The sequence below is a fragment of the Talpa europaea genome, assembly GCF_964194135.1.
Source record: "Talpa europaea genome assembly, chromosome: 7".
Lineage (NCBI taxonomy): Eukaryota > Metazoa > Chordata > Mammalia > Eulipotyphla > Talpidae > Talpa > Talpa europaea.
The window spans coordinates 118046776-118164350 of record NC_140074.1 but is presented as its reverse complement, the minus strand read 5'-3'; the positions used below and the strand labels follow the sequence as shown (position 1 = coordinate 118164350).

At 51.6% G+C, this 117575-nt stretch overlaps 8 protein-coding genes across 9 annotated transcripts; 5 read left to right on the top strand and 3 right to left on the bottom strand.

Moving 5' to 3' along the window:
- Window positions 1-1831: 1831 nt before the first annotated feature.
- RPL23 (ribosomal protein L23) lies at window positions 1832-6789 on the top strand (the record flags this gene model as incomplete). The annotated part of the gene is made up of 5 exons (XM_084238531.1): window positions 1832-1844; window positions 2428-2511; window positions 2817-2945; window positions 6399-6512; window positions 6653-6789. The coding sequence occupies 5 exons, from the start codon at window positions 1832-1834 to the stop codon at window positions 6733-6735; spliced, it is 423 nt and encodes a 140-aa protein (XP_084094657.1). The 3' UTR covers window positions 6736-6789.
- A 3039-nt stretch (window positions 6790-9828) lies between these two features.
- Window positions 9829-12136, top strand: SPMAP1 (sperm microtubule associated protein 1; the record flags this gene model as incomplete). The annotated part of the gene is made up of 3 exons (XM_084236707.1): window positions 9829-10069; window positions 11053-11152; window positions 11979-12136. The coding sequence occupies exons 1-3, from the start codon at window positions 9863-9865 to the stop codon at window positions 12134-12136; spliced, it is 465 nt and encodes a 154-aa protein (XP_084092833.1). The 5' UTR covers window positions 9829-9862.
- Window positions 12137-16868: 4732 nt separating this feature from the next.
- CWC25 (CWC25 spliceosome associated protein homolog) lies at window positions 16869-36770 on the top strand (the record flags this gene model as incomplete). Its single annotated transcript, XM_084238403.1, has 10 exons — window positions 16869-16886; window positions 20491-20663; window positions 26852-27088; window positions 29441-29510; window positions 30797-30924; window positions 31584-31647; window positions 32532-32743; window positions 33345-33443; window positions 36041-36202; window positions 36656-36770. The coding sequence occupies 10 exons, from the start codon at window positions 16869-16871 to the stop codon at window positions 36768-36770; spliced, it is 1278 nt and encodes a 425-aa protein (XP_084094529.1).
- Window positions 36771-39084: 2314 nt separating this feature from the next.
- On the top strand, window positions 39085-62161 carry PIP4K2B (phosphatidylinositol-5-phosphate 4-kinase type 2 beta; the record flags this gene model as incomplete). Its single annotated transcript, XM_084236706.1, has 10 exons — window positions 39085-39264; window positions 49548-49645; window positions 52125-52221; window positions 54597-54749; window positions 56208-56354; window positions 57352-57390; window positions 57931-58044; window positions 60729-60987; window positions 61437-61540; window positions 62081-62161. Exons 1-10 carry the CDS (start codon window positions 39106-39108, stop codon window positions 62159-62161), a joined length of 1251 nt encoding a protein of 416 aa, XP_084092832.1. The 5' UTR covers window positions 39085-39105.
- Window positions 62162-67607: 5446 nt separating this feature from the next.
- Window positions 67608-75575, bottom strand: PSMB3 (proteasome 20S subunit beta 3). Its single transcript, XM_084237049.1, has 5 exons — window positions 75418-75575; window positions 73253-73360; window positions 69998-70175; window positions 68359-68453; window positions 67608-67710 (listed from the first exon to the last, which is right to left on the bottom strand). The coding sequence occupies exons 1-5, from the start codon at window positions 75570-75572 to the stop codon at window positions 67662-67664; spliced, it is 585 nt and encodes a 194-aa protein (XP_084093175.1). The 5' UTR covers window positions 75573-75575; the 3' UTR covers window positions 67608-67661.
- Window positions 75576-86155: 10580 nt separating this feature from the next.
- On the top strand, window positions 86156-90189 carry PCGF2 (polycomb group ring finger 2; the record flags this gene model as incomplete). Its single annotated transcript, XM_084239418.1, has 9 exons — window positions 86156-86267; window positions 86833-86929; window positions 87207-87262; window positions 87405-87455; window positions 87663-87771; window positions 87930-87984; window positions 88072-88167; window positions 89159-89239; window positions 89747-90189. The coding sequence occupies 9 exons, from the start codon at window positions 86156-86158 to the stop codon at window positions 90122-90124; spliced, it is 1035 nt and encodes a 344-aa protein (XP_084095544.1). The 3' UTR covers window positions 90125-90189.
- Window positions 90190-91601: 1412 nt separating this feature from the next.
- Window positions 91602-95030, bottom strand: CISD3 (CDGSH iron sulfur domain 3). Its single transcript, XM_084238240.1, has 4 exons — window positions 94973-95030; window positions 94611-94646; window positions 94030-94149; window positions 91602-91972 (listed from the first exon to the last, which is right to left on the bottom strand). The coding sequence occupies exons 1-4, from the start codon at window positions 95009-95011 to the stop codon at window positions 91793-91795; spliced, it is 375 nt and encodes a 124-aa protein (XP_084094366.1). The 5' UTR covers window positions 95012-95030; the 3' UTR covers window positions 91602-91792.
- Window positions 95031-99179: 4149 nt separating this feature from the next.
- On the bottom strand, window positions 99180-117275 carry MLLT6 (MLLT6, PHD finger containing; the record flags this gene model as incomplete). 2 transcript variants are annotated; one of them, XM_084238238.1, is made up of 20 exons in its annotated part: window positions 99180-99221; window positions 99786-100142; window positions 101222-101312; window positions 101742-102091; window positions 103185-103273; window positions 103377-103574; window positions 104026-104171; window positions 104326-104392; window positions 105541-105649; window positions 105864-106045; window positions 106512-107126; window positions 107888-108107; window positions 110324-110422; window positions 111031-111186; window positions 113604-113697; window positions 113944-114047; window positions 114977-115086; window positions 115321-115375; window positions 115835-115914; window positions 117167-117275. In XM_084238238.1, 20 exons carry the CDS (start codon window positions 117273-117275, stop codon window positions 99180-99182), a joined length of 3273 nt encoding a protein of 1090 aa, XP_084094364.1. The 2 variants fall into 2 exon arrangements, with proteins under 2 accessions (XP_084094364.1, XP_084094365.1); XM_084238239.1 differs by having other exon boundaries at window positions 107969-108107.
- Between the last annotated feature and the right edge of the window lie 300 nt (window positions 117276-117575).

Here is a 117575-nt window from a genome sequence, read left to right as displayed (position 1 = left end):
AAGGGTCAAGTCTTAGCACTATGTAGCAAACTTCAGCCACTGCAGCACAAGTTAGGTCCCCAGTCAGGAAGCTAACCCACCTGACAGAGCAGACCTCTCCTGTCTCGCCCACTGCTCCCCTCAGCTGTGTATTTCAGTGGATAAATTTGAGAGATATGTAAAGGTCAACTGAAACGGAACTGAAAATGTCTCGGATGGATGGCAGTTTCATTTATCAAGACAGACTAATCTGGCAAGGAAAATATATGTTCAGAAATGCAGAATTTGTTTAAGAAGTGAAAAAGAAAAATTGGTAGCTGCAGAAGCTGGCCAGATCAAGTGAAGGCATTTTAAAAGAGTGAAAAGAGAGATTTGTAAATATATAGTTACCGGCTTCCTTTTTTTTTTTTTTTTTATATATATATAGAGGCATGTTTTCTTTCTTTCTTTCTTTGTTTTTGTTTATACATGCACTGGGTACAGTCAGAAGCGCGGGAGGGTGAGAGAATTCACCAGAGCCAGAGTGGGGAGCAGAGCAGGCAGAAGGACCGAAGTACACTGCTGAGGGGAGCAGCGGGCGGCAGGAGAGGTCTGCGCGCCATGTGGGACCCTCCTCCCGTGGCCGGGGAGCAGCCGGGGATCGAACCGGCGCCGCAGAGACCGCGGGCAGCTTCGCAACCCAGCGCTCAACCGCTGCGCCACCGGGGAGGCCCCGGCTTCCTTTTTTTAATGATTTATTTATTTACGCATACAAGAGCTGGGGTACAGGCTAGAGATATGGGGGGTGAAAGAACAGGAGGAATGACTGAAATACACTGCTGAGCAGAGCAGTGGGTGAGTCTGGAGAGGTCTGCTGCGCCATGTGGATTTCTCCCTGGCCGGGGGATTCAACTTGTGCTGCAGTGGCTGCAGACAGCTTCATAGGTTGGGTCTTAGCCCTTTGCGCCACCAGGAGGTCACGGGCTTCTAACAGTGAAGTGCCCCAGAGTTCAGTCCCTAGTCTTCTTTATCTACCCTAATTTCTTTGGTCATCTTATCCATTATCATAAGGTTTAAATATATCACATGGTAACAACTCCCAAATTCCAGGTTAAAGTCTGACTTGTTAACTGAATCTCATTGGGTTGTCTAATAGACATATAACTCAATATGTACAAAATTGAAACCCTATATTCCCCATCAAATCAGTTTCTTTCATAGCTTTCCCCATCTTGATTGATGGCAATGTCATTCTTCATTTGTCCCCTGAGGGAGTCTAATGTATGTCCAGAACAGGATCTGGCACACAGTAGGTTCTCAAATATATGAATGAATGTTATCAACTAACGGAAAGCAGTCAGAAATATGGGACATGTTGAAGCTGTGAAAGAGGTTCGTAATAAAACAAGCTGGGTATGGTTACAGCACAGCATGGGCGGCGTGACCTGTAGCGCTTGATGTCACGTATCACATTCCAATGAAATGTTCAGAGCCCACGCTCCTTCGGACCCCCAAGCCCTGGCAAATTCCAGTTAAACGCCGCACATATTTCTGAATATCTTGTCCGGAGAAGACCCTGGTACATACTAAGTCCTCAAAAGAAGGCACTGGGTAAATTAACCACGTTTTTGTGCCCCCAACTCATAAAGAAGACTGAAACTCGTTCGCTTCCCAAGCCCCCAACCGCGCCATCTCTAACTTTGCGGCAAGACTCCCAGCTGATGTCCTCAATTGATTACGTAGAAAGCTGCGCCATGGGGAAGTGGCGGGCTGTGCTAGCCCCTGATCACGTGACGAAGAGGGCGGGGCGTCAGCGTTCGTATCCCAGCGTGCTTTGTGTCTACTTCCTTTCTGTCCTTTTCCGGCGTTCAAGATGTCGAAGCGAGGTAAGGTTTTGGCTGTGGTGGAATCCTTCACCATCTGTCGCGTGGTGGCTCCCGGCCTCGCCGGGCGCGGCGGCCTTGGGGAACTGGGGTTCTTTCTTCTCCTCTGGGCGGGAGAGGAAGACCCGCGGCACCTCGAGAACGGCGAAAGGGCGCCTGAAGTGGCAGGGGGAGGGGGAACCCTTGGAGCGCCGAGCTGGCAGTATCCGGACCCGATTCTAGGCCGAACTACTCGTCGTCGCTCCGTGCCGACGGCTGCAGTAACGGGGTTGAAGTTGAACTGACTTAGACGCCGGAGTGGGCGACCTGTGTGGTCCCCCGCCCTGCAGGAAGAGCTACGTGTTGTGAAAGTTGGAGCGAGTCGTCCAGGTTCCTTAGTCTCAGTGGAAGGGTGATGGGAGTGAGGGATCGACTATTTGCAGTGAAAACTGAGTGACCCGTGGTGTGGGGAGGGAATATGTGGCGTTTTGGAGGATCTGTAGGTAGTAATCTCCCAAAACGTGCTGATGAATTTGAGATTTTCGGGAACGCCGAACCAAGACTGGACAGTGACCGCTGCTGTTTAACTTACCTTCTTAACCTGCAGGACGTGGTGGGTCCTCTGGTGCGAAATTCCGCATTTCGTTGGGTCTTCCGGTGGGAGCCGTGATCAACTGTGCTGACAACACAGGTGAGGCCTTGGACTGCACCCCGCCCGCACCCCCCCTTTTAAAAGCACTCAGTAGGCCTTTTACTAATGACCCACTGAGCCGTCAAGAAAGGGCAGAGTAAAAAACACCGCTTTTGGGTGAAGTAGCAGCATCTTGTGTTGTCTTGCTTCAATCGGTGGTGTAACACGGTGTCCACCTTGGACTCACTGCTTGGGAGTATGAATGGAAGGAGAGGCTTTGAAAGTGTGGAGTTGCATGTTGCACCTGTGGCCACTTGCCTAATAGGCCCTCAAAAATGAGCTGTCTTATTCACATCTATTTAAAGGCGCCAAGAATCTCTACATCATCTCTGTGAAAGGGATAAAGGGACGGCTGAACAGACTCCCTGCTGCTGGTGTGGGCGACATGGTGATGGCCACAGTTAAGAAAGGCAAACCAGAGCTCAGAAAGAAGGGTGAGTGGAGACCAAATCCTCCTCAGCAGTTAATGTCTATCTCCCTGTGTTGGAAAATGGAATGGTTTTACTGTTCTCAAGGCCTCTTCAGGCTTGGTTTCTATTGAGAGGCAGTGTGAGAGAAGCATCTGCAGTTAAAGCTGCTGCTCTCTTAATGGCCGTGGTCTTAACTGTTGGGGTTGTTTTTTTTTTTTTTTTCTCCCTTACTCCCTAATGTATTTGCCCTACCACAGCCAGGACCAGTGTTTGAAAATGTAAATCTTGTCCATTCCCTGTTTAAGTTCTTTAGCTTCTGGTGGAGGCTGTCCTAATCCTGCCACTTCCCAGCTCAGTCCAGCAGATAAAGAACACACATATACCTACATCTATGAAAACAAAAGCCCTGTCTTTCTGGAATTTAGTCTTCATGGTTCCTTCCCTAGTCTCTGCACCTTTTCGTTCTTAATTTTCACTCAAATTATGCTACTTACTTTGTACCTCAGATCCTAGACTCTAATCCAGCCATCTTCTACTTACTTCGTTGTTTACACCTCTATTTCCCATAACCCTTAACCAAGGTGGTAATTTGTGTGTGTGTTGTTTGTGGTTATCTCCTACTTAAATTCCTTAAAAGGAATGCTCATGGTGGTATTTAGTAAATATGGGGTGTGTGTGTTTTGAGCTCAACCAGGTGAAATCATAACTTTTAACATCATCACAGACCAGTTTCTCTTTTCTGGAACTACTAATTGGAAAGAGAAGAATGGTCCATAACTTCTCGATGTAGTTGTGAGATTCAGGTCATAAGCTGAATATAGAGTATCTGGCCTGCTGTCTAGCACTTTTCCCGTACAGATTAATAGATGGTATTCTCTTTGTAATTGAGCCGCGTTTTTCAAAAGTTTGGCATGATTACTTCAAAATCTGATAGAATATAAAACAGCTGCTCATTGTAGTTTTCTTGGCTAAGGGGTATGAATTAAAAAGGGGAAGCCTTCAGAACACTTGTGATGCCCAGTCTGACTTTATTTTTTACATTTTAAGAGGACAGGTTTATTAGGAAAAGGAGAAGAGGAGGAGGCACCTCCACAGTCACAGACAGGCAGGAGATATTCCTGTGGTTTAATTTTTCAGGTCATAAACTTTTCTGCCTGTTTAGTTTACCTGCCCTGGGATGTCTTGTTCTTCCTGCAAAGTCCTAGCCATCTCTTGATATACAATGCAGATGTGATGGGTCATGGCCAAGTATCTTAGTTACTCCTTATATGCCTGTATTTTTTTTAAGGTTTTATTTGGCCTTTTCAGAAATTTTTTTAAAGATTTATTTATATAAGCACTGGGTACAGTCAGAAGCATGGGAGGGTGAGAGAATTCACTAGAGCAGGGAACAGAACAGGTAGACTGACAAAATACAGTGCTGAGGGGAGCAGCGGCGCGGCAGGAGAGGGCTGTCGAGCCATGTGGGACCCTCGCCGACGGCCAGGGATCAAACCAGCACTGCAGGGGCTGCAGGCAGCCTTGCAGCCCAGCGCTTAACCGCTGAGCCACCAGGGGAGGCCCCAGAAATCTTTTTATACCTTAACCACTTGAGGAATTGGTAGGCAAGGAATAAGTAGCATGATGTTTATGCTGGAACCTACAGCTGTGCTATCTTTCCTCTTGGAACTCTTGCTAGGTCTGACCTGTGGCCTAGGAAGCTGTCAGGGAAGGGCAGAGCAAACAACCATCACCATGGGTGAGACAGAAGCAGATCATGCTCCTTCTCAAGAATGGGACAGATCAGAGAACACTTAATTCATTAATGCTTCATGTTTTTTAAAAGTTGTTACTTTCCAACTTTATTATATCAACATTGTTCCTTATTTCTGCTAAACGAATACATCCCTTCACTTTAGACTTAAGTGCAATGCACAGAAATTCTTCTGAAAATTTAACTTGTCATTGAGTGTGTATCCCATTGTTAAAAACTTCATCAGAGACTGCCTACTTAGATGCTACTTATCTCAAGGATAGCCAGAAGCCCCATCAGAAAAATCCTTTATTTTCAGGGTCTGACTTTGAGTGAAGGAATTTTTTTTTAAAGATGTATTTATATAAGAACCTGCCAGATACGCAGGAGGATGAGAGAACTCACCAGAGACAGAACAGGGAACAGTGCAGGCAGACTGACGAAATACACTGCTGAGGGGAGCAGTGGGCGAGACAGGAGAGGTCTGCCGTGGCATGTGGGACCCTCGCCAACCAGCTGGGATCAAACAGGCACTGGAGAGGCTGCGGGCAGCTTCACAGCGCAGCGCTCAACCGCTTGCGCCACCAGGAGAGACCCGGATATGAAAAATTTTTAAAAATATTTATTTATACAAGCACTGGGTACAGTCAGAAGCGCGGGAGGAGGATGAGAGAATTCACCAGGGCGGGGAACAGAACAGACAGTCTGACGAAGTACACTGCTGAGGGGAGCAGCGGGTGCGGCAGGAGAGATCTGCACGCCATGTGGGATCTTTGCCAGCGGCTGGGGATCAAACCACCGCTGCAGAGGCTGTGGGCAGCTTCGCAGCTCAGCGCTCAACCACTGCGCCACCGGGGAGGCCCAGAAATGAAATTTTTATCCCTGTTTTAATAGAAAAACTTGAACTCCAGAAGGTTCAACATCTCCAAGCTTAGTACCAGTCAAGATTTGAAAGTTCTTTCAAATATTCCAGTCCATAGTAGATGTTTTTAAGGTCTGGATAAGTGTCCTATTCATGTGGGTAGATTTTTTTTTTTTTTAAAATTACGTGTTACCCTAGAAAACGGTTCCTCAAAAAGATAAAGTTCATTATACAATAAATGCAAGTACAGTTTCAATTACCTTAAGCCTCCAAGAGAATACTCATTGTTAATATTTATATTTTCATCTTTACTGGCTTCTAAGTAAAAAAAATTTAGTTTGTAAACATCCTGTGTAACATTCCATAATCCACTTTTGCTTCATAGATGATATTCCTACATATAAATATAAACAATTAAAATGATTCTGTTCTGTGCATGTGCGTATATTTAGGGTATATTTTTGTTTTCTCCTTTTATTAAAAGAACATCCTACAGTTGGGCATTTCAGATTAGGTAGAGTGTACAGCAACGATTCTGGACATACTCAAGGGGTGTGTGTATTTGTATAAGCACATTAGTAGTTACAGGTTTCATTTGGTAAGTTTCGAATGAGTTAATATTTGTAAAATGTATTTAATTTCAGCAGTGCTTACTCTCTCCTCTCTTTCTTTCTGTGGAGTGTTTGATCCCCAGTCTGTGATCTAAACAATTCTAGAAACTGAACAGCACCCACCTGTTTGGTGAAGTGGAGGACAGTATAAAATGTTCTTAGCATGAAGAATACAGAGTTAGACCTGCTTTTAGGAAATGAAAAGCTAATGGTGATTATAATCCTGTCCTGGGTCTTGTCAGGTTAATGGTTGCTGTCTCTTTCCCTCTTAGTACATCCAGCAGTGGTAATTCGACAACGAAAATCCTATCGGAGAAAAGACGGTGTATTTCTTTATTTTGAAGATAATGCTGGGGTAATAGTAAACAACAAAGGCGAGATGAAAGGTAAATAAATCCACATGGTTCCTTGGGTCTTTGAAATTGAATAATTTAAATCTTGGGTATAAGACTTTTACCAGAAGGATACTCTTAACTGTTCCCTCTTTTTTTTTTTTTTTTTTTTTTTTTTCTTATTTTAAATACAGGTTCTGCCATCACTGGACCAGTTGCAAAAGAATGTGCAGACTTATGGCCCAGGATTGCATCCAATGCTGGCAGCATTGCATGATTCTTAGGCCTATTTGTAAAAAAAGAAGTCATTAAAAGAATTAATTGCCCCCAGTGTTTACCTTCCTGCTCATTCTACATGTCACTCTTTAACACCAGCTAACCTTGCACCTTTGTAACATAAAACTCAGTGTATGTGGGCATATGCTTAGAGAAAAAGGTAGTCCTTGGACTTCTCTAAGTGTACAGGATTAACTGGAGTAGGCTTATATACCTAGTATCTGAAATACTGTAGTTTTTTTTTTTTTAAGTTTTATTTCTATGTGTTTATGCACACAAGAAGTGGGGTGTAGGCCAGAGGTGCTGGGGTGGGGGGCAGTGAGAATACTCACCAGAGACAGGAGCAGAACAGGCAGATCCACTGAAATACACTTGGCGAGGAGAGTAGCAGGCAAGACTGGAGCCGTCTGCTTCACCCTATGGGTTATCTGCCTGGCTCAGATGGAACTCATGTGGTGGCTGGCAGTAGCTTGATAGTGCTGAGACTTACTTAACCCCTCGTGCCACCCGGAAGGCCTTGAAAATACTGTAATTTGGGTCTAGTGCAAGGCTGATGATGAGTGTGTACGACTCCAGCACAGTCACTTGGTGAGTTGATTATCTTTTTGTCCAAGATCTGGATGAAATAGAACCCATATAAAGAGCAGTTCTCAACCTGAGGAGTTTAATGTGTCCAGGCCATAATCTAAAACAAAGTGGATTCAAGACTGAGAACCAGTGGTCTGTGTAGGCTGAGCCATTCTTGATTTGGGGAGTAATAAATTCATAAATCAGTACAGACCTGCTATCTTTCCCTACCCATCCAACCTAGTAAAATTTAATGTGCCATCAAGTCCCTAGCCTTTTATTTTATTTTTTTAAAGATTTATTTATGCATACAAGAACTGGGGTACAGGCCAGAGATGCAGGGGGTGAGAGGATTCACCAGAGACACAGTAGGGAACTGAACAGGCAGATTGACTGAAATATACTGCTGAGGGGAACAGCGGGCGAATTAGGAGAGGTCTGCTGAGCCATGTGGGTTGCTCCCTGGCCGGGGATCGAACTCAGGCTGCGGATTGCTTCATAGTGCGGTTCTTAACCCCTTGCGCCACCAGGGAGGCCCCCCTAGCCCATTAGTTTAAATGAATTTTTAAGATTTTTATTTATGCATCCAAGAACTGAGGTGCAGGGATTGAGAGGATTCACCAGAGACAGTGGGGAACGGAACAGGCAGATTGAAATACACTGCTGAGGGGAGCAGCAGGCGAGATAAAAGGTCTGCTGAGCCAAGTGGGTTAGCTCCCTGCCCGGGGATCTAACTCATGCAGCAGTGGCTGGCAATGGCTTGAAAGCACTGAGATGAACCCCTGTGCTACCAGGAAGGCCCCCTAAAATGAATCCTTTTTTTCTCTGATTACAAAACAATTTTCCTGCTTCAAGTCCGGCTGCTATGAGAATGAATGTTTCCCCAAACGGAGATAATTTGAGTCCCAAGAATAAAGGCACATTCACTACAAAGTTTGTTAGAGCAACTTGTACAGGGGTCCTCAGCACTGAAGCTGGTGGACAGGACTTTGGTCAAGAAAGAATGCAGGGCCTCCCCAGTGGCGCAGCGGTTGAGTGCTGGGTTGCGAAGCTGCCCGTGGCCTCTGCGGCGCAGGTTCGATCCCCGGCTGCTCCCCGGCCACCAGAGGAGGGTCCCACATGGCGCGCAGACCTCTCCTGCCGCCCGCTGCTCCCCTCAGCAGTGTACTTCGGTCCTTCTGCCTGCTCTGCTCCCTGCTCTGGCTCTGGTGAATTCTCTCACCCTCCCACGCTTCTGACTGTACCCAGTGTATGTATAAACAAAAAACAAACAAATAAAACATGTCTATAAAAAAAATTAAAAAAAAAAAGATTGAATAAAGTGGACTCAAGCTATGGAGTAATTTCCTGCAATTTCAGAAGTTACAGTGTAGAAAGATTAAATATAGGAAGTATTGAATTGTCAGGGCTAGTGATTTTTATGTGTAGGAATAATGTAATCTTTTTCTAATTAACATGTCTATGTAATTGTGTTAATAGTGAATATAAAAGCAAATCTCTCCCTGAGCCTATCTCATTTGTAAAATGAGGATAATAGCATTTTTTTTTTAAGATTTATTTATGCATACAAGAACTGGGGGTAAGGGCCAGAGGTGCAGGGGGGTGAGAGGATTCACCAGAGACAATGGGGAGCAGAACAGGTTGACTGAAACACCCTTCTGAGGGGTGCAGCGGGCAAGAGAGGTCACTGGGCCTTGTGGGTTGCTCCCTGACTGGGGATCAAACTAACCCTTTGGGCCACCTAAGAGGCCCAGTTAATAGCATCTTAAGAGTTGTGTGAGGAGCAGAGGAGTTTGAGTAAGTGAAGCTTCTACATAAGGATTTATTCAAGCCAAATTTGAGGAATAAAAGGTACAAAGAAGAAAATAGAAATCACCTTAGTCACACCAACCAGAGAAAAACGTTCACATTGCTGTCCCCTGTATATACGTAAAATTAGCCAGAAGTTGAAAAATACGTCAACTTACTGATTTCTTTTTCCAAAAAAAAAATATATATACAAGAGAATACTACTGCAGTTCATGAAAAAAGGGTCAGGAAGTAAGTGCTTTAAACGTAAAAGTCAGGAGAATTGATGCTAGTTCTGACCCTGCTGCTAAATGGATGTGGGGATTTTAGAGTGTTCCTGAGTTTCAGCTACCAGTTCTGTAACATTGAGAGTTGGAAGTAGATGCTTTATGAATTCTCTGTTCCATTCTGGGTGCAGAGAAACTTAAGCGGAACTGAGTTGAAGAAGTGTATATAATACCAGGAGTAGAGAACCCATTTAGCTTCTTTTTTTTTTTTTTCCCCCATTTAGCTTCTTAAAAGCAGAAGCTGGGCACGCACACTGCCCGCCTTCAGGAGCCCCTTCAACCTCCTAGTCCTTTCATCATCACTCTCCACCTGGTCACCTCACCTCAGGGCAGTACTAGCAATTTTCCCCGCCAACCTAAGGACCTCCCAGGTCAAAGGGGACAATAAGGTTTGCGTCTAGATTCCACGTAATAATGCGCAGGGAGCCCCCCTCCTGGGGCCCTCCATTCTCACCCGGGAGGCCCTCAGAAGCAGCAGCGGTTGGGATGGCGTACCTGTGCGATTGTCACTCACGGCTGGAGAAGGGCTTCATCTTGGATGGGGTGGCCGTGAGCACCATGGCCCGCAACTATGAGCACCTGAGGCCTAAGCTCTGGTCAGCGATTCCGCCCTACAACGCGCAGCAGGACTACCACGCCCACCGGTACTTCCGGAGCCACGTGGTTCCGCCGCTGCTGCGGAAAACTGAGCAGGTACGGGAGGCGGCGAGGACCTGCAGTCTCCGCCTCCTGGCGCCCGGCCCCCAAATCCCGCATCTCTTTCCGGCTCCCTCGCCAGCAGGGAGGACCCTCTCCCCGCCCTCCACCTCCACTCCCCCTTTCTCAGTTTTCTTAATGAAACCCCCGAGTTGGAAGAAGAGGGTGACAGGTGCTGAGTGCGAGCTTACAGAGTCATTTTCCTCCCCTAAGTTTGTGAATAAGCGCATTTGCTGCTTCTCCAAGCTTTAGAAGCTCGAAAACCTGCCTCTCCCAAACATCCGTTTTGGTTTTTTTGTTTTTGCGTAGAAGAGCTGGTACGTAGGACAGAGGTGCGGGGGTGAGGGGGGGGGAATAGAAGGGGTAAGAGGACTCACCAGAGACAGAGTGGGGAACAGAACAGGAGGAATGACCGAAACACACTGCTGAGGGGAGCAGCGGGAGAGGCAGGAGAGGTCTGCTGTGCCATGTGGGTAGCTCCCTGGCTGGCTGGGGCTCTAACTCTTGGTGCAGTGGCTGGCCATAGCTTGATAGTGCTGTCTTTAACCCCTGCACCACCAGGGAGGTCCCACAGCGGTGTATTTCAGTAGATCTGCCTGTTCTGCTCTTCACTCTGTCTCTGGTGAATCCTCTCACCCCCAGCACCTCTGGCCTGCACCCCAGTTCTTTTATGCATAAATAAATCTTTAAAAAGAAAGGAGGGAGGGAGGGAGGGAGGAAGGAAGGAGTCTGTCATGGGAAGAATTCATGCAGCTTGTTAGTGGCAGAGCTGGATCTGGAACCAGTCTGTCCTGAGGCTGAGTTCTAAACTACCAAACGAAGCTGCCTCTCCCTGAAAGCAATAGGTCAAATTTATATTTACTGTCCAGTTGCCCCTGGCTATGACTTCTTCTTCTCCCCACCACAAGCCTCAGGGGAATTTGCACTCTCCACACCCAGAAAGAAGGTTCACAATGTTCTGTATTTTCTCCCTCACCCAGGATCACTGCGGTACAGGAAGGGATGGCTGGATAGTGGATTATTTCCACATCTTCGGACAAGGCCAGAGATACCTCAACAGGAGAAACTGGGCAGGGGCAGGCAAGTGCCACCTGGCTTTCCAGCCTCACTCTGGACCCACCTAGGAAACTGGTGTGCTCTCGGAGTTCAGAGAAAAACACTGGGCTATGGCTAAGCTGGGTTGTGGGGGTGCAAGTCCAGGAACCGTATCTTCTTGCTTCTCTTGCAGAAACAGATAATGTCACAGTGCTGCCATGTTTAGATACTGTATAGCAGGTGCTGGCCCCGTGGTATAGCTGGGGAAGCTGAGGTTTGGAGAGTTAAAGTGATTTGCTAACAGGGCTGAGTTGAGATTGAAAAAAGTCCACTCTTAGTTGTTCCTCTCACTGCTCCCAGGGAAGGCTGTGTCTGGCTCATTTCCCAGGCCCGATTTAGTAGCAACAGGAAAGGAAGGGTTGAAGAATTGAACCCTCCCTTCCACCCAACTCCATCACCCTTTGACCATTCTCTAGCCACATGACCCTTGTCATCATTTGAATAAATTGAGCTCACCCATTTTCTCCAGGTCAGAGGCAAGGGTGAAAGTTTCTCGGTTCCCCTGGGGACAAGGCAAGTTCAGCCAAACCTAGAAGTTTCTGATCCTCCTTGTTCCAGAATAGACCATTCATGCTCCTCCTGCATGCGATTCCTGGTTTGAGGTTTGGTTTTTAGGAAGTCATCTGTCTCCTGACCTCACTAACTCCCAGCTTCTCAGTCTAGCGGCTCAAGACAAGTGAGGATTGCAAGTTCAGTGGGGACATGGGGCAGCATAGTGACTATAACTGACTTGGCATTCTATACCGGCCCTATGCGGGTAGGGAAGCAAGGGGTTTGAATGCAGGCTCAGGCCTCTCTCTCCACACCCAAGGGCATTCCGTCCAGCAGGTGAGCGGGCATGACCAGTACAATGCTGATCTGAAAGCTGTCAAGGGGTTCAACGGTCGGTTTGGCTATCGCCGGAATACCCCAGCTCTCCGCCTGCGCCCATCTGTCTTTGGAGAGGTTACCCAGTTCCCTCTCTTCTAGCAGCATATCTTCCTTTCACACCCCTCAACCTGAATTCATAAGACATGTTTAAATGAACTCACAAAGTTATTCTATTAAAAAAAAAGATTTTTATTTGTGTATCCAAGTATTTGTTTCTTCCTGAGGTTGGGGGAGGGGGCAAGCTAGTTTCTCAACACTGGAGGAGGTGAGAGGAGAAAGGGCTAGTCAGACAGTGCCCTGGCCAATCAGTGCCCAGTTGAAAGGTGAGGTCTCAGTTCTCCCCTGCAGGTGTGGTAAGGAAGGGAACCACACTACCTGGCTCTCAACGCCGGGCCCCAGGTCAGAAGTGGCTACTGTTTCCATCAAGAAGGAAGCAGGCAGTGAACCCAGGGATTGGCATTCATCGTGGAATTATTTTCTGATTTTCCTAATAGTCTTCCCATCCAAAAGAACTGACATCTTCCTACATCTCACACTCAGTTCAAGAAGTGGGAGATGAACAAGGTGATATCTAGGAGTGCTTTTTAGCTCAAGGATGCTGATACTCTGTGGGCACATTATTAATGCTGTATCCGTTTCCTTTTCAACAAGTTTCCAGGATGTCATTTTTCAAATGCTCCCACCCAGTTTATTCCAGGTCAGGAGAAAAGCCAAAGCAGATGATGGATACAAAAGTAGGTGGGGCTTTAGAACATGAAGCTTGCCAGAGTTCTGGTGTGGGTGGAACTTGATTGTATTGAGTCACCATAAGTGGACAAGGAAGAACAGTCTAATAGGTTGTGGGGGTATAGCTCAGGGGTAGAGCATTTGACTGCAGATCAAGAGGTCCCCGGTTCAAATCCGGGTGCCCCCTTCCTGTCCTCATTTTTCACCATTGTTAATGGAAGTTAGATGAACACCTCCACATACATTCCCAGTTACAGGGTGCCTACTCGCTATGTAATTGCCAAGGAGAGAGTCCTAGAGAACTCACTTTAGGCTGACAAGTTCTGATGAAATTGTAAGTGTAATGTTAGAACCAAGAGTTTTTGGAAAAAAAAAAAAAGATTTATGTATACAAGAATTGGGATATAGGCCAGAGGTGGTGAGAAGATTCACTGGAGTGAGAAGCAGAACAGGTGGATCGACTGAAATACATATGTACGGCTGCTCTAAATTAAAAGATGAAAGATGGGCCTCCCTGGTGGTACAAGGGGTTGAGCACAGCACTATGAAGCAATCCACAGCCTCTGCAGCACGAGTTCAATCCCCAGCCAGCCAGGGAGCAACCCACATGGTGCAGCAGACCTCTCCTGTCTCCGCCGCTGCTCTCCTCAGCAGTTTATTTCAGTCAGTCTGTCCTGTTTCCCACTCTGTCTCTGGTAAATCCTCTCACCACCCCCCCCAACATCTCTGGCCTGTACCCCAGCTCTTGTATGCAAAAATAAATAAATCTTTAAAAAAATAAATAAAAGATGAAAGAGACTCCCACTCCACAGTTTTCAATCAGGTGGAAGTTGGTACATTCATACACAGCCCTCAGAGGAAGAGCCAAATGTTTGTAGCTCACAAAGAAATACCTTTTAAAAATACTATTCACTTTTTCCAGATTTAACTTCTTTAAAAATAAAATATTTATTTATGTATACAAGAATTGGGGTACAGGTCAGAGGTGTTGGGGTACAGGTCAGAGGTATTGGGGTGAGAGGATTCACTAGAGACAGGGTGGGGTGCAGTACAGGCAGATCTACTGAAATACACTGTTTTTTTTTTTTTAAGATTTATTTATACAAGAACTGGGGTACAGTCAGAGGTGCGGGAGGGTGAGAGAATTCACCAGAGACAGAACGGGGAGCAGAACAGGCAGACAGACCGAAGAGACTGCTGAGGGGAGGAGCGGGTGAAACAGGAAAGGTCTGCCGCGCCATGTGGGTTTCTCCCTGGTGGACCGGGAATCAAACCCATGCTGAAGAGGCTGCGGACAGCTTCACAGCGTGGCACTCAACCCACTGTGCCACCGGGGAGGCCCTGAAATACACTGTTAAAGGGCGCAGCCGGGCAAGACAGGAGAGGTCTGCTGTGCCATGTGGGTCTGCTCCCTAGTCTAGGATCAGGCATAAAACTCAGGCCATACGGGTGGTAGTGCTGAGACTTAACCCCTATACTACCAGGGAGGCCCTGTTGATAACTGTTTTCAAGTTTTTCACCAGCTTAACAGTACAGCTATTCACCTGGCCCAAATGTATCCAAATAAATTCTCCAAGGCAGTCCTCTAGACACCCTCCATCCCTCTTCCGGCTGTTTAGACCCGCCACCAGCTGGTGCCTGGGGAATTCCCATTTCATCTCCTCTGTTTAGGATTGTTTCCTGGGCAATATCCTCCTTTTTCTTGGTTTCCTCCTGCTTATAGTAGAGAATAACCCCTAAGAACTTCACAAGAAACATATGGGAGATAGAATGTTTGCATCTTTGCAGGTCTGAAAATCTTTATTTTATCTAAATATTTAAGAGATGGGCCTCTCTGGTGGCACAAAGGGTTAAGCACAGCACCCTGAAGCTATCTGCAGCATCTGCAGCATGATTTTGATCCCCTGCCAGCCAGGGAGCAACCCACATGGTGCAGCAGACCTCTCCTGTCTCGCCTGCTGCTCTCCTCAGCAGTGTGTTTTAGTCAGTCTATTTGTTCTGTTCCCTATCTTGTCTCTGGTGAATCCTCTCACCCACGCACCTCTGGCCTGTATCCCAGTTCTTGTATGCATAAATAAATAAATCTTTTTAAAAAATTCGACAAGGATCATAGCCATAAAGCTGTGAAAAGAAAACATGGGAAAATATGAAGACAGGAAGGTTATGCTTATGCTCAATCATTTTAATGATTCCTTTGTTCATTTTTGCTGTGAAATGCACTGAAAAATCTCAAAATGAGTTATAGTCCATGTTTTGCGAAAGCTGAAAAATAATAAAACTAGAGAACAATTTAACAAAACTGTGGCAGGCATAAGGGACATAAAGGTAAACTAAGGGCTCTAGCGTTGTGGATATAGACAAGTACACAGGCAATTATAATAGAGTGACAAGTGCTATAACAATTCTTCTAAGCTATAAATTTATTTTTTTAAGATTTATTTATTTATGCATACAAGAACTGGGATACAGGCCAGAGGTGTTGGGGGTGAGAGGATTCACCAGAGACAGAGTGGAGCAGATCCACTGAAATGCACTGTTGAGGGGAGCAGTGGGGAAGTCAGGAAAGGTTTACTGCTTTATGTGGGTCACCTCCCTTGGCCAGGATCGAACTTGTGCTGCATCTTAATCCTTTGTGCCACCAGGGAGGCCCCCTAAGCTATAAATTTAATAAAAACAAACAGACTGTTTCTGGAACTGGACAAGTTGACTTTAAAGTTCACTTGGAAAAATAAAAGTGTAAGAAGAGCCAAGGAATTTCAGAAAAAGTGTCATGAGGTAGAAGCAGGCTTACTGGTCATTAAACAAAGTCATAATTAGGGCAGTTTGGTAGTAGAACAAGGATAGATTAATGGTATGGAATGGAGAATCCAGAAATAGACTCAGATACAAATGGGAATTGTATGTGACAAAGGAATATTTCATACTCCTTTACACTCAAGGTGTTGAGGTGAATGTGTAGCCAAATGGAATGATAATACAAATATCAATGGGGCCTCCCCGGTGGCACAAGAGGTTAAGTTTCAGCACCATCAAGCAAGCACCTGCCACTGCAGCATGAGTTCCATCCCCGGCCAGGAAGCCAATCCACATGGTGCAGCAGACCTCTCTTGTCTAGCTGGCTGCTCCCCTCAGCAGTGTATTTCGGTAAATCTGCCTGTCTGCTCCACGTTCTGTCTCTGGTGAATCCTCTCACCCCCAGCATCTCTGGCTTACACCCAGTTCTTGTATGCATAAATAAATAAATCTTTTTAGAAACCCCAAAATTAAATTTGATGACAAACAGGTAATACTGAGTATTGAGGGGGGATAAAGGACAGAGAGAAACGGAGGAATACCGAATGTGAAGGATGGATCCACAGTTGGTGAGTCGTGGGGCTTTAGAAATGAGGTGTGCGTCTTCCATAGTAAGCATAGAAAAGGAACTGGGGAAGCTGACAGAGTCTCAATTTGCAGGTAAGTGGGGAACAGAGTTTTGGTTCGCTCTTTACTATTTAATCTCCGTAAAATAAGTCTGGAGTGAGGGGCTGACCATGAATCGAGGCTGAGGAGAGTGCGGGTCTGAAAAAACGGCAGACCGAAAAACCCGCGTGTCCGGGTGTCCACGGCGGTGTAGTGGCCGAGGCTGGCAGGCGCTGGAGCCCGCGGGGGAAACGCCCAGTAGAGTGGAGCGCCTTGGGGACGCCGCGGTGCGTTGCCATGACAACAGGAGCGCCGGCGAGGCCCGCGGCAAAACGAATCCAAACCAGCCTTAGCGTTTTAACACACACGCTGGAAAATCTGGTGAGAGGCCGGCCTACGGGGAGGTGGTGGGGAGGGGGGGCGGGGGGTCCGAAAGAGACTACAGACAGCGCGACATCAAGCCCCGACGGCGAATCTGCACGTGACGCTGCGGCCGCACAGCGCAACAGCGCGTGTAACGTCATCGTTCCGCGACACCGACACTGTAACAGGACGCCCGCCCGGAAGTGGGTTCTGGATAAGACAGTGGAAACGGCAGCCGGTTTTGCAGACCACATCTGGGGAGGTCGCCCCTGGACTGTTTCACGACGTGACTTCTCGGTTTAGGAGTTCCGGGGCCTCGCCGTGAGGAAACGTCCCCAGCACCATGGGGGGCGGCGACCTGGTAAGTGAAGGAGGCCTGGGCGGGAGAGGCGGAGGCCGGAGACTTTAAGGCTGGGGACTGAAACTGGGGTGGGGGTGGAGGTTGTGGGTGGTAACCGCGTCGGCGCAACCCTGCTTTCGGGAGAAGGAGTCCATAGCCTTGGAGAGGGGACAGATCAGTAGGTCACGGGGGCACGGGCCGAGACTTCGGAAGGTGTGCCAAGTGTGTCGCCGACAGTGGCAGGCAGTGTTGAGTTTCTTGGTGGGGGCCCTGTCGTTTGGAAATTATGCAAAGGCTGGGACGGAGGAAGTGGTTGGAACTATGGCTAGGAAATGGAAACAGATGCGAAAGACTGTCCCATAGGTTTTGTTTTTATAACTGGTTTTGGGACATATCTCCTTTCCTCAGCGAGAGTTCAGTCATGTCCTGGGCTGGTTTGTGGACCATTCTGTTCTCCCCTGAGACATGTCTGCGATTTATTTTAAACTTGAGGGCATCTTCTTCATGTTCACCTTTGTGCCTTCCACTCCTCCTTCAGTGCTGCATTCTGATCTGTAGTGACAGAGCTTTTTTCTAAACTCATAGCACTGAATATAAATTATGTGGCAATTTCTCTTAAGCTGTACAGTTCAGCAATTTGGCCAGAACCACCTTCTTCCAGTGTTTTTATGCAAAAAAAAAAAAAAACAAAAAACAACAAAAAACCAAAACCGACATAAAGGGAAAGAGGAGAGCACCTGCTATATGTTCTCTAGACCTTTTAGAAAACATGGAGTTGTTCCTATGGCCACATACTTGGAAATCTACCAGAAAGGTGATCTTATGGACTTCAAGAGAATAATCACTGTTCAAAAAGGAATGCCTCATAAATGTCACCATGGCAAAATGGAAACAGTCTATGGTGTTACTCACTGTGCAATGAGGATAGGTAAAAACAAGCAAGGGCAAGATTCTTGTCAGGAAAATTAATGTTGGTATTGCATATTAAGCCCTCTAAAAGCCAAGATACATGTGAGGGAAAATGACCAGAAAAAGAGGGCAACCAAGGAGAAAGGTACTTGGATTCATCTGAAGTGCCAGCCTGCCCCACCCAGAGAAGCACACTTAGTGAGAACAACTGAAAGAAGCATGAGCTCCTGGAACCTATACCTTAGGAATTCATGGCATGATTAATATAAACAAAACAAAACAAAATTCCTACCACCTCTGAACAGTAAACAAACAAAAACTATATTGTTCATTTGTAGGAGGCTAAGATTTTAAATAGGGCAAATGTACCCATAAAAGGATAATACAAGATTAGAAAATACTAACCTCTCAAAAGTATAACTAATGGAATAAGAAAATAGATCAGTTTAGGCATCTGTCCAATAGAAGTATTAGTTTGTCTGTATTACCAGTTAGAATGGGAGTCAAAAATGTGCCACTAAGCGTGGTTTAACTTAATGTATTCTTTTTTTTTTTTTTTTTTTTTTTAACTTAATGTATTCTTTAGGTAACTCTGTCTAGGAATAGAGAGCTCTAGTCCAAAGTTTTCCAACTTTGCTATTATTTGGGGTTAATTTTTTTATCTGTGGGTAGAAGGATGTTCTGTGCATTGTAGGATATTTAGCAGCATCTTTGGCCTCTGGCCGCTAGATACCTGTAGAACTCTCCTCCCCCATTTGTGACACCCCAAAATGTCTCCAGACATTGTCATATGTTTTCTGGGAGGCAAAATCATCTGTGTTAAGGAGGGAGAGGAGTGACCAGTAGAATAAAGTGAGGGGGTTGGGGCAAGTGAAAGGAAGGAAGGATGAGTAGATTGAATAACCTGAAGATGGGAAATGGAGGACCAGGAGTGACAGAGAAAAGGAAGAAAGGGAGCCTTCATTTTTTTTTTTTTTTTTTTTTTTTTTGGGAGCCTTCATTTTAATATCTTTCACACGTCAGGTACCTTGTGGAACTGCCTCTCATTCTTTTTTTTTTTTTTATAGAGGCATGTTTATTTTTATTTATTTGTTTGTTTGTTTTGTTTATACATGCACTGGGTACAGTCAGAAGCGCAGGAGGGTGAGAGAATTCACCAGAGCCAGAGCGGGGAGCAGAGCAGGCAGAAGGACCGAAGCACACTGCTGAGGGGAGCAGCGGGCGGCAGGAGAGGTCTGCGCGCCATGTGGGACCCTCCTCCGGTGGCCGGGGAGCAGCTGGGGATCGAACCGGCACCACAGAGGCCGCGGGTAGCTTCGCAACCCAGCGCTCAACTGCTGCGCCACCGGGGAGGCCCTCATTTTTTTTTTTTTAAGATTTATTTATTTATGCATACTAGAAGTGGGGTACAGGCCAGAGGTGGAGGGGGGTGAGAGGATTCATCAGACATAGAGTGGGGAGCAGAACAGGCGGATTGACTGAAATACACTGCTGAGGGGAGCAGTGGGCAAGACAGGAGAGGTCTGCTGCACCATGTGGGTCAGCTCCCTGGCTGGGGCTCAAACTGGTATTGCAATGGCTGTGGATAGCTTCATAGTGCTGAGACTTAACCCCTTGCACCACCAGGGAGGCCCCTACCTTTCATTCTTAACTGGTCTGCAGGACTTCCGTCTCCAATCTTGGTGCTCTCTGATCCATTCTCCACAGGATAGCTTGTTAGGTCTCTTACCTGCATGTGACTATTCAGTGTTTCCCACTGTCAGCAGGATAAAGTTCAACTCCTTAATGTGGTTTATAAGACTCTAATCTGTTTCTTTCTTAGTTGGCTTCATCTTGAGAACCCTGACTGTCTCCAGCCATACCAAACTCATTTATAATTAGAAGTCACTTCCTCCAGGAAGCCTTCCCTGATTGGGAAGCTGAGCCAAAGCAGTGACTCATGGGGAGGAGGGAGAAAAGAAGGATTCTTGAGGGTGAGGGGAGATCAAAACCAAAGAGAGATTCTTGAGAAGGAAGATTGGAAGGTGCGAGGTGGGGCTGGGAACCACACATACGTAACAGATTAAGTGACTCAGGAAAAGACAGTTGAGTTCATAAGATGAATATCCAGTGCCAAAGGCACTCAAGCTCTGTTCTCCTGTATTGTTATCCACAACCCCACTCAGGTATAGCTAATGAAAGTCAGATTCACGTGCATTTCTGATTAGAGGTGTTTGAAGGGCCTGTTCTAACTTGAAGCTTTATATACTTGAACAAAACCCTTCTGATGGGTCTCCTTGGTGGCACAGGGGTTAAAGTCTCAGCACTATCAAGCTATCGCCAGCTGTTTAGGTGTGAGTTCCTTCCCCAGCCAGGGCACTAACCCACAAGGCACAGTAGACCTCTTCTGTTTTGCCTGCTGCTCCCCTCAGCAGTGTATTTCAGTAGATCCACCTGTTCTGCTCCCCACTCTTGTCTGGTGAATGCTCTCACCCCCTGCACCTCTGGCCTAGACTCCAGTTCTTGTGTGTATAAATAAATAAAATAAATCTTCAGAACCCTTCCAGATGTGTGGGAGAGTGTTGGGTGCCTCCTTTGCCATTATTAAAGATGTCTTGGTCTTACATGCCTGCCTTGGCATATGGCGTGAGTGGGGAGTGAGGCCAGGCCAGGCAAGATATAACTCACCATTCTCTTACTCCCGGAATTGTTTTTTCCTTCCTTTCACTTACCACAGAATCTGAAGAAGAGCTGGCACCCACAGACTCTCCGCAATGTGGAGAAAGTGTGGAAAGCTGAGCAAAAGCATGAGGCGGAGCGGAAGAAGATTGAGGAACTTCAGCGGGAGCTGCGGGAGGAGAGGGCCCGGGAAGAGATGCAGCGTTATGCAGAGGATGTCGGGGCTGTCAAGTAAGTGAGGAGCTGAGGGTGCAGTGGACTGGGGTTGGGAGGGTGGGTCCTGGTGTGTAGGTAATTGCAGGACCGGCCTGGTGGTGCATCATCCAATTGCTGCATAGAAACTCATTGCAAGCTTGGTTTCAGAGTCAGCCTGACCTAGGAGTTTAGGGCTGGCTTTGTACCCCTTAGCCTAGCCATGTGTCTAGGAGCAAGTTTGAGTGCCTTGGTTACTTCCTTAGAACCCAGGGAGTGAGAATACCTGATTCCTTATGGTCAAGTGTAGGCAGGTGACTAACAGAACTGTGACTGAGGAAGATTGCCCTTATCCTGCCTCTCAGCATGTGTGGTGCCCCCTGTCCTGTTTTATGTCCTCATTTTAGGGGCATTGAATTCCCATAGAAGAAAGCGGTGGGACAGTCCCACTTAATTTTACCCTACTTCGGTTTCCTCTTGTGTAATATAGGAGAGGAATAGCAGGTCGTAATAACCCTACCCATCTGGTAAAAGGAGGTGGGGGTAAATATGTTTTGAGAAAAATAAATAATATGAAAAATGCAGTATGTTCTGAATCAGAATTGAATAAAAACCATAGATAGACTCAAATGAGAAATCTGTACTGTCATACTATCATTCCCAGTGCACGTGGCAGAACAGGTTGATTGACTGAAATACACTGCTGAGGGGAGCAGTGGGCAAGTCAGGAGAGGTCTGCTGCACCATGTGGGTAGCTCCCTGGCTGGCCAGGGATCGAACAAGTGCTGTAGTGGCTGCGGATAGTTGTGTCTTTTTTTTTTTCAAGATTGATTTATTTATTCATACAAGCACTGGGTACAGTCAGAAGCATAGGAGGGTGAGAGAATTCACCAGAACCAGAGCAGGGAGCAGAATAGACAGACTGACTGAAATACACTGCTGAGGGGAGCAGTGGGCGCGGCAGGAGAGGTGTGTGTGCCATATGGGACCCTCGCGGGGGGCCAGGGATCGAACCGGTACTGCAGAGGCTGCAGGCAGCTTTGCAGCCCAGCGCTCAACCGCTGCACCACCAGGGGAGGCCCTCATAGGTTGCATCTTAACCCCTTGCATGACCAGGGAGGCCCTATTTGAGGTTTTTGTTTTTTTTTTTTAAAGATTCATTCATTCATTCGTTCATTCATTCATTTATTTATTTATACAGCATTGGGTACAGTCAGAGCGTGGGAGGGTGAGAGAATTCACCAGAGCCAGAGTGAGGAGCAGAGCAGGCAGAGGGACCGAAGTACACTGCTGAGGGGAGCAGCGGGCGGCAGGAGAGGTCTGTGCGCCATGTGGGACCCTCCTCTGGTGGCCGGGGAGCAGCTGGGGATCGAACCTGGCTGGGGATCGAACCTGCACTGCAGAGGCTGCGGGCAGCTTCGCAACCCAGCGCTCAACCGCTGTGCCACCGGGGAGGCCCCCTATTTGAGTTCTTTTAAGATTAGCTAGCGCCATGAAAGTACTACTTTATAGGAGCTTCTGTATTCATTTTTCATATCCTTTTTTCTGTATTTAAGCTAGTTGTCCTGCCATGGAAACATTTTGCTCCTTAGCCTATAGCCTGGTCTTCCTACCTCTTCATATTATCTCTTCTCTTTTCTATACTTACTTTGCTTCTTCTCTTTCATCTCTTTACTGTTCATAGTCTCCGTGGCTCACTGCTCTCCCTCTGGTCTCTCTCAAATCTTTAAGAATCTTTGAATCCTCAAGTCCTACTAACCTACTCCTTCCACTCTCCTATCACTGTACAATCATCTGCCTACTTTGAGTGTCCCAGAGTCATCTCAACAGAAGACTAATTCACATCCACACGGTTTCATCATTTGTTGACAGGTGTGCCTTGTCCAGTAGCCTGTGAGCAGCTTGGCTGCCTGAATTTTTTTTCGTCCTTCTGGCCTTACTCATTAGTCTGGCACACAGGAAGTATGCTGTGTAAATGCTGACAAGTGAACGAATAACTAGCCCCACATTCTCTGTGCTTGCTAGTGTTAAGAATGCACAGGCATCATCCCTGTCACCTTTGACATCTCCTTTTAAAATCCCTCTGTCACTAATACCTGCTTTTCTTTTAAAAAGTGCTGCCTAGCTCAAGGTCCATTGCCCATTCATTGTCAGAGACTGAACACATTAGGCAACTGTTTAGAACTCACAGGTGAGTAAACTGTGATTCCCTACTCTCAAGGAGTTTTAAAAAACCTGGTGGGGGAGAGACAAACACCAACATAGGTAATAAAGAGACCAGTGAGTGTTTTTTGTCCCTGCTCTGTGTCTTGGATTCTTAATTCATTGACTTATTTAATTTCCAGCAACCCTGTGAGGTAAGTACTGATTTATCCCCATTTTACAGGTAAGGACACCAAGTCTCAGAGAAGTTGTCAGGCTTCAGAGCCAGTCTTCAAATGCATGTTACCTGATACCAGAGCTAGTGCTCTTAACTATTATGTCTTATTTATTTATTTTTTTCAGTATATGTGCTGCCGAAGTGAGCACCATTATGTCTTATTTTTAATTTTTTTAAAAGATTTTTTTTTTATTTATGCATCCAAGAACTGGGATATAGGCTAGAGGTGTGTATGTGTGGGGGTGGTGGTGAGAGGATTCACCAGAGACAGAGTGGGGAGCAGAATAGGCAGACTGACTGAAATACACTGCTGAGGGGAGCAGTGGGTGAGACAGGAGAGGTCTTCTGTACCATATGGGTCAGCTCCCTGGCTGGGGATCGAACTCAGGTGTGTGTGTGTGTGTGTGTGTGTGTGTGTGTAATAAGTGCTTAGAAGATGAAGAACTGAAGGACAAATAATAGTGAAACAAGACAGTCATTTTCTTGGGGATTTTTTTGCCTGGTTTTCGGTATCCTGTTATTCAAACAATAAGAAAATCTGAAGGTGAAGAGAATAACTGATTGCAAAAGGCCATAGGCCTTAAAGTTTTAAGGAACTCAGAGCAGGACTATCAGCGGTGAGTAAAATATTCTGGGGATCATCTGTTGTCTTTTCATACATCCTCTCCCCCATATTCTTCTATTTATTTATTTATTTTTAAAAAAGATTTATTTATATACGTATACAAGAACTGGAGTACAGACCAGAGGTATGGAAGAAGGCTGAGCGGAAGGCCTTCTTCCAGAGACAGAGTGGGGAACAGAACAGGCAGATTGACTGAAATACACTGCTGAGGGAGCAGCGGGTGAGTCAGGACAGGTCTGCTGCGCCGTGTGGGTAGCTCCGTGGCTGGAGATTGAACTCATGCTACAGTGGCTGGTGATAGCTTTATAGGTTGTGTCTTAATCCCTTGCGCCATCAGGGAGGCCCTATTTATTTTTTTAAGATTTATTTTTATTTATGCATACAAGAGTTGGGGTATAGGCCAGAGGTGGAGGGGGATGAGAGGATTCACCAGAGACAGAGTGGGGAGCAGGACAGGCAGATGACAGGACACTGCTGAGGGGAGCAGTGGGCAAGACAGGAGAGGTCTGCTGCACCTTGTGGGTTAGTTCCCTGGCTGGGGATTGAACTCATGCTGCAGTGGCTGGTGATAGCTTGATAGTGCTGAGACTTTAACCCCTGCACCACCAGGGGGGCCTCCCTATCTTCTTTTAAATAGAAAACAGTGCTAAATGTCTCTTCATAGCCAATTTGACCATAGTTGTCCCATCTATGGTTTAAAAATAGACTTTATCTCGGTCTTCTAAAATCCTTCTTGAACTATAGCTCATTCTGTTAAAGAAATCCTGGGAAGGAAGTCCAATTAATATTGTCAATAGTCTCCAAAAGATGGAGGTGGTAAGTGGGTTGAAGGAAACTGGGAGGGGACCCCAGCAAACCTAGGTCTACATGCAATGCAAACCTAGAACTGCACAGAGGCACATCTTGTTAACAGGATTCCAGTTCCTCTGGTTAACCTTAGAGAATGCCACCCAGGACGGCCAATAGCCACAGCCACTGCTTCCTTTCTCACTGCCATTGTGGCTCCTGTTAAAGCAGCACTTGTGATGGAGCTCCAGGGGTCCTCCTTCCCTTGAACTTGAACTGTACTGCTGTCGGTTGTGGCAGACAGAACTCCCCAAACTACAAAGCTGCTTCTCAACTTTGTAGTTGGCCTGCTTTTAATGGCTATGGTCTTGGATTTATTCTTACAGCTACAGTCCTTAAGCTACAGCCCCATGCGTGGGCAGAACATAGCACCCCAGGTGGTACCAGGAAGAAGTGGTGCTTGCTGGCAGGGAGCTCACCACGGAGAGAGACTATGCACACATCTCAAGCAAATTATGGGGAAAAACTTAGGGCATGACTCTGCTCAGGGCTTCTCCAGTCTTGTTACAAAGTTTGTGTATTATGCTTATATTTTGAGAACAATTGGAAATAAGCTCATTCTGGATCATTCTATCACCAAGAACAATCTCAGTGACATGAAGAGTGTCTGTAGGGCCTCCCCGGTGGCGCAGTGGTTGAGCGCTGGGTTGCGAAGCTGCCCGCAGCCTCTGCAGCGCCGGTTCGATTCCCGGCTGCTCCCCGGCCACCAGAGGAGGGTCCCACATGGTGCGCAGACCTCTCCTGCCGCCCGCTGCTCCCCTCAGCAGTGTACTTCGGTCCTTCTGCCTGCTCTGCTCCCTGCTCTGGCTCTGGTGAATTCTCTCACCCTCCCGCGCTTCTGACTGTACCCAGTGCATGTATAAACGAAACAAACGAACAAACAAACAAATAAATAAATAAAACATGCCTCTATAAAAGAAAAAAAATTAAAAAAAAAAAAAAAGAAAAAAAAGAGTGTCTGTACTATTTTGAGGATCATTGTCCCATGAGCACCAGGCATACTACATTTGAGAGGAAAATGGGAAAGACCAGAGATAACTCAATAAGTAAATTAATGCTTTAAGCCAGACTACATCACAATATTATGCCAAACACTTCCCTGTGGTTCTGAGAGAATAAAATAGTGACAAAACTGAATCCTCACACAACAAAAAACCTGAGTTCCACAGAGCGTGTGGTCAAGCAGCCACCAGCACATTCACACTGCAAGCAACAAATCAGTTTCATAAAACAGTATTATCTATAACATTCAATTCAATGTTTTTTCTTAAAAGATTATTTATACAAGAACCGGGGTACAGGCCAGATGCAAGGGAGAGTGAGAGGATTCATCAGAGACTGAGCGGGGAACATAACAGGCAGACTGACGAAATACACTGCTGAGGGGAGCAGTGGGTGAGACAGGAGAGGTCTGCTGCGCCATGTGGGAATCTCCATGGCCGGTCGGGATTGAACCCACACTGCAGAGGCCTTGGACAGCTTCCAAGTGCAGCGCTCAACCGCCTGCGCCACTGAGGAGGTCCTCAATTCAATGACTTTTTTGGTTTTAGTTTGTGTTTTTAAGATTATATATACCATCCATTAGCATAAATATTTTCCTAGTATCATTGTGGATATTTTATTATTTCATTTATTTATTTAAAAGATTTATTTATTTATTTTAAATTGAAGTCTTCAGGGAGTAGACTTCTTTTTTTTCTTTTCTTTTTTTTTTTTTAAGATTCATTTATTTATTTATGCAAGCAGTGGGTACAGTCAGAAGCGCGGGAGGGTGAGAGAATTCACCAGAGCCAGAGCGGGGAGCAGAGCAGGCAGAAGGACCGAAGTACACTGCTGAGGGGAGCAGCGGGTGGCAGGAGAGGTCTGTGCACCATGTGGACCCTCCTCCGGTGGCTGAGGAGCAGCCGGGGAATGAACCAGCGCTGCAGAGGCTGCGGGCAGCTTCGCAACCCAGCGCTCAACTGCTGCGCCACCGGGGAGGCCCTCATCATGGATATTTTAAATAAGACTAACTTAAGCAATAATAGAAGGTCATAACCCTTTAGAATTATTTTTTCCTATTAAAACTATAGGTTTGAGAAATACAAATGAAGAATTGATTGTGACACTGGGGTCAGACTCCACTCAGCTTGTCTGGTCTTACTCACACTGCTGGAGTCAAGGTGGAGGAGCATGAGGAGGAGCTGTGCCCTGGTGAATTGTGCAAGTCTGGGGTGGGATCTCTATGATGGGAATCACAGCCGTGGTGTCTTTCAAGCAATTAAAGGCTCACCATCCTCCAGTGACCCTTGTGTTTGGCTTCTCTGTGTAGGTCTGTGTGTAGGTCTGCAAAAGCATACATTTTCTTTTGTTATGTTTTTTTTTCCCTTGAACTAGGAAAAAAGAAGAGAAATTGGACTGGATGTACCAGGGCCCTGGCGGGATGGTGAACCGGGACGAGTACTTGCTGGGGCGCCCCATCGACAAATATGTTTTTGAGAAGATGGAGGAGAAGGAGGCAGGCTGTTCTTCTGAGACAGGACTCCTCCCAGGCTCTATCTTTGCTCCATCGGGTGCCAATTCCCTTCTTGACATGGCCAGCAAAATCCGGGAGGACCCTCTCTTCATCATCAGGTACTAATGGGAGGGGGCTTAGTTACAGAGATGCGATAGCTGTTGCTAAGGCCCTTGATTCTTTCACTTCATAGTTCCTTTCCCTTGTTTTTTGTCTGCCGTGTGAAAGGATCTGTCTGCATTTGGACTTCCAAATGCAGGGGAGGGCTCCATGAAGGGTGCCTGATCTAGGCCTTGTAGGAAGAGATCGACAGATGCGCTGGGTCAGATCAGGTGTATTCATTTACCTTTGGTCCTAAAATGAAAACAGGAGGTGGAAGCAAGTGAGAGAGTCTGGTAGTTTCTTAGAAATGTGGAGTTATATGTAGAGATGTCTCAGTGAATGAACAGACCTTCATCCTTTTTTTTTTTCCGATAGCAGAGTCCTTTAAAAAGAAGCCCTAATATGTAATAAGTCAAAGTGGAACTGCATTTTGGGTGCTAAAAGGGATCTGTCTGTGGCTTTTGTTTTGTCTTTTTTATCTAATTTGCATTATTTTATTTAAAATGTGAAAGGTTGAACATTGAAAAATGCTCATTTGTTATTTACATTTCTTCTTTTGAAAATTCTTTTAAAGTTAGGACTAGCTATGTATATGTAAATATTTGCTCCCATTTTGTTAGCTTTTTGTTTGTTAGCTTCTTAAAGAGTGGTAAAATATAATAACACAAAATTGACCATCTCAGCCATTTTTAATTGTGTAGTTCAGGGGCTTTAATACCTTCACATTTTGCTGTGGCCCTCGCCAGCATGTGTATCTTCAGAACTTTTTCATAATCTTGGACGGAAACCCTAGACTCATGCAGCAGTGACGCCTTCTTACTCCCTACCCCCAAGCCCTGGCAACCTCCATTCAACTTTCCGTCTCTGAGAGTTTGGCTATTCCAATTACTTCTGATTAGCGGAGTCACATCGTATTTGTTTTTAGTGACTGGCTTATTTCAGGCAGCATAATGTCTTCAAGTTTCATCCCTGTTGTAGCCTATGTTGAATTTTCTTCTTTTAAAAGTTGTGGTAAGACACATAACTTAAAATGTACTGGCTTAACCATTTCAGATGTACTGTTTAGTAATAAGTATATCTACATTGTTGTTCAACTAACCTCCAGAGGTTTTTCATCTTGCAAAACTAAAACTCTATAACCATTAAACAACAGCTCTTCATTTTCCCTCCCCCCTGAACCCCACCATTTGACATTCCATTTCTTTTTTTAATTTTTTTAAAGATTTATTTATTTATGCATGAAAGAGCTGGGGTACAGGCCAGAGGTGCAGGGGGGTGAGAGGAGTCACCAGAGACAGAGTGGGGAATAGAATAGGCAGACTGACTGAAATACACTGCTGAGGGGAGCACTGGGCGAGACAGAAGAGGTCTGCTGCGCTGTGTAGGTTAGCTCCCTGGCTGGGGATTGAACTCAGGACGCAGCAGTGATAGCTCCATAACGCTCAGACCTAACTCCTGTGCCACCAGGGAGGCCCCTTGACCCATTTCTATGAGTTTGACAACTCTAGGAACCTGATATAAGTGAAATTGTACTGTGATTGGCTGACATCACTTAGCATAACATCCTCAAGGCTCATCCATGTTGTAGCAGATATCAGCATTTCCTTCCTTCCAAACTGAATAATATTCCATTGTGCATATATACCACATTTTGTTTATTCCTTCATCTGTCAATGGACATTTGGGTAAGTTCCACCTTTTGGCCATTGTGAATGATGCTGTGAATGTTGGTCTCCTATTTGGTCCCTAACCTGTTTCCAAATTTTCATTGTAATAAGAACAATTTTGTAGTGACCTTCCTTGGTTATTACCTTATAGTAACATGTTCTGAAGGAAGAATTTGTAAGATTAAAGAGTATGTGCAGATTGTCTTAAGTTTTGCCAAATTGTCATCCAAGAAGTTTGGCTGGTTTACTCTTCTATGAACAATATATGAGAGTAAAGCATCTTGAAAGGAGGAATCCATTCTCTGTTTCCCAGGAGCTTGTCATGCTAAACAGTGGCAGTAGGACTGATACGTTGCAGCTGGTAGTTACAAAGCAACCACTTCATTCACTGGATGACACCCATGTCCTTCACTGGTTGGAAAGCCCTGGACATGAAGCCTAATGACAATTAGACGCCCTCACTCACTTCCTTGCACCATAGGGAACTGGTGTGGACTTTACCACAGTGTTCAGTCCCTTGTGCAGATTTGGGGATGATTTCTAGCTTGCAGACCATTATGTAGACTTCAAGATAGATCCTGTCCAGCCTATCTGTTCTGCGATAACAATTGCTACATAGAATTGTGGAGAGTAGACTGAATGACTTACTCTCCTTTCCAAAAGAAATGGTCATGATTTTTGTACTTTCTTCTCTTTCTGTAGGAAGAAAGAAGAGGAGAAAAAAAGAGAGGTATTGAATAATCCTGTGAAAATGAAGAAAATCAAAGAATTGGTAAGTGCTATCTCAAATAAACACCAAGAGTATCTTTTAACTACTCACGATGAGGATGTCTCTCTATTTACTTTTTTTTTTTTTTAAAGATACATATATTTATTTATACAAGCACTGGGTACAGTCAGAAGCGCGGGAGGGTGAGAGAATTCACCAGAGTCAGAGCAGGGAGCAGAGCAGGCAGAAGGACCGAAGTACACTGCTGAGGGGAGCAGCGGGCGGCAGGAGAGGTCTGCGCACCATGTGGGACCCTCCTCCGGTGGCTGGGGAGCAGCTGGGGATCGAACCTGCGCTGCAGAGGCTGCGGGCAGCTTCACAACCCAGCGCTCAACCACTGCGCCACCTGGGAGGCCCTCTCCATTTACTCTTATGAGAAGGAAAACAGAATGGCCTTTAAAATTGTTGTCTCTTAGAGACCTTCTCTGATGATTTTAGCAATCTTAGTTTATCCAGCTTAATTAAACTTGATTTCCTCTTTCATGTCTTTTGATTAATATACCATGTGATACCATTTTTCCAGAAAAAGAGGGTAAGGTCTATGTCTGTGGACAGACGTATGGACAGATTATGATGAGACAGCGTGTTTAGGAGATCGGGGGCATGAGGCCCACTCATCATTCACATGATATATATGATTGTTTCTGGGGTCACTTGGAAGGGAAAACAAGAGATTAATTTTGCAGTGTCCTCTGTTTGCTTTCAGCATAGTTGGAGTTCTTTTGACCTAGAATGAAAATACTAGGCGGTGGTTCTAGGGACCATTAAAAAAACAAATTCCTAGCCCCGTCCACCAGGGCTTTTTTTTTTTTTTAAAGATTTATTTATACAAGAACTGGAGTACAGGCCAGATGTGCGGGAGGGTGAGAGGATCCACCAGAGACAAAGCGGGAAACAGAACAGGCAGACTGACTGAAATACACTGCTGCGGGGAGCAGCGGGCAAGACAGGAGATGTCTGCTGTGCCATGTCAGTTTCTCTGCGGCCGGCTGGGATTGAACCCTCACTGCAGAGGCTGCTAACGGCTTCACAGCGCTGCGCTCAACAGCCTGTGCCACCAGGGAGGCCCCCACCAGCGCTTCTGTTCAGTAGTGTAGGGGGTGTTTGTGTATAGCCACAGTGAAGACCCCCTCCCCCCATTCTTGTTGATGGGGAACCTCTGACAATGTCCTGGACCCCCATAGACCTAGGGGCATGGAGTTAGGTAATTGGTACTTGTCTTAGTCCCCTCAGAGAGACTGACAGGGGTCTCAGTAATCTTGCTTGATTATGTTCTGGGCATTTTCTAGTTGCAAATGAGTCTGGAAAAAAAGGAGAAAAAGAAAAAGAAGGAGAAGAAAAAGAAGCACAAGAAACACAAGCACAGAAGCTCAAGTAGCGATCGGTGCAGCAGCGAGGATGAGCGTAGCCGGGGGAGGTGAGGATGTTGGGCTGGGCCTCCCTCATCATTGATTCACTCATTCAATCACTCCACAGGTATTAACCTAGCACCAGCCAGGCACTGCCAGGTACTGGGGTTTCAGTGGTGATGAACCCTTGGATATGGGCTCTGTGCTCACAGTCTGCCATCTAGCACTGGAGTTCCTTGGAGATCTTAGCATGACTCCTGAGAGAGTGGACCGTGGCGTCATAGGTCTTAGGTCACACATTCTAGCCGTGACTTTCATTTTAGCTTGTGATTCCTCCAAGACTGAAGTGGGTTTTCTGTAGACTTTTTTTTTTTAATGGATTATTGGGCCCACCGGGGCCCATTCTGTGTGTCTTCTCTGTGGGAGCAGTCGGCGCTGTTGCTGCTGACTCACTATTAGTCCCTGGAATAGCAGCACGAGGTGAGAGGAGAATGTGTTCAGGCGTTGGGGCTGCAAAGCTAGGCCCACGAATTTTCACAGGAAAAACATGACTCTGCTGATGCCTTCTTCCAGCAAAGACAGTCCAAATAGAGAAACACACTCCCAAGTAGTGGCTGGGAGGTGGGGAAGGCCACATTTGAAGCAGGAAGCACATTTCCTCATAAGAGATTTAACATGGACTGTCAGGCATTTTCCATGTCAATGAGTGTGTGTTTTAACCTCTTAGATCTCAAAAGAAGATGGCAAATTCTTGTCCTGTTTTGTCCAAAGTCCCTGGATATGGCTTACAGGTAAGATATAGGCTTCTCAAAAGGAGAGACTGTGGGAAATGGAATATGTCAACCTGACAGCCTTTTGAATAGAGAACATTTTTAGCAGCCAATCAAGCATCATGTTGGAAGAAGAGTTTGGGTGACAAAGACTGGGGCTGCTGGGGAACAGGCCCATTCCTTATCTCTGAGCTTCTGACCATGGCAGAAGGCCCTCTGAGCAGAGAGGCCAAACCACCAGTGGGGTATTTAGGCTTTCTGCTCATCCCTCTGTAGGTGATTTTTAGGAAGTGGATGCATTTTAAGTATACATTTTAAGTATACTTGGCAAATGTATGTCCCCCTATCTTCCCCTTGGTGCTTTTAACCCTCGGTCATGTCCTCTATGAGCTGCTTCTTCTCCTCCTTAGACTGTAAATGAAGAGCCAACCAGCTGGGAGGGTGGAGGGGGAGCTCATTCATTTAGGGGGTAACTGAGATAACTTTCCTAAGTTTGGTTCTCTGTGATCCAATGGGATTGGTATCCTCACTGGGCTCCTTCTGCCTCATAATATTTTTCTTTTTTTTTTTTTTTTAAGATTTATTTTATTTATACAAGAACCGGGGTATAGGCCAGATGTGCGGGAGGGTGAGAGGATTCACCAGAAACAGAGCGGGGAACAGAACAGGCAGACTGACGAAATACACTGCTGAAGGGAGCAGTGGGCAAGACAGGAAAGGTCTGCTCACCATGTGGGTTGCTCCGAGGCTGGCGGGGATTGAGCTGGCACTGCAGAGGCTGTGGACAGCTTCACAGCGCTGTGCTCAACTGCCTGCTCCACCAGGGAGGCCCCGGCTTCATAGTATTTTCCTGAATTTCTGGATTTTCCTCTGAACAGCTTTTCTCCCTTTCCTTGATGGTACAGATTAGGGACTCTGACCATAGCCAAAGACTGCAGGGTCCTCTGACGGCTCAACAAAAGGGAGTACACAGGTTGAAGAACCATTCCAGATCCAGAAGCTCCTCCCACTCACCTCCCAGACATGCCAGCAAGAAGAGTACCAGAGAAGCAGGGTCTCGGGACAGGAGGTCGCGTTCCCTGGGCAGAAGGTCACACTCCCCAAGGCCAAGCAAACAGTGAGTGTGGGAATTCATGGGAAATAACCTGTGAGTGTGGAGCTGGTCAGAGCAGGTACTTGCTTTTGTCTGTCTTTGCTTTGTTACTGCCATCACATCATTTTCCTCCACCTACCTCAAAGTGAAGCTTACCCTGGAACTCCTTTTTTAATATATGGGGAGTCTTGGAATGAGTTTCATATCAAATCTTGAAATCTTGGTGTCCTTATGCCTTCGTTTTTCTTCCACTTCTGCCCTCTTTCCTCTCAATGTGGTATATAATTCTTTTTTTTTTTTTTTTTTAATTTATACAAGCACTGGGCACAGTCAGAAGCGCGGGAGGGTGAGAGAATTCGCCAGAGCAGGGAACAGGACAGGCAGACTGACGAAATACACTGCGGAGGGGAGCAGCGGGCGAGACAGGAGAGGTCTGTTGTGCCATGTGGGACCCTCGCTGGTGGCCGGGAACCGGCACTGCAGAGGCTGCAGGCAGCCTCGCAGCCCAGTGCTCAACCGCTGCGCCACCAGGGGAGGCCCAATGTGGGATATAATTCTAAAACTGTTAACTGGTCTTCTGTTTGAGGGATATGCTAAACGTCTCTGCCCCCTGTGTCTGTTACAGGCACAATTCTAAGGTAACAAGGAGAGAGAGAGACCGAACTAAGAGCCCATCGCCTAAAAAAGAGGTTTACCAAAGGCGGCATGCTCCTGGGTATACCAGGTGAGTCAAGAGCCCAGGCTGCCTGAGCCCTGGAGGGGTTCAAGCCAGGGCAGGTGGAGAATCTCTCACCTTTTATTTATCATGTCCAAAATGAGGTACATCGAGAGGACAAAGTAAATCGTTTTCATTTAATGAACAATTTGATTAAAAATACCCTCAACATCTGTCAGCCTGATACTTCCCAGAGAGATTCCACAGAGAAGCTTTTCTTAAGAGAGTGTTCCTTTCCTGATGCATCAGCTGAAAAGCAGGATGTTCTCTCTGAGGCAGACACCCATTGTCAGGTGGACTCTGTTTGAGTTGGTTGTGGGGTGGTCAGATAGAATTGGGAGTGCACCTGCGGGACCTGAGGGGAGTTGCCTGTGCCCATGAAAGGCTGTCCCTCAGGATTTTGGTTGCTTAGTAGAAGTTTACAGGAGATGAGTGACTTTTATGAACATCCTTTTCCTGACCAAGCAAAGTGGCTGCACGTTAGAATCACTTGGGAAGCTTAAATGAAAAACTTCGCATTACCCAGCTGCCCCTCGGTATGTTCCCCATTACCCAGCTATCTCCAGCCCTGTTAGAACATAATCTCTGGGGGTGGACCCAGACATTAGTACTTTCAAGCTCCCAGTGACTCCTGGTGCAGCCACTGCTGAGAACCACTGGCAATCTGTAACCACCTCTTTTTTTTCACTGTGTTGTTAGAAGAGAGGTGGTGGACCCTAAGATTCCTTTTTACTCTGAATTCTTCATCTCTGCGTTTCCAGGGAACAGAATCTTTTTTTAAAAGGTTTAATTATTTTGGCTGGCAGCTTTCCAAAGCATAGTTCTCTGCCTTCCCAGAGAATATTACTTACAACTTCATGTTTTACTGGTGACACTGGGTCGGTGCGTCAGCTGCGCTGTGATTCCTGCTCCTCTCTGGCGTGGATGCTCATGAGCTGTGTGCTTTTTCATATATTTTAAGGTTCCTGGTCAGCACATGACTCTGCTTTTCCAGATCTTGCTTTGTGTTTCAGTCTCTTACCATCTGCCATCACTTGAATTTATCTTGTCCGCTTCTCTCATCTCCCTTTTATGTTTTGTTGAGTTTTGTGATTTCAAATGAGCTCAAGTTCCCAAGACCTCTCTCTCCCAGGAATAAAAGCCCAGAATCTTTAATGTATGGATTTTGTGCATATGTATGGGCAGAGCTTGTCTACTGGTGGGAAACTGGATTTCAACTGGTTTTTAGCTAGGAACAATCTTAGATCATTATCTTTGGTTCTCTTGTCAGGGCCTATTAGATTGCTCTGGAGAAGTATCCTCTGGTTGACTGACCAAGTGCTATAGTCTGGCTCCTGGCCTTCTGGGAGACACAGATCCCAGTGCGGGCTGAGAGTCTCAGTGTTAAGTCTGTGGACTTCAGCTTTATTGCTGGTTTGCCCTGGTAGCCCAGCCAGCTTCCTCTGCCATGCCTGATGCCTCTGCATCTTATCTTCAGAAATCACCAGAGGAGCCACTCTCTGAATGGTCTCCTGAAAATGTTTGGGATGGCAGTCACAGCTTCTCCAAGCTTGGTGTATGGATGGATATGTCTTAATTGCTCCTTACACAGGAGTGATTAGTCCTTTAAAGTAATCCCTTACTTTTCACCCCTTTGCCTCACTGCAGTTCTCCAAAGTGCTTGGTGCCTGCACTTCCTGAGCCTTTCCTGGCAGTGTGAATCTGCTTGCTTCTGATCAGTGTCAGGCTTAGGATTTAGTTTCTTCTAATCTGTTTAAGGCAGTTATCATTCCCTCCACTTTGATCTTCCAACGGTTTTTGACATCTCTTATCCAGTGTTATCTTCTCCCCATTCTCTTTGAGGTTTTACAAATTTTGTATAGTGGAATTTTTGAAAGGGAGCCTGTCATTTCATTATAGATAACTGTCAAGTTTAAGTGTCTTAAGTTCTTAAATTTGTTCCTCTCCCACTCCCTTATATTTTTGCTTTTAAAGGGGGATCTGTGCACACTCATTTGAGAAGCAGTGGATTTGGACATCTGACTTTGTTTACTAGTGCTTAAACTGGTTCATTACCTGTTCTTGCTCTAACTAATTTGCAACTAATTTGAAAAGAAGACCTACCTATTACTTTCTGAGGTTGAGTTGAATTCTTGTGACTTCTAGCTTCTAGTTTAGACCTAATACTCATGGTATACCCATGAATTTCTAAGAATCTCTAGTGGGTAGGTGGTATCAGTGACTTAGTAAATACCTTGGTTCTCTGTCTTAAAGTTGTTGTATAATAGGAATGTAATTGCTGTATATTTAGGCTCCTGATAAATTCTCAGTTTATTTCATATTTAATGTTACAGAATAATCACTCCAGAGATTATAGAGTGAGAATATGGGATTCTTCTCTAAAAGTTTTTGAAATTTGGATAAAACCACTTGACCATGGTGTGAGGAAGGAAGGAAAACGCATACCAAACTTATCACTCAGCTGGGCATTTCCACGGAAAGACAGCAGTGGACTGGAGAACTTGGCTTTCTCCCATAAAACAGTTTCTCACAGAGTAACATCCGGTGGTGTTTCTGGCTTTTGCTGGGAGGAAGTAGATTAATAAGATGACTTTGGTGTTCTACAGAAAACTCTCATCAGAGGAATTAGAGCGAAAGCGGCAAGAGATGATGGAAAATGCCAAGTGGCGGGAAGAAGAGAGACTGAACACCCTTAAGCGGCATGCTAAGGATGAAGAACGGGAGCAGAGGCTGGAAAAGCTGGACTCCCGGGATGGGAAGTTTATCCAGTGAGTACATCCTTCTGCCTCATTGTGTTCATGGGGTGGTCCCAAGGAGGCAGTAGCAACTGGATTCATTGTATTCTCTGTGTTCCTTTCTGTGCAGAGACAGGGAGCTCCACCCCTATACCACCTTTGTTATAACTCCCTGCATCTGGCCAGACAGTGGGATGATTTTGATTTGCAGGGAGGAGAAGGGAATGGTATTTTCATTGAACCCCCTTCCTTTTAAATAAGAACTCATAGTCCAGGAAGCCTATTTCCAATGAGGCTTTGACTTATTTCCAAAACAGATCATTTTTCCTTATGGACATTGGTTTGAAAATTCAGTTCTAGATAGTCACTTGAAAGTTATCTCTGAGGGCTTCAAATGCTTGTGTTTCTACAGCTGCTTTATGGCTGCAGCAGCCTGCCAGATAGTTGCCAGTTGATGAGTGTTGTTACTTATGTCTTCTCTCCTAGCCGCATGAAGCTGGAGAGCGCGTCTAAGTCCTCTCTGGAGGATCGAGTGAAGCGGAACATCTACTCTCTGCAGAGGACCTCAGTAGCTCTGGAAAAGAACTTCATGAAAAGATGAAAACCATCCCCTCTCTTGTGTTTTCCTGAATTTTCCAGGGAGGCTGCTGACCCCTTAAACATTCTCTTTATAAGAGTTCATATGACTTCTTCCACAGATGTCAAAGCACCACTGTTCAAAGTGACTCTCTTGATTCCTGAAGCAGCTGACTTCTTTTGAGACACAGTGTGACTTGCTTTATGGGAATCTCAGTAATTTTTTTCTGGGTGCACAGTGGGTCTTGACCTGTTTTTCAAAGAGTGGGCACTAGACCCTCTAGATGCGAGCTCGCATCCTGCTCTGGAAGGCTGCTGCTGTGGTTGTTATGCTTATTCTGTTATTTCCCTCCCATCAGGTGAACAGACTTACCCAGCGCCTCTGTATAGACCACACCTTTCAGAAACAGCTCTCTCCAGAGTCACCCAGATAGTGTTTGCTTGGGTAAATGAACATCTATTCGGTAGATATGTGACAGAATGATGTCAAGTTAGGGTAGAGCCAAGGGAGTGACAGGGAATCTAGAAAAAATGCAAACAAGCCCTAAATGAACTGTTGAACTATTTGGCCTATCCTTTGAGCTGTAAAAGTAAAAGCTGTAAAAGTGTGTGTATATATACAAATGTGTAATTTTTACATGCTTTTAAAAAAAAGTTAGCTTTGTGAGACTATCTTAATTGGTAAAGACTACTATGTAAGGAAGCCAGATTGTATCTTGTTATGGAGTAACAGTAAGGCAGGGCAAGTGAATCCAGCTAGCTTAGGAGGGACCTTTGTGTATTGATAGGATTCAGAGTAGCTCCCCTTTTATATGGCTTAGTCTCCAATGTGGGCAGCGTAGTGGTGGAGTCAAATGATTTTAAGAGTCATTATGCTCCCTAGCTCTTAAAATAAACAGAAGCTATTTATTTCTTGGCTGCCCTTTTATCATGTAGTAATCACATTATAATTCTAGATTTCCAGGAATTGTTTGCTACTATTTTTTGGTCAGGTATTAAAAAAACGCAAAAACTCCTGGGATCAATTTTCTGTCTATTCCTTCCCCTTCTCTGTTCTTTCCCCAGAAGCCCTCATTTGACTCTTAGCAGCAACTAGGCACTCTTGACACCCCCTTCCCTATCCTCCCCTCACACTCATTGGCTGGATTAGTTCCTTGCTCTGCTTCTTCTAAATCTTCTTAAAATGAATTTGGATTTTTATTTGTGAGCACTTAGGATGTCAGGCACGATAATGCCCAGTCCTTCCCTAGAAACTAACACTTGTTATTCATTTCATCACCTCATCCTGATTCCCTATGCAAAGGTTAATTATGTCTTTCGTTTTATTACTTAGTAATAAAGGTTACATTTATTTTTGTAACTGTTTAAAGAGCTACCACGTGCCGAGTAAGGAATTTAGGAGTTGCCATACAGACCAATATTGATCCATAGTTGTGTTGAATAGAGGGAGATCCTTCGTCCCAGAGGAATCATGTAATAGTGGGTACAGTTTACTCAAAGATTTTACAAAGTAAACCAGCGAATAGGCGATTATGACTCTGCTGTAGGGTGGGTGCCTTAAGATGCGGGCGACCTCTCAGCTCGACCCTCCGCGGGAGGCCGGCGGCAGGGGGGTGGGTGTAGGACCCATTCATAAAACCCGAGGCTCCAGGCTTGCTCCTCTCATTGGCCTGGGGGGAAGGGGGCGTGCCCCGCGGGTGGAGCGCGCCCGGGGCCCGAGGGAGTGGGAAGATCCACGCTCGGGTGGAGCGAGGGGGCGTTCCTCGGTTTTCCCGGCAGGACTTCCTTTTCCCCTTGCTGCGTTCCTCCTCTCTCCCCCGGGGTGGCGGATGGTACGTCCCTTCCTCCTCGGCTTCCCGCCCCACCTCCCCTCCGGAGCTGTGGGGCCGCCGCCATCTTGGCACGTCAGGCTGAGGGAAAAAGCCAAACCCTGCCTTGGGGGGGGCCCCGACAGGGAGACCCTCCCGCGATAGGCAGCGAGACCTGCCGGCCTCCTCCCTTCCCGCTCGCGCGGGGCTCTGAGGCGCGCGGAGGTCGAGCCGCCTTCTGTCAGCCCGGGGGGGAGGGCGGGCGGGGCGGCCGCTGCCTCCCCGGGACGAGCCGAGCCCCCTAGACGGGGACGAGCGGGCCTGGAGGCGGCGGGGCGGTGCCGCCGGCCGGCTCCCCGGGGCGGGGCGGGCCGGGGGGGCGGAGCGTGGGGCGGACGGAACCACCCGGGCGGGGTGGGGAGGTAACGGGACGGGCGCGACCATGGCGCGGTGAGGGAGCGGGGGTGGGGATCCGTCCGGGGGAGGCCTGGGGCCGCTGGCTTGTGCGCCGTCTCGGCCGCCCCCCCTCTCGCCGCCGCCGCCGCCCCGGGCATGTCGTCCAACTGCACCAGCACCACGGCGGTGGCGGTGGCGCCGCTCAGCGCCAGCAAGACCAAGACCAAGAAGAAGCATTTCGTGTGCCAGAAAGTGAAGCTATTCCGGGCCAGCGAGCCGATCCTCAGCGTCCTGATGTGGGGGGTGAACCACACGGTAACCAGCTCCCCCGCGCGCGCCCCTCGAGCGCGGCCGCGCGCGCTCCCACGCCCCCCGCGGTCCCGGCCCTCGCCCCGCGGACCCTGCGGGCGACGCTCGCCACCGCTCGCCCGGCCGCTTGCACGCCCACCCCACCCTTGCACGCCGTCCGGGCCGTCTGTGCACTCCCCGCGCGCCACGCGCGGCCTGGCGTCTCGGCGGTATGCCGTCGCCGCCTCCCCTTCCCTCCAGCCCCTCTGGCTTCCTGTGTCGGGCATGCCTGCTTGGAGCTGACCCCGGAGCGCAGAGGCAAGGCCTGGTGCGGTGGAATCGCTTTCAGCCCCTCTCGCTCTCTTCTCACCTCATCCCGTTTATTGCATGCGTTTCCCCTCTTATTCTTTAGTGAGCTGCCAGCTCGCAGTCCAGTCGACAGGGCAAGCAGCCCTGACCCGCCCGCATACTCCTGCTTCTGGTCATTTGGTTGATGTGGCAGCTCAGAGTCCCAGCCTCCAGACCTCCTTGGCCGTGGAAACCCTCCTTAGGTTTCCTTTTTTTTCATCTTAACCAAGATGTATCAACTGGAGAAACCCAGGCTTCTTGAACCACACACACTTTGCGGGGGACCCCTCCCGGGCTTAGGGAGGAGAGAGAATGTAACCATTTGAGAGAAGGTGAGGCCTGATTATTAGGAGGGCTCTTCGTGGTAGAAATAATGTGTCTTTCTGTATTCGCCTATGGAAGACCTTGATTTCTTATTTATTGAGCTTTCTGTTGTATGAGCATGAAGGGCATGATAATGGATGGTGATTCGGATGAGACAGGGCTCCCCTGATCTTTGGGGCACTTCGAGATAGACTTCGAGATTGTCCAGTCTTCCTGTTAGGCAGTTGAGCCTAACACAGTGTTTTGGCTGGAACACTTTATGTGCTGTTGGTTTAGGGTCTTCCAGCCGCTTGCGCCTTGCCGTCTCTGATCATTTCATGGTGAGTCCCTACATTGGGAATGAGCAGAGAAAAGTAAAAGCACCTGAAACACCAACGCTACCTAATACAACTTTGGAATGAGGGAGATGAAGTTAATACCTTGAGTATCCTGTGGATTTCAGTTCTTTAGCCTCCTTAACTTTCTAAGCACTTGAACTTGCCCACAAGACCGAATGACGAAGGGACCCAGGCCCAGTAAGACATTGTGCTTAGCTTTAGTAGAGGAGCCTCTCCCTAGAGGTTGATGAACCACAGTCCACAGAAAAGCACATGTGGATGGTGAGGGCTCTGTTGGTGTCTTGGTTGTGGATGGGTTGCTGTTTTCAGTGGCCTCACTAGGTGAGCAGTTACTGACTAGGGTAGGGAGTACCTCTGGTTTCATGTCAAGACCTCTGGACCATGGTCAGCAGAGTTTTTTCCTCCTACTTCCTGCAGCCTCAGGGGTCATCTGACCACGATGCATGGGAAACTGGGTCATAAAAATGAGAACCCTGTGTCCCTGCCTGGATGTCAATCTCTAATTTTGTTCTGCAGTTTGTTTCTCACTAGAAAGCATCCTGTCTGTGTAGTGAACTGGTAGAGGTCTGAGAGTCAGGAATATTACAACTAACTGGAAGGGAATTTGTGTCCCTTATTTCATGAAGAAATGGAGGCTCTGAGTAGAGGTTAGCTCACCTGTGGGCACAGCAGAAGATCTGCTCGCTGTCCATCACCAAGACTGTGTTGACCAATGGTGGTGCTTCGGTGGCAGGTCCTGTTTTCTTGGACTCCTCTTCGTTGTCCTAGCTCTCAGCCAAGTGCCAGGATTGGTGGGAATTACCATCTTGTTAGGAAGCCTGAATGTATACTCAGCTGTGTGTGTCCGTGCATGCGAGTTCTTGGAAGTGCTGATGCCTGGTTTTCTGATAGTCAGTGAGTTTGGTCAGATGTGGGCTTCAGATAGAAACCTCTGAATGGCAGATGGCTGGCTGGGTGTCTGTGATTCCTGTCCTCTTGGACTAACTAGGTTACCACCTTTCTTGACTAACTTTAAGAAAGTTTGTTGAGGGCTAGCTGGAAAGGCATTGACTTTAAGCAAGACCCACGCCTCTGGGGCCTCCCCGGTGGCGCAGCGGTTGAGCGCTGGGTTGCGAAGCTGCCTGCGGACTTTGCAGCGCCGGTTCGATCCCTGGCTGCTCCCTGGCCACTGGAGGAGGGTCCCACATGGCGCGCAGACCTCTCCTGCCGCCCGCTGCTCCCCTCAGCAGTGTACTTCGGTCCTTCTGCCTGCTCTGCTCCCCGCTCTGGCTCTGGTGAATTCTCTCACCCTCCCGCGCTTCTGACTGTACCCAGTGCATGTACAAATAAATACATAAATAAATAAATAAAAATACATGCCTCTCTTTAAAAAAAAAAAAAAAAAAAAAAGACCCACGCCTCTGGGCATAATGAGTGAACTCCTTAGGGGAAATACACTGTGCTCCATGGCCCTGGATAAGCCAAGCTTTGGAGGGCAGTTAGTTCCAACTTTAATTGCATCATCTTGCTCTGCAACGAGGTCTCCAGAAAAAAAAATATAAAACCTTGCAATTCTCCAGGGGGTCAGGATCGCATGGCTTTTGCCACTCATTTTGGAAAGGTTGCCTTCAGAAGCCTGTTACCATAATGTTTTGTGACCCAGGGTTTCACATACACCTTTTCTTTCATTCTGTAGTTTCTCACCCATTTTGGGCATTTAGCTGGTGGTCTGACTGATGGTACATCAGATATGAGGAATGGCTATGTCTTTATCTATAGTAAACACCACTGACTTTCTTGTGAGATGGTTGATTACTTCTGGTGGAAAAAGCGAACTCTAGGACCTTAGTCTTGTCGCAAAGAACTCCTCTTGTGGACAAGAGGAGCAACCCTTCTCATGGAGGGAGACCCTGTGGAAATCGGGAGAAAAGTCAGAAGACTTTGGATCTACCAGCGGAGAGCTAGTAAAGATAGAAAACCAGTGGTTTAGTAGGAGGACTGCTGTTCAGAGGCTCTGGAGGTAGGGAGGATATGGCCTCAGGGCGGTGTGGAGAACGCAGGAGGCGGACCTGCTTCATGACCTCTTCGCCATTTTAGGAGCCAGGCGTTTGTGAAGCCTCACCCAGGAGACCAGAGGCGTAGGTGCAGCTGATGGTAACCATGTTTAAGTGTTTGGGAAACTCAGACTCTTCTTCAGAGCAACTGCATCCTTTTACTTTTTTTTTTTAAGATTTATTTATTTATGCATAGTAGAACTGGGGTACAGGCCAGAGATGCGGGGGTGAGAGGATTCACCAGAGACAGAGTGGGGGACAGAACAGGCAGATTGACTGAAATACACTGCTGAGGGGAGCAGCGGGTGAGCCAGGAGAGGTTGCTGAGCCATCTGGGTTGCTCCCTGGCAGGCCAGGGGATCGAACTTGTGCTGCAGAGGCTGCAGACAGCTTCATAGGTTGTGTCTTAACCCCTTGCACCACCAGGGAGGCCCCCATCCTTTCACTTTTCCTTCAGCATTGTATGAGGACCCAAACTTCTCTACATCCTTGTCAATTATTGTTATTGTCTGTCTTTCTGTTATAGCCATCCTAGTGGGCGTGAAGTGGTATCTCATTGTGATTTGGATTTGCATTTCCATTTGTGTTTCCTTGGTAGTGTGATGTTGAATATCTTTTCATGTGCTTAATGACCATTTATGTATTTTCATTGGAGAAATATCTATTAAGGGCCTCCCCTGGTGGCGCAGCGGTTGAGCGCTGGGTTGTGAGGCTGCCTTTGCAGTATCAGTTCGATCCCTGGCCTGTGGCGAGGGTCCCACAAAAAAAAAAAAAAAGAAAAGAAAAGAAAAGAAATATCTATTAATATCCTTTGCCCATTAAAAAAAAAAATTTTCCCCATTTTAAAGTTAGGTTGTCTTGTTAGTGAGTTGTAAGAGTTCTTTGTGTATTCTAGATTTATGTCCCTTGTCAGATACATGATTTACAGATATTTTATCTCATTTCTGTGTGGTCTTTTCACTCTGTTGATGGTATCTTTTGGACCTCAAGTTTTTAAGTTTGGTAAAGTCCAGCTTATCTGTTTTCTTTGGTTGCTTATGCTTTTGGTGTTCTATGTAAGAAGGCTTTTCCTAACCCAAGATCTTAAAGATTTGCTCCTATACTTCTCTTATAGTTTTAGCTCTTACATTTAGATCGATAATCCATTTTTTAAAGATTTATTTGTTTATTTATGCAAGAACTGGAGTGTAGACAAGAGGTGGGGGGGGTGTGTGTGAGAGAGGATTCATCAGAGACAGAATGGGGAGCAGAACAGGCAGATCTACTGAAATACACTGCTGAGGGGAGCAGTGGGCGTGACAGGAGAGGTCTGCTGTGCCATGTGGGTCAGCTCCCTACCGGGGATCAAACTCATGCTGCAGTGGCTGGCAATAGCTCGAAAGCATTGAACCTTTATCTCTGCACAACCAGGGAGGCCCTATTATCCATTTTGAATTAATTTTTGTATATGGCATAAGGAACAGATTCGTTCTTAGGATTGCTCAGCTCTCTCTCACATTCTACCCCTGTTGAGTGCAATCATTTTTTATTTATTTATTTATTTTTTTTTGCTTACTGCTGACCTAGAACCTCCCTAACCTGACCTTTTATCCTGCATCAATACTTTACAAATATTTAGTAAATATTTGGCTCTAATGAGGCCATTGGATGAATTTGCCTTTCTACAAGCCTTTCCCCCTCACAGAGAACAGTGGGACTCCAGCAGGAGAAGAAAAACCAAGGTGTAAAGAGGAGGACTGAACCCAGGGGTGGATTTGGGCCCCCGTAGTTTTTGTCTCTTTTCCTCGCTGGAGTTTGGGGTCTTGCTTGGACCTTCAGGGTGTTGGGAGTGTGTTTCCTAACATGGGTATCTTCTAACGCTGGCAGCTACAGGGGATTGTCAGTGCTGGCCCACCCATTTCTGAACCACCCATGGAAGCCCACAACATGTCAGGAAACCTGCATGTCCAGCCCATGCCTCCTGGGTAACAGTTCCTCTGAAGGTCACACAGGGAAGTAGAGGCTTCTGGAATGAGAAGTTCACCAGACTAGAACTAGGACTGAATTTTCACCTCTAGTCGGGTCAGCATGGAGTGCCTCTCCGCTACTAAGTTGTTTCTCACTCAGCCTGTTTAACCTCATTGTTTATGCTGATGGCTCATGGAGTTAATCGTGTGGATAATCCAGAAACCACTTATATGATGAATTTAAGGTACAACAGACTTACTAATATCATTTGTGTTTATGTGATGTTTGATTGAGTTTGCATTGCACAAATGCACTGTGACTGAAGGTGAAAGAAGTTGACCCATAAGTGTGCTAGATTGTAAAGGAAAGGCACATCTTCCTGAAACATTGCTTCTGTCACCACCTTTCTGCTATAAAACCTTTCACCACTCCCCTTTGTCTACTTCATAATGTTTCTTCTCTCCCTTGCACTTAAGACTACAATTTGGTCACATCCTCATAACTAACCGTAATCTTCTTTCCCCTCCATCAGCCTCTGGCCATGCCAGCTTTGCTGGCTTTGTTGCTCACCCTAGTGTTAGTCCACCCGTCAGGCCCCCATGCCTTCCCTTTGATTGTGCAGCTCCTGATGCCCAGTCACTGTGTTAGCCATAGTGACATGGGGAAGATAGTCTCTTCCTTCTAGGCATTCACAGTCTGAGGAGATACCGAAATGTAAACAAATGATTATCTGAGTGAATGTGATCTTTAGGAGATGAAGATGCACAGAAGAATGAGTAATTAATTCAACCCAGGGAAGACAGGGAAGCACTCACAGAGAAAGTATCATTGAGCCAGATCTCAGAGGGTGCTTAACTTTATCCCTTTTTCTGTTGTTGCTGCCGCAGTCTGTCACCTGAACTATTGTAAAGGTTCCATAGATGGTCTATGGCTTATTTTGCCCTATCCAATGTTTGCTTGATTTTGATTCTAGAATTAATTCCCTTTCTGTATCACCCATCTGATTATATGAATTCCTAGGCTTGAACCTGAGAGGACGTCCTATTGCCTGCATAGTCAAGTCCAAATTTATCTTGTAGTGCACAAGCCTAAATTCAAATCTAGGCTCTGCCTCTTAGTAATAGTTTGGCTTTGAGCAGCAGTTTTTCTTTCTGCTCTTCCTTTTCCTTTTCTATAAAATGAACATAATGCTTTCCATGCAGAATATTAGGACAGAGGCAAGGAGTGAAAAACAGCACCTTAGTCAAGGTATCTGTCCATGAGGGCGGCACAGCCCAGTCAGTACAAGAGCCCAGGTTTAGGCACCAGACAGACCTGGGATCAGTCTTGAATCAGCACACATTGCCTGACCTGGAGGGAGGTACTTGAACCAACCCTTTTGTTACAATAGCATGTTAACACTTTATGTTGCTAGTAAGTATTAAAAATACTAGCATTGAACAGAATGAATATGAGATCTATATAGTAACAAAGTATTGGTCACTTATAGGCATTCAGTGAATAGAACAAGTGCAGCGGACCGCGCAGAGGTAAACAAGCTGTTAATTATTCATATACATAACATGCTAGGCTATCTCCCTCCACTCCTTATACTCCTAGCCTACCCTGCCAGCCTCTAGGCCTCCCTCCCCTCCTCCATCCACACATAACATCCCTAAAATGGGCATTACACTTCCACAACTCTGAGGCTTGGTCCTGACTGTTTCTGTCACCTGGGATTCCCCCTCCCCCTTTCTTTTGAGAACCACATCCTAGGCCTTTCCAGATATATTTCTCTGTAACTCCTTCTAGTGACCAATGCTCTCACTCCCATTCCAAATCATTTCTTAATCTGTCCATCTCCCTTTATTCATAAATCTGCAGCACTCATTATATTATATTATGTTATCTGTGTTCCCAGCTAAACCAGTCCCCAACTTCTGGCATAGTGTGGGCATATTAAAAGGCCCTCAGTACATTCAGAAGTAAGCTCAATATATGTTTGGCAGAGCCTGAGCCAGATCAGGAAAGGCCTTGAATGCCAGGCTAAGGAGTTAAAGCTTTACCCTGAGCTGGGTGAGGAGCCATGGAAGGTTTTTAAGAAGAGTTGTAATATGATCTTTCCAGGGTCAAGTGCTCTTGGCAATACCAGGAGAGGCTTTAGGTGCCTTGTTTCTAAGCCTGATGTGTGAGGGCTGGCAGTCCAGCTGACCACATCAGCCTCACCCTCCCCTCTGACCGTCTGCTGTTCCCTATGTCTCTGTCCGCGTTCTTACTGGTACCCTGCTCAATTTCAAGTTTCACTTCTTCTTGGGTTTGTCTCATCTTCCTCATAAGATGATAACTCCCTACTTATTTTGTGTGCACAGTGCACACCCCGGCCCCCATACAACCCCTCCTCCCTAACATGAAATGAATGAAGCATGTAGTAGGTATTTTCGTAAGTGCTTGTTCAACTGAAATTGAATAGAAGTCTCTGGGGATATAAAATTTAGCACAACTAAAAAAAAAAAATTGTGCAGCTAATCCCTAGAGTGAATCATCTACATGTGGCCCAGTGGAAATGAGGGGTGAGTCTGTGAGTTGAGATGCATGGGTTGTTTGTCAGTACATCTCAGAAATTTCCTGCAGTTGGGTTTATATAGTCGAGAATAGGTGTGAAATGAGAACTAAACTGACTAACTTACTCTAAGCTGCACTAGAGTCACACAGAAAAATAATGAATAGAGCATTCCTGAATACTCCTTGTAGTGGCAGGAATGGACCACAGTGCAGGTTTTCTGATCCCATGCAGACTGGGTAAAGGAGTCAGAGTTCTCAGTGGTTTTGCAGGTTTTTTATTGGGGTTCACCAGGCATATGAAAGGCAGGGGTGCTGGGGGGCTGGGAGGCTGGCAGTCCTCCTAGCCCCCAGCAAATCCTCACTATCTGGGCTCTCCAGCCTTCTCTCGGCTTCTCTTTCAGCTTCTGCTGCTGCTTCTCTCGGCTTCTCTTCTTCTCTCAGCTTCCATTCGTTCTTGGCTTCTTCTTTTGGCTTCTCTTGGTGTCCCCGTGATGCCGCCCTTAAAAGCACAGTCTTAGCCCAGGTGAATCCCATCTACCTATGCCCACACCCTACTCCAGGTGCCCGCCATGAGGCATGCATTCAGGACTGCAAGGATCCATCGTCTATCCTGATGGCGGGAGGGCAGAAAAGCCTGACATTTTTCCTTACCCTACATTCCTGTTAGGATCCTACATTCCTGTTAGGATCATTCACCCTGGCAAGGGCTAGTTGACCCATCTCAAGCAAGTGCTTTAGTTTTCATTTTCCTAACATCAAGTGCTGGCCTTGGCACTGGGCCTGGATTTTGGAGGTACCCAGGATCAATTAGGAGTACACGCTGTAACATTTTGGTGTAAAACCATACTTTTTGAGCCAGTGCTATGCTCTTTCTAGCATGGAAGTATGAGCGAGAAAGATGGGATCACTTAAGAGCCATGAACTTCTGACTTAACTGTCAGAGCCAGGCTTAAAATGCAAGGAAAAAGGAAGTGGAACAACTACCATGAATTGTTTCTGTTGGCAGAAAAACAAGGAAGTGGAGTGGTTTCCTCCACAGGCAGACACTTAAAAATCAGGTTCTCTAGTGAGCACACCTTGGAATGGGAGCTGGCGGGGCTGTGTGTGTGTTTAGTCAATGGCAGGCTTTACAGGCCTGGGTATGCTGGGAGTTTTAAGTGCATAGTTTGAGTTTCAGTAAATGTGTATAGCCATATAATCATCACCCCAAACAACACAAGAGAATTTTTTTTTTTTTTTACCCTGATTCACACTTCTCATGTTCCTTTACAGTCAGCCCTTTCTAGTCCAACCCAGGTAGCCTCTAACTGGAATTCTCTTACTGTGGAGTCCTGCCCTGGAATTTCATGTGAAGGAATCATACAGCATGTACTGTTGTGTCTTTGACAGTTTGTGCCAGCAGGTTAGAGCCTCTACCCTGCTGCCAACTTGTAGTACTACCCTATACTCCCCATACACTCCTGGGTCTGCCTTAATTTCCCCACAAGTAACGATTTTTCACTACTCCAGGTTCCCTAGCCCAGTTACTGCATTAACTTGTACTTCCTTCATTTTCTGACATTTCTAAATAAAAAAGGTTTGGAACATAAAAAGGGGCATCAAATTAAATGCCATTTCCCCCCATTTATGCTCCTGGAGGAGTCCTAATGACTCTGGGTTATTCCCCTACTGCCACATGGGGCCTCATTGAGATAATAGGATTTGCAAAGAAGGTATCTGGGTAGCACAAGGCTGTGCTGCCCCTCCCCCCCTTCCATTAAGTCAGAACTAAGGTTTCTTCTGCAAATTCTGAGTGCATTAGTGGCAACTGGGTTGAGGGTCAGATGTCAAATACTCCGTTGTGATGGGAGAGGATATCTGTGGCTAATTAGACCACTAATTGGCTAAGCTGGGGGTGGGAAGGGCAGGATCTGCCCCTTCTGCTCTGTTCCAGTGGGAAATTAGGTCCCTGTCCACCCTCTAGCTCCCTGAAGGGGGATGAAAGGCAACCAGAAGGTTTGTTTGCCCTGGGGGGTGAGGGACCCTACCCCATTTCCCCCAGTTCATCATAAGACAGGACATGGCAGTAGCTGGCCCTGCTTTAACCAGGAGAGTTAAGAGTGAGCCAGTGACCTGATGTCACTTTAAATTTAAATGTAATGCTTTGCTTTGTAGATGAGTTACACACCCACACAAACCCATCCAGCTTTTTTTCCTGCCTCAGGTTGATTTTTGGAGTGACCCGTCATTTTTGTATAGATTTCAAAAGTGTCAGTTAATACCCACGTAGGTTGGGTAACATTTATCTTTTAATCCATTTATTATTGCATTTGACACATATTTATATAGGACCTGCTATAGGCAAATCATGGTGCTAAGCACCAAGGAGTCCCCAAAGGTCAGTTAGATGATCTTTGCTTACAAAGATGAGTGATGTGGTCTCGCCTGGCTTACAGTCTAGCACGTGTGTGAGGTTTATAAACATTAACTGCAATGTGAGGGGAGGTGTGAGGTGGCCAAAAGCAGTATACAAACAGTGCTTCGGGAATTCCAAGCTGAGAAAGAACGTTTTTGGTCTAGACAGAAAAGCTTTATGGAGGACATACCTTATCAGGTGGGGAGAACTTTAATAGGTAGAGAGGAGCTTGGGAACTTACTTGAAGAGAAGAGCAGAAATGAAGACAAGGAGGGAATCACGGACATGTTTTTGGTGATGCAGGGGTCCCCACTCTGTACTGCGTTGTCTCTTAGAGGCTGGTGGCCTCCTGGCTGAGAACCTGACTTCCCCCTTGCTTTGCAGATTAATGAGCTGAGCAATGTCCCTGTCCCTGTCATGCTAATGCCAGATGACTTCAAAGCCTACAGCAAGATCAAGGTGGACAATCATCTCTTCAATAAGTAAGTTGCTGCTCAGTGGGCTCAGATTGTATAGGGGGTTCTTTCCCTCCAGGCAGAGAGCTTCTGAACTCCTGCATGCTGGGGCCGAGCCAGCACCCGGCAGAGTGACATTGACACCTGGATCACAGCTGAAAAGCTGGCTGGGAAATGCTTTCAGTGTCGTCCTCTCCCCCACGCCCTGTTTTCATCTCGCTCCTGCAGCCTACCTCCAGGGTCCCCCACGTCCTGTTGTCATCTCGCTCCTGCAGCCTACCTCCAGGGTCCCTCAGGGCATGTGGCTCAGCCCTGGGTGATTCATCTAGGGTCAGTTTAGGTAGAACTGAGCTCCTCGGAAACTGAGGTATCCAGTAGGAGGCTGACATCAGTGGTTCTGTCTCGATCGGAGTCTGAGGCAGGAAGCTGCCTGGCATGTTCCTGGCCTGGGGTGCAGCCAAGCTCTTTTCTCTCCAACTGGTGTGTGAACAACAGGCTGAGCACGTGCCCAAGGGTGCTGTCCGAAGTAACTCTTCATATTTTTTTGTTCCCTGTGGCTTCTTGTGAAGGTTGTCTCATTTTGTTGGAGCAGCCCTCTCACTTGGCACAGTTTAGGGTCTGTTTTAAGCCCTTTGGAGACCTAGTTTTTTCATTCCACTGTGGGTCCCCCCAGGAATTATTTGCTGATCACATTCTCTTCCTTTCTGCATTTGATTCCTCGTTCCACTCTCCATTGTCCCACAGTCCCCACCACCTCACCAGCTGGGCTTTGTCATGCCACCATTCCCAGACTGTTAGCCCGGAGGAGAAGCTTGATTTGAAACCATCCCTTAGTGGCCTCTCTCTGCCATAGTAAGTAATAACATCTTGTTCTAGAAGCTATCTGTCTTCAGTGCTGCCGCTTGCTAAGTGGCCACCTATGGAGATGGAGAACTCTCCTGTGTTTCTCCTCTTCTCACACATCCTTCACTCACTTCTGACATCAGCTCTGTGGGTTTTCCACATCTCAAGCAGTTCTGTGACACCAGCTGGGTGTGCTGCAGTTCAGTTCAGTGCTGACGCGACGCTATGTACCTGGAGTTAGGACCAGGTCCCACAGGTGAAGGGCTCAGTTCCACGAGAGGCCCTTGCTCCCCCTCCCCCTCAATGCCAAACACAAGTTCAGGTTGTCACCTGTGTTTCTGACCAAACTGCTGTAGATTGGAGAGTCCCATAGGGTCCCCCGCCTCAGGGGGACCCTCCCCATACCGCCATGTGCTCACCAACCTAGAAGCTCCTGAATCTGTCCTTTTGAGTTTTTGTGGTGGCTTGATTATAAAGGCACAATAGATTAAATCATTGGCCTTTGGTGATTGATTCTACCTCCAGCCTCTCTGCTGTCCCTGCAGGTCAGGGGGGAAACTGAAATTTCCAACCCTTTCATTCTAGTTGGTTCCCCTGGCAACCTGAAGAGTTTCTAGGAGTCATCTCCTGAAAGGGCTTGCTGTGTTCTGTCGCAGAGGTCAGGGCTCTGGCAGCGGCGTTGGCACTGCTGCCTTGAGGGTCCATGATCTCTGGTGAAGTTCTGCCACCTTGAGGGCTTGGCCTAAAGCAGCCTCTTCCAGCTTTCTTCATTCCCTTTGTCCTTTCAACAACTGTTGATGTGCCAGTTTCTAACATGTAGTGCTGTTCACAAGAAGACGGGCATATGAGACCTTCATACAGAGCCATTGACTTTTCTTTCCTTGAAGTCTATCATCCTGGAGCATTGGAGAGATATGCTTCTGAAAGGGAGTGTTGCAAGCAGGGTGACTCTTGAAATGATGGAGGACTTGGAGGAGGCATCAATTCAAGGTGATTCTCTTTCCTCCTGGGAATCGGTGTTGACTAAGGAGTGGGAAGCGTGGAGATTGGTGCCAGCAGCCAGCAATCAAGGTTTCATGAACAGATGGGATCGAGTCAACTGACTTCTTCTATCTAAAGCTCCCTTTCCCTCCAGCCCAGTGGAAGCCAAGGATGGGGCTTCCTGGATGTAACCATCTTCAGGATGTGTTCATAGAAACTTCTCCCAAGGAGAGGGCCCTTTCCTCATATTCAGCCCGAAGATCATCTCACAGCACATGTTCCCTGTGGTCACCCCTCTAGCAAGTACAGTGTGCGTGACGTGAGACCTGTGCTCAGCCTTGCAGGTCAGGTGTTTTCCCTGTAATGTAAATGTGGTAGAAAGGTAACATACACTCAGGAAGAGTGCGTAAGTGATAACTTTATAGCTAGATTAATTTTTACAAAGTGAATTCAAGGGTTGAAAAGTTTTTAAACTTTAACCTGCTCAAATTCACCTGGACTCTGTTCAAAATGCAGATTTCCACACTCAGCTCCAGAATTTGTGAGGCATAGAAACCTACATTTTAAGCACTTAAGTGATTTGTTCAAATCCAGATCTGTGGACTACACTTGAGAGGTTCTGATTAAGTGTTAAGATGAGCAAGTAGAGATTCATGAAGTTATTTTTTCTGCTTTTCCCTAGGGAGAACCTCCCCAGCCGCTTTAAGTTTAAGGAGTACTGCCCCATGGTATTCCGAAATCTCCGAGAAAGGTTTGGGATTGATGATCAGGATTACCAGGTACGGGGTGTCTGCAGAATTGGAGGGGTTGGGCAGTGGAGTGGGGTCAGGAAGCCACAGGCAGGACAGGTGGGGGAGAAAGCACTTGCTGTTCCTGGGCTATGTCTTCTTCCAGGTGTCCCTTGCCCAGGCAGTCACCTTCCCAGAGTTGGTGGGTGCTTGGAGGGGTCAGGGCCTTAGAAGTGCTTCTGATGAGACCTTACAGGCTCAGGCTTCATTGAGAGCAAGGCCCAGCTCTGCTCCTTGGGAGGGAGAGCAGCGGGAGGGAGAGGGGTCCATGGAAGCTGCTTCATTTTAGTCTGACATTCCCAGTCCAGGCTGAAGAACACTTCTCCTTCGTAGTTTGACTTAAGAGAGAGAATTGTTGCCAGCGAGAGATGAGGCCTCTTAAAGCAGATAAGACAGATTAGAAAAGGAAGACTTCAAGGGTAGTATAACCTCTTGCCAGGTATGAGTGTCACCTCCTAAACATGTCCCCTGCCTTGGTATTGGGAGGGAGGGATAGACATGGCCGGCAATTGCCCCCTTCGAGGGGTGACTGTTGTAGAGACCTTTGACTTAGTGGGAGGAATCAGTCCCCAAATGAGGGATGAGTTTGGCTGACTCATAGTCTATGGTTTCTGTTGCTTTCCCACCTAGCACCTTCCTTGGACCTTCTTCCCTTGGCAGACAGCCTGGTAGCGAAGGTGGGAGATTTTCCACTTCACTTTGAGAGCATTAAGAAATATATAACTAACTTTCATTTGTCTGTGGGGGAAAAAAAACATATAGCCTAGTGAAATGTCCAAATCTTCCAGAATACTGTAATTCCTCCTACCCCACTCCCAGGATGCCCTTCACAGAGTAGTTTATGAGAAGCGGGATGAGCCGGGAACACATGCAAAGATATGTGTCCTGAGGCGGAGGGGGAGGGGATTTGATTGGAGGAGCTGCCAGGACTGGAACTCCCACTGTTCACATCTGAGAGGTACTGGGAAGTCCCTTCTGTTAGGTCAGAGTCCTCAACTCAGTCATGACCTGGTCGGAGCCTGAGGTTTTCTGAAAACTTCCTGCCATTATTGCAACCTGAGGTTGCTAGGACCTCTTTCCTCACTGTGGCGCCTTCCCTTCCCCTTACCATCCAGCCACATCCTCTCAGTGTCTGCATTTTTTCTCTGATAGCCTTGTGGGCAAATGACTGTGCCCAAAACTGAAATGGGGATGGGAGGATGGTGTTAACGGAGAGGAGTCTACTTGTGGGCTACCAGCACCACAGAGTCCAAGAGTTATGCCTGGGAGTGAGGCAGGGATAGGCCCCTCTTCCCACCTGGGCTCGTGGCCTGTAGGTCATCCTGGGAGAGTGAGGCACTCAGCCATGTAGCCTATTCATGAACTGGGGACACCCAATTTTGAGGGGCGCTCTTTTAATTTAGAGAGCCCCTTACCACTTCAGACTTCATTTCTGCCTTGCAGGCAGTGCACCTTTCTCTACCAGGGTCTTACAAGGAGGCACTAGGTGAAGGGGTAAGTAGGACCTGAGATAGGGCCTGAGGAATGGGCTCAGAGATGAGGCTTTTCTGTGAGGGATCCCATATGTGTTTTCTTGGCACCACATTGGAGAACATTGGGGCTCTCCTCCTCTACTTTGTCCCCTAGAGGTCTTCTCTTGACCTCTGCTTGGTTGACACATACCTTCGGTTGACACACCTTCTCTGCCAGGCCCCTGGAGATTTCTAGTGCTCTCTGATCCTAAGGGGAATGGGGCCTTGAGGTGGAGTAGAGACAGAGCCAGGAAACGTCCCCAGAACCGCCTTGTAGTCCGGTACAGAGATGCAGGAGTTTGAGTGAGGGAGAGGGGTGAGGCAGCAGGATGAGGGTCAACTTCCTGCTCTTGGAAAGGTTTTCCAGCGAAAAGAGACTACCACATCCATTGCTTCCTTATACTAGACTTCTGGAATATTTCCTAAACTGTCACCCCAAGAGACTGGGAGAATCGGCTTGGTCCACATCCCCATGTTCCAGGTGAGGAAGCTCAGGGCTAGAGAAGTGAAGTGGCTTCTGTGAAGCCCAAGTGAGCATCGGGATCAAAGCTAGTCCCCTGACGTGTGAGGCAGAGTTAGGGTTGGCAGGGGAGCTCTGGGATCAGAGTCAAAGGAAGCATTTCCCAGTCTTCTTCCCATCACAGTTGGGGGTCAGGAGCCAGGTGGTAGGGGAGAACATTTAGGAAGACTTCTAGGGGGCTATGAACTTCCTACAAGAAAGGGTGGGCGAGGTGCCCTCTGTCTTAGTGGTGTTGCTTTAGAGCAGCTGTCCGGCCTACATGAGAAGACTCAGAGTAAACGTCAGAGTCCTTGCTCTCCTCCCGAGACCAGCCTGCTCTTGTCTTGGTCCATCAGAACTCAGTGACACGCAGCGCCCCAATCAACAGTGACAGCCAGGGCCGGTGCGGCACACGCTTCCTCACCACTTACGATCGGCGCTTTGTCATCAAAACTGTGTCAAGCGAGGATGTGGCTGAGATGCACAACATCTTAAAGAAATACCACCAGGTATGGTGAGTCCCCGGCCTGGACATTGGAGGAGGGCTGGAAGGGGGAGAAGAGAGCCCAGTGGAGCTTCCTGGGAGGGGTTGGTCCTCTCTGGTGGTGGCAGACATTTGAGAACTCAGCACCTGGCCCTCCCCTGCTGTCATATTTTTGTGAGGTGAAAGCCTACTTGAAGAAAGGAGAAATGAAAGCCAGTGACTGACTCAGACCCACTTGAACAGCTGTTTCTTGTCAGAGTTGGGAAGTCTTCACACTCAGGCACCTGCTTCGTTTATTCTAAAAGAGGCCTGGGCAGGCGGCAGGGTTTCTTTTCCGCTTCTGCTTTCCACTGCTCTGAAATCTGTCCACGGGAGAATCAGGGAGTGCAGGGGCACCATCTGCGTGCCTGTTCTAAGTCAGTGTGGGGCTTTTTTTAAAAAAAAGATTTACTTTTGGGCCTCCACGGTGGCGCAGCGGTTGAGCGCTGGGTTGCGAAGCTGCCCACAGCCTCTGCAGCGCTGGTTCGATCCCCGGCCGCTGGGCGGGGGTTCCACATGGCGCACGCAGACCTCTCCTGCCACCTCCTGCTCCCTCAGCGGTGTACTTGGTCAGTCTGCCTGTTCTGCTCTGGCTCTGGTGAATTCTCTCACCCTCCCGTGCTTCTGACTGTATCCAGTGCTTGTATAAATAAATCTTTAAAAAAAAAAAAAGATTTACTTTTATTTATGCATACAAGAACTGGGTGTAGGCCAGAGGGGTGGTGGTGGGGGGAGAGGATTCACCAGAGACAGAGTCAGGAGCAGAACAGGCAGATTGACTGAAACACACTGCTGAGGGGAGCAGCGGGCGAGACAGGAGAGGTCTTCTGCGCCATGTGGGTCAGCTCTCCCTGGCCAGGGATTGAACTCATGCCACAGTGGCTGGTGATAGCTTGATAGTGCTTAGACTTTAACCTCAGGGAGACCTGGGGGAAGCCCCTCTCTAAAAGCTCTTATCCATGCCCTTCCCTAGGCCCTGCTGTAAACTCCCCCAAACCAGAAATCCCTCTTACCACTTCTCAGGAGCCACAGAGAGAAGCTAGCTTCCCTTCAAGCTCCAAACACCATCCCTGATGGTGCAGGGGTTAAGTCTTAGTGCTATCAAGCTATCACCAGCCACAGTGGCATGAGTTCGATCCCCGGCCAGGGAGCTGACCCACATGGCACAGCAGACCTCTCTTGTCTTGCCCGCTGCTCCCCTCAGCAGTGTATTTCAGTAGATCCACCTGTTCTGCTCCCCACTCTGTCTTTGGTGAATCCTCTCACCACCCCCAGCACCTTTGGCCTACACCCCCATTCTTATATGCATAAATAAATAAATCTTTTTTTTAAAATAAATAAATAAATAAAAGTTAGAACCCTGGGGAGTGTTTTAGCCTGGAGAATGCCCTATCCAATCAGCTATCTTCGTAAATTCCTTTGCCTTCCCACCCTCTCTTCCTAGTTCATAGTGGAGTGTCATGGCAACACCCTTTTGCCACAGTTCCTGGGCATGTACCGCCTGACTGTGGATGGCGTGGAGACCTACATGGTGGTCACCAGGAATGTGTTCAGCCATCGGCTCACTGTGCACCGCAAGTATGACCTCAAGGTAAGGCTCCGTGTTTCCCAGCTCTATGGCTGCCTCTTCCCTGTGGTTGGGCGGGGCCTCATCACCAGCTTTCACTTATCGGGAAGGCCGGAACATGTGTTTTGGTATGAACAGGCAACCAGAGATGATATGCCTGATTCCTGTGGACCAAAGTCTGGTCGACAGTGACAAGAGGTTATTTAGCACCAAGAACAATGAATGTTCTTCAACTCTCGTCAGTGGGATGTGCGCACAAGGGCAGCAGTACATGTCAGGCTGTGCTGACGCACACCCTCTGCACTTGTCCAGGCTTGGAAGGCTGACAGTCCCAAGTGCATTTCTAGACATACCTGTGCCTCGGAGCCATGGGACTCCGTTGTTTTTGAACCTGGCTCCCTGACTTCTGTCACCTCACACTACTCCACCTGTCTGTCACAGTTTCCTTTCCATCCCTAGGTGCCTGTGCACTTCTCTCCCCAGGATCACATAGGCTGCCTGGAATCCTCTCCCTCCTAGCCCTGCCTCTCTTCCTGCCCTTTTGTCTACCTCTGCCTTCCCACCTAATTACTTCCTACTTACCCTTCTGAGCTCAGCTCAAGTATCAGTTCTCCCAGGAAGTAGGCTTTGACCACCACCTCCCTGTAGTCCTGTGCTGCCTACTTTTGAGTGTCCTGTCCCCTCCCCTGTACCACTTAGCACCTCTGTAATTAACGAATGAATTAACCGTGTAACCACTGCATAATGTCTGTCTCCCCTGTTAGAAGGAAAGTTCCCTGTGGGCAGGGACTGAGTCTTTGGTGTGGTCCTGTTTCCTGAGCACCTCACCTGTCCACACATGCTCAGAGCTCTGAAGATGGTCTGTGACAGAGGAAGTGGACAAGTTGCTGCCTCCTGGCCCCTCTAGGATTCTAATCAGCCTGCTCCATTTCCCCTGCTGGCTCTCCCCAAAGATTGGTGCACATTTTTTAACTCAATGAATTTACTTCAACAGGACTTCTGATAGCTTTTATCCTTTCAGGGGTCTACAGTTGCCAGAGAAGCAAGTGACAAGGAGAAGGTAAGCTGGGACTTGTGCTGGTCACGTGTGGCTGGGTCAGTTGGATCAGAAGCCCCCTCTGTCAGACATCCTGTCCCTTCTTCCACCGTGGCCCTGAGCCCAGTTCCCAGATAACAGTCTGTCAACATGGAATTCTCTGTATTGCTCAGACCTGCCTGTCCTCATCCTTGGCATCTGCCTTGGTCCCCAGCCTTTAACCTCTGCCCTTGCTGGGCTCTTTGTACTCCTAGAGGACTGGCAGTTTCCATCTGAGTCCAGCCTGAATCAGCGAGTGGCTGCCCAAGTTTGAGGTAGTCCACGCTTGGCAGAAAGTCATGCTTTAGTCAGTTCTCATTGTTTGACATATGCACCCCATTTGCCATCCATCCCTGCCTGGCGGGAGCCAGAGATGTCACCTCCTACACTGCGCTGTTGATTGGCCCACTGACCATCTATGTGCTAAGGCCCCTTCCCTTATCTAACCATTACCCCCAGCAGAGTGAGTACTCCTTGGGGTGAATGAACCAGGCCTCCCACCCTGACTCTCCATTGTTCTCCCAGGCCAAGGACTTGCCAACATTCAAAGATAATGACTTCCTCAACGAAGGGCAGAAGCTGCATGTGGGCGAGGAGAGTAAAAAGAACTTCCTGGAAAAACTGAAACGGGATGTAGAGGTACTTACTAACCCTCATTTTCACATTGGTTGAGTAGGGCTCCCTCGTCCCCAGAGCAGGAGCCTCTTTAACCTTAAGAAAAATTGAATTCACTGGTTTCCAGGAGTATAGACAAAGGAGATGTGATCTGAGCATGCAAGTGGGCATGCCATTTGGGGAGCAGCCCGGTTTGTGCCAATGGGACCTCTGTGACTCAGTTTGGAATGCAGCACCTTCTTTAGATTACCCTTCAAGCTTCACTTCTGCTGCTGTCCCCCTGGGGAAGGGGCAGCCTGCCATCAGCATGACAGGAAGTCAGCTACTCACATCCACCAGCCAGACCCTCCTCTGGCTCTGATTCTCCCCTTACTCAGCAGCCTTCTGGTTGGAATGGGACTTCCTATGGAGAGATTCCTCCGTGGAGGACAGATGCTAAGTGGTGCATGTGCTGTCTGGACTGCTCGATAATTTGCTGTCTACTGCTATTTTAATAAATTGGGGGTCTGCTTGTTAAGGCCAAATCCTACAAACCTTAAAAAAATATTTTTTATTGTGGTACAGTATACATAACAGAAAATTTACCATCTTAACCATTTTCAAGTGTATAGTTATATGACATTAAGTATATTCACACTGTGATGCAACCACCACCACCCTTCTAGTCCCCCTGGACTTCTTAATCTCCTACAACTGGAACTCTGTCCGCAATAAGCACTAACTCCTCAGCCCTCCCCCTCAACCCCTGGCGATCACTATTCTATTTTTTGTCTCCCTGAAACTGATTAGGAACCTCAAATAAGCAGAATCATAATAATTGCCTTTCGTGACTACCTTATTTCACTTAGCATAATGTCTTCAAGATTCATCCATGTTGTAGCATGTTAGAATTTCCTTTTTAAGACTAAATAAAATTCAGTGTGTGTGTGTGTGTGTGTGTGTGTGTGTATGGTACATATATAAACCCTTGGTTTGTTTACCCATGCAGTTGTTGATGGACACTTAGTATATTAAGATTCTCTAGAGAAACAAAACCAATTCAAACCAGTAGGATGTAGAGAGCTAGACAGCAGGATGGATGGATAGATGGTTGTTTATTGTAAGGGATTGACTCATGATTATGGAGGCTGAAAAGTCACACATCCTGCAGCTAGCAGGCTATAGACCCAGGAGCGCTGATGTTTCCTTCACTATTAGAAGGCAGGAAAAGAGCTGATGTCTCAGAGGCAGTCAGGCAGGAGGACTTCCCTCTTATTGGCTGAAGGGTCAGCCTTTTTGTTCTGTTCAGGCCTTCAACTGATTATTCACTTCCTTCATCTTTTCTTTTTTATGTTTATTGCAGCACTTTTTTTTTTTTAAGATTTATTTATTTATGCATAAAAGAACTGGGATACAGGCCAGAGGTGGGGGGCGTGTGTGAGAGGATTCACCAGAGACAGAGTGGGTAACAGAACAGATTGAAATACACTGCTGAGAGGAGCAGTGGGCGAGACGGGAGAGGTCTGCTGCGCCATGTGGGTAGCTCCTTGGCTGGGAATTGAACTTGTGCTGCAGTGGCTTGGGACAGCTTCAGAGGTTGCATGTTTACCCCTTGCGCCACCAGGGGAAGCCCACCCTCACTTCATCTTATGTAGTCTGATATTTTCTAGTTTACGTTGTGGTATTGAATAATTCTTTTTTTTGAAAAGTATTTATTTATTTTTATTTATACAAGAACTGGGGTATAGGCCAGGTGTGCGGGAGGGTAAGAGGATTCACCAGAGACAGAGCGGGGAGCAGAACAGGCAGACAGATCGAAAGCACTGGTAAGGGGAGCAGCAGGCACGACAGGAGAGGTCTGCCTCGCCATGTGGGAATCTTCCTGGCCGGCTGGGAATTGAACCCGCACTGTAGAGGTTGTAGACAACTTCACAGCGCTGTGCTCAACCTGCTGTGCCACCGGGGAGGCCCGGTATTGAATAATTCATTTTTTTAAAAAGATTTATTTATTTATACAAGCACTGGGTACAGTCAGAAGTGTGGGAGGGCGAGAGAATTCACCAGAACCAGAGCGGAGAGCAGAACTGGCAGACTGACGAAATACACTGCTGTGGGGAGCAGCAGGCGTGGCAGGGGAGGTCTGTCTCGCCATGTGGGACCCTCGCGGGCCGCTGGGGATTGAACCGGCGCTGCAGAGGCTGCAGGCAGCCTCGCAGCCCAGCGCTCAACCGCTGCGCCACCAGGGGAGGCCCCCGGTATTGAATAATTCTTAACAGTGCTAATCCCTGCCCACTAAATTGGATCTAGGACTCGTAATGGGCTGAGATTTGTGCTTTGAAAGACACTGCTGTGTCGCGTCCCTCTCCAGCCTCTTTCGCAGTGTTCCTTTGCATTATTTCTTTCCTCAAACTCACCATGGCCTCTCTTGATCCCCGGCTGTGTGGGCTGTTTCTCTTCCTGCAGTGCTCCTTCTGCCTCCACCTGCCTGATTCCTCTTCACCCATCTGGCTCAGTCTCAACTCCTCCCCTCAGGGAGGCCTTCTCCTGGGGAATGACTGTCTTCCTCGTAAATGCGGAGCTTGCTGAGGGCAGATATCCTGATGTGTTATTCCCTGTTGTCTCTCAGAACCAGAGGATTGAGTTGAAAGTCTCACCTTTTCTCCTCTTTGCCCATGCCACTGCTATGTGTAACCTCTTCCTTCTGTTTCTCCTTCCCCCTCCTCCTCTAGTTCCTGGCCCAGCTGAAGATCATGGATTACAGCCTGCTGGTCGGCATCCATGATGTGGACCGAGCCGAGCAGGAGGAGATGGAGGTGGAGGAGCGGGCAGAGGAGGAGGAGTGTGAAAACGATGGCATGGGGGGCAACCTGCTCTGCCCCTACGGCACCCCTCCAGATAGTCCCGGCAACCTCCTCAGCTGCCCCCGCTTCTTTGGTCCTGGGGAATTCGATCCCTCTGTTGATGTCTATGCCATGAAAAGCCATGAAAGTAAGTAGGAGCCTGTGCCTCCCTGCCCGCCCCTAACCCCCCTCGGCCCCCTTCAGGCCCGGGGTCTAGATGCCCCTGTGAGTATGTGGACCTCATTAATTGCTGACTTCGGCGACTTTCTGCCTTCAGATTCCCATACTAGATCACGACTAGCAACTATCTTCAGGGGCTCTGGGGTCCTGCTGTCAGGCTTCCTCCACCTCTCTCCTTGTCCTGAGATTTTGGAGGCTGGTTCTGCTCTGATTCATGAGATGGACAAAACCCTATAAACACTGTTACGTCAGCCCACAGGATGACTGAAGAGCAAATAAGCAAATAAAGCATCTAGAAGGACCCATTTTCTCAGGTCCAAAGTGCTAGACAGGTCTGAAAGGTGCTGGATCCAGCTGGGCCCAGCTGATTTCTGCTCTTTTCCCTGCTTCCTCCCTTCCTGTTCCCTTCTCCTTCAGGTGCCCCTAAGAAGGAGGTCTATTTCATGGCCATCATTGACATCCTCACGCCATATGATGCTAAGAAGAAAGCTGCACATGCCGCCAAGACGGTGAAACATGGGGTGAGGAGCTCCCAGACCCCTAGGGCAGTAGTCCTGTCCCCCTACCCCCAGAGCAGAGAAAGGGAAGAGCAGCCCCCCTTCTTGCCTTGTTTTCTCTGCCACCTACAGACTAGCCCCTCCCTGTGGCTGGGTAACAGCCCAACTTGTTTTCCCCTAGTTATCTGGCCCCCAGGGCCCCAGCCTGGAACCTCTCCCTAGGGCTGCTGGGCATGTGGTGCATCTTGTTGACCTCTGGTAATAGCTTTGTTTACATGCCCACACTGCTCCCCAGAGGACCATTTCCTGATGAACTGGGAGATTCAGAACCTGTTCTTACCTCTCATTGCTTTGCCCCTACTTAGTGGGTGTAACACTAGGCTATGAATCAGGGGAGTGAGTTTAGGGCAATTCTGGGTCGTGGGAACCACACCTCAAGGTGGCCTGCTTGGTTTAGGGGCTCCTAAGATGGGCCAGAGGTTCCTCACACCCAGGCCCCGCTTAGGCACAGCCTCTTGAGGAGGGCCAAGGAGCTCACCCTGAGTCGGCCTCTGTGTCTTTCAGGCAGGGGCCGAGATCTCGACTGTGAACCCAGAGCAGTACTCCAAACGCTTCAACGAGTTCATGTCCAACATCCTGACGTAGTTACCTTCTGCCTTCAGCCAGAGCCAGAGAGCTGGATGTGGGGTCAGGAATGGAAAGAGGGAGAAGGGTGTATTTGGGCTAGATGGGCGGGTGGGGAGCAGATGGGGGTAGGGGAGGGCTTTAGCAATAGACTGCAGCCTGTGACTCCAAGACGAGCTGGGGAGGAGGGGCTATGCTCTAGCACAACTGCTCACAGGGTGTAGCCTCACCTGCTTACTCCTTGACTTTTTTATTTTACCCAGTTGACCCAGGTTAAAAAGGGGGTTTCCTATTTGTTACCTTGCAACCTTTTAAGATACCTTGGGGCCAGAGATGACTTTGTGGGCTTATTTAGGTTTTATTTCTAAAATTCGATTGCCCCAGGTTTGCTATTTATAACAGTGTATGTCATCACCCTATTCACCCTCCCCATCCCACCCTGCTGTCACTTCCCTTCAATTAAAGAGGCACCCCACAGACCCAGCCAAGGGTCCTCTCAGAGCAGAGCACTCTGACGCCGGAGGAGAAGCGGTCAGATGCCTCAGCCTGGCTGCGTTTGATCTTGTCCGGATTAACTTTTTTTAATTTTATGGAGTTTTGTGTGCAACCTCCTCCACCTTTCTGCCTCGGATCCAAGTGAAATGTTACATGATTGATTTCTCCATGTAAATGCTTTTCTCCCAAAGGAACACTCCAGACCAACATCAGGCATCTTGGATGAGAATCAAAGATCTCAGAGGGGAGTGAGTTCATCCTCATGGGATGGTGAGGGGCTGGGGGAGCTGCTGGGCTCTCGGACGGCTGGTTCTCAGAGAACCCTGTGATCATCACCCAGCCCCTGGGCTCTCTCAGCTCCTGGAGTTCAAAGGTCCTCTCTCTAAAGCCTGCCTCCCACTGGGTCAAAAGGAACTAGAGAGCACCTTTGGATATAACAGGACCCTTGTGTTTAAATGGTTGTTACCCTTGGGAAAGCCCCAGAAGCTGATGAGTGTCAAATGAGGTCTTGTGCCTCCATCCATTTACTTCCCTCAGACCTTCTCCCAGGCACCTCACTTGTTGATGAGCTTTTAGTCGGGGACAGATCTCCACATACCTGAGGTGCTCCTTGCTGAGATTCCTCTTCAAGCCCCAGGGCCACCCTGTAGATGATTTGACTCCCCACACCTGTGGTTTGCCACCTGGACAGTTATGGCCACAGGAAATGGTGCCCCCCCCCCACCTTGGAGTATGGCACCCGAGCCTGAGGTGACCTCTGGGTCACTTGTGGATGTGACCCAAGAAATCCAATTTGGAGGCTGGATGTGGGCTTCCACCTGGCCCCGGCCTCGAGGCTGTTTTTCCTTGAGACGTTGCAGATCTGCCACTCATGGGCTTCCTCGGGAGGAGTGGTGTCCTGCAGTTCCTTCAGGATCTCCATCCACCTCTGACCCTGTTCCCCAGGCCTCAGAGGTGAATTGTGTGTCATTCTGTGATGCCGTCAGAACAGTCTGGTCTGACTAGGAGAGAAAATGATCCTGTTGCTCTGCTTTGGGGGAGGTACATTCCTGCATCTTCTCACCCCCTTGCCAGGAACTGGGGGTAAAACCTGTAGATAACCCTCATCGAAGCGAAGAAAGCTTGTGGAACCATTTTGAATGAATGGATTGGTTTCCTGTGGCTCCCTCCCAATCTGGCCAAGCACAGCTTCTGGAGCAGAGCCAGCTCCGTGTCTCTGTCCCATCTGCAACGTTTAGGTCAGGGAGGAATGGAGACGGCATTCCAATAGGGCTGCCAGAACCCTTCTGGAAGAGGCAGATGGGGTCAAGCAACTGCTGTGGCCTCAGGAAGGGGCCGTAAGTAGCTGTGAACATCAGCAGGAAGGCCACCGAGTCACTTGGGGAAGAACTGGAACCAGGTGGCTCAGGGAGAAAACAGAAAATCAAAAAACAGATTTGATTTTGGAAGGGATTATGTAGGAATAATATCTGGACTTGACTTCCCCACCTCCTAATCAGAATGAAAATTTGGATCTGCTTCTGGTCAGGCCCAGCACCCCCAGAGCTTGGAAGGCTGCGCATCAGCAGCCTTGCAGCCTCGGGCTCCCACCACTTCCTGCAAGTGGCCTGCAGGTCATGTCGCCATAGTGGAAAAGTGTAACAATCACATGGTTAAAGACGAGCTACCAGGTATCTAACTTCTTTAACATTGAATTTTTTGTGTTTTTGTGGGTTTTTTTTTTTTTTTTGTATATTGTTTACATTTTGAGAGGTAAGCATTCTATTTCAAATGCTCTGTTTTTCTGACAGTATTGTTGATTGGGTCGGACATTTGAGCTGTGGTTTGGTGGATTTTAGATTTTTTTTTTTTTAAAAGGTCATTCATTCTCTGTGCTATCTTCAAAACCTTGGGTTTGGCCCTCTAATTTCTTAGGTATTCAAATGTTTAAAAGCTATTTATCTTGGTTTATACAAGTTTTCTTTCTCTTTTTGTAATGATGAAGATATTCTATTTGGTTTGCAGTCTGAATGTAGAGAAAGTGAACTGATATCAGGTGTTTGTCTGCCCCCACTCCCCCCCCCCCCCATTCCCTCTGCAATGGAAGACATCCAAGGGGAAGTGACTACTCTCAACCTCACTCTTTGGAGCCAAGAACAAAAGCTAAACAGTCTTAGGGCATCCCAGAGTAATTCTGGGCCTCCCAAGAACAAAAGTAGAATAGGACCTGGCCAATGGGGTGAGGCTGGGTGGGATAAGGGCAGGATTCCTCCTCATTTCCTCCCACTGCCCCTTCACCAGCCACAGCTTCTTCCCTCCGCCCTTCCTCTGAAAGTCTGTGATTGAGAAACTAGTCTCCCAGCCAGAGTGAGGCGTTCTCTGAGAGCTCTGCTTAGACCACTAGATGAAGGCCTCGGCCCTGTTCCTGTTACTGAACCACTGAGTCTTTGTCTCCCAGTCCAGCCCCCTCCTGTGCCCTGCGGTGTGGGGCTTTCGGGCAGACTGGGCAGCCAGCAGTTCCAGGAGCCCAGTGCTCCATCTCCTTATCTAGCTCAGGGGTTACTGGCCTGTGGCAGGTGCCACGAGTCGCCTCTGTGGCTGTTCTTCGTGGCGCTAAGTTCCCACCACAGGCGGCTCTTCCCCCCTCCTCTGCCTACTTCACTTTTTTCTCTTGCCTGTTCCAGTCCCCTGATAGTGCTCAGGGCTGGGGACTAGACTCCTGCCCTTGTGACTTGCCCCTCTTCAGTCTGCCAGGGCGTGCCCTGGGGAGGTGGACCAAAGACCCAGGACTTTTCTTAGTAGCCAATCTCACCCCCCAGTTGTCTTTTACCAATTCATGTTGGGAGAGAAAAAAACTTTAGCACTCGGGCATTTGAGCTACTCAAGTGTCAGGGGCTGGAAGGGACAGGGTGTTTAAAAAACCCTTAGCGCTCTGGCCTTAGACCTGTGGCTCCCCCAAGTGTAGGGACCTCACTTCTCTGGCAAAAATAGGGGGAGGGGTCCAGCCTGAGCACAGGAAATCAAAGGGAAAACACATTCAAACTGCCCCCAAATCTACCAGCCATCTGCAGGGGGTAGGGATGTGGCCTCTGCTTTCCTCTGAGATGTGCCACTTAAAGCACCTCCAAAGGGAAGAGGAGACTCGGCTTTCCCCAGCAGATTGTGCTGAGGTCCTTTGGAGGCTGAAGAGGAAACTTTGAGAAGAGCCCCTTCCCCTTGCTTGGCCATTCCGGAGGAGGTGGGAATCTATAGCGTGGGGGAGGCCTGGTGCTGCCCAGCACGCTGAGCATCAGGCCAGACCGTGGTGATCAAATGTGAAAGAAGTTTAAACTATCACCCCACCATATGTGTGATTTCTTGAGTTCCCACTGCAATTTCCATTTTTTAAATAGGAATTTTCACCCCCCTGTGCTTGTCTAAACGTCTGCTCGGAACAGTTCGAGACCCTGTTACTGTTTTAAAATGCATGCATGTTAAGATGACTCCCAAACCCGAGGGAAAAAAATAAAACTCAAAAAGCTTTGTGTACACGTCTGTCATGTTTGAGTCCTTTGGAAATGAGCCCCCTTTTTTTTCCTTCCCAGAATTAAAATGTTTGATCCAGGTTTCAGAGGCCGGCTAGGCTAAATCCATCTATGCTTGAGTTTGGAGAAAGGATAGTTAGTGCCCAGCTGCCCGCTTTCAGATCCAGTTAACAAGCACGGTTAGCGCGGGGGTCATCAGCACACACTGAGGAATGGCTGGCCCGCCGCTTCCCTCCTCTAGCTGTGCAAGCCAGCACTGGCCAGGAGCCACACCTCCCAGCCCTCCCTGACTAGCTGTGTAGCTGACACTGAGCAGGTCACCAAGCTCTCTGTACCTCACATTCTCCGTGTAAACTGTGCTGAACATACAGTGATTCTCAAAGTGTGGTCTGGACCAGCAGTATCAGCAGCACCTGCGAATCAGAAATGTAGATACTCAGACCCCTCCAAAGACCCGAATCGGAAACCGTTGTACTGCGTTCTCCAGGTCATTCTGGTGGAGGTTCAAGTTTGGGAACCACTAGGCTACAGGAACTTCCCACATGCTTATGAACACATCTGCTCCAGGCTGTAAGCTGGGATCATGTGGGGAACTTAGAAAAGATGGCGCCCAGGTTCCTTTTTAAAAGGTGGGTGAAATCTTGAGGGATGGGATCTAAGGAGCTGTCGTAGAAGCTCCCCAGGTGGCACTAACGTGCAGCCAAGGTTAATCATTGCTCTAGGAGGTGATTACATGTGGGTAGTTGGCCAAATTTCTTCCTGAAACAATGAATTTTTTTTTAATTATATTTTTTTATTATTTATTTATTTTTTTTATAGAGGCATGTTTATTTATTTGTTTGTTTGTTTTGTTTATACATGCACTGGGTACAGTCAGAAGTGCGGGAGGGTGAGAGAATTCACCAGAGTCAGAGCAGGATGCAGAACAGGCAGAAGGACCGAAGTACAGTGCTGAGGGGAGCAGCGGGCGGCAGGAGAGGTCTGCGCGCCATGTGGGACCCTCCTCCGGTGGCCGGGGAGCAGCCAGGGATCGAACTGGCGCCGCAGAGGCTGCGGGCAGCTTCGCAACCCAGCGCTAAACCACTGCGCCACCGGGGAGGCCCAACAATGAAATTTTTTAAGAGTTTTCCAGCAGGGCTGAATGAAAAGGCTTCTAGACTCTGGAGACAGGGTTTACATCTTTGCTCTACTACTAATTAAATAGCCCTTAATAAGTTATTCAGCTGCCCTTAAACAAGGATAATGTCAGTTACCTTAGGTCATGATGATTAAATTCTAGAATGCATAAAGCACTTCAGGCAGGGCCTTGCTCAGAGCAGGCCCTCAGCAAGTGACAGCAGACCATCCCCGCAGCAATACCGGCCAGTAGCTGCAGGTCAAGAAGAAAAGCCCAGGACTGAGCTTCACCCTGATGGCTATTTTTAACTGTCCAGCTGAGGATACAGATGTGTGGTAGAGACAAACAGGAATGAGAGAAAAACCTTTTATTTAAAAAAAAAAAAGTGGTTTCAGGGAACAGAGGGTTAGTCCATTCGGGCCTTCAGTGTCCTGGTGGTGATTTTGTCCTTCTCACTGTAGAGAGAGAAAGTCAGGAAATGTCTACGCCCATCCAGACTGCAGAACAAGCAGCTGTCTCGACAAGTCTAAGTGCTCAGGTGCATCACTGTTTGCTTGTCTCCTCAGCGTCCCAACCTGCGCCACCCTCCCCCCCCCCACCTCCCCAGAAAAGGGAGAGTGGTGGAATAGGGAGGTGCTGGTGAAGCCTCTCTACAGACAGAACCACCCAGAGTGGATTATTCAGAGCTGAGGCATGATGTCCTCCGAAGAACAACAGGAGCTCCCCACCCCCCAGCACAAAATTAACTTAGGAAGTTGGTGTAAGCTTCACCCTAGTGAACATAAAAGAAACTTGGGGTGGTAAATTCTGCAGTAGCTGTGTTGTGGCTTCTCCCCACGTGTCCCTGAGCCCTTGGGGACACTTAAGGAAGAAATGTCTCCTCCCTCCACAAAGGGGAGAAGACTTAGGGTCTGGGAGCCTGACCTGACAGGCCAGGGGAATCTGGGTAAGCTTCCCTGCAGCATCCCTAGGGGAGAACGGGCCTGCCACAAGCATCTTTCTTACCTGGCACCTGACCATGCGGTTGGGAAGATGGGGTCATGGAGGGGGAGGAGGGGAGGAGGATGTCTGCAGTTCCTAGACTGCTCTCAACTTGTACTCACATTATGTGGACGATGACTCCCATGCCCGACACTGCGTCCCGGTCCACCGCATTCAGCATGGCTTGGGAGATGGTTTCAAACAGGTGTTCTGGATCCTGCCAACAAAGAAGTCTTTCGAACCCCAGCTTTCAGACCCTCACTTTGTCCGACTCCCAATTTTTTTCTAGACGCAAGGTTTCCAGCGCTGGCGCCTCCATGCCTGAAGCAAGGGATGGCTCCCTGGACATAGTAAGTCCATTCAATGCACAAGGAAATAGGGTTCTGTAAGGGAAGTGAAATGACTTCAAACTTGAACATCCTCCATAATCCAGCAGTGTCACCCTGGGCAAGTCATATGAACCTTCACTAAGTCTCAATTCCTCATCTGTAAATGACAACAATCCCTGTCTGGCACCTACATGCTTTATCAGCTATCACTCCCAGTTGTCCCAAGAGGTACCTCAAAATTCACCCTGTTCAATCACAAATCTATTTTTCCCAGTTCCTTCTCCTACATCCTATATCTTGCTTGGCTAATTAGCTAGAAGTCCTCAATAGCTGTAAGTGGCCAGGTCCTCTTGATGCTGGCTGCCCTACCCTCCCACCTGCTCAAGTCAGTTCCTGTTGCAGGTACTTACCTAGTCTGCCACATCTGCCTGCTTGTTCTGGTTCCTTAGGCTCCTTATTATCTTTTTTTTTTTTTTAAAGATTGATTTATTTATGCATACAAGAGCTGGGATACAGACCAGAGGTACGGGGGGTGAGAAGATTCACCAGAGACAGAGTGGGGAGCAGAACAGTCAGACTAACTCAAATACACTGCTGAGGGGAGCAGCAGGTGAGACAGGAGAGGTCTGCTGCACCATGTGGGTTGCTCCCTGGCCAGCCAAGGATCGAACTCATGCTGCAGAGGCTGTGGATTGCTTCATAGTGTGGTGCTTAACCCGTTGGGCCGCCAGGGAGGTCCTCCCTATTGTCTTTGACAACATCCAAAGAAAGAAAATTCTAACTCCTGTGCATGGCCTTCAAGGCCTTCTGAAGTCTTACTCTCCATCATTACCTCACCCGCATGCTGCCCCCACTGCTTCAGCCACAGAAGCACTCTCCAGCCACTGTACACACCCAGCTGTCCTGCGCTGTTTTCTCTCACCTCCACTCATAAAGTAGTTCTATTACCCCTACTTTATCGCTGAGGAAATGGAGGTAAGAGATAAAGGGACTTACTCAAGAACATAAACAGAGGCACTATCTATGCTTCAGATTAGCTCGCACTAGCTCTCAGTACTAGGTGGATCTGAGTTTCCAACCAGACAGCCTGGCTAGAGCCCATTCTGTTGTCTTGCCTCTAGCCCGACACCTTGTGAAAGGTTTGTTCAATGCATGGATGTGAGAACCCTGCAAACCCAATGTGGGGCATTATTTGTGGCTGTAGCAAGTATCAGGCTGGGGTCCCCAAGCAGAAGGCTCTCTCCTCGGGGCCAGCCAGCTGCACCAAGGCCCTGGCAGACAGAGTTCCTGGACACCCACGGGGGCTCAGCAGCTCTGGCTTTCTCTCCTACATGCATTATCCTCCCATCGCGAGCCACTTAAACATGTTTGCCCCTGTGGCCAAGGTGTGGGGACTTCAGAGCCCACCATCTGTAGAAGGCCACCAACTCACCATGTTGGGCTCCCAGAGAGACTCACACATCCCGTACATCTGTTCAGCGCAGGTGCCACTGACCACAAAGTCATCAGTCACCATGGGGCAGCCGATGAGGTCTAGAGAGCAAATGAAGGGCTGAAAGGTCTTCGGGTCCAGCCCAGCAATGACTGGCTCAGTGTAGTAGGGGCCGAACCTGTGGGGGCCAGGGGCACAGAGAAACCAGAACTCAAACATGCCTCTTCAGACCAGGCCCCAGCCCAGACCCTGGGAGGGAAACGGAGGACCTGTTTGGGACCTTTCCCTGTGGTCAGCTTCGACCAACTCTACTGCCCCTCTCTTGACATCTGCAGTTGCTCTAAGACTTTTTTCTTCTCTCTCACACTTACCTTCATATCCTTCAACCCCCGAAGCCCTTCCTCCTTTCTTAGGGAATTCTGCTTTCTTCCCTATGCTAATCCACGTCCTATCACCATTAATCCATTCTCTGTGCACCTATGCCTCTACTCTTTTCAAAAAAGACTGCAGGCCTTTTATAGGAAAAATTAAAAAAACAAAACACTATGACAAATTAAATTATTTAATTAACCCACTAATTTATGTTAAACCATAAATTGCATGGATGCTCAGACTAAAAACCAGAGCTCTGTTTTGGCCCTTCTAGCAGTCAAGGCAGAGGGCAGTGGTGGGCTGGCTCACGCTCAAAACCTAGGAGCAGGAACAGCAGCTTGTCAGAAACATGCTGCAGGCCCTGAGCTTCCAGACTCCATCTTAGGGGTCTTTATGCATAAAATACTCAAAAACTAACGCCCGTTCTTCACAACAGAAACAAGGGTCATCATGTCTTATATGTGCTTTCAGTGAGTTCTTTTTTCTTTAGCTCTCAGTAATTTCTAAGTGCATGACCATAAGTTATAGCATAATAAAAAAATAATTCTCAGGAAAGTAACACCATTCAAAGGTGGGGGAAGGAGTTGGAGAAGGGTACTTCTCAAAATAGACTCCCCCTAGGTACTAATTTCTGTAAGAAAATTTTGATTTTGTATTTTTTTTATATTTTGTATTTTTCTCTCCACAGACTGAGGAAAATTACCTGGGTCACCATCTTTACCGACAATAACACAAGTTAGAAGCTGCACTTCCAGTCAGGATGCCAAGTATCTCCTGAAGCTATGTCTGACTTTCCCTCTAGTGTTTCACAGAGGTGCCTGCACGCTTTCTCCAGGGTTTGTGACACATTTTCTCCTTTAAAAAGGGTTTGTATACTGCTCAAGCTTGCAAATCCCTGCACCAGCCTATGCTGCTGGAAAACCAATGATTTCAGTTGGACTAATAGAGAAGAAAGCTCCTAGCAGCACCAACTAAGATTCCAGAATTTTCCAGGTCAGTTTAAATGCTATGTATTTTTCTTATTTTCAGTAAACACGAGTCATTAAACATATACCTAAACATGAACATATATAACTTTGTGAGGCTTTTCTTCCGCATATAAGTCAGTTTCAGTTTTGTTAAGCCATTCTCCATTTGGGATTTTGAGACCTGTGGCTACCACACATGGCAGACAATTCACAGCTGAGGAAACTGACACACACCTAAAAAACGTAACCCTTAATTTATATATATATATATATATTTTAAAGATTTATTTATTTATGCATACGGGAACTGTGGTACAGGCCAGAGGTGTGGGGGGTGGGGTGGGTGAGAGGATCCACCAGAGACAGAGTGGGGAACAGAACAGGCAGATTGATCGAAATACACTGCTGAGAGGAGCAGTGGGCGAGTCAGGAGGGGTCTGCTGCACCATGTGGATAGCTCCCTGGTGGGGGATGGAACTCGTGCTGCAGTAGCTGTGGATAGCTTCATAGGTTGCGTCTTAACCCCTTGCGCCACCAGGGAGGCCCCTTAATTTTTATATTGACTTACTGAAGTAACATTGCTTCACAGCTATATAAGCGAACACCACTGGACGTCACAGTGTACACACGCTGCATTACGCTCACCACTATGCTTCCCCACACCCCTGTCCGCTTTGTCCCCCTCCCCTTCACCAGACCACTAACTGGTCTTGTAGTCTAAAAGTTTATTTTTGTTTCATCTAGTTCATGTTTGTTTTTAACTTTTCAATACTAAAAAGGTAATAATACTGCTCCAGATATGGAAATGGCAAATACTTTGCTTTGAAAGCTGAAGAGTATTTTAGCAACTGTTCTTAAAAAAAAAATTTATTTATTTTTTTTGTATAGAAGAACTTGGGTGTAGGCCAGAGGTGCGGGGGTGAGAAGATTCACCAGAGACAGAGTGGGGAGCAGAACAGGCATTATTTACTGAAATACTCTGCTGAGGGGAGTAGCGGGCAAGACAGGAGAGGTCTGCTGCGCCATGTGGGTAGCTCCCTGGCCAGGGATCAACGCAGGCCGCATCAGTGATAGCACCAAGACTCAAGCCCTAGGTCACCAGGAAGGCCCCATTTTTGCAATTTTTTTTATAAAACCTAAAATTATTTCAAAATAAAAAAGTTAAAAAAGGAAGGGGGGTGCTCAAATTATGTTCTTGTTACCCAGTTTTGCTGAGAGGTAGGTGAAGTACCTACTGGGTTCTCCCTTCAATTCTATCTGAGCATCTACACTGAATCCTACAGTAAGGGCTCTTCTTTTCTCATCATAAAGTCCTCAAAGAGATCTGACAAAAATTAACATACTCAGTTTCCAGGTTCTGTGCTGCTAATCCAGAGATTCCAGGGCATACTTTGGGGGGTGCCTAGAAGTCAACTCATCTGCTATCTGTATTCCTTGCCTTCTTAAGTAGTCCTTGCTTTCCTATGTGCTTGCCAGGCACAGAGAAAACAGATTCAGAAAATAAGGCCACTGTCCTACAAATAAGAATGGGAGAAGGGGGCCTCCCTGGTGGCGCAGGCAGTTGAGCGCAGCGCTGTGAAGCTGTCCGCAGCCTCTGCAGTGCTGGTTCGATCCCCGCCAGCCACAGAGATGCCCGCATGGCAAGCAGACCTCTCCTGTCTCGCCCGCTGCTCCCCTCAGCAGTGTATTTCAGTTGGTCTGCCTGTTCTGCTCCCCACTCTGTCTCTGGTAAATCCTCAAACCATCCCACACATCTGGCCTGTACCCCGGTTCTTGTATAGATAAAAGATAAATCTTTAAAAAAAAAAAAAAAAAAGAATGGGAGAAGGAATCCCCTTTGTGGGCACCCCTCCATACTACAGGTCTTCTTGGCTGAGCAAAGCCCTCTGCATTCCCTGACCACGAGTCCACTTACCGTCTCTCATACAGGAGGTTGGCCACCATGCTCATGAGGGTGTAAGGCTTGATCTGCCGGCCTTCCTTCAGTTCATACAGGTTTAGCCGGAACTTGAGGCGCTGAGCACTGTGGTCAGAGGAGAAAAGTTAGTAAATCACTGCTCAGTGTCCCCTATCTAGTGTCTGCTCTGCAGTCAGGAGGTACATAGGGAGATACACAATCTCAGTCCCTCCTTCCCCCACCTCAGTGATTCTCTCACAAGTCCAGGACTGTGACTACGCCATTCTGATAACCTTTTTTTTTTTTCAAGATTTATTTATTTATGCATACAAGAGCTGGGGTACAGGCCAGAGGTGCAGGGGGTGAGAGGACTCACCAGAGACAGAGAGGGAAACAGAACAGGCAGACTGGCTGAAATACACCACTGAGGGGCGCAGTGGGCGAGGTAGGAGAGGTCTGCTGCGCCATGTGGGTAGCTCCCTGGCTGGCCAGGGAGCTAACTCATGCTACAGTGGCTGCAGATAGCTTCACAGTGCTGTGCTTCACCCCTTGTGCCAGCAGGGAGGCCCTCCCCAGAATCTGTTCCCACAGATTGAACAGCTCACCAATGCCTCTATGGCCTAGAGACATAATCTCTAGATTCCAACTGCTTGCAAGATTTTCTACTTGGCTTGCCTTTATCTTCTCAAAACTTGTATCAGGGGCCTCCCCAGTGGTGCAGCGGTAGAGCGCTGGGTTGCGAAGCTGCCCACAGCCTCTGCGGCGCCGGTTTAAGCCCCAGCTGCTCCCTGGCCACCAGTTCAATCCCCAGCTGCTCCCCGGCCACCGGAGGAGGGTCCCACGTGGCGCGCAGGCCTCTCCTGCTGCCCGCTGCTCCCCTCAGCAGTGTACTTCGGTCCTTCTGCCTGCTCTGCTCCCTGCTCTGACTGTGGTGAGTTCTCTCACCCTCCCGCGCTTCTGACTGTACCCAGTGCTTGTATAAAATAAATAAATAAAATAAATAATAAATAAATCTTTAAAAAAAAAAAAAACAGAACTTGTATCAAAGTCATCACCCAGTCCTAACATAATCCTGACACTAGTCCTCCTAATTCCTGTGTTTCAGTCAACATACTCAAAACAGGACTCATCTTAAAAAAATATTTCTGAATTGTCTAATACCAGATGCCAGGGACTAGTCCAGATTTTTTAGTAACGTAAAAAAGATGAGCATCCTGGGCCTCCCCGGTGGCGCAGCGGTTGAGCGCTGGGTTGCGAAGCTGCCCGCAGCCTTTGCGATGCCGGTTCGATCCCCGGCTGCTCCCCGGCCACCAGAGGAGGGTCCCACATGGCACTAGACCTCTCCTGCCCTCCGCTGCTCCCCTCAGCAGTGTACTTCGGTCCTTCTGCCTGCTCTGCATCCTGCTCTGACTCTGGTGAATTCTCTCACCCTCCCGCACTTCTGACTGTACCCAGTGCTTGCATAAATGAATAAATAAATCTTAAAAAAAAAAATTAAAAAAAAAAATTAAAAAAAAAAATTAAAAAAAAAAATTAAAAAAAAAAATTAAAAAAAAAAATTAAAAAAAAAAGATGAGCATCCTGATCTTGATGCGTGGCTCTTTGGCCTCAAAATATTCAAGTTGTCACTAGGCTGAGGAGCATCAACTCTCAGAAAGGCCCTTTCATACTACTACCCCCATCATGACCTTAACCCTCACACATGGATCACCACAATAGCTACACATCTCTCAGAGTCTCCCATCTCTCAAATCTAGCCGTTATTGTCCACCAGCTCATCATGGTTATCTTTTTATATACCTGCCCTGTCTTCCCACTAGGCCTGAAGTCCCTTAGGGACTGAATGCAGGCTTTGGCCTCAGAAAGACCTGCTCTGAGGGTCCTGGTGGCATCTTGGGCAAGACCCTCTCTGAGAACCTCAGTTTCCTTATCTGCAAAATAGTGCAACAACATGGAAATGTCATCAAGAGGACTACATGAGTCCACATGGGTAAGGTGCTTTCCACAGAACCTGGCACAAACCAAACGTTGGTAACAATGGTGAGGGCGCAACTCTATGTCCCGCAAAGTATCAGACTCACTGGCATTGTTTGGTGACATGATTGACTACCAGGTAACTCAAGACGCCAGGCAAGGCTGGTCCAAGAAAGGCCTGAGTGTGGGCGTGGAACCCCGACACTTACACGGTCTGGACGTCTGTGGCGAGCCCGGCCAGGCCGATGTAGAGTCGGTCGCCCATGGGAAAGATCTTCTGGAAATCCGTGGTCACCATCTGGGCCTGGATCCCGAAGCGCCTGTCGGCAGCGATGGCCACACAGTTCTTCCCCTTCATGGCCATGACGGCCCCTCCGTTATAGGACATAATAGACTGGGGCAGACAGAGCGGAGTTCAGCGCGAGGGGCAAACGTGGCCATAGCCCCTGGCCCAGGCACTGATCCGGGGCTCCCGCGCGCGGCGTTCTCCACTCTGGAGGCGCCTGGACGCCCCGAACTCCAGCTCTGAGATTAGCTGTGGGGCTTCAGAGGAGCCGCACCCCCCCTTCGGTCCTCACCGCGGTCCGCTCCCCTTTAAACTGAAGCCACTTCCTCCAAGAGGCCACCAGACCCTCTCCGCCTCCTGAGCCTCCACGACCTCCGCCCGCTTCTCGGTCCGTCCCCCTGCCCCGGCCCCCAGCTCACCATGATCGCGCTTGTACTGGGACCTCCAGTGGCCACAATCCCCGCAAGCCGGCTCTGACCCTCACCGCGCAACCACTCTCGCTGCTTCCTCTCTATTGGCTGGGAGGCGGACCCTTCCGGGGCACTTTGGCTTTCTAGTGGCTGTGCTCGGCTGTCAGTCACCAGGACAGGCAGTTTGGTTGAGAAGCCAAAACCGAGACCGGGAAAGAGGAAAGTGAACAGTCACTGCGAGTGCGGAAGAGCCTGCTGTCGCGGTGCATGCTGGGATCCCGAGGGACCGGCCGGCGGACTCCTGAGAGCCGCGCCGGACGTGCGCGCACGTGGGCTGGCGGCCGGGGGGCCGTCGGCGCGCGGCGCCCGCGTTGTTGCTGAGCCACACTGCATGGGCCGGGCGCCCTACGCCTGCTGGCTTGTTTCGTTTATTCATCCCAGAAAGCCCTACACGTATTGTGTGCCAGGCGCTGTGCTAGGCTCTGGACAGTCCCTGGCTAGAACGATGCCAAGTATTTAGGAGGCGCCCATTCCGTGTACGGTCAACGAGGCGGCGGGCTGGGGGTGTCCGTCGGGTACAGGGGTTAAGCTGCAAAGGTGACGTTGGAAGCCCGAAGGGATTTCTGCTCTTTCGGTCGCTCAGCAGGCCGACCTCCCGTATACCTAGTCTCAGAGCACCCCAAAAGGGGCGTTCTGGGTTGCCCCTTGGCTAAATTGGATCCCGAGGAAGTCGGCGACTACCCCTCCGAGAGCCGATGGAGGAGAGGGGCGCCTCCGCCTTCACCCTCGCGGGGATCGGGACCCTTGCGTTTCTCCTCAGGATTCAATTTCTGTTCTCGCTCCTGCGCAGACGCAGGCTCGCTTCCATTGACTCGGCTTGCAGCCACCCCGGCAGCTATCTCGGTCTCTGTGGCGCAATCGGTTAGCGCGTTCGGCTGTTAACCGAAAGGTTGGTGGTTCGAGCCCACCCAGGGACGCTGTCTTTTCTGCTCCTGTGAAGTGAGGGCAAGAAAGAAAAATGCCCCTACGGCTGAGAAGCCAAATTTTGTGTTGAAGTAGCAGAGAAAACACTTTTCCTGTAGTAAACCAGACAGTCATTGTGATGGAAAATTCGTTGTTGTTCAATCAATGATGGGATAATGTCTCTGGTTCTTCCCTCCACCGCCTCCCTGTCTCTGCCTCCCTCCCCAGGCTGAATTGCTGGAAAAGCAGACAGCTTTTTGTCTTACTGGGGAATTCGTTCCAGGTTGCATCTTTCCTAGGTTCAAAATGAATTTGCAGAGGAGGTTGGACAGTTTTCCATTGTCTACCTCAATCGATGTTACAATCTCAAAATATTGTAATTGGAAGGAAAGAAAGCATGACAAAGGCAGAGGCAAACTGAGGGGTGAAGAGAAAGGTGAGGAAGGGAGAACACACAGCTGTGGTATACAGGGAGAAAGACTGACAGGGACAGAAAAATAGGCGGGGTGAGTGGGAGCAAGACCCCAGGGAAAATGGAGGGAAAATAGAAGCATTTAAGGAAAACAACAACAAAGCATATTGTTTTCTAAAAATACACACAAGGAAGTGGAAGGAGGATGGAGAAATAGAAGCAAGAACTAACAAAGAACATTGTTTTGAGGGAGAAAGGAATAAAGGACACACAGGTAAAGACAGACAGAACATCTCCAGAGGAGCCGCCCTCTCCTACTATTTTCATCTTCCAATGAGAAACCTCTATGAGAAACCAAGTGGCTCTTGGTATGCGCCAGAAAGCATCACCTGGATTTCCTGTGTCCTTGCCTTCTGGGAACTTCTAGCCTGTGACAGACACAGTGACTCTTCTGGACAGCTGGAAGACACCGAAATAACACTAACACAGACTGGATGGAGAGGGAAGCACTGGCGCCTAGGGATGCGCAATCTAGGGCACAGGATGGAGCCTCCACTTGCATGGAGGGTCTAAGCAAAGGGCTCTCTCAAGTAGTTCCTTTGCACATTTGGTCTCTCCTCATGAGTGGACTCAAGAGACCACTTCTGAAATCCCTCTGGGGGGTCACTGACCCTGAGCTGGTGCTCACTGATGGGTGGGGTAAAGCAGAGGGGTACACTGCCCTGGTTGCTAAGGGAAAAGGCTGTGTCGCCCTCCCTTTTTGCCCCCACTGCCGGTGAGCACCATGCGGTCAGAAGCTCCTGCTCATGAGCTGGGGGTCCTCTGTCTACCGACAGCATTTCACAGCGACATGTAACAGGTGCTTCTTTTTCAGAAACCATGGAAATTCAGATGTGGCGAAGGTTGGGTCTGAGGTTCTCCTGATAAACCAAAAAGGCCAGGGATGTGGAGAGTGGTCACCCAAGACAGAAATGACTAAAATTAATAAAAAGTGTTAGGGTCACTGGGGTCTTCTGCGTGCTGCTCTGTCTTGTGGTTTGCTCATCACTGGCGCTTACTGTCTGCGGAAGGAGCGAAAGGACACCTGGCCGGGCACCGCGGCCTCCTCAGGCAGCAGTCCAGGATTCAAGGGTGGAGGCAGGGACTCAGGGACCTCAGCCCTCTTCCTGCTAGCGGATGCCTCCACCCGTCTCCCCCACAGCCCCTGGGTGCCCCTATGAAATGTGGGTGAGACTGAGATTTTCACGAGACCCCTACAAGTTTTCACTGCTCGGGATCCTTCAGCCCGAAAGGAGTGGTAGACCGCGAGAGACCGCACTTGCTCCCCGGGGGCGGCTGGGGGACATAGGAAGTTGTTCAAGTTTTCTCTGGCCGTGGCCAGGACGCAGGAGACACATTACCAGGGGCAGTGGGCGCGGCAAACTCCGGGTCTCCGCACGCAGGACTGGGCAGCAGGTTACCGGGTCCTCCCGCGCCCTGCTCCCGCGGGGTCTCGGGCCACCCCCTCCGGGGCGATCTCTCCCGCCCCCCCCCCTTTCTCCCCGCCCCCATGCGGCCGGTGTGGACTGAAGGCTGAAGCCGGGGTCACGGGGCGGCCAGTGTCCGCAGACCTCCTGGTCGCCGGCCACAGGGTGAAAGCGTTCGGTCCCCCGGCCCCAGCTTGGGTCTGCCCGGGTTGGAGGGAGGTGGCGGGGGGCAGGCGCTCCGAAGCTGCCGAAGATTCATCTCCTAATTTCCCAGCTGGAGCCACCCACCCCCCGCCAGTGCGCTTAATGGCGCTTCTGGCCGGAGAACCCGGCTTTTTGGAGGGACAGACCCAGGGACCATCGGCAATAAATCTTGCATAACGAATAGGCGAATCGACCGTCCTAAGGAGGCCGGCCCGCGGTGTGGCCGTCACAGGGCATCGATCGGCTTCCCCGGCGCCGGCCTGCGCCTCTCCCGGCTGTTCCAGGCCTCCCTGCTGGTGCCCACCTCCCGCGGGGAGCCGCTGGGGACGCGCGGCCGGGCGCGGGCGGAGCCGGGAGCCGCGGGCGGAGTGGGCCGGCCCCGCCGCTGCGCCCTCGCAGGATCCCGCCGGGCAGAGCGCGCCGCGCACCGGCGAGAAACGCGCGGACTCGCGCTGGCGGGGGAAGAGCGCGGGCCCGCTTTCCTGCCCCGGGGCCTCCTTTTCTGGTCTTTGGGGGCCTCTCCAAACCGGCCGGGTTATTGTGTCCCGGGCCGGAGCCTGAGCTGGGTCTGCAGCTCGTCCCTCGCCCCAGCTTGCGCTCTGCTCTCCTCGGCCCCAGCTCGCCGGGCGCGGCCTCCTGCCCTGCAAGCGGCGGGCGCGGGGGACCCTCGGGGGCCTCTCCGCCCGGCGGGGTCCCGGGCACGGCGCTTCAGAGCCGGCGATCGGGCCGACCACGGGGGAAGGGGTGGGGGAGACACTCCGCGCAGATGCAGTTATTCATTTTACGGAGGGTCACTCAGAGTGAGTGAGAATAACCCGGACGCGTGGCCCGAGGCGTCGCGTTCCCCGCCCCGCCCGAGCCCAGCAGGGCCTTTCGGTCGAGGCCCAGGTGACCGACGGCAGCTCGAGCCACACATCGGCCGGGGCCTCATTTCACCGTCTTCCAGGAGCCCCAGTTAGGGGTGGGGATCGCAGGGTCAAGGGGCGGGGGGGTGTGTGTGTGTGGGGCGCACACAGATTTGGGGGGGAGGGGAGGGATTAGTTCTGAGGGTAACAAAAGAGGGTGCATCTTCCAGGGTTGGGGGCTGCTGGGGAAAGGGGAGGTGGTGTCCTAGTTTGGGGGCCCCGTGGGGGGCAGTCGCGTTAGCCTTCCCCCCTCTTTCTCATGCCCTCTCTGCAAACACCCCGAAGGAATGAGGTCACGTGGGTGAGTGGTGGGCGGGACTACTCTTGTCTGGAGGAAAAAAGCCATTTTGTCCCCCCCCGCCCCGATCCCTCCCCTCCCCCCGTCCTCTCCCCTCTCTCCCCTCCCCTCTCTCCCTCCCACCCCAAGCTGCTTTCACAAACTCCTTCCTCGCCATAGGTTTCTCCCCTCCCGCCGCCGGGGCGTGCGACTCGGTGCGGCCCCCCTCCCCTCCCCTCCCTCCCTCCCTCCCATCCCCCTCCCCGAGACCCGTCGGACCCCGAGCCCAGGTAAGCAGACGCGGACGCCCTTTCCCTCGCTGCTGCGCCCCGCACCCTCGGGGGCCGGCCTGGGGGCCGCCCGCCTCCCCTCGCCGCCCGCGGGAGGGCGCGCCCCGGGAGCCCGGCCTGCCGCCCGCGTCCCCGCCGGTGCCGCCGGCCCCGCTCCCCGCTCGCCCCGGCCGCCTTTCTCCCTTTTTCTGTCCCTTTTTGCCTTTGCTCCCTTCCAAGATGGCCGAAGTGGATTTCCCCTTTTAGTGATTTGGCGTCTCCCTCGACCACCACCTCTTTGTGCCGCAGCCTTGCTCCCGAGGTAGCGGGGGTGGGGGGCGACGGTCCGAGGCAGCCGTGGGGCCACCGGCTGCGCCCCGGGGCGATCGCCGCCCGCCGGCCCCCCCCCCCCGAGCCGGGGCAGCCCCGGGCTCAGCCCCCGGGGCTGGGGAGGGGTCGCTCTCTGGCGCCCCGGGCTCTGGGGCGTCGCGGGCGCGCGGGCACTTGCGGCCGGGAGGAGAGGGACCTGGTCCTTGGGTTGCTGGGGGCCGGGGGAGGGCGCTCTTCGCCGCCTGGGTCCTTGTCCTCTGGGCACCTCCCCCAGCCGGTCCCTTTCCCCCCGTCCTGATGCTGGGCGCCCCGCCCCCTCCCGAGCCTCCTCCGGAACACCCCTCCTCGGGCCCCGCCGAAAGTTTGGCTCTAGGGAAGGTAGGAGCGGCCACCCGGCAGCTGGGGTCCTGATCCTCCGGCCCAGGACCCTGGGGAGGCCAGGGCGGAGGGAGGAAGATTAAAGATGGGAGGAGGCTGATCGCGACATTTTTTCTCGCCCGTGGAGGCAGGAGGGTCTGATGGGCCAGCCCCTGTCCCCCTGGGGAGCAGGGCGGTCCCCTCCTTCTTTGGACCTTCCTGCTGCCAGCTCTGAGGGGATGAGATCCCCCAAGCAGACACTCCCTGCCCCTCCTGTCTCCACGGTGGGCCCCGGCATGCCTCTCCCCCTCCCCCACTGCCCCCATCTGCCCAGAACTGCTCCGGGTGGCTTGAGGTGGGGAAGGAGGCGGCCCGGGGGTGGTGAATGTGCCTGTGAATGTTGTGGAAGTGTTACCCCGCGCTTTGCGCTGCCCCCTGGTCTTTGTCTCTCGGAGTACCCCACCTTCCCCGCATCAGTCTCTCCAGGGCTCCCCATCACTGGAGGGGGACTCCTGGTCGTCTCTCACTCCATTCTGATGCCACCTTCTCTGGGTCTCCTGCAGTTTGTTGCTGAAGCTAATTTCTCTCCTTCCTCCCCCTCGCCACTCTGTTCCAAGGTGCTAGTACTTGGAGAAGGAGCATAAAGCCAGCTCTGTTGCAGCCTTTTGGTGGGGAGGTTTTCCCAGGGGTTCCCTGACTATGAGTTGGGGGTTGAGGTCTTACAGCTGATGTTGGAATGAAGCAGGAAACAGACCCCAGCTGAGACCAGGGACTCAGTGCCGAGTCCATGCCTAGCTGGAAGGGGTTCAAGTTGAAGTCTTGGGGGTTGGGCAGGAAGAGGGGGTCTCTGCTGCCTCTGGCCTTGTCTAAGAGATCTTGGTTGATGAAGCTGTTGCCATGGGAATGGAGGGAGGAAGAGTTACATCTTTGTGCAGGTCAGATGCCCACCCCACTCCTCCAGCCTCTGGCCCTCTGAGTGGAGGTTGGGAGCTGCACTGCCTTTGTTGCTAGAAGAAGAGGTGTGTTATGATTTACCCTGGATGGACCAGGGATGCACAAAAGGTTAGTGTGTGTTTGCTGCCCTGGTTTCAGCCAGGGATGTCTGACTTGGGGCTTCTGGATGGGGTGGGTGGGAGGTAGTTGTGCATCTGGCAAGTGTGGGCCTGGCTCTGGTGTGGCTGTCTGTGTGATGGGTTGTGTCTGGCCAGTGTGTCTGTGTATGTGTCTGGCCAAGTGCCTGTCTGGCCGCGGTGGAGGGGTCGGGGAGAGGTATGATGTCTGTCTGGACTGTGTGTTGTGAGTGTAAGAGAGATGGAGGGGGTGTGTCTGTCTGTGCATATGTGTGTGTATACCTGGCAGTGTGTAGCTGTGTGTATATTTTGGATTTTGTCTTTGTGTGATGGTGGAGGTGGGAGGGTGGCATGAGCCCAGTTTGAGGAGGCTAGATCCCTTTTCCATGCTGGGGGTGGAGGAGCAAATCCTTGCATGTCACCAGCCAGAGCCAGGCTCCCCCTGCGTGCCACAGAGTGCCACATGCACACACATACCCAGGGTTTGCACAGTTGAATGCACACTGCTGGGGGAGGAATGGCTTCTGGGATCATTGCTGCCGTGTTGCCTCAGTTTACCTTTTTGTACCATGGAAATTGGGTAAGGCAATTAGCCTTTGCCCCCTCTTTCTATTTTGAGATGAGAATGTGTGCTGATGGTCTTGAGGGCCGGACTTGCTCACTGAGTGAGTGGTCTTCTGCCAGCTGTGTCCTTCACCTCCCACTGGCCTGGGTGCTGGCATGAGGAGCACTGGAATGGGATCAGGCGGTTTCTGGTTCTAGAACTCCACTGTGTTGCTGAATGACCTTGGAAGAGTCACTTTCTGAGTTTCTTCGGCTGTAAAGTAAGAGGATTGGACAAGATGCTCTCCAAGATCCCTTGTGCCTCTGCAATTCTAGATACCTGGATGTGACCTTGAGTGACTTCCCAAAACCTGAAGATTTGCTAGGGAAGGATTTGGGCTAATCTCATTTGGAAAAAGATGGAGCAAAGAATGCGATAGCCGGGCATCTGAAGGCGTGCAAGGGACCTCTGGGTTACCAAAGACTGTTTCTGCAGGGGAAAGTGAAAACACTGGACAGCCAAAGCCCTGCATTCCAGGGAGCGTCCAGAAAGAAACTGGTTAGAATGGTTTCTAGAAGTCGGGGGTTTTGAGGATGGAGAAAAGAAACGCCAGGCTTGGATGGAGGAGTTGGGATGGGGTGCTGGATGCTGCTCCTGTCCTGTCACTTTGGCTAAGACCTGCCCCCCAGGGCTCTTGCCCTTGCAAAGACTGTTTGGGGACAGAACTTGGTCCCGGCTGGGGGAAAGGACTGAGCGTGGGAGATCAGCGCTCAGGTTCATGGCGGGCATGTAGCTGGGACTGACCTGTGAAAGCCTCCAGAGCGCCACAGCGGCCACTTCCAAATGACCCTTGGTCTCGCTTTTCTGCTTCTTGGGATCTGTGTGTCCCTCAGGTTGTTCCCATCTTCCAGTCTCTTCTTTGAAACGATGACAGCTGGAGGTTCAGCTACCATCGCTCCTTTTCCCTCCTTCCCACAGCACCCCAGCCAGTTGCAGCTGGGGAGGAATTGTGTGTCTGGAATGTGGGGCCCTGAGGCCTGGTGGAGTGGGGGAGATGGGGAGGGGGTGCAATGGGGGAACAGAGCTCCTGTTTACAGTTGTTCTTGGCACCTGCTGACAGGGCCCTGCAGGTAACCATGGCAATCAGGTGAGGAACCAATCAGTGCTTCTCCCCACCCCCAGCCCCAGAGGTACCCATCTGAGGCCCCTGGGGATGCTGGGGGAGCAGGGAGTGTAACAAGGGGACTCGGTTTCTTCAAGGGGAGAAGGAGGAACACATCCTCCATAAGAGGAGGAACACATCCTCCTCTTGCTGTCGCTGAGCCTGTGGGTCTAGAAAGCAGCTTGAGGGACAGTCTTGGTCTGGATTCTTGCAGATGGTCGAGGAAGTGAGAGGGTGAGGGTCACAGCCTGCCTGGTGGGGCCGGACAGGAGTTCTTAAGAGCAAGTGTCTGTTTTGAAAACACAGCGAGTGTGAATGAGGTGGCTCGGGCAGCGGCAAATGCCGGTGCTTGTGTGCATGTGTGTGTGCTTGTGTGTGTGTGTGTGTGTGTGTGTGTGTGTGTGTGAGTGTGAGTGTGGAAGAAAGGAGGGTGTATGAGACGCATAGCAACCTGGACCCCCCGCATTATGAGACCCCAGAATGTTTTGTTTCCGACTCTGCACGCACCCGTAGCCCAGGTGGACACGGACCCCAGGGGCCGGGCAGTCCCGCGGAGCGCCTTCGGAGGCCCAGACGGCACGAACACGTCCGACGGCGACTCCGCACGCTCAGCAAGACAGCGCTTGGAGTCTGTTCTGCCCTCTGGATGGTTGTGATAATATTTGGGCATCTTGCCAGGAACAGGGTTACTATGGAAACCACCAAACAGTGGAGTAGCCAGCAAGCCTCCTGTGTAATTGTGAAGGGGGGAACCTATGCTGGGAGGGCTGGCGAGGCTGCCTGTGTGGGGCGGGATCCCCTTTCCTTCCTCCGGCCGGGTCTGCGGGCCTGGGCCACTGTGTCCTGCTGGCTCCCCGGACTTGGTGGTCCTCCGTCGGCCCTGCAGCTCCGTGTCTCTCCCACGTGTCTCTCCATCTCTTTCGGCCTTTGGCCAGGCTCCCTGTGCCTCTGGTGGCTGTTTGGGTCCTGGCCAAACTCATCCTGGGGTCTCTATAGAAACTGCTGATCCCGGCTGTGAATTTCTGGTCCTAGAAAACCCAATGTGGTGGCTTTAGAAAGCTTCTGGAAAGGAGAGAAGGGCGTGTGTTGTAAAGGAGCAGTGGGGGCTTGGCCACCCTCCCGGAGCCCAACCCTTGGGCTTTCGCTCTGGGAAGAGGCGGGATGGTGGCGGGCGGCCGAATCCCGTCTAGGTGCAGGTTCAATTTCTATACTAAGAAGTGAGCACGTGAGCCGATCCAGAGCTGGGCTCTGCCTGGCCTCTCTGGACTGGGCTGGGGCCGGGCTGGGTGCTCGGGTGGGCTGGGGACAGAGAACTTGGCTTCGCTTTAGCAGGCATCGCCGAGAGCCCAGCCTGATGTTGGCCGGCCGGCGGGCAGGTGGCGGTGTCCACTTGGGAAATCCCTGTGTGTGAGGACAGGGGGTCCTGGAAGGTGTGTACCCAGGAGCTTGGTGCAGTGGGCTGGCCCTCGGGTCACGGTGGGCGCCCTCCTAGGGAAGGGGCAGTTACCTGTGGGGTCCAAGCTGGAGCTGTGTGTTCCCATCTTTGGTCATGTAAGCAGCGTCCTCAGTATTTCCTGCCCGAGGACCAGACCTGGAACCTACGTGGTCAGTGGACAGTGGGTTTCCAGGGAGCCTCTCCTGGGGCCGGGGCTGGCTGAGAGCCAGCTGGACAGTGATGGGGTGCCCTCTTGATCCTCAGGCAGCTTGTGCCCACCGTGTTCCTAGGCAAGGCCTCCTGGAAGGGTGGGTGGGATGGAATGAGGGTAGGATGGAGAAGAAAGACCAAGTCAGGACCTTGCAACTGGACAGAGAGGGTGAGAGGGACAATCTACTCTTTCCCTTTCCTTGAGGTTCAGGGCTGCGGCTTGTTTACCTGATTCCTCCTGGCTCCTAGCACTCACCTGAGTGCATGTAGATTGAGCTCAGAGACTTTGAAGCCCTCTGTCTCTTCCGTTCTCCTGCTTCCCCACAGCCTCTGGAGAGCTGTACACAGCGGTTCTTCCCGGGCTGTGACCCCAGGCTTCCCTGCTGCTCCCGAAGTACAGCCTGACCTTGTTCCTCAAGGTTGTGTGAATCTCCAGAGCCCGCAGCACCCAGTGGACACTCAGGGCCAGAGGTCCGGCCCGTGCGTGGGCTCGGTCTGGCCTTGCAGGCAGAGAGGAAGGGCCTGCGACTTGGGGAGATGCTGTGGTGGGGAGTGGGGCGCGGTGGAGAGGGAGGGGCTCTCGAGCCAATCCCACTTTCACTTCCCAGGGTGCCGCTCCCCAGCCCCCCGCCCCCCACCCCGGCATCATGCATCGGACCACACGGATCAAAATCACAGAGCTGAACCCTCACCTCATGTGTGCCCTGTGCGGGGGGTACTTCATCGACGCCACTACCATCGTGGAGTGCTTGCATTCCTGTGAGTTGGTGCATGGCTGATTGGCAGGATGGGTGGCCTCCGCTGGGGTTGGCAAAGCACTGCGCGGGTGAGGTCCCGTGCAAATCCCCGCCCTAAAGAGCAGGAGGGCTCCCACGTCACAGGGGGGCTGCCCGGAGGGGAAAGGGCAGTTTCAGCCTAGAAGTGGAATTCAGGGACTGTCTTCTGAGATCTCAGTTTTCTGCTTGAATCACTGTGACTGAAATTGTGCCCCCTGGGACACAGGTGCCCCTGGGTGGCAAGGGGTCAAGCACCCCGGGAGGTGTTTAACAGGCTGACTCTTGCTTTGTACTCCTTTGGGGGACTTGGGGCTCGCCTTGTGCTACTACTGGGCGCTGGCCACTTCCACTCAGATCTGTCCTCCCCCAAGGAGGGAGAAGGGACCGCTCGCTATTCGTGTCAAGCAGGACCAGGTGGGGCCTTTGAACAGGCCTGAAGGCGGGGACAAGGGAGAGAAGGGACACCTGATTTGGAGCGGAGGGTGTGGTGTTGGCCCTGGGCTATGAAGGGGGCTCTGATTTGCCTCCCTCTCTCCACACCCCCCAAGTCTGCAAGACCTGCATCGTGCGCTACCTGGAGACCAACAAGTACTGCCCCATGTGTGACGTGCAGGTTCATAAAACCCGGCCGCTGCTGAGCATCAGGTGGGCCTGACACTGCCCCTCCTGCTCACGCTGATCCTGACCTCTGGGCCAGTGTCCCTCTGTTCCTCGCCCTCCTTGCTTCCTGGAGCCACGTGGGGGTGGGAGCACTGGCCACCTCCCTCCGAAGTTGCATCCAGCTGGTTGAGAGGGGAAAAGACCTGCAGGGAGCCCAGTGCCTGGGCCCTGGGTCTAAGGAAGGGAGGTGGGCAGCAGGGTTCCCAGGCTGGGGAGATCAGGGAGGGTGGTTGCTTAAAGACCCCTGTCCATTTTTCCCCAGATCTGACAAAACCCTCCAAGACATCGTCTACAAATTGGTCCCTGGGCTTTTTAAAGGTATCTACCCAAAAAAACCAAAACCAAAAACAACCCAAATTGAATAAATAAAGGTATCTATCTACTCACCCTTCCACTTACTGCCTACTGCCCCCCACTTCCCAACCCGCTGCTCCCCATTCACCCCACTTCCTTCTTCCAGATGAGATGAAACGGCGGCGGGATTTCTATGCAGCGTACCCGCTAACAGAAGGTGAGCTGTTCGCCAGCACCGTCGTGTGTGTGCGCGCCCCGGGCCTGGCATCAGGGGCTGGAGCGGCCCAGCCCTGAGGGTGGGTGCACTGGGCTGTCCACTGCCGCCTGAGGGTGGCTGGGCCCACCCCGCTGAGCCCCAAGATTCCCTGGGTGGGGCTCCTTCCCCCTTCCTGGGCCAACGCCTCAGAGCTCTGTCCTGCCGCAGTCCCCAATGGCTCCAATGAGGACCGAGGCGAGGTCCTGGAACAGGAGAAGGGGGCTCTGAGCGATGACGAGATTGTCAGTCTCTCCATCGAGTTCTACGAAGGCGTCAGGCAAGTCCGGCCTACAGCTGGTCCTTTCGGGGTTCTAGGCTGGGCTGTCTCTTCCCATATTTCCTGGGGGGAAAGGGTGTCTCCCGGAGGGCCTTCTGGGTGTGTGTTAGGGGATCCTGCCTGCTCCACAGCTCCCAAGTTTCATGTTCTTCCCCCAGGGACCGGGAGGAGAAGAAGGGCCCCCTGGAGAATGGCGATGGGGAGAAGGAGAAGGTGAGTGTGGGGGCGGCCCGGGAGTGGGATGTGGGCTGGGAGAGAGTGCTGGGTGGACCCCAGCCTCGAGTGCTTCTTCCCCAGCAGACAGGGGTGCGCTTCCTGCGATGCCCGGCAGCCATGACCGTCATGCATCTCGCTAAGTTTCTTCGCAACAAGATGGATGTGCCCAGCAAGTACAAGGTGCGCTCTGGGCCCTTCGAGACAACATGTGGTGCGGGGGTATCTGACTGTCCGTGCGTCTCGGCCATCGTTGAACTGGCTGGGCGGGCCTGTGTGGCTGTGAAACTGAGCCCAGGGAGAGGGTAATTGAAAGCAAGGACAGAGCGTCTGCATCCGTTGAAATCAGTGTGCAGAGATACACAAGACCAAGATGGTGTGTGTGTGTGTGCATGTAAGTGTACACATGTGATTGCACACTCAGAACTGTGGCAGAGGTGTGTGTGCGAAATACAGGGCCTTATCTGGGGCCAGTTGGCTGAAGGAAGGGCAGCCTGGGATTCCAGAGGAGCTCTAGGACGTTGCTTCTCCAACTTGAATGCATCTGTGATTCCTTAGAGATCGTGTTAAAATGCAGATCCTGGCACAGTAGATGCAGCATTTCTAGCGAGTTCTCAGGTGCTGCTGCTGCTGCTGGTCAGCGGACCACACTTCAAGTACCACGGCTCTATGTTAGCAGATCCCAAACTTTCCCAAACCTGTGAGGAGCTCTAAATCCTGACTCACGTCCTCTGAGGCAGAGCCTGTGTGTGTGAATATGTGTGCGTGTGTGCTCGTGCACGTGTGCACACAAGTGTTGGTATTTTAAGCCCCCTGGGTGATTTTATCCTGCAGCAAGAGTGAGAACCAGTCCTCCTGATCCTGCCCACCTGGGCCTTTTTGCTCACTGGCTCCTCTGGGCCCTGCCAGAGACAGAGGGAACCGGGCGGCTGTGTGGCTGACCGGGGGAGAGGGTATTAAAGACGTGAGCTTCTTCTCTGCATCCCTTCCCCCTGGTGGTCTGGAGTTGGGACAACTGAGATAGTCAAGGCAGGTGCACCATGAGACTCTGGAGTAGTGGGGGATACCTGCAAGTCCCATCGCCCCGCCTCCTCACCTTCCCAAGAGTCCCGGTTTGGATCCTCTTTGCTAAATGGCCCAGCCAGGGTCATGGTGTCCTCCCTTCCTCCTCCAGGTGGAGGTGCTGTACGAGGACGAGCCACTGAAGGAGTACTACACCCTCATGGACATCGCCTACATCTACCCCTGGCGGAGGGTGAGCCGCTGGGCTGGCACCGGCGGGCAGGACCGGGAGGGCACCTGGCATTGGCTGCGGCCGCAGTGACCACATGGGCTGCCCTGCTCTAGTCAGTGTCCAGTGTTCCATGAAACTGGGCGTGTCTAGGCGCCCCGACGCGCGAGGGCAGCCTCCGGGCTGTCTCGCTGATGACCCCCCACACTCAGCACAGAAAGGACCCTTTGGCAGTTCACATGGCCTGACTGGGGGTCGGCAGAGGGTCTGGTAGCCCCTGCGTTCTGCTCTGTGTGCTCCTTCTCCTTTCACTCAAGTCTCTGGTCTTCTGCGTCCTTCCTGCCTCAGGTCTTTGGGTGTCCCCTACCCTGGCTAGCTCCCCTTCTCTCCTGGGTCTTTCTCGCCTCCAAGGTTCAGCCCCTTCCTTGCTTTCTTCCTGCTTGGGACTGGGGGTAAGGTTGGGGGGCTGCCTCCTTAGCCTCCCTCCTGATACCCTCCCCTTTCCTGCCTTTCTCCTCCCCCTCCCTGCAGAACGGCCCTCTCCCCCTCAAGTACCGTGTCCAGCCGGCCTGCAAGCGGCTCACCTTGCCCACGGCGCCTACCCCCTCCGAGGGCACCAATACCAGCGGGGCATCTGAGTGTGAGTCTGTCAGCGACAAGGCTCCCAGCCCTGCCACCCTGCCGGCCACCTCCTCCTCCCTGCCCAGCCCAGCCACTCCCTCCCATGGTTCTCCCAGCTCCCACTGCCCCCCAGCCACCCACCCTACCTCCCCCACTCCTCCTTCCACCGCCAGTGGGGCCACCACAGCTGCCAACGGGGGCACCTCAAACTGCCTGCAGGCACCATCCTCCACCAGCAGGGGGCGCAAGATGACTGTCAATGGAGCTCCTGTGCCCCCCTTAACTTGAGGAAAGGGACCTTCTCCCTCCTTTCCAGCCATGTCTCTCCACCCCTCCACTTTTTCTGGGCCCCCTTTTCCACCTCTTCTACTTTCCCCAGCCCCTTCACCTTAGGGGTGGGGGGAGGGTTTTATAAATAAATCTCTATATATATGTACATAGGTAAAACCAAATATACATACTTATTTTCTATGGACCAGATTAATTTAAATGCTACAGGAAACAAACGTGTGTGTGTGTGTGTGTGTGTTGGGGTGTTCATTTTTAGGGGGTTTCGTGTAATTTTCTCTGCTCTTTTGGGGGTGCCTAGAGGTGGCCTGGAGGAGCCACTGGAGGCTTGGGAACACTGCCCATCCTTCGGTTTCCTAAGGCAGGTGGGGTGTTGGGCCGTTCTCAACAGCCCCCCCAAAGCTTTAAGCATAACTTAACTGTATGGGGTCCACCTTGTTTCTCCCCCATCTTGGCTGCTGGCCTGCCCCAACTGGTGCCCTTCCCCCCATTGTTGAATGTCCAGAGACTCACTAAGACAGTGCCTTTTACCATGCAGCTTACTCCCTGCTTCTGAGGAGCAGCGGGCAGTGGGGCAGGTGTCTCCCTTACCTCCTCATTCAGTGCAAACTTTGTGCAGAGAATAAATAGTTCAGCCCTCCCCCTTGGCCCTCCCCCTAGTGTGTGTGGCCTTTGCATCCTTTATCTGGTGGGAGAAAAGACTGAAGCCACAGGGAGGCCTTGGCCCTTAATTCTACTGTGGCTTTAGGATTGTGAACCATTTCACCCCCTCTGGCCCCCTGCCCCCCTCCCAGGAACCCTCAGGAGCAAGGCTGGTGGTAGTAAAGTCTTACCTGGGGACCTGGAGGGGAAAGGTGGAGTGGGGCTGATCTCTGTGAAGCACAGACCCCCAGATTTAAGGCCACAGCCCTCCAGCCCCTCCTCCACCTCCAGCTGTGGCCAAGTCAGGAAAGAGCAAAGACAGAGGCATGTAAAAGCACAAGAGAGAAACCCTTCAGCTCTGACCTCAGCTTCCTCCCAAGAGGTCAATGGCCCACCCCCTGAGGGGCAGACCCCAACACACCCCTGCTCACCATTTTCCTCCAATGTACATAGATCACATGGGGAGGGGATTAGGAGGCAGAACTGCCACAGCCTAGGTGTTGGGTTGGGGGCGCCCCTCCACCTTTGTGTTTGCACCTGTCCTGTGTCTGAGGTGCTGTGACTGTATCCTTCTGCCCTGGGACGTTTGTATCTCCTGGCTTTGTAATAAATGCTGCATACTCTCCGAGCCTGTAGTTCTTTGGGGGAGGGGGGCAGGGAAAGGGCGGGGGTCCCCTGGCCGCCTCCCCGGGGAGGGGGGTTTTATGGACTGAACATGCCCTGCCCCTCTGGGGTCTGTCAGGTGCCCTCTGCCCCACACAGGGATGGGCCGTGCACCTCCCGCCAGTGACAACTAGAACACACTGCCGCGGGGACAAGCCTTTAATGCCATCATCACACCAGCCAGCCTTAAACCAGGCTCTGTTTGCACATGCCCAGGTCCGAGACCTCAGGTTCTGGAGAACAAGCCCTAGACAAGCCAGCTGCCGGTACTGGGTCCCTGGAGGACCCCTTTTTGGGCTCAGCATTCCATTTCCCTCCCCACAAAGGAGGTGCTAAGGCCCCTGGGGCCGGGCAGCAGCTACCTCAGAGTGGGGAGCCCACTTCTGCCTTTTGTACCCGCTCACTCCTGTGGGTGCCGTCGCAATATGGGGGCTTCTGGGTGGCCTTGCAGGTACAGAGGGCCACTGTGCGGGTCTCCTGGGCCTTGAACTTGAGTGGAGATAAGCCAGTGCGTTGGAAGAAGTGGGACCCATCACAGAAGGGCTGGTGAGAGAAAGAGAAGTTAGAGACCCAACCTACCTGCTGGGCTGGGCAGGCCTGGCAGGGGCAGAGTACAGGGTTAACTTAGGGCCCAGGTTCCTGAATGTGACTGCCTGGGTTCACTAGCCAGGGGAGCTCTTTATGTGAATGCTAGGAAGGGTAGAATTGTTCTGAGGAAATAAAATATGCAATGGTTATGAGCTTTGCCTGCAGTAGGTGTTCATTAAGTAGGAGGCTTTATAGCATTAGTCTTTGGGGGACCCTGAAGGCCTGACACAAGGACGGAATTTTCAAGGTGAACTGGGACCTTGAATGCTTCTACCAGTAAGATGTGTTGATTTCAGCAGCTGGTTGATAAAATTCATCTTCCCCACATTCTGAAGGACCATGGAGAGGAGGCCTGCATGCCTCACGGTGCTGCTTTAAGACTGGGGTATCAGGGCCTCCCTGGTGGTGCAGGAGGTTGAGTGCCGCACTGTGAAGCTGCCCATAGCCTCTACAGTGCGGGTTTGATCCCGGCCAGCCAGCGAGAATCCCACATGGCGCAGCAGACCTCTCCTGTCTTGCCCTCTGCTCCCCTCAGCAGTGTATTTCGTCAGTCTGCCTGTTCTGTTCCCCACTCTGTCTCTGGTGAATAGTCTCACCCTCCCGCGCATCTGGCCTGTACCCTGGTTCTTGTATAATTAAACCAATGTTTAAGAAAAAAAAAAAAAAAAAGACCTGGGTATCAGCTACCAGGCTGGGGATTGAACTCATGCTGCAGTGGCTGCTGACAGTGTCATAGTGCTGCAACTTAACCCCTTACGCCACCAGGGGTGACCCACATGCACGGCAGACCTCGCCCACTGCTCCCCTCAACAGTGTATTTCAGTTGAGCCGCATGTTCTGCTCCCCACTCTGGTGAATCCTCTCACCCCCTGCCATGTCTGGCCTATACCCCAGTTCTTGTATGCATAAATAAATCTCTAAAAAAAAGACTAGGGTATCAATTTTGTTTGGCTCTAGGAAAGAACTGGGCATATTCGAGGGACGGGCTGTTCCTAGAGGGAAGCAGATGTCTCTGTGAACTGGCCGCCGGGTGCGGGAACATGCTCCCTGTCCTGAAGGTGTTGGAGGGACTCTTGTTAATGGAAACTGAGGCCCAGAGAAGTGCCCAAATTTGTTAGTAGCAAAGCTGGAGCCAAGGCCTCTTGACATGGGGTCAGGATGGGGCAGGCAGAGAGCTGGGGGAAGTGCACAAAGGAAAATCTGCCCTCTGTCCCAGGAAAGCTGAAGCAGGGAGGTGCCCAGTGCCCACCTGGGCTAGGCCCCACCTGGCCTGGGCCTTCTTAGCGCACTCCACCTTGTGAGCAAAGTCCCCTGCAAATCAGGTGCAGAGCTGAACTAGGGACTCAGGCTGGTGAGAACACCACAAGGCTCAGAGGAACACAGCGGAGAGCTCAGCTTGGGAAGGAAAGGGGCCTGGGGGCTAAGACTATGGGGCAGGGTCCTGCTGGATCCAAGGCTCCTGGGGCAGAAGGGAGGTGGGGGCAGGCAGCGGGGCAGAGACAGGCTTCAGTGGCCGCTGCCAGCCAGGAAGGACAGGGCAGCTGAGAAAGGGGAGGCCCTCGGGAGGCAGAGGAAGCTCTGCAGGGCACCTGAGCAGTCTTCCCAAAGCTGGGGTCCAAAGTCCGGGAACTTTCAGCCCAGATGCTTCCTGGAGGGCGGAAGGTGGGGAGAGAGAAGAGTGTCTCTGGGTGCTTAAGAGAGTGTGTGTGGGTGTGGGTGTGGGTGGGGGGAGCCTGAATGTGCTTGTGAGGAAGAGGGAGTACCAGGAGCCCCGATCCTGCGGTCCACACCTGGCCCTGTGACTCGAGTTTCTGCTCTGATCTCATCTCAAAGGGCAGGTGCAGAGAACAGGGACCTTGAGACTGTGGGTGGTGCTGACCCCCAGTCTCCTCTGCCATCTCTCAGGTGTGTGGGAGGAAAAGAGGTACATTTTGGGCAGGAGCTCCCAGGAGACACTCAGCTGTGCCTAACCAGGGGTGCTGATGCCAGTGCGAAGGTGGAGAGTCTCTCACCTGCTTCTTGCTCCGGCCGCACACACACCACCTGTAGGTTTTTCCAGCTACCAGCTCCACTTTGATGGGTGTCTTCAGGGCCACCACAGACTTAGCTGGGGATTTGGGGAACCACCGAGCCTGCGGCAAAGATGAGAACCGGGTCAGTCCAGGCCTTAGAAGCACTTTCCTGCCCATGGCCTCATCCAGGTCCAGTTTCCCACTCACCTGCGTTTGTAGCCTGGTGAGGCTGATCTGATGCCAACCACAAGCACATTCCCCAGCACCCAGGAAGACCCCCGAGCTCCAGCCCACGAGGACTCTCAAGTTTCACATCCAGCAGCTTCCCCCAACCCTGGCTCCCACCCTGGTGCTGGGCAGGGAGCAGGGTTCTACCAGCCAAAGCAGAGCCAAGAGCCCCTGGGGTTCTCGGGCACCAGTGATCCCAGCGCAGAAGCCTGGTGCCCTCTGGTCCACCCACCTCTCCAAGCAGGAGCTGGGAAGCTGGAGGCAGGGCTGACCTTTTCTGGCTCAGGTCTCTGGTCTCTACCTTTGGGGTGTCTAGGGGACTTGCGGAGGGAAAGGGAAAAGGGGGTGCTTACCAGCCAGGAGGCGATGCCCCGCCTCTGGTTCAGCATCTGCAGGGCACGCAGGCCATCAGGACACGGAAGTTTGGAAACAAAAATCTATCAGTGCCAGGAGCGGACTTCCAGAGGGAAGTCACGGGGGCGGGGGAGAGTCGCCGGCGCGGAGGACGCGAGGGGAAAACGAGGGTGAGAGAGGGGAACCCCAGGAGAGGAAGGCGCTTCGCGGGGCAAGTGCTGGCGCCTGGCGGGCGCTCAGGAAGGGGTGCAAAGCGCCGGGCGACGCCGGGACTGGCGGGGGGGGGGGCGAGCCGAGGGACAGGCAGGGCGGGGCTCGGGGGGGAGCGGGCAGGCCCGAGACGCGGGGCGCGGGGGCTCACCCAGGCCGCCGGCCGCAGGAGCAGCCCCGCGCCGCCCATGCCGGCCCCACCGCGTCGCCAGGCCGGCTCCGCCCCGCGCGGGGTCACCTTCCCGCTTCCCCCGCCTCCCTCCCGCGCCGCCCCGCCCCGCCCCGCCCCGGCCCGGCCCGGCCCGCCCCGCCCCGGCCCAGAAGACGCCGCGGGCTTGGCGCGGGGAGGGCGGGGGCCGCGCGGGGCGGGCATCCCCGGCCGCCCGGAGCGCGCCCGCCCCGCAGCCCGCACGCCCCCCACCCCCCGGGAGTCTGGAGGGAGCCGCCAGGCCGAGCCGCCTCTCCCGGGCCCCCGTGTGAGCGGGACTCCCCCCGGAGCCGCCTCCCCGCGGAGCGGAGGCCGCGTCCCCTCGCCCCCCGCGGGCCCGGCCGCGCGCGCGCCCGAGCGGGAGGCCCCGGCGCGTCTGGTCTCTGAGCTACGTGGACTCTCCACGCTGAAGGAAACGTGAGAGAGCAGACCCCACCCCAGCCGCGGCCGGCATGCCCCCCCTTTCCCGTCAATAAAGCCACACAATACGGCGTCTCTCTGGACTTTTTTTTTGTAAAACATTCTTTTATTAAAAGAACAAGTGCTGTTTACGAACTGCCCTTCGTACAAATAACATCCGTTATACAAAGATACAAGATCCCGGTGATGCACAATTCCAGGCTTGGGGGAAGGGGGACACTGCCTTTTGGGCTGAGGATATAAAGGTTTTAGAAAGAATGAAAAAGAAGCCCCTGGGTTTGCAAACTGTGGCTTCCCCTCCCTGCTCCCCTGGGAAGGGTCTGCTACATTGAGAAGGGTGGGGCGGATGGCGGTGAGGCAGAGCTCGGGCCTCCAGTCCCAGGTCGGGCTGGAGGAAGAGAACACTGGGGCCAAGACAGCAACCCTCAGGCCCCACTTTTCAGTAGATCAAGTCAAAGTGGTCAGGAGCCAGACCCACTTTGAATCTGGATTGATGTGATGGAGGGAGGCTGGGAAATACTGTACCCTGCCATCCCCCAAATGCCCAGGTGAAGTGACCTTACTCCCTCCAGACACCTCTCCCCAGGAAAACAAGTTTGGGACAATTGGGAGAGCTGCAGGCCCGAACCCCGGCCCACGGTGTGCTGAGGCTGGCGGCTGGCCAGGGGAACCTATCTTCGAAATCCTGCCAGCATTTCCAGTTCAGCGCAAGGGGAGTGTGGGGTTAACCTTCTCAAAACTGGCCCCTGACGCTGGCTCCCCTTTCTAGGCCTTCCCTTGGAGTAGTCCCCAGAACTCAGGACAGCAATGGGCAGGGGTCCTTTCACCAGCCTCAACATAAGGACACCTGGAGGCAGCAGGAGATCCAGGAGCCTGAGGGGGAAACTCACACACACAAATAGGTAAAACTTTAAAAAAAAAAAAAAAAAAGGCAACCTTTAAAGTGTCATTTTCTATGGAGAGGATCCATGAGCTCTGAGCTACCATGGTCAGGGCTACACAGATACCCCCACCGGGCACGCCCTGCACTCACACCACAATCGCATACACAGGGCCAGCCAGCCAGGGGTGGGTGCCAGGGGTGGGCAGGAGAGCCAGAGACCAGGAGGTCAGGGCCCTGAGGGCTGGTCCCGGCTCTGCCCCCCAGGCTTGGAGTTATCACCTGTGACTCGAGCTGGCCCACACAATCTCTAAAAACAGGTCCCTTCCAGCGGACACTCACACCATGACCTCAAGGCTGGACTGCGGCTCCGCACCCACACCCCATTCACAGCTCCTCCTGAGCGTGCACAGAGCTCCAAGCACAGGTCTTTTCACACTCTGCTTCCGCCCCAAACCCACATCCTTCCCCTCCCCCTAGACGAATGACCTACAAATCTGCATCTCCTCCCCATCCAAATACATCCTGGAAAAAGACCCGAGGCTGGGAGGGGCTGAGGCCAGGATAGCCATCCCCTGACCTGCGCTGAGATCCAGCTCCCTCAGAGGATCTCCACACTGCTCCTATTATAAAGCTCCTTCAAAAGAAGGAAATGCTGCTACTATCATCACGCCCACCCCACCCTCCAGCCCCTCACTTGAGAGACAGCCCCAGTTCTTCCCCAGCCTGGGTCCTTCAAATCTCACCTGACTACCTGCCACTGCACCCCAGTATGGGAAAGATGGAGAACACAGACTCGAGAGATGAAAACCTGGGGCTGGGGCGGGGGGAGGGGGGAGTCTTGGTTCCAGTGCATTAATCATTTGGACCTCTCACAGCAGTCCTGGAGCCCTTCCCTCACCATCCAGAACAGAAGTGGACTTGAGCGCTAAGTGGCCAGCCTTGGGCCAGGGCGTGGGTATGAATGGGCAGCTCTTCTAAAAATCTCTCTGAGGGTTCTTTTCTTTTCAGTGGTTTGGGGGCAGGGAGTTAGCATAATAGATGTAGAAGCATAAAATGCTGAATTCTATCATTTCATTCTAACTGATATTTAGCATTAATAAAAAGTGAGTATTTCTGAGGTCATCACAACTGCTCCCCCCTCCCCCAAGCCCTTGCAAGTGCCTAAGAAATTGCCTCTGAAGGATTCCCACCCCCCTCCATTATCAGCTCCCTAACATCTTACAAAGTCTTATCAACAGGAATATTAATATTATTTTCAGTATCAGAAAAAAACCAGTTGAGCAGCACAGGCAAAAATATATCTGCACTACGTTTCTGTTGTTGCCAAAAATATACACATCTTCTTTTCTTTTATTAAAAAAAAAAAAACCACCAACAACAAAAACCCAAACAGAAACACACAAAAAACTCCACACATGCAAAGAGACTGACATGACACGAGCATCAGGGAAAGCTGGAGACGCCTCCTCCTCGCTCCCACCCCAGTGCAACTGAAACACACACAGCATCGTCTGCTCCCTCCTGGCCGGTGCGCCTCCCCCTGCCCTTGCCACCAAAGGCTCCAGGCAGATGGGGGCTCTTTAAGGTGAGAACTGCCCACTGCACCCCAGGGAAATAGCTGGTGGGTGAAGGGACAGCTGTTAGGTCAGTTTAAGCTTAAGTCTCCCCTGGTAGGCGGGGCTGAGGATAGGGCTGGGGAGGCAGGCTGGCTAATCCTGGGAGGAGGTTTTCGCTAAAGGAAGTAGCACTTTGCCCCCTACCCCCTCCCTCAATCCCTGGGGCTCCCCTTGTGCCAGGGAAGCAGAGCCAGCTATCATGGAGGAAGGGGCGCCCTGAGGGGGCACTGACACTACATGGGTCATGGGGAGGGAAGGCAGGATATTACCCTGATTCAAAGCTCCCAGCCCCCAGTTACTCTCCAATATTGGAGTACTGTTCTGGTTTTTGTTAACCATTCATGCCCCAGAAGGGGACCAAAGTTGGTGAGGTGGGGAGGGTGCCAACAAGAGCGCTGGGAGCCCCCTGTGTTGCTGCGTCATCTGAGCACTGCTCCTCTCCCTGCCCTCGGCTGCCCAGGTCCGGGGGTGTGGGAGACACACGCACGCACATGCACGCACACGCACACTCACTCTGAGTCAGGCAGCTCCATCTCCCACCCTGGCACTCCTATATCCAATAGTGCAAACAAGGGGCAGGGCACCAAGGGGGCCGGGCCTCCTCCCCCTACCCGTCCCCAACCCAGAGGTGGGGAGCTTTGCCATCCTGTCCCTTCCTCAGCCCCCTAGTCTGTGGGTTTCTACAAGCTCAGCTTGTAACCCTGTTGGGGGGCAGGGGAAGGGGACCAGTGAGAAACAGTCCAAGGATCCCTCCTGCCATCCACCCGAGTTGGGAAGAACGCAGGTAAAGTAGGGCCGCCCCTTCTTCCATAAAAGACTACAGCAAGAGGGCAGGCCCAGGGCCCATCCCTCCACTTCTTCCCACTCAATTGCTGATCCACTTTAGTGGCAGGCTCAACCAACCCCCCACTTATGCCATGCCCACTTCGCTCTCTGGGCGACCTCAAAACATTTGCTGAGTATGGGCGCTCCTAGGCAGCCCGGGAGCCTGTCCTCCCTCTGAGCCCCTCACAAAGGGGTCAGTGCAGAGGGCAAAGGGGACCAGATGGAAGGGACTCCCCTCTGGGTCTCAGTCCTCAGCACCAGGAGTGCCCCACACTCCCTAGAACACAGCACACACTTGGGGCCGGGACTCCCCAGTGCCTGAGCACAGGGTGCTCACTCCAGACTGGGACCCCTCAGGCCAGGACCTACCCCCTCCACCTGGGGGGTGAGGCGGGGTGTGGGTGGATTAGCCTTTTTCCTGGTTGACTGAGGCTCCTTTGTCAGCGGCCTGGAAAGAAAGGAAGGGAGGCTGGGTGTTTACGAGGTGTCTGATCCTCACACCCAGCCAAGAACAGCTTCCTGGGTCAAGAAAGCTGTTGTGGGGGCAATGAAGGAGGCGAGCTGAAGCCCCTGGGCTTGGGCCCTGGCCAGTGCACACCAGGGATGGGGAAGGAGCCCTATACGAGGGCGCCCGGCTAAGTGGGCACATGCCAGCCACGGTTGGAGCCCCGGGTCCCAGTGTACATCCTCTGGAAGAAGGAGGCCCTCTTCTCAAAATGGCCCACGCAGGGTATCATCTTTTTCTAAGTGGCCGCTCAGAGGATACAGCATTCTCCAGCTGATCTTCTCAGTGGGGAGCATCACCACTGGTCCCTTCACCACTAGCTGAGCTCAGAGGGCACCTTTCCGGGATCTGCCAGAGGGCTGCAGAGGCCCTCCAGGATCTGGAGCAGGGAGGGGACTTTGCTGACCTAGGGATCACTTCTTCCTGCCGGTCATGCGTCTGATAATGTACCTTCTAGCTCAGCCATCAAGGAGAAGGGAGACAGGACAGCCCCAGGCCCCTACTCACCCCTCCTTTGGGGCCACTGCCACTGCTGTCCGCCCCCGACAGGCTGAGGAAGGGGTTGGTCTGGGCAGTGAGGACTGGAGGTCCGCCTGCTGCTGCCACTGCTGCGGCCGCAGCTGCTGCGGCCATGAGACTTGTGTTGTTGCTGAGTGAAGGAGTTACCAGGGCTCCGGCGGGCAGCAGGGGTGGGGCAGATGCTGTGGGCAGCAGGCCAGGGGTGCCCGCGGACAACAGCGGGGTGGAGCTTCCTGCCAGCAGGCTGGCCATGGGCAGTTGGGAGCCCCCGGCCATCTGCAGCCGCTGCAGCTCCCGCTTCTGCTGGATCTGCTGGATCATCTGGTAGACAACTGTCTGGTGTTCCTGAGAGGAGGCCAGGCTGCCCATTGGCCAGGGCTCCCGGGGGCCGGCATGCCCTGCTGAGCCCGGGCCCCACCCCACACAATGGAACCACGGGGCAAGAGGCCTCCCATCAGCAGACACCAAGGTTTTATCTCCCACTCTCTTTTTAGGCCCTCAGTGCAGGGCCCCCCATCTGGGCGAGAAGGTGGCTGTCCACCATCAGCGCTTGCCAGACGGGGCTAAGGGCGAGGGCAGGACACCGAACGTCTCTGGCTCCAACCTCCCTCATGAAATCAGTTCCTCAGTTGCTGTGACAGCCACAGCTGCACACAGGGGAGAGAACACCCCAAGTCAAGGAACACTAAAGTAGGTCAATAGTTCTTGACTCTCCCACTTTTTTTCATTTAAGAGTCATTACTTTGCTCTGAAGAGGCAGGATTTTCAGCGTTCCCCAAGCCAAAACAACTTATCCAGGTTTTACCTTAACAAATCTTGCCCCAACCCCTGTTCCCATCTGGCACTGACAGGGAACTGGCTCAACTGGTTTCGGGTCTGTATCTCTAATGTCTCTTCATGTGAGTACGGTTATTTTTTTTAACTTCCTGCAGTTACGTGTGTATATATGCATGTGTGTATATTATTTTTACTGTGTCTCTGTGCTTGAAGATAGAACTACTTCCTCCTTTGCCTTTTTAAGAGGCCAAACTCCTATTCTCTAAAGGAAATCTTAGCAAAATCCAACATACAAGAAAGACCCAGAAGAGCTCTCTGCTCGAGGGCTCAGCTACCTCTCCACAAAGACCTTGGGGTTCTCCCTGAAGATCCTCGGGGCACGATAGGATGTGCTCAGTTACTGAGGACTCGGCACCCTGCAGATCCTGGTAGGAGGCTGTGATGTGGGGCCACTACAGCATCCTTGCCCCCAATGCCCAGGGGCCCCTGAGAACAATCCCTGCCCCCGGGCCCCCACATGCCAGAGGAAGTCAGCTCTCTCCCCACAGGCACAACCTCTAGCCCAGGATGCCCTGAGATGGGCCCTTGGGCAGAGCTGGAGGAGGGAAGCAGGGGGCTCGGGTGGCCCGGGAAGGGAGGGGCCTTACCGGGGTCAGCTGCGGGGAGGCCAGGAGCTGCTGGAGCTGCTGGAGCTGCTGCTCTTGTTGCTGCAGGAGGTGTCTCTGCTGCTCCGTTAGGCTGAGGCAAGGACAGAAAACACAGACCATGGGAAGGGACAGGGAAGCAATCCTCCCTGTCCCCCCACAGCTCCCAGACTCCCTCAGACCCAGGTGGAGAGAGGCAGGGGTATGTGATTTTACAGAACTAAAGAGAAAGAGACTGAGCTCAGAGTACAGTGGGAGGATAGTTAGACCAAAGAACTTTCCCAGAAGGAAAACGCAAGTTAGAGTACAGAGTACACAGACTGCTTTGTCCCTGCAGAGCGACCATCCAAAGGGCACACTAGCACCTAACGTCTGGGGAGTACCTGGGCCCAAGAGATGACTAGATTCTATACCCTGTCAGACTGGAGGGCACTTGTCTGTCTAGGGGACTGTGGGGTTTGCAGGGCGTCCCCCCCAGAGCCAGCCTCCCCATTCCCTTCCCCAGGGCTGAGCTCTCCCTCACCTGTTGAGACAACCTGGCAGCTGCAGCGTAGGGGCCCCGCCAGCCTGGCTCAAGCCCGCAGGGTTGGGGGCGGCAGCCCCATTCAACCCCCCCAGGAGCCCATTAAGGGGCAGGGCCCCGCTGCCCGCCAGCCCCCCCAACAGCCCGTCAGCCATGGGCATCGTCCCCAGTCCCGCTGCCCCGGGTGCCCGGCCCAACCCATTCTGTGGCTGGGGCGGGAGCGGGGCAGGGGCCCCAGGCAGGGCCAGGGGCAGAGTAGCAGGGCTCTGCTGGAGCAGGGGCAGCGGTGGGGGCGTGCTGTGGAAGGACAGCGACGAGCTGCTGCGACTCGGGCAGCCTGAGTGTGGGTCCTGGGGAGGGAGGGGGAAGGGAGGGGTCAGAGAGGCAGGGGGCCAGCATGACATTACTGGCCCCCGGCCCAGCACCCACCAGCATTCTCACAGTACACAGTCACCCCCACCTCACCCCCAGGCAGAGCCACCCAGGAGGAAGAAGCAAGGCCCAGGGATCACGACTAAGAACCCAAATTGTCTTCACAAATCAAGTGTACAGATCACTTCTGGAGGCCCAGCAACACTCATCAACCTTGTTTAATGACAAACAGTGATGATGCTAGTAGCCCGGGATCAGTGCTGGGCCTGAACTATGTCGTTACCCCCATTTGATGGGCGAAACCACTGACTCTTAGATTGAGTAACTGCAGGCAAGAGACCAGCAAGTGGCACGCAAAGCTCAGATGCAAATCCTGTGTCCACAGTTCAGTGGCTTGACTGGCTTCTGTCTCAGTTTACTCACTGACAACAAGGGGGGGTAGCAGTACCTATCCTATAAAGTTATTGTAAAGACTGAAAAAACCTATAGCTATAAAAAAAAATCTCAGCACAGGACATGACAAAGGGCAAGTGGGTAATTAGTGTTAGTCATTATTATGGTTATTATTGCCCAAGTCACACAGTTAGTAAGTTCCAGGGAGAACAAGAACCCACATTGTTTGATTTCAATAATAACCACAGCTTAACAATAGCAACTGCTACCCCAACCACTGCCAATTACACAGGAATTACTTTGTGTGAGGCGCTGTAATAAACCGGTCACAAATACTCAGAGGGGCCCTCCCGCACCACCTTATACATATCTATGGAAAAAAAACCCTCCCGTCCTCCCTCCTAGCCCTCAAATTATTTTCACCCCAGTCCTTTTCCTGGTTTGTAGCTATTGTTTTCTGGGATTAAACCTATCTTCAGGAGCAGGACTGTGTTGATTTTGATTGCTTAGCCAGTGCCTGGCACTGAGTAGGCACTTCATAATTATTAATCAATAAATGAATGGATCAATCAATTGGAGCCCAGGCTCCAATGGCTGTAGGATGGAGATGGGGCAGGAAGTTCCTGTGCCTCCCGCTCCTACTCACCCCCGCCCCTTCACCCTCCCCGCGGCTCCCACCTCGGAAGACGTGGACAGCGAGTTGTCCAAGCCGAGACTGTTCTTCCCCGGTGGGCTCTTGCTGGTGCTCAAGGAATCGCTGCTGCCGGCTGAAGAACGGGATCGGGGCGGGAGGTCAGGGGCTGGAGTCGCAGCCAGTTCGAACCTCCCGGCTGAGGACCCCACTCCTGGGCTGGAGGGGATTCCCCTCACCTTGGGGAGGCAGGCCGTAGAGCCCGGGGACGGGCCCGTTGGCGGCAGGCATGGCGGCAGACAGGGCGGGGAAGGGCACGGAGAGCTGCACGTTGAGAATCTGCAACCGCTCCTTCTTGGCCGTCAGGCTCAGGATCTGCTCCTGAAGCCGCTGGTTTTCCTTCTGCAGCGCGTGCAGAGCCTTCAGCATCTCCACGACTGCAAAGAGACGGCGCCCACACCTGAGCCCCGAGGGCCCGCGGAGGCGGGGCGAGGGCCAGGGGCGGGGCCTGCGGAGGAAGCGGGACCGAGTCCCACACGGGAGAAGGCGCCGGCTCGGGCACCCAGGTGAGCGCAGAGCTGCGGGACCTGGGGATCTAGAGGTGTGAGGACCAGGGGCGGGGCCTGCGCTCGGGATCCGGGCCTGGCGATTGAGAAAGAAGGGGCGGGCGGAAGTTGGGGCTTGGTAAGGTGTGGCTCGGCGGGCGCGAGCCGACGGCAGGTGCGGAGGGATTGGGGCCAGGCGCCCGGCCGGCAAGAGTTAAAGGTGAGTTGAGGCCCGAAGTCGGTAAGAGTCCGGCCCTGAGAGGCAGAACTTCAAAGACATTGGTGGGGACGTGACCCTGGTCTGGGGATCTTGGTCTCCCAGCCCGGCGACACCCCTTCTCACTGTTGACTCCAGCCTCGCCGTCGCCCTGCTTCTCCAGCAGCTGCTCCATGTTAGTGGTTCCGGGGGCAGCTGGGTCTAGCTGGCTGCCCCCGCAGGGTGCAGATGCCGTCTGGTCAAAGAGCGCGGGGAGACTGCTGATGGGGGACCTGGGGTCACAAGGGAAAACCGGGCTCAGGCTTGCGTCAAGTCCCCAGTGAGGTCTCACTCCCTCTCCACCTCCCCACAGGGGTTCCAGGCCTTACCCGAGGGTCCCCACCCTCCCCACTCCCAACCCCTCCCCCGAGCGGCCCCCTCCCTCACATGGAAGACAGACTCTCCTGGGGGGAGGTTCCCCGACACCGGAAACTGCAGTCCTCCAGGTCTGGCTCTTGGAAGGAGAAGGGAGGTTAGGGATCAGCCGGGAAGGGAAGCCAAGGACCTCCGGGTTCCCGCCAGAGAAGTGGGCCAGGGACCTGGGACCTCACCCCCGTCCATCACCCTGGATTTCCCAACCCGACTGGGAGTTCTAGCTTGGGAATCCTGGCTTTGAAATCTGGGCCCTTGGGAGACGAACCCCCGTATCTGGCCTTTCTTTCTTGAGGCAGCCTGGCTACTTTCATAATCCACCTTCCAATTTCTTTCCTGAAGCTGCTGTAATTGGGATCAGGACAGACCTAGGTTGGACTGGAAGCTTGGACTCGATACTTGCTGTGTGACCTTGGGTGCAAAACTAACCTCTCTGAAGCTACTGTTATGAAAATTAAAATAAGGTAATAAATGTGACGTGTTGACCTGGAGGGTCTGGCTGGCATGCTGCGTGTTCTTAATTATAGCTATGATCATAATTAGCTTTCCATGGTTTTTTATTTTTCATAATCTCAAAAATCAGAAGGTAGAACCCTTTGTTGGGCCAGAGAGTTAGGGTCTGGGATAGGAAAAGAGTCATCCTCCTCTGTTGACTCTGCAGTGGGTTCGACCTCTTTAAGAGGACCCACCTGACCCGGCGGCCGGGCCCGCAATCCCGCCCCCTAGCGGGCCCAGTGGTGTCTCTGCACCAATCAGCTCTCCCGGGCAGGGTAGGCTCGGTGCGGAGAAGGTGGGGCACTCGTGACCCGCCCCTTAACTCCTAAATACCTGGAGAGCAGGTTACCGACTGTGGGGCAACCTTGACCCCACGGCGAGGTCAGTGGCTTGCGGGGAGCGGTGCTGCCGCGGCTGGAGAACTGTGCTTGGAGTCAGGAAACCAGAATTGGAGCTACGGTTCTGCCTTTCCCTAATTCCCTAGCGCAACTGCCTTGAGCAAGTCATTAATCTGCCTTTTTCCTCTGTGAGATGGAGACTGCAGCCTTGCCCCCCTTACCTGGTGTTAAAGTGAAAATGCACCCTGGTTGGTTGTGTGTGAAATTATTGTTTTTGCATGGTGGGCAAAGGCCAGAGGGAGGGGGCAGGCAGAAAGCCCGCTCATCCTTTATGGGGTGACATGCAAGTAATGGGTGACTCTCAGGATTTGGAAGAGAGTGGAATGGGGTCACATACCTGTGTGGCTGCTCTCGGCTTGGGTGAGGAGAGGGTTAACGGCACCCATGGGGGTTCCAAAGATGTGGGTAGAAGGGAGGCTAAAGGTAGAGCCAGCCAGAGAAAACACCTAAGGGAAAAGGAGGTACATCCCGCCTGGTGGCTATTCTTGGATCTAGGGCACAAATGTGTGTACTGGGGTGGAGGGCACCAGGTGTGCTGGGGAGGAGCCAGAACTAGAGCATTCCGGTGGCCATCAAGTCCGCTCTCTCACATTCCCCAGAAGGCCGGGGTCCTCTGCAGCCCTGCCCCATCTGCTCAGGGGTGGAGGAGTGACGCCTCACCTGAGTGGTGGAAATAGAAGCAGAGGAGGAGGGGAGGGTGCTGGTGAATGGAGAGCGGCTGAGGCGAGGCAGGGCTGAGGTCCCTGGAGGCCCCAGCAGGCTGGAGGAGAGTGGGGTGCTGCAGACAGCCCGCAGCATCCCGCCACCGTGGGAGATGGGGTCCTTATTACTGGTGTAGATGCCTATAGGCACAAGAGAGACACAGAGGGAAACCAGTCACTACTCCCCCAGAGCCCGCCTCAGTCAGATAGCTGGGTCAGCCCCTCCTCAGGGAGAGGACTCCCCGGGAACTGGCCATACCCTCCAGTCTAATCCTCTGGAGGCAAAGATGTCACTTCCTGCCTGGGTAGTATCTGCTTGACGTGCCTGCTTAGTAAACTGCCCCGCCCAGGCCTGGAGAATTCCTAGCTTTTCTAATTCCCAGACCAAAACTTGGTAAGTCCTACAGGCAGTCTATCCCAATCTCCCCCTGCAACCAAGCAGAAGACCGCTAAGTGCATGTATTGAGGTGACTGTCATGTCCGTCCTTCATCCCTGTCCTTTGCAGCAGTTTCTGTCTCATTTCCTTCTAACAGCGTGTTTATGCCTCTAGCCCCTCACCAGACTGGCTGGGCCCTGAGATGCCCTCCATCCCCAGGGGTCACTAACCTGCCCCCAGCAGAGGGGACTCCAAGCTCAGGCTGGGCAGGCTCCCTGCAGGCCCAAAGGTACGGGAGGCCAGACCACCCAGGCCAGAGCTGACGAGGGAACCTCCGGAGAAGGGTGAGGCAGCAGTGGCTGTAAAGCCAGCCAGCTGGGCACCAGGCAGGGAGGGGGCAGCTGGGCCCCCAGCGCCCTCCTTGTTCCGGCTACCCTTGGGACGGCCTGGTCCATGTCGACTTCTCTTGCTGGCTTTGTGCTTCTTCTCCTTTAGGCCTGTCTCCGGGGTCTCCTCCGTAGGCACAGGGGCAGCGCTCAGTGTGGGCATCCGCTTGTGAGTGCCTGCTGAGGCCCCGGACCCAGAGATGTGGGGAGACTTATAGTCCCCAGGGGAGGGGGCCCGGGCCCGGCCCGAGCTGGAGGTGGTGGTGGAGAAGCGCATGATGGGCCCAAAGCCAGAGAAGACCACTTTCTGCTCAAAGAGATCAGCCTTGGGGGGCTCGGGGGCTGAGGGAGAGGCGGGGGCTGAAGGGGTTGGGACTGTGGGCTTGGAGTACTTGTCCTCCTCTGGCTGCTCCAGCTTGGGGAATGCAGAGAAGTCAGGGGAGCTCTGCAGGGATGGAACTGCACAGAAGAAAAAGGGGATTACAGCTAGGCCCCAGAGCCCCTCCATCCCATACCGGGCTGGCACTGGTGGAGAGCGTTCTGGTCAGGCCATGAATACGCCTGTTTTCTTGTCCCAGCTCTGCCACTGTCTCTGTGTCCTGGGGTCAGTGTCCCCTCTCTCTGACTTTCCCACCTGTGATCAAGTGGGAAGAAATAAACTCCACCCTACGGGCCTCACCGAAGGACTCTAGCAATTACAGGATAACATCAGTGTTGGTGCTTTAAAAGTGGGGCCTCCCTAGTGGCACAAGGGGTTAAATCTCAGCACTATGAAGCTATCCACAGTCACTGCAACACAAGTTTGATCCCTGGCCAGGGAGCTACCCACACGGTGCAGCAGACCTCTCCTGTCTCGCCCGCTGTTCCCCTCAGCAGTGTATTTCAGTCAGTCTGCCTGTTCTGCTCCCCAATCTGTCTCTGGTGAATCCTTTCCCCTACACACACCTCTGGCCTGTACCCCAGCTCTTGTGTGCATAAATAAATCTTTTTTAAAAAATGGCCCCTTGCTCTGCAGGGGCCAATGGACACTGCTGTAGGGCGAGAGGACTGGCCCTCAGAGGGAAAGAGTTAAGGGAGGGTTTGGAAGAATCACTCTGTGGGGTTTCCCTGTCTTGATCCAGAAGCAAATGAGATGCAAACCAGTATGCAAAGGCTCTTGCTAGAGAGGCAAAGGCTGGGAAGTGGCCTCTGTCAGCCTCCTCCAGGATGCCCACACTCACCTGCAGGCTGGAAGGGCCCCCCAGAGGAGGAGGAAGAGGAGGAGGAGGAAGAAGAGGAGGCGGAGGTGAAACTGCTCACACCTTTCCCACTGCTCAGTTTCTTCCCCTTGTGACTCAAGCTATGGCTGGAAGACTTTTTCCCCTTCGTGTCCCTGCTGCTCTCAGAGGTCTCCTGAGTGCTGGCCTCGTGGTGGGAGGAGGAGGAAGCTGAGGAAGAGACCTGAAGGTGGAAGAGGAGAAGAAGGTTCAAGGCCAGCCATCCAGGTCTGGGTTCACCCCGACTTGGGAGTGGAGGAGGGCAGTTAGCTTCAGAAAGACTTTCAAGCAGGGCGATGGTGGTGGGAGCCCCTAACTATGGATGGCGAAGCGGCTGTGGAACTCCTGAGTGCAGGACCGGGGAGTGCTCTGAACCAAGCAGTCTTTCACCTCGGGCAGGAATGTCGAGGGCAGGGGAGAGATGAACTGTTCCTGGAATGTGGACAGATATACTCACGTTCATTCCTTCATTTAAGGGAGATCACGGGGCAAATGGGCTGTCCTGGCCCCCTTTGTGGGCCCTCCCGTTGCTGCCACTCCCTGCCCACTCCAAGCTGCAGCCACCTGGCTGACAGGGGGCTCTTCCTCAGCAATGCAAGCCTGTAGTGCAGGCCCTCTCCAGGGGAGCGCATCCCGTCTCTCCCAGAAAACTTCTCATCCATCAAAACCAGCTGGAAAGTCCCTCCTCCCATGAAGCCTGGATCCCTGGGTGCAGCAGTTACTCTGTTGTCTTACATTCAGGGTACTGAGGTGTGAGGCCCTTCTCCGAGGGTGGTGAGGTGATAGCTGGAGAATGGACTCTGGGTGGGGCAGAGTGAATGGTGAGCCCAGCAGGCTTCATGATTTGCCACAGTGACAGGGCATGGTCTCGACGGCCTGAGTAAGCGTCAGTGTCCTTATGGGGCTGATGACGCCTATTTGCAGAGTTACACGGTGCTTAGTGCCAGGTAGTGGTGTGGGGCCTGGTCTGGTGGTAGTCCTGATGGTGGTGGCTGCGACGTACTGCGATGTTGTGCAACGACTAAGATACAGGCCCTCAAGTCTCACACCTGGATTCAGATCTCGGCTCCACCACTTACTAGCTGTTTGTTTTTCGGCAAATTACTTAACTTCTCTGTGCCTCAGTTTCTTATTAAATGGGGCTAATAAAATACCTCCTTCATCGGGTTATTTTGAGGATAAATGAGCTACTTCCCACGCATCCCTTCTATCCCCATTCTAGAAGAGCGTCTGGCAAGAGGCGAGTTAGGGCTTCCTGTTATTTCCTGCTGGTGGAGACAGGTAGCCAGTATGGTGCTGAAGGCCCACGTGCTGGAGGGAGGATGGATAGGGATGGGGAGCCACCCCTGCTGCCCCTCCATGGGTGGAACCCTGGTCTCTAGTCTTCCTCTTTGTTCTTTCAACAGCTGGAGTTCTGAAGGGAGCCAGATGTGTTTGAGAGCCCGGGAAAAGAGGGGCAAGGGGGAGGGGTAACTGAAATACTGGGGCTGTGGAGGGGGATAGGTGGAGTATGGCAACCTGTCCTAGTGAGATGCCCAGCCCTTGGGGCACTGCCTAGACCTCTGGCCTTCTCTTTCCACCAGTCTGTAGGCCCCAGGGAAGGTCACTGGGCGTGGATAATGAACTCTTCCAGGTGAGTCCTGGGAAACTGGGAGGGGAGATTACTGGGACAGTTGCCACAGCAACATCACCCTGGAAACCTGACACCTAGCCTGCTAAGATGCCCAGAGCTCTGCCAACCTCCTGAGGCAGGTGGAGGGGAAGGGGGCAGTTTCTCCTGATCCCTCTTCTCCTTCCTTGGGGAAAGGGTGGGGAGGGCTGCTCTGGCTTGGATTAGCGATTCCCTGGCCCCTGCTAGGGTCTATCAGTTGCTCATCCAGATGTTGCCCATTTCTGGAGAGAGGCCTGACATACCATGCCCCACTGGGAAGGGTGGGATGAGTGGGGTTTCAGGGAGTTGTCCAAAGGCCTGCCCTGCATGCCATTGTGGCTCCCACTTTCAATCCCTCCAACTTGCATGTCACCCAACTGGTTAGGTGACAGGTTCTGGGCATCCTCCTGATGTGGGGGGTGGGGTACCTACTGGGGAACTGCCTGAGTACTGTATCTGCAGCCCTGTGCTGAGCCTCTGTCTGGACAGAGGCAGATGTGAACATCTCTGGCAGCCAGGAGGCAGGGTGGGACCCTACACTCTCCTGGCTGGTCAGTGACTGGTGAGGGTGAGGTGCACAGGCCCCCGCTAGGTTAGAAAGATGGGGTGTTAGAGGCTGATAGGGTGGGGAGCAGAAGCCATTAACCTGGAGTTGGGGGGGTGCCCAGGCCCCTGGCTCTCCCTCACCTCTCATACCTTGCCTCCCTCCCACTGTTGTGACCATCCCTCCTGGGTGTGGACAATAGTACCTTGTCAGCAGTGGGGACCACAGGCGGGGTGAGGATGCTGGGGGGTGACTCAGGCCGCTTCTTGTGCTTCTGTTTAAGGCGTTCTTTGTCCTTTCGACTCTGGGGAAGAAGTGACCAGATATCGGTGCTGGGGAACAGTCTGGGTGAGGATAAACGTGACAGGTGGGCATCCTCTCCTGTGGAGGGGCTGGGTGACTCTGGCCAGACAGGGGTGTGCTGGCAGGTTCCTCTGAGAGCCAGCCGCCCCTCCCCCTCATCCTCACTGCCTGCTAAAAATAGCCTGTCCCATTATCATACCAGTGACACAGAGCACCGCATGCATGAGCCGGCACCTGCAAAGGTGTCCACTGGGAGGTGAACCTGGGCAAAAGGACGGGTGCCAGCATGCTGGGACATGTGGCACGAGGGATGCTGTCCTGCACACTTACAAACTGGGCAGCAACATGGTTAGACTGTGGAGGTGGCACACACATGGGGGCACTGGGATGCTGTCTCGGCATGAGGACCCAGGAGGAACCACACAGCTTCAGGAAAGTCCGGCCCTCACTTCCCTCTGTGACCCTTACATGTTACTTCCTCAGTCTCCTCCTGGCCTTCAGTGGCCTCGGAGGAAGGAAGCGGGCAGACCCCGAGGTCTTGGGGACACCTTCCGGTGGGTTCTTAAAAGAGATGTCTGTGAATCTGACAGGAGGTGGAAGAAGCCTTACCTTTTTCTGGCCTCTCTCGTGGTGGGAAGGGTGCTTCTCTTGCTGGGTAGAAGGCGAAGCTGACCGGCTTCTCCTGTCAGCGATGAAGCCACTGCCACTGCCCCCTGTGCCTGCTCCTGCTCCTCCACCTCCCCCACTGGTGTGCCGGGACGTCTTCTGGGGAAAGAAGTGAGGGGTATGGCCAGACCCTCCTCTCACTAGCTTAGGGAGAGGTGCGTAACGGTCACATGATGCTGGGGGCCAGTCCTCCAGCAGGGAGGACTGCCCTGCCTTCACGTGGAGGACCTTGTGTCCTCTACAGTGCTCTGCTCGGTAGAAGGGCAAGCATCCTAGAACTTCCCTAACATGCTCATCTAAAGCACTGGGTAGCTGAAGTCCGGAAGAGGCAGGGTTGTGTCTCAGCCCCAGCAAGGCCCGGAGTTAGGATGAGCCCCATTTCTGTCTCTCAACTCACCCCCCTCTCTGGACCCCTCTCAGGCAGCCTAGTTCTGCTGCCTGCTCCCCTTTACTCCACACAGCATCACTCCCAGGCACTTCCCTCTAGCTGCCAGCCCCTGTGCTCTTGTTCTTGGGCCTTTCCCTCCACCAAAACAGTGGTTCCTTCTGTCCACATGCTGCCCTTAAAAGAGGGAAGTAAAATCTACAATAGCAATAGCCAAGTGACCCCCATGCTGCCCAGCCTCCCAGCCAGGACCTGTCCCCCAACCTTCATTGCCAGTGGACCTCCCGCTGCAGGTCCAGGCTGGTGGCTTCACCCACCCTAGACTTGCAGCTACTCCCTCTAGGGTCACCTACTACTTCCCAATTGCCAACCCCAAGGACTAATTTGAGGCCTCAACCTTGTCAGTACCCCCAGTGGACACCAGTAACACCCTGCTGAGTTCTAGGCTCTTCCATGCATCTATTCACATCTTGACCCACTCTACTCTGGTGGGCACCTGGGAATTCCAGGCCCAGCCTTACACACCTGGGCTGTTACACACCCTGCCCAGGGGTTTGACAGTCACCAAATGGTCTGACCTCCCCACTTGGTACCTCCTATAAGAAGAACTGACTCCCAACCTTCCTAAGTTGTCATCAAGCCCTGAAACCAACGTGACCATATAGCTTATGATCCAAATCAGGATACTTTTGAAAACGAAAGGGGTAGCTATTAGTAATTACACAGGGCAACTGTCACAAACCAGGACTGTGGAGGCAAAGCATGACACATGCTAACCCTACAGAAGTCTGCTGCATTCCCCAGTCACAGCACCCCCAGGGATTCAAGCCCTATCCACCCAATGTCCAGGGCCTGGCTCCTATGTGCTACCCTCAAGTCTTCCTTAGCCACCCCCACACAAAGGCACGTCTACCTAGAAATGGTTCTAGAGCCCAGGCTTATGCCTCCACCCCCCCCATTCTTGCAGCTGTCCCCAGCTACCAGCCTGGGCCTTTTGGATCCAGCTTCACGGTGGCTGCCAGAGCGCTCTTCCTAAAAAACAAATCTGATCAGGTTGCCTTTCTGCTCGAAAGCAGTCTTATAAGCCTGTGGCCTGGAGGTGAGGTCCAGGCTGCTTTCCTAGCCATGCCTGCCTTTCCAGGACACCCCAAAGCTTCTGGAAGACACAGGTCTCTCCATAAACATGGGTTAATGCCACTCCCCCTCCAGCTCTGCTTGGGCCACTGAAGCATGGGGCAGAAGCAAGCCTGACTCTGGCCCTGCCTGAGCTTTTTCATCTCTTTACCTGACTCATCCCCGCCAAACACCCAGTCCTGCTGCAAATGAATGCTCTTTCTCCTTTCACAACTTTGTTCATGGCAGTCCCTCTGCCTGGGATTCTTTCAAGTTTTAAAATCTTGAAAGAACCAATCCCATACACCAGCTGTGAGATAAATTTCATAACTTTGGTGGGTTTCAGCTTACTGGTCTGTAAAATGGGGAAATACAGTATAGCTAATTCTGGGGGCGGTTGGGAGGATCACACAAAATAACGCACGTAAAGAACTTAGTACAGAGGCCAGCCTCATTGTTGGTGCTTATTGTTTCCATCACTTCCACTCAAATGCCACCTCTCCTTGAAGCCTCCCAGACTGGCAGACAGGGTTCTCTGGACTCTGGGAAGAACTGCTCAGTTCGGGGCCTCCCTGGTGGCGCAAGGGGTTAAGCACCGCACTATGAGGTGGTCCACAGCCTCTGCAGCACGAGTTCGAGCCCACATGGCAAGGCAGACCTCTCCTGTCTTGCCTGCTGCTCCCCTCAGCAGTGTATTTCAGCTAGTCTGCCTGTTCTGTTCCCCGCTCTGTCTCTGGTGAATCCTCTTGCCCTCCGCACCTCTGGCCTGTACCCCAGCTCTTGTATGCATAAATAAATAAATCTTTAAAAAAAAAAAAAAAAGAATTGCTCAGTTCAGCTCTCACACCCCTCAGGCTGCACTTCCATTTGTTTCTCACCCAGTGGTGGGCTCTTCAAGGGCAGGGACAGATTTCTTTTCGTCTCTATCCTCTCAGCACCAGGAATCAGCCTGACCCGGAGCCCGTGCCTTCTAACCCATGGCTGACTGCCGCAGCGCGCTCTGGCAGATGAGACTCACCATCTTGCTGAAGTGGTATTTACAGTAGCCGCAGTACTTGACGTTGTCCACCTCCAGCACCTCTTCCTCACACAGCAGGCCTGCCATTTGGGCACTAACCGAGAGAGAGCAGCCTGAGAAGGACAGAGCCACAAGCCAAACCAGCCACCTCCCTCCCACCCTCCTGAACCCCACAGGGGCAAAGCCAAGGACCAGAAAGGCACTGCCATCACCACCAAGAGAAAGCAGCTAGGAGGAGCCCATTCCATGACCATCTATGGCAAACCTGGGAGGGAGTTGGTAGTTGGCCTGGGACCCTAGAGAACAGGGTAGGGGCATGGGGGATAGGCAGGGGTCTCACCAGGTAACATGGAAAGCTTGTCGACATCCATGGCGGTTACAGGTCATGCAGGCTCCTGAGGCAGCCTTGCTCTCCCGGCCCTGCTCCTCGCAGATGTAACAAGTCTGCAGGACACAGCGCAGTGGTCCCCTGCCTCCACCTGACTGTTCCTTTGGCCTCCCCCTCAACTCCACCCTCTCCCTTTGGTCTTAGGCCAGGGCTATCTAGTAGAACTTTCTGTGATAAAATGTTCTGTGATGTATTATCCAATACAGTAGCCAGAAACCACATGGGCTGCTGAACATTTGAAATGTGGCCAGTGTGACTAAGGAACAGAATTTTAAATTATATTTCACTGTAATTAATTTACATAGCCACATGTGGCCCGTGGACACCATATTGGATGGTGACCTTGGATGGTGAGGCCTAGGGTCTCTGTGTCTTGCTCACTGGAGAGCCAATTCCCACCTCTGGGCCTTTGCACATGCTATTCCTTCTGCCTAGAACCGGGCACCCCACCCTACTCCAGGATGGCGCCTTCTCATTCTCCAGGTCTCAGCCTAAATGTCTCTGTCCTTGTCTCTATCCAAAACCCTTAAAATAAGATTTTTTTTTAATTCAGTTCCTAATTGCTTTCTTCATAATGCCATAAACTGCATTGACTTTATTTGCCTGTTTGATATGTACAGTCTTCAAACACAAGAGTGTGAGTTCACACAAGAGTGACCCGCACTCATCTCGATCAATACTGAACACTGCGCCTGGCATCTCACCTAGGTTTGGCACATAGTAGGCCAGTACAATGTATTCAGGGAATGAACGAGTGACCTGCTTCTAAGGTTGACCCCTGGCAGTGCTACTGCAAGGCTGCCTGTTTCCCGGAGTTCCAGAGCATGGGTGTGGGTGTGTCAGCGGACGGCGCCTCCCCACCTCCTCAATTCCCTGAACATGTCAGTTGGACAGAATGAAATTACACTGGATGAAGACAGAGTTTGAGGGACCCAAGGGTGTTGGCTAGGGAGGGGATCATACACGCATGGCAGGGGCTGCTGACCTTGTTGAAGCGATCATGAGGCACGTACTGCAGCACGATGGGCTCCATGGTGAGCACGTTGGCAAACTGCACCTCGGGGATGTACAGGGCACACACCACGTGGGCCCAGCCTGGGGCAGCGGGTGTGGGGCAGGCCTCAGCCGTGATGGCAGGTTGGAGACCCTGGCCCCTCACAACCCAAAACTGCAGTCTCCATCCCTGGCTTTCCCTTCAGATTCCAGTGTCAAACAGGGAAGGCGAACCCAGCCTCCACTCCACCCCAGCCCACTTCTGCCTTCCCAGACCCTGCTCAGGCGGCCTGGCTGACCTCCACAGATGAGCCCGGGGCTCAGGGCTACCCTCACCTCCATTGTCAGTCCTCTTCAATGCCCCGTCTTTGTGTGGGCACAGCTCACACCTCTGCCAATGCAAGGGGGCAGAGATTGAGAGGGGGATCTTTCCAAAACAAGATGGGGGATCTGCTGAGCCCAGCCCTCCCTAAACACATGCAAAGGTACTCAGAGGAAATGATGTCTGTGCAGGATGGGTGGGGGGTAGAGGGAAGAGGACTGGCCATGAGTTGATAACTGTTGAAAATGGGTCATGAGAATAAGACTTTCACTAGAATATTCCCTCTACTTCTGTGCAGGTTGTAAACTTTCCATAATAAAAGTTCAAACCAACAAGTAAACAAAAGGCCTGCATGCCTGGGGTGGTGTAGATGAAGGATGAGTGAAGTGATAGGGCTGGAGATAGGTGTGCAGGAAACAGGAAGTCCCGGGTGACAGAACTGAGTCCCACCCTAGCCTCAGAGTCCCCTAGTACAAGGGGGAGGAGACGCTCAGGTGTTTGGGAGGGGGAGGGGAGTCTCAAACTCACCACCCTGGCTGCTCGTTCCTGAGATTCACATTTCCGGCAGAACCAGGGTCCCGTGGGCACCTGGACGATGCCATAGCAAGCTGGGGGTGGGGGAGGAGAGTCATTGAGCAAATCTGTCAGCCAGCGGCTTGTCCTAGTGTAACTGGGAGAAAGGGGTGACTAAAGGACTAGAACCAGGTCCAGCGGGGGTGGGGGGGGCAGGGGGAGGCTGCTGCCGTGGGGGGGGGACACCACTGACTAGACTGAGAGACCATTCCCAATGCCCGACAGCACAGCGTAGGGCCAGCCTTCAACCACACAACCAAGCTCTGCAACCATGGGCGGGAAGTCCGAGTCCTTGACCTTAAACTTCCAGAAGATCCTCCCCCTGCCCCCCACATGCCCTTTCTGGACCTGTTTCATAGCTCCTGCCAGGGACCAGTCCTCCACTTCAGGAACAGAGAAACCCAGAGGAGACAACATTCAACACAGTCGAACACGTTTTGTTGTTATTGGAGGGGGGGGGTATTTCTTAAAGGGCCAGTAAGGGAAGAGGCAGGAAAGTCGGGGGTCCAGGGACCTCATCTTCTGCCTCTAACTCTAATAGGTACAGGTCAAAAGTCAAGGCTGAGGGCAGGTGCCGTGCAGGTAACCGAGAGGAGAGTGGCGGGAAGAGCCTCCAGAGGCTGCACTAAGGGCTGTCCCAGAAAGTGGGGGCCCAGCCGGCTGTGCCAGACCGGCGGGAGATGCCAGCCTGCGCCCTCGGCGAGATTCCTCAAGGAGTTAACTCCCGAGCCATGTGCTGCTGGGGGAAACTCCAAATCGCTGCTCTCCGCTCCCCGGGCCCCGGTACGGGCTCTCTCCGAGCCTCCGCGCTTCCCGGGAGGAGCGCCGGCGTCCCGCTCCCCGGGGACCCTGCTCCTCCCTTCCCAATTCTGCTCCTCCCAGTATCCGGAAGCGGGGGGGGGGGGTGACCCCCCTTGACCTCTCCCTCCGGGAGCCAGGACCAAAATAACCGGGCGCGAGGGGACACCTCGCAGGTAAACATTGCCCCGGCGGCCCCGACCCCGGCAGTGTGGGGCGCGGGGAGCGCGCTCGCTGCCACCCACACTGTCCCCAAACTCCCTCAACTTGGGGTGGGGGGCGCGGGACTGGAACAATAGGCAAGAAAACAATGCCTGACCCGGTCCTCCAGGACCGGGCCGGGGGAGCCCCCCCCGACGCCTCCCTCGCCTTCAGGTGGGGTGGGGGAGGGGCGCGCCAGCCCCGGGAGGTCTCGGGAGGGCGCGGCCGGGGGCGCCCCGCGCGCGCCGCCCCTGGGGTCCCGCCGCCCCCCGCGGGCCACCCCCGTACCTTGGTGGACAGCCACGCTGCACGCGTGCCCATCGCAGTAGACCAGCGGGTTCTCGGCCCAGCCCCTCTCGTCCGAACATACGCAGCAGCCTCCTACCATCTCCTTCATACTCCCATGAGCTCCCTCCGGGGCTGGGGCGGGGGGCCGGCCGGCGGGGGTCGGGGGTCAGGGGGGGAGGGAGGGAGCGGGGGGCCGCGCGCCTCCTCGCTCCCTCCTCCTCCGCCGCCGCCGCTTCTTTTCTTTGCCTGCTCCTTCCTCCTCCTCGGCGTCCTCCTCCTCCTCGCTCGCTCGGTCTGGCCGCCCCCCCCGCGGTGCTCTCGCCCTCATGCCCCGACGGGCCCCCCCAACAATGAGACCCGCGCGCCGGACTCGCCCCTGCGCGCCGCGCGCCCAGTCACCAGGGCCGCC

Coding starts and splice junctions, on each gene's coding strand:
- CISD3 (XM_084238240.1), bottom strand. CDS start 95,011: ATGGGCGGCGCGGGGCTGCTCCTGCGGCCGGCGGCCTGG. Junction 94,647..94,972: donor TCCTGCGGCCGGCGGCCTGG/GTGAGCCCCCGC, acceptor CGTGCCCTGCAG/ATGCTGAACCAGAGGCGGGG. Junction 94,150..94,610: donor GGGGCATCGCCTCCTGGCTG/GTAAGCACCCCC, acceptor TCTTTGCCGCAG/GCTCGGTGGTTCCCCAAATC.
- PSMB3 (XM_084237049.1), bottom strand. CDS start 75,572: ATGGCCATGAAGGGGAAGAACTGTGTGGCCATCGCTGCCGACAGGCGC. Junction 73,361..75,417: donor GCCACAGACGTCCAGACCGT/GTAAGTGTCGGG, acceptor CTCTGACCACAG/TGCTCAGCGCCTCAAGTTCC. Junction 67,711..68,358: donor GGAGTCATCGTCCACATAAT/GTGAGTACAAGT, acceptor CTCTCTCTACAG/TGAGAAGGACAAAATCACCA.